This window comes from Onychomys torridus, chromosome 4, assembly GCF_903995425.1.
Source record: "Onychomys torridus chromosome 4, mOncTor1.1, whole genome shotgun sequence".
Lineage (NCBI taxonomy): Eukaryota > Metazoa > Chordata > Mammalia > Rodentia > Cricetidae > Onychomys > Onychomys torridus.
The window spans coordinates 102925929-103050740 of NC_050446.1; the positions used below are offsets into that span (position 1 = coordinate 102925929).

A 124812-nucleotide genomic window follows, 5' to 3' on the forward strand; every position below is an offset into this window, starting at 1 on the left:
GGATAAGACGTGCCAGTCAGAGAGCAGAGAAAAGTCACTGTATATGGGGTGGCCAGGAATGGCCTCACTGCAGATATGGTCCTGCCTCAGGCCTATTCACGGACCTTGTATTTGTCCCATTTGCTTACCATGAGGAAATCTGAGAATGCAGAGGCCCAGGAGCTACAGAAATACAACTCTTCTAGGCAGGGCCATTACACCCCAAAAGCCTGCCGTGGAGCAAACAGTCCCTCAGACTCAGCTCCACAGACAGGAACTGAAAAAGCTTCCTACCTTCCCTAAGAGGGGAAATCACTGAGCTCCATACTACACCTGAGAGAGAATAACTAACCTTAACTTACTAAGCTGCTACACAAATGCCACAGGTCATGTCCAAGTGGGACATTACAAATTCCTCTCCAGACACTCTGCCACGTGTGATGGTGGTATTCAGAAAGCTGATTTGAAGAGGCCAAGCAGCTGGCTATTTGTAGGAACCATAAATAAGTTCCTGACTATTTAACATGTAAGATGGTGACATCTTCACCGTTGAAATCACACCTAATCACATAGGTGTGCCCTCTGCAATGGTCCTATGCTGTCCAGGGATTTCTACACTGCAACAAGACTACAAAGGTGCTACAGTTGGGGCTGGAGAGATGGCTCAGAGGTTAAGAGCACTGACTGCTCTTCCAGAGGTCCTGAGTTCAATTCCCAGCAACCACATGGCGGCTCACAACCATCTGTAATGAGATCTGGCACCCTCTTCTGGCCTGCGGTCATGCATGCTATATATAATAAATAAACCTTTAAAAAAAAAAAAGGTGCTACAGTTGGGACACTGTCCCAACGTGGAGCATCCTAAGACACTCTAAACATGTCCCACAGCTCCCTGAGGGCCTGACAAGTTCCCATGGACCTTTGCAGGTCACAAATAATCATGCTTCATCCAGTCCTCCCACGCACACCAGGGTAAGTGGATAAGGAAATGAGACTGTGTTGTGTTGGTCCAGGAACCAAGGATTCACGAATTCATTCTCAATGCCGACGTGTTTTTACAGTTTGCATCATGGGACACCAGTACAAGCAGAGCACTACTCTCTTCCCTCCCTTTCTCCTATCTGCAGATCGCTTCTACCAAGGAAGAAAGACTCAAACATGGCCTTTTACACAGATTGATAATGAGGGGAGAAATGAGGCCTGGTTACACCATGGCTATGTCCTATCTGCTGGGTGAACATCCAGCCAGACAGCCAGGGCCATCTACCTAAGAGCACAGTCATAATAATAATACATTTTAAAGTCTTTATGGCCTGTTGGGAGAAGCATCCTTTTACTGAAGACTCCCCCTGCCTAACCCTGCCAAGAATTCTTTCTCCCCACACTAACCTGCAGTGACATCTCAATTGGCACATGGTCCCCAGAAAGCCACATTCCCATTCCAAAGGTCCTTTGTCCATGTGCCAATAGTCTTCTCCATCAATATTCCTTCGTCCATGTGCCAATGGTCCATCTGCCATGTGCCAATAGTCCTCAGTGTTCACAACCACTCCTCTCTGTGTAATGAACGAGGCCTCTGTGTGACACACACACCCCTCACACACACACATATGCACAGTGAATCTGGATATGACTATGATTTTCCTTTTCCATCTACTTACTTGTAAGTCACCAGTGTCTGCAAAGTTTGTATAACCTTATAAAGAATGAACATTTGGATCTGGCTTTTCTTTCCAGTCTGGAGACCCTTGCCAGAATTTATATCATAATGCTTACTACCTACTGGGAGTAGTTACCCTACCCATGCCTCTTGCAACGCTGAGGATGAACACCTCTGGTTGGTTTCTATTCTAGGGCAGCATACCAGATTCACCATCAGGCTAACCTTCAAGACTCCAGAGCCCACATTATACAGGGATGTATGAAGCTGTTGGAGTCTCGCTGCCTCTTATTTCTCCATACCAGGCAGCCAGCACCATTCTAGAAGAGTTGTGGGGCTACAAGCTAGGATTTATAGCATTTGGTCTTACAGAGCCTCACTGCACCTCCTAAGCCAGGCTGTAGTTTCTGGAGATCCAGGTCCTGTCTGGTGGTGGCCAGACAGTTGTTCACCTGGTAGTAGGACTGCAGGCAAGTGCCACCATGCCCACCTCAGAAACGGGACTACAACAAAAGGGTAAGAGCAAAGAGAGCTTTGTCAATAATTACTCTGGAGCAAGAGCAATTCCACAGTGCAAACCTAAATCAACTCACACATTTCTCACGTCTTCACTGACAATGAACTTGTACTGGGATGTGCACTTAGTGGTAGTCTTCAAAACTTTTGAAAACACACATATACCTCCACAGAACTAAATAGATTTCATGAAAATGAACAACTTTGACTCTGTGAAAGACCTTATTGGGAATATACACACTCAGGGACAAAAGAAAGATTGGCGAATCACACATTTGACGAAGGACTTGTGCCTAGGTTGTAGAAACTGTGCAAAGGGGGCTGGAGATGACTCTGTGGATAAGGTACGTGCTGCAAGAGCACAAAGTCGAGAGTTTGGCTCTCCAGCACTCATGTAAAAAGTCCGGCTTGGTGGCCAGCTCAAAAAGGGGAGACAGGCAGATCCCAGGGCTCCCTGGCATACCTGCTCAGCCAAAATAGAGAGCCCCAGGATCATTGAGAGGGCCTATCCCCCCAAAACAAGGTGAAGATGCAATTGTGGAATTGTGGAAGATGATGACATCTACCTCTAGCCTACACCACACACACACACACACACACACACACACACACACACACACACACATACACACACATACATATGCAAGCATGCACGTATGCAGTCACAAAATTCTACATTAAAAAGGAAACAACTACATTAGAAAACACATGGCCAGATATTTTCTCCCAAAAGGACACATAGGTAAGTATATAGAAAAATCATCATTTACTATTAGAAAATGTCAATTAAAATAACAACATAATACATGTAAAGTATAAATAGTACCATGAGACCCTGCCCATGCAGTGAGCCATGTTGCTCATCCACTTCTGATATGAGAGCAAAATGGCAGCTGCCTAAAGCAGAGAACAGTGAGGTTTACAAAAGAAACCTGCATGCTGTGGCCTGAGCCAAGATCCCAGAATGCCGCGTGGTAGAGCCTTGCTCCAGCATTCTGAGTGTGGTGGGACATTGAAGAGCTGAGGCCTACTTGGAGGTGCTGGGTGCCTAAAATAGCTGATTCTGGGGATCTTCGAAGGGGGCTGTGGGTTCTTCCTCTCTTACTTTCCAGGCATTATGAGGCAAGCATTGTGGTCTACCTCACAGTCCCTGCAGTTATGGATTGCATCACCATGACAACACAGCCAAGCAACCATGGACTGAAGTCTCCAAAACTGATAGGAAATGAAATTTTCACATTTTTTTCATTTTGCAGTGTAGGGGATTGAACTCGGGACTCCCTGTACATTAGGCAAGCACTCTACCACTAAGCTTCAGAAACCTATCCTCTTTTCTCTGGGGTGTGTGTGTGTGTGTGCATGCATGTGTGTGATGTAATGTGGAGGTCAGAGAACATCTTGGAGGTGTTGGTTCCCTGCTTCCATCAAGTGGTTTCCAAGGACTTGACTAAGTCATCAAGCTTGTTGACAAGGGAAAGGTCATTGGGGTGGCTGGCAGCAAGCACCTTTACCAGCTGAGCCATTTTGCCTGACCACCTACCCTCTTTTTTACCAGACTACCTCAAAGATTTTGTTTCATTACCAGAAGGGTGACTAACCATGCACGTACCCATATGACCTTGGGGTACCAAAGAGGAATTAGCTATTGATTCTTCTAATTACCTAGATGGATTATGAATGCTGCTGAGGAAAATGCCATCCCTGGACTATATACTTCCTCCAGCTACATAATATTCTGATGGGGGGTGACAAAATTGTAGAGTTTCAGACTGTCAAGACAAATGACTATCTGAGGCGCCTGTTGGCACATCAAAGCCCACACTGGCCTCCAGGTGCACTCAGTACCTATGGCTCTTCTCACCCCACCTGCTACCCTAAACTCCTCCAGTTCATGGACTTCCCATCCCCCCTTCCTATATAACCTTGTCATTTCAGCATTCCCTCTCTTGGTCCTCTTTAGTCTTCCCCTCCTCTCCCCTCCCCTCCTCTCCTCTCTTCCCCTCCTCTCCTCTCCCTCTTCTCCTCTCCTCCCCTCCTCTCCCCTCCCTCTTCTCCTCCCCTCCCCTCCTCTCCCCTCCCTCTCCTCCCCTCCTCACCCTCCCTCTTCTCTTCCCCTCCCCTCCCCTCCTTTCCTCCCTCTTCTCCTCCCCTCCCTTCCCTCCCCTCCTCTACTCACCACTCCCTCTTCTCTCCTCTCCCCTTTCCCTTCCCCTCTTCTCTTTTACCCTCCCCTGTCCTCTCATCCTCTCCTCTCTTCCCCTCCCCTCCCCTCTCCCTTCCCTCCCCTCCCCTCTCCTCCCTTCTTCTTCTCTCTTCTCCTCTCTACTGCTCTCCTCTCTCTCACTCCCTACCTCTCCCTCTACTCTCACGGCCCAGTCCAATCTGCTGGCCATGTCTAGTCTACTTCTTTCTCTCCCTGCTCTGAACTCTTCCAGATGCCTCTGGCTGTACACTCCCTCATATCTACAATAAATACCTTCCCCGCAACCATACACTGGAGTGAGCAGTCATGCCCTCACTTTATACACAGATGAAATTAATGGTTGCCAGGGATATCAGGGAAATAAAATCCTTTAAGAGAGAACCATGGTGGCTCCTTGTCATAAATGTGTGCATCATGATAGAGATTACAAACGCACATATGGTACATACAAATGCACAGAACTAAATAAAGACACATAAGTACATGCATGTGAATATGGAAAAGCCATTGGAAGGTTGGGGACCAATCTCCATCTCCCTGATATTGATCTGATCCTGAAAGTCATTAATGTGAGGGAGAATTTGGAGAGGGCATGAATGATCTCTAGGTATGAGTTCTGACAGCTGTATACCAATCTTGGTATCAACATTAAATTGTAAATATAATCTGATTGTAGCATGATAGTAGCTAAAGACAAGTAAGACAACAAAATGAACAGGATGACTAGCTTTGTACTACAGATGAAGGGGTCAATGCTTAATCCTGTGTTTTCTAAAGTTATTCTCAGGAACATACTTTCTGTTGCAATCTTGAAGGACTTGGTTAGGCACAAGGTGAAGCTTAAATGAAGAGAGCAATGGGTCAAGAGAACATCACTTGTGTCAAGAGAACATCACTTGGGTCAAGAGAACATCACTTGGGTATGCAGGAGACAACAGCCCTTTTCCGGGATGCCCATGGCCTGTTCCTTGGGTGTGTTTCTTTAATAGACCAGAGAGTAAGTTCTGGTGGAATGGTGTGATGTCATCAGTGCCTTCAGAATGTTGGAGCTCACTTAGCTACCAACAGTGCTCTCCTCAGAGCTGTGAGGCTGAGTTCTGGGTAAGCTCAGAGAAAACCTTCAGGGCCTAGATCTTGAGAGAGCGGAGCAGCTGCTCACACGGGTGAGTGTCACCCAATGTCATGCTAGACTGAAAGTCAGGGCTCGACTGTGTTCCTTCAGAGAGTGTCAGAGATGCCCTGGGAGTCCCCAGAAGGACAACTGGTGATATGATGGGAACGGAAACAGGTTTTAGAGAAGGGAAACAGAGCACAGGAAGTAGTGGGAACAAAGGGAAGAAAAAGTGAAAACAGGAGGCTGTTCAAGAAAAGTCTTGTCACCCTATGACTGTCCTTGAGAAGGAGCCATGAGGAAGATGATGTGGGCCACATGGTTGTATGTTTAGGGAGGGTTAATTGCCTGTGAATTTCCAGAGGTTCATAGAGATATGGAAAAAGGTGATGACAGAGAACATAGGTATGTGAAGTCCTCCAGCTGACCCTATGGGAAGCATGACTGGTGCCCAGTAGTTATTCTTCCCAGTGGCACACCCACAGGAGCCTACCCACAGCCAAAGGACACACCCTAGGCAAGTCCAGAAATCACCTTCTCAAGTGTAAAGCAGATGAATTATAGTCCTTACTCACAGATTACAAGACTAAGCGGGGTTTCCTTTATGTACTGATTAAGTTCTCATTTTATAAGAAATCAAGAATGACAGGGAATAGCTCCATGTAGAGCACTTCCCAGCATTCCTGAAGCCCTAAGTTTAAGTCCCATCACCACAAAAGAAAAATTTTCCAGCTACTGTTAACTATGGAACCACTACTGCAACTTTTATGACTATTTTGTTTTAGAAAAAGAAATTTACAGGGCAACAGCCTGGGATTGGAATCAGGCTGAGCCCTTCCTTGGTTTGGAAACCAAAGAAGACAGGATTTCTTAATGTCTGCACCAGTCCCTTCAGACACAAGACCAAGGCTTCAGAACCCAATGAAAGGTCAAAAGAAAAAAGTACTTGTGAAAGCCAAGGCAGGTGTGTACGGCCCTTGGTGCTTTCCCCCTGGTCCCTAGACGAGTGAAGGATGACACAGCAAGACCACTGCCACTAGTCCCACCTTCCCCAACTGTTGAGTCAACTTCTACAGGGGTATATACGGCAGGGGTGTCCTGGTGAGTCCAAAGTCACTTCTTCTTTATATTTATACCTACCACAGAAAGAAGACCAGAGATGCCAACTGTCTCCCCAAAGGTGCCCTGCAAGCAGAATGATTCAGGGAACGAAGTGCCAGATGATAGAGTTTGCTTGGCAAAAAAAGGTGCATGGGAGCTCAGTTCTAAGCCACCTTTGTAGATAAGTGCATGTGGGGATCAGGAGCATTCCTGGGATATCTTCAGATGTTACATGCAGATTCCTCAATGTGTGTGAGAAGGGAAGAGCCCAACGCTGGCCAAGCACGTCCCTCTTGTGCTCACGTTGGGGTCTCTCCTCCTGCAGCTCCACAGGCCAGCAGCGTTTGGGCTTCCAGTGATGCTTCTGCAGGGGATGTGCCTGAGCAGACATCCAAGAGGAAGAGGGCACCGAGAAAAAGGAAACCAGAGAATATTGTCACTGGTATGTGTATGCACACCCCTTGACATTCATGTCCCAGGATGAGTGAAGCAGCATGGCCACTAGGCCTGGTCCCTCCCTCTTCCCAAACAGTCCTAAATCAGCTTCTAAAGGACCACAGAAAGGGGTGTCCTGGTGAGCCAGGACATCACTTCCTTGTTCACTCTTGTAGCTCTATCAGATAAAAGATCTACAAGTTCATTTGTCGCCATGGTGGTGTCCTGCAGGCAGAATGATCCAAGGGTAAAGGCACCAGAAATCAGCTGGTGCCTGGCAAAGAGCAGTGCAGAGTAACTCAATTTCTAGTCTCCTTTGTGGATGAGTGAAGCTCATTCCTCCCAGATTTCTTCAGATGTCACACGGAATTGTCAGACGGGAAGAACACAGCCATGTCCAGGTTGTCCCTCTTGTGGTCATGTAAGGTCTTCTCTTCCTACAGATCCAGGAGCTTGTATCATTGTTGCCTCCAGCAATGCCTCGGCAGGGGATGTCTCTGAGCAGCCAACCAAAAAGAAGAGAGGCCAGAAGACAAAGACACTGGCGGATGTCAAAGCAGGTATGTGCCCCATCATCCCTGGGCATTCTTGTCTCTGTATGAAGAGCCAGTTGCTCCCGAATGACTACTTGCTCCTCTGTCTACACAAGGTGATAAAACTCCTGAGTAATGGTCAGGAAGTTGCCAGAGTCCCCCTTGTGACCACATCCATGAGGACTGAGAAGCTTTTGTTCCCACAGCTGCCCAGGAGAGCAGCCTGCAGGCCTCAGGCCCAGCCACCTCTGAAGCTACCCCTGAAGCTGCCTCAGAGCTGAAGATCCCCAGGAGGAGGACGAAGAGGAGCATATGGACTGTGGACCGGATCGAGGGGACAAAACTCATAATAAACAAGAAGAGAAGACTCAGTTACCGACCTGAGGACCTTGAAGCCTTCTACCGACTTCTGGGTGGGTTCTCTGAACTGAGGACAGGACACTTGGGGCCAATTTTCAAAATTAGGTATAGGGAGCAGTGGTTCAGATTTCCCCACAGTGACCATGAGCCACCTGGTTATGTGGAGGTGTCTCCTAGGCTCACACATGTGTATGGAGGTAATGGTGCTTCTCTACTTACAGACCAACCCCACCACTAAGATGGTAGAGAAGGGAGATCAGCAAATGTCACTGGTCCCTGCTTTGGGGATACACTAGCAGAGAGACTCAAAAACAAAAAGCACCAAACATTTACAAAATGAAGATGCTATCAGCCCCCCATAGCTTCACAGGGGAGGTTCAGAAGGCCACGGCACCTAGGGGTAGGACAGGAAGAGACAGTAGAGGTCTGTGACACCAGTGAGGTACCAAAGGTCTCTCTGAGGTGAGTTTGGGCCATAGATCTGGGACCAAGTGCGGCAGGTTGGGAACAACACCCAGGCAAACCACCCAATACAACATGTACCAGTCACAGACAACAGTGTCCTCTGTTTTCAATGAATTAAACAGACCATATATGTTCAGTTCCTCGGTCTCCTCCGCCATGATTCCAGTGCTCAGTGCCTAGAGTGACTGTAGGATGCCATAGTGGAGGGCAGAGGAACAGAATGGTTAACATTTGAACACTATCAGACAGGGAGATTGCCCAGGACACATGCTGTGCAAGACCTAACTGCCTGGGCAGCTTTTGAAGGACATACAGAACCCCACAAGCACAAGTCTTAACTAGAAAATGGTGCCTCAGGGAAGGACCTCAAGGACAGATGAACTCCTATGGAGCAGGGGGAGCTGGTCACTACCTCAGAGAGAGAGGAGAGCCAGGGAAGAAGGGATGGAGGGAGGCTGTAAGCATGGAGCTACACACTCTCCATCTCTGTCCAAGGATTCAGTCATCACAGTAGGGATGTTTTCAGTCTCAATAACAGTAAATGGACAGATTGTGGGGTCATACGGCTTTAAGTCCACAACTAAGGTTTTGGCTGAAGTACAGTTTAGCAGTGAGAGCTATGTTAAATCCCTTTGGGGAAGAAAAGTATCAAAGGCCATCACGGACCAAGCTCAGGAATCAACAACAGCAAAGTTCAACATACAAACACAACATGGCTGTGCCAATGACAGGAACAAACTATGCTCCTGGTATGAAGGTTAAGACCTTCTTAAGAAAGGTCCTTCTTCATCACAGCTCAGTGGGAGAAGTCTGGAGGCCACACACTGCTCCCAAAGCTACACCCACAATCACACACTTGACCCACCAGATGGGAACTCCAAGTTCATCTCACGCTTGCTCTCTTTGCAGAGGATCCTGTGGTCCAGAACTTCTTGGCAGCAGACATTTTCTTCAGGGTGACTGACAAGGTACCTGTAACCTCAGATAGTCTACAGTCACAGCCCTCGGGGGATGGGCAGAAAGAGATGGTCTGGGAGTTGGGGATTTAGCTCAGTGGTAGAGTGCTTGCCTAGCAAGCACAAGACCCTGGGTTCGGTCCTCAGCTCTGGCAAAAAAAAAAAAAAAGATGGTCTGGGAGTCCAGGATAGCCCAGGGCTGCTCTCAAGAACAGATGCAGGAAAGACCTGCTGCCCATCCCTCGTATATCCCCCAAATTCCTTCTGGGTTTTATAATCGGCTCATATCTACAGAGCAAATGTATTCCAGCCCCTATTCTGTGTGTCATTGGAGTATAATGATCAGATGCAGAAGGTCCAGGCCCCACTGAGATTTCTTGCCCTACCCACTGCCTACCTTCCCTCACCAGCCCTCTGTCCATACAGTACCTGCTCTCCATGGTGGTGGAGTACTTTGGCCGACTTGGGCTGCCTGGACATCTCTACAACAGGATCCACTTCTTCCTGGCCCTGTGAGCATCTCCTGGGGACCAATCTGTCCAAATCCCATTCCTAAAACATTCCCATCACTCCACTGAGACTGAGTGGTGACCCTAAGCCACAGAATAGTTAAAACTGTCAAGGGACCAGGAGGGGAGAGAAGAGGGTCCTGACATCATGACAGTAGTTAAGAAGGAAAAAAGGGAAGTGTCCTTTTCCTAGGCTGAGAAGTAAATGGGTCCTGCAGGCTTTGGATCAAGGATGCCCTGGGGATGATCTAGACCAAGGTCACCCTACACAGCCTGCTTCCCCACTTTATCTCTAGAGCTACACACTCCCACTTGCATCTAAATGTCACAGTTAGGGACATGCACTTCTCCTTCCTTGTGGCAGCTACATCGCCTGTGACATGGAAGAAGATGACCCCATATCCAAGAGGAGCATCTTTCAATTCTTGCTGGGCAGAGACACATGGCAAGATTTGTACAAGGACTTCCAAAGGCTACAGAAGGAGTTCCTCCAAGTCATAGATTACCGAGCCTGGGTCACACGACAGGAGTGTGAAGAGGTCTGCCAGGGTTCATCCATAGGAGTAGATAGACACAGGGTTAGCCAGAGGAGTGGGTGGATGGGGTTCAGCCAGGAGAATATGGGTAGACAGGGTTCATCCAGGGGAGTGGGTAGACAGAGCTTAGCCTGGGGAGTGGGTAGATGGGGTTTACCCAGGAGAGTAGATAGACATGGTTCAGATAGGGGAGTAGGTAGACAGGGTTCAGCCCAGGGAGTGGGTGGGCAGGGTCCTGAGAAGAACAAGGACGGGCCGATTTCCTGGACTCACCTCTCCTCTCCCTTCCAGATCCAGAACCAGAACCCACACCACTGGGTCTGGAGCCGGGTGCGCCACAGCGCCCCTTAGCTTCCCAGGCCCAGGAACCACCAGCAGGGTCGTGGAGCATGGAACTGCACATGAGCCAGGTGAGTAGAGGGCCTGGCCAGGGGCTCCACATGCATGGGCTAGCTCTGTCCTCTGAGTCCTTGAAGATGTATTCTGGGCTGTGTAGACATGGGAGGGAGATCTGCTGTCTCCTATCTTGGAGTTTCCTCTTGGATGGGAGCATGTGGGCATATGAGCACTGCTGAGGTACAGAAAGTGTTTAAATCCCAATTCTCCAACTGGATTGCACCACAGAACCATACAATCCATGACACAAGGTTTCATTTTGCATGTCCTTTCTTGTTGGGTTTGTTTTTTAAACTCTAAAAAAAAAAAAATTTTAAACTCACATTGTCTAGGCAAGAACTCCTGTGTGAGCTCAGGTGGCATTTTAAAATCTACCTAGATGAAAAACACTGGAGTAATCTACTCTGACGAAGAGACTCTCCCTGGACAGTTCTTGGGAGAGAAGAGACATTCCACTCTCTGCTCCTAGGTTTTATGTTTAGCTCCCACATGAAGCAAGGTTCATTGAGCTGGGCCTGTGAGGGACATCATTAGGTCACATTTCCACAGACAACTGAAGTCATGAAGTCACTAGTCTCTGAAAACTGTGAGATTTCTGGGAAGAAAAAGGAACCAGTGGTCAAGGACTTCTATGAGAAAGTCACAACCATGACATAGCCCAAAAACAACCCTGTCTGGTATCATACCCTGAGTTGCACTTTGGTTGAAATTTCCTGTTCTATTTAGATTACTCTAAGTGGGGGAGAGAACTCTAGTGAAATGTTTAAGGGTCTCTTCTTCCTGGCATACGGTTGTGCTAAAATAACCCACTAAATATCCTGCCATGCTGCAGGGTGTGACAGAGCCCCATATGTCCCATCGGGTGAAGAGTTAAGGAAGAATGATGGAGTCAGGATCCTGGGTTTTAAGATAAACCCAGTTTGGCAGAAAGTTTACGTCATCCCGTGGACATTTAGAATATACATATAGAATAGTAAAAGTCACCACATACATACACACAAGGGCTCTTGAGATTCCAAAAGCAGCAGCGGTCATCACAGCTACTTCGGGTTTGTCACTTAGAGTGTGAGACGTGACCATGATCTTCCATAGCTTTTTCCGCTATGAGCTTTGTGTGTGATGGGCAGGAGTTTGTCTTTTATCCTAACAACACTTTCCTTCTCTCCTTGTACAGCTCCTGCCCACCCCTGCCATTTCCTTGCCTCACCCAGAGACCAGAGCTTTTCCCCATTATACCAGCACCTGCAGAATCCAACATCCAGCCCTGGGTTCTCCATATAGGTTCAGGATGGAGGATCCGGGTTGAGCAAGTGCCTCAGCAATGTGAACCCAGAAACCAATGAAACACAGACTTCAAGGATGGCAGCCTCCAAAGGTTGACAAACCTTGACAAACCTTCACTGGATCCCGCAGCAGCTTGGAGAAGTCCAAGTAAACCATCATCTCCAGCAACTGAGGACAGATAGCTGCAATGTCACACCAAGTTCAGGAGTCCTGGACCAGAGGAGGAGGAAGACGCCAGTGCAGCCTCTGGGGTGTAGCAGGGGACCAGAAAGGAGGAATAACTCAAGTCAGAGGACGAGGTCAGCCCTGCCTACTGGGCAACCAATGTCTTTGGACTCTGTTGTCAGAGACACTCTCAAATGGTCTACTGGTTTCTCCAATGATGTCTCATTCCAGAAGATGATGGGGAATCTCCCCAGGGGCTGATGGGAAGCTCTGAGACACTGAGTATAATGGTGTAGACACCTGAGGCCATTATCACAATTGGATAGGAGAAAACGGGTCCCATGATATGCAGGCTGTTACCAAGGGAAACAACCCAGCTTGCAAAGGAGATAGCCAAGGAGTATAAATGGGTGGGGAAGAGGTGGTGAGGGGACAAGGGTCTATGGGTAACCCCAACACTGGGAACAACATGGTGAAAGCTGAGGAACAGGAAAGATAGACACACAGAGGACAAAAAGGGCAGATCCCAGGGGTCACAGTGATGCTTACAGACTTGACAACTGCAAAGCAGACAGGAAGAGCGAGGAAGAGCATATAAAGTCAGCACACAGCTGACAATATTCATATTATTTTGTTATATTGTTTTGTTACACTGCCTTCACTCTGATTTTTGTTATAATTGGATATAATTTTGTTATATTTTTGTTATAATATTTTGGCTATACTTGTTTCATTATAAAATTTTGGTTAAATTTGGTTATATTGTTTTGGTTTTATTTGGTGTTATAACATGATAACATTATTTTGATTTATCAACTTGCTTATGGTATTTCTAGTACATTCATTCCTATGAAGTTGTTATTGCTACATTATTTGAGTCATAATATTTTGTTATATTTTTATTACAGTATTTAAGATATGTTATTTTGCTAATATTTTTATGTATTTTGGTTATAATAATTGATTATATTATTTTGCTAAAAATTTTGTTTGTATTACTTGATTGTAATGGTTTGGTTATATTATTTTGTAAGGTTATTTTGATTGTAATATTTTGGTTATATTGTTTAAATTACATTATTTCATGACATATTAAATTATATTACATACTAAAGTTATACTATTTTCTCAATAAAATTTTATTATCATATTTCAGTAATACTATCTTGGTTATATTATTTTGGTTGAATCATTTTGTTCTAACATTATATAGCTCATATTATCTGTTTTATATATTATTTGTATTAATAAAAATGAATTATTTGTTAGCACTCTGTCTCATAAAACAAAATTCAGCTCATTGCTATTTGCAATGCCAAAATAATTCTGAAGTGTTAAAAGCAAGGTCTGAGGAAGAGGGGCTAGCAGGCGGGCACCCCAAGATGAGTAGGATGCACATCTAGATTGCAAAGGAAAGAAAGCCAGGTCAGAACTCCCCGAGAGACTGTAAGGACACACTGACAGAAGATTCTCTGCATCTGAGCTCCTCGGAATCAGGAGGGTGGCTAGGCATTAAAACACATTCATTCACACAAATTCATCTAAAACTCATCTTACTGAAAATAAGGACGTGAGAGGTGATTACTACGCCTGATTTCCATCTTCTACTTCAGAGCCACAGCAATAAAAGCCATCCTGGGACCTGTGCAAAACACGCAGGGTGATGAAATAGACGGCCCAAGTGTAAGTCCACACTGATGTTTTTCTGTTGGCTTAGTAGCTGCACATGAGTCTACTGATACTTTAATTATCATATGGGGCCACACAGCCCTGCATTCAATGCCCAGCCAGCTACTCAACCTCAGCCTGACAGGTGTACTGGTCCCACAGCCTGGCTCTGCCAAGGACACAATATATAGGTTTAAATTAAATCTCTATCATTCTATTTACCAACAAAGACTAAGAAGTCAGATGTAGGGGTGAAAACCTGCTAGTTCAGAGAAGCCGAGAAGCAACCAGATGACCTTGTTTTTTGGCCAAGACTCTGCAAGAGCTGTGTCTTTTTTCTTCATCCCAGAACCAAAAGGAAGCTCAAACCATAGTCCCCACCCTTTCCTTCCTGTGTGTCTTCTCCACCAAATTGTTGGCTTCTCTATGACTAATTCTGGTTGGCTGGTCACTGGCTTCATTCACCCTCTGATTCAATGTAAACTTTATTGACAGTCTGGAATGTCACAGTGAGATCAAAATATTTCCCCTTTTGTCTAAATAAAAAAGAAAGGTTTTAACTCTAACCTAGTAAAACTATATACAATAATTACAATTATTGGGGAAGAATTACATTTACAATATCCAGTCCCTCAGTATTTGGCAAATTTGGAGAAATTACTCCATTATCTATTCTATCTTTTGAGTCCAAATTTTTTACCTAAACTATTTTCTATCATAACTTGTATTACCATCCAAAAACAACTTTTTTAGATCTAAAAACATCTTCTTAGATAAATAACTTAAGTTTTTATGTTCCTCAACCTTATAAACATTATATCCCATATGTAAGTTTCTTTTCTGAATTTGGTAACAAGGAAAACTATAACTAATCTTCAACCCCATCAAAGACACAATATACTATTACCTGAGTAAACAGGAAGTACAGAGCAAACAACTTCCAAAACTATAGAAATGAAACAGCTGGGCTGACTACATAGTCACCAAGTTTCCTCTGCAACATTGGGGCATCCATCTTCAGCCTACATTCCTAGAATATTTGACAGACTTTTCTGTAAATCAGGAATTTTGAAGGACTTTCCTACCTTGTCTTGGCCAAGATCATCAATTGCTTTCTTTTGTACCCTGCTTGTCCAGTTTGGACAGAATACTGTCAGCAGTCAAGGCAAAGGCAATTTCTTTGCCCAGTGGCTAACTTTGCCACAATTTACTTAAAGTCTATACAGAGGTTCTTTGATGTATCACCCTTTTGTAAGTAACTGGTTATTAAATCGTCTTAAATTGTATATTCTGTAGGTCTCTGAAGTGTTTGAATATATATCTCTGTTTGACCTTGAAAACATACCTACATGACTTTAAATTTGATTGTTAAAAATGACTAACTACTAACTACTAATTTCTTAATTATCCTAAACAATTTTAATAATAGCCTTTAAGGGTAGAATTTTACATTACATTTCAAAATGAGTTGCATATGTACAATACCCTAAACAAGAGTAAAAAAAACCATATAGTATGTTATAACAAAAATAGCCTTAAATTTGTATCAATATACAAAAATCAATACCAATGTAAAATATCTGAGATTAATAGTAGCTTTTTAGTTTAAAAGTAGGTTCAATAATCTACCCATTATCCTATCTTTTCTATATCCCCCTTTTTATCTTTTTAGGAAAAGATCCCTGACTCTAACCACCTTTGTTTAGTTTCCTCCCTGACCATGACCAATAACAGCTTGCAACTCATCCCCCTAAACAATATCAAACATCCACTGAAAGACCAGAAAGCACCCACCCCACCTATGGGAATGTGTGTATTGTGTTCTCTAGACTGCTTCCTGTTGTCTGAGGGAGACGACATCTTTAGGGAACCCTGAGAAAACTGAGATAATGATCAAGTCCTTCCTGGGAGAGCTACCTGCATTATTTTTTTGTTTAGTTTCTGTGTGATAGGAAAGTATACAGCTTATCTGTTGTCCTGTCTAGAATAGTCTGTGAGGCTGGACCATCTCAGCTAACAGCTTTGAAGTTCTTCTGCATGTAGAATTTTGAGGAAAATGCAACAGAGGCATTCTGAGAGGCTGGATCACATGGGCTATTTGTCTTCATTGATGTCTTGTCTCTCCCTTTTTATTCTGAAAACACACAAACTTTTAAAGGTAACACATATATCTGCATTAACACAACTATGGAATGTACGGTGTGCACAAGTCAGCAAAAGACAATTCTCAGCTCTGTGTGTGAGCAGGTAAAAGACATCTGTCAATGTTCTAAGTTTGTTTGTACCACATAAACTGTAATATAAATCTCTATCCATGCCAAATGGAAGGGTGGCATGTAATAATAAGTCATGAGGATTCTGTGGCCAACAAGATTTATCATGCCTCATCTGGTCTCAGACCTGTTTCCATGCAGAGAGATCAGCACACATGTCACCTGTCCTGCAGTCTTTCCTGGCTTCCTCCCTCATGTCTGCAGCCAAAATCCTCAGGGGGTCTCCCCAATCAAATCCAATATTTATTGATTTTGAAGGAATCCATAGCTTTTTGTTTCCTATGGCAACAAAGGCACAACCTTCCCTTGATGCCTGTGGCCTTTTCCTTCAGTGTGCATCCACTCACTTATAATTTAACTATAAATTTTAAAACTAAAAATTTTAGATGCCATACTATGGTAGTTTGAATGTAATTGGCCCCATAATCTCAAAGGGAGTAGCACTATTAGGAGGTGTGATTTTGCTGGAATGGGTGTGTCCTTGTCAGAAGTGTGTCACTGTAGAGGCAGTCTTTGAGGTTTCCTATGCTCAGGATACTGCCCAGTGTCTCAGTTGATTTCCTGTTGTCTGCAAGATGTAGAACTCTCAGCTCCTCCTCCAGCACCATGTCTGCCTGCATGCCATCATATTCCCTGACATAATGATAATGCACTGAACCTCGGATATTGTAAACAAGCCACCCAATTAGATGTTTCCCTTTATAGGAGCTGCCATGGGGTATCACCATCCCTGACTTCAAGCTCTACTATAGAGCTATAGTAATACAAACAGCATAGTATTGGCATAAAAACAGACAGGTGGATCAATGGAATCGAATTGAAGACCCTGATGCAAATCCACACATCTATGAACAACTGGTTTTGGACAAAGAATCCAAAATTATACAGTGGAAAAAAGAAGCATCTTCAACAAATGGTGCTGACATAACTGGATGCCAGCATGTAGAAGGTTGCAAATAGATCCATGTCTATCACCATGCACAAAACTCAAGTCCAAGTGGATCAAAGACCACAACATAAGTCACACTGAAACCTGATAGAAAAGCAAGTGGGAAGTAGCCGTGAACACATTGCCACACGGGGGATGAGGGAGTGAAGGGGGGTGAGGAATGGGGGGGGTTCAAGGTAATGACAGGGGAACCCACAGAGACAGCTGACCAGAGCTCGTGGGAACTCATGGAGTCTGGACCGACAGCTAGGGAGCCTGCATGGGACCTATCTAGGCCCTCTGCCTATGCGTACTAGTGGTGTAGAATTGTCTGTCTGTGGGGCTCCTAACAATGGCATCAGGACTTGGCCCTGGCCCTTGAGCTGGCTTTTGGGAACCTATACTCCATGCTGTGTTGCTCTACTCAGCCTTGATGCAGGGGGAGGGGCTTGCCTTAACTTGATGTGCCATGCTTTGCTGACGCCCTTCAGAGGCCTGCTCCTTTCTAAACGGTGGTGGTTTTTTAATCCTTTGTGGGTGCTTAAGAGATCCCCAAGGGACTAGAACCCCACTTTCCAAAGATAAGCCACAGGACTAGTGCTTCCACTAGACCTGTCTGGCTCCCTAGCACACGAGGGGCGGGATCACCCTGAATTAGGAGCCACAGCAACCTTGTGCAGGTGCATCCTGGATCTTGCCCAGTTCAAGCTGAGACGGAAGAGGAGGAGTGGATTTTAGGGGAGGGGTGATAGATGGGAGGTGAAGGGAGGGAATAGGAGGAGAGAATGGAGGAGAAACTATGGTCACCATGTAAAATAAATGAAAAAAAATAATAAAAAATTGCTGTGGTCATGGTGTCTCTTCATAGCAATAGAAACCCTAACTAAGACACACACATCGAAATTTTTGGAACCTAGGGCTACAGAGAGTTCTAAGACACAATATCAAAAATTCATTAAAAAAGCAAAATTATGCTGGGTGGTGGTGGTGCATGCCTTTAATCCCAGCACTCAGGAGGTAGAGGCAGACAGATCTCTGTCTTTGAGGCCAGCCAGGTCTAGAGAATGTCAGGACAGCCAGGGCAACATGGAGAAACCTTGTCTCAAAAAAATGCAAAATTGTAATTATAAAGCAAATTTCCATTTCAAGAAAATGTACAGCTTTGGCCTTGAGGAGGTCCTTGTGAAGGTGTAGAGATAAGCTACATATAGGCTGAGAGGAAAGACTTGCCTATCACTTCTCTGACATACCTGTAAGACAGAAAGAGCTCATAACATTCAAGATTAAAGAAAGAATTCAATTAGAAAAAGAATCAACTGCTGATCCATGTAAAAACTTGGGTAGATCTCAAAATCATGCTGAGGGGAAATGTAATCTCAGGGCACGTATGTCCTGGTTAGTATGAAAAAAAAGAATAGTACAGCCAGAAAAGAAATTGTTACCAGGGCCTTGAAGGGAGGACATACTAAGGAGGAGAAGCATGAGGGTTTGTTGTCATAGGGTTGAGCCTATCTTGATGGTGAGCATACAAATGTACACACAAGACACATTTGTGCTCGACTAAACATGGATACATAAGCACATGCAGACACAGCTACGAAATCTTCATCTCTTTGGAATAGTGTGCTACAGTTATAAAAGTTTCCAAAAGGGAAAATTCAGTGAAGGGACCAAGAAGCTTGCCAAATAACTTCTTACAAATGCATGTGAATCTTTATAGCAAAATATAAGAGTTTAGAAATTTTACATTTTAATATGATTGTAGCTGAACATAAATATGACAGCAAAATAAACCACATTAGTAACTTTGTACTACAGATACTTAATTGTTCATTTTCTCAACTTTTAATGCATAGATATATTTTATTTAGGTTTACTAATAGGTTTGATTATTCACAAGAATGAGGTTCAAAGTCAAGTAATATAGGGATAAGAGAACATCACTTGAGTGTTCAGAGGAGACGCCAGCCCCTTATCCTGGATGCCCATGGCCTGTTCCTTGGATGTGTTTCTTTAATAGACCAGAGAGTAAGTTCTGGTGGAATGGTGTGATGTCATCAGTACCTTAAGATGTTGGAGCTACCAACAGTGCTCTCCTCACAGTTGTGAAACTGAGCTCTGGACTAGCTCTGAGAAAGCCTTGAGGGCTTAGCGCTTAAGAAAGGGAACCAGCTGCTCACACAGGGGACTGTCATCCAGTGCTGCTAGACTGAATGTCAGATGCAGAGGCTTGGAGGTGTGTCAGGGATCCTTGGGGGTTCTCCAGATGGACAACTGGTGATTCTGTGGGGATAGAAACAGGTTTTGGACTGGGGAAAACAGAGAGCAGGATGTGAACAAGAGCTAGAACAAAGTGAAAGAGGAAAATGAAGAGAAACTTGTCTACTCACGATTGCCCTTGAGAGGGAGTCACATGGAAGGTGGTTGTGTCATCATGGTCATACTTTGGAGTGAGACTTAATTACATGTGGATTTGCATTAGTTCATAGAGATATGTAAAAAGAGAACAAGTGTATGAGGCCAGGTGGCCTGACCCCACTTGGAAGCATAAGTGACACTCAGCAGCCCATCCTTCTCATTGTCACTCAGCACACAAGAATTCTGGCCCTAAATCTGACAGAATAATCCAGAAAAGAGGCACCAGAGAGCAGCCTATGCACGGCAAAGAATGGTATATGGTAAGGCAATCCCTGGCCTGGCCAAAGTCAAGGGACATACCCTAGCAATTTTTATATGATGGTGTAATCATTTTCCCTTCTGTAAATCAGGTGAACTATATTTCTTACCTGGAAGACTGTAAAGTGTAAGTGAGGCCTTCTTGCTACATAAAGTAACATCTAAAGTTTAACGAGTGATCAAGAACTGCTGGTGTGTAGCTTAGTGGTAGAGCACTTCCCTAGCAGGCGTGGGTCACTAGATTAGATTCCCAACACTTCAAACAGGAAAGAAGGAAGGGAGAAGGGAAGAAGGGAGGGCAGAAGGAGGGAAGTTATGATTATTGTTGCAACTTGAATTGTTATTTCTCCACGAAGCAGTAAAGAGGAAAGAAATAGCCTAGTTAGTGAAAAGGCCTAACATAGCATTAATGCAGCCATGACAGGCTGCAGACTAACAATACTGGGACTAGGCCTCACCATTACTATAATTAGGAAAAGCCTCAAACTATACCCTGGAGGGGACCAATCAGAATTGAGACAAACAAGTGTTAAATGCTCCAGAACATTAAGGATAGCTTATGTAATCTGTATATAAATTGCCAATTTCCTTGTAGCAACGCCAGCACCAATCTCTGTCTGACAAGACTTCTGTTACCTCACTCCTGCCCAATCAGGAGTGAGTTCAGGCCCCATCTGAAGCTAAAATTCCCCTACTCCCATTCTTTACTCCTTAAAAACCCTGCCTCAACTGAGCTCAGTGTTCTCCCTGATCCAACCGCTGTGTTGGAATGGACAGAGAGCCCAACCTCAAGCTTGCAATAAGGGCTTTTTGCTTTTGCATATGATCTCGGACTCCTGATGGTCTCTGGGGGGCTCATGACACAGGCATAACATTTGGGTGCTTGTGTGGAATCCCCCAGACTCACCAGGACCTCGACCTGTGGAGCCTTTGACTGGCCAATGAATGTCTTTCTGTTTGTCTCGCTTGGTTTCACTTTGTCTCTGTCTTGCATTATACTTTGACGGGGCCCATTTCTGAAGTCCTTATAAATGTCTAAACGGACACACAGGAGGATCGCAGGCCAGGGAACTGGGAGACATCCCAGGACCCTTCTGACAGGGGAACTGGGGAACTTCCCTGAACCCTTCTGTACAGGATTGGATCCCTTTGGTTTCTCTGAATCTACCAGGTGGGTCGCACCTGCCAATCAACAACAAGCCATCCTCTCTGTTTCAGTTTTTCCTCTAACGGTGAGGAGGAATCAGCTTTTCCTATGATGGCCAGGAGGAATCTGCACTGCTTTATGTTTTGTTTGCTTTTGGACTGTTTGTTCTATGTCTAACACTCAAGACTGGCATTATAGGACAAAAGCCAAGTTCTCCCACTTCCTTGATTCTGATTCTTGACCATTTTCAGAAGTTTAAGACTAGAGCACAAAAAGACAGGTTTGGAACTAAAAAAGAAAAATTAACCATATTCTGTCAGTTAGAGTGGCCTTCCTTTGATAGAGGCTGGCCAGGAGAAGGAAGTTTCAACCCCTACCTGGTGGCTCATGCTAAAGATGTCATCTTTGGGACTCCCAGCCTTCTGGACCAGATTCCTTACTTTGTCACATGTCAGATCTAGTCCTATACCCCTCTGCTTGGGAACCCTTTATTTCTACAGGACTGCCAAGAAAATCTATCTTGGCCCTCAAAGAGGAAACTGAGAAAATCTATCTTGGCCCTCAAAGAGGAAACTGAGAAAATCTATCTTGGCCCTCAAAGAGGAAACTGAGAAGCCACACCCCAAACCATCAGCACCAGTCTCCAAGGGGGAACTGAGGAAGAACCAGCTTTTCCTCCGGTGGTCCAGGTTGGAAACTGAGCAGGTCAATGCCTCATCTGCCTCCCAGGCCAGGTTGGCAGAGCAGTGGGCTGTCTGGGTCCCACTGACAGGATATCTGATTCTCTTCCCATCTCCTCTCCCACTCTATTGGTTGTCCTTGGAGCAGCAGTCTGTCCATGTCTGTCAGTTTGTCTGTAGTTTTATTTAATGGTTAATTGTTGCTCTATGTTTCATACTAAAAAAGGCGGCTCTTTTACAAAAACTGACAAGCTGCACCCGCAGCTCCATTAAACCATATCACGGCTGCCCAGAGCCACAACCTGAAATAATTCAATGATAGCATATGGTTGCAGAATATACTTGGGCTTACAGGCAGCTTTCTCTGGTGCCCAAAGAATTGGATCCAACAGATATTGAGACAACCCTCCTTGAAATTACAGCTAGAGGAAATAAAAAAAATTGTCTGTTTATTTTAATATTTGAATGTATGAATATGGCCACTGCATGTTTGTTTCTGACTGGACTTAAATATACAAATTTACTATGTTCTATATGTCTTGGTTACAGCTCAGTTGTTACTATTGGGCCAGTGTCCTGGGCCCAGAATTTCTCTCCAGCATTCTGGCCATTTTAACTAATATAATAGAGATTCAAATGTCAATTAGATATGAATAAAATTTAAATTATTTTATGTAGTTCTACTTTATTAAGGTCTGGCTCTGAAATTTTGGTTATGGCCCACCCTTTTTCAGACCCAGACTTGCTTTCAAAGTCTCTATGTCTGAGGTCGAAAATTGGCAGACAGAAAGAACAAGAGCAGAGCAGCTAAGAAATTATTGATTTATTAATGTATTGAACATAATTAAAAACCTATAATATTTATAACAAAAAGGTTAATTCAAAACTTTAACACAGGGTTAATAATCAGAAGGCTACACAGGTAACCTTAAAACAAAGATCTAATCCATCAATGTCTACAGCTCTGGGCAAATATTCAAATGTGCCAACCTTGCTTTTCAATCCCTTTAGTTCTGCTTCTGATTAACTGTTTTTGTCAACTGAAATATGTCAATCCCCAAACATGGTTTTTATGTTTAAAGGCTCACCCTGAGAAAGGCTCAATACTACACTAGAATCACAAATACCCAGTGTAGTCACTGACCAACTAAAGTTAGGGCCACAACTGGTAGGCACCAAAACTGGGATATTTCTGTTTTATAATGCAATAAGACAATGACCTTAAATAATCTGGCAAAGGACTTGGTGTAGGAGCCCACAAAGATTCCAACTTGTGGTTTGACTCAAGGTCTGAGAGTCAGAGTTTTTGTTGCTCTCCAAGGCTGCATAGGGTGCAAAGGCATGGTTACCAGGTGTCTTATACTTCAAGGCCTAATTACAAGATGCTTTGCCTGGGGCATGGTTACTAGGTGGTTTTAAGGGTCTACACTTGGTTGTACGTTGTGCTTTGATCTTGAAAGGGGGAGGTCTTTTGCCTCTCCCCTTGTTAGTGTATAAAAAGCCCATTAGCAATAAACTTGAAGCAATTGGGTGTTGATCCAGGGCCCTCCCAAAGCTATCCTGTGTCTCTGTCTTTTTCTTAGTCTAAATCTGTATTTATTCCTATTATTTCTCAATTCCTTACTCTTCCATTCAAGAACCCTTTGACAGGTCAGGGCTGGTTCCCTGACAACTTAGAACAGTTTTCAACCTCAGGACTCTGGGGGGCTCAAAAGACCTTTTTATGGAAATAGCCTAGGGTCACCTGCATGTCAAATGTTTGTATAACAATGACCCACAAAAAGTTAAAAACCACTGGCTTAAAGAATGTCTCTCTTGAAAGCCTGATCTGACCTAGACTAGTGATCAGATGGCCAAACACCCTGATGGTCGGGCTGGAACTCTCATCCAGTGATTGATGGAAGTGGATGCAGAGATCCTCAGCCAGGCCCCAGGTGGAGCTCTGTGTGTCCAGTTGTTGAGAAGGAGAAGGGACTGTGGGAGCATGAATTGTTGAGCCCAGGATTGGAAAAAGCACGGGGACGAAAGGCCAGATGAATGGAAGCACATGAATTGTGAACCAAAGGCTGTGGAGCCCCTAACTGGATCAGGCTCTCTGGATAAGTGAGACAGTTGAGTGGCTTGGACTGTTTGGGAGGCACCCAGGCAGTGGGACCCAGATCTATCCTTAGTGCATGAGCTGGCTGTTTGGAACCTGGGCTTACACAGGGACACTTTGCTCAGCCTGGGAGGAGGGGACTGGGCCTGCCTGTACTGAATCCACCAAGTTTGAATGAATCCCCAGGGGAGTCTTGGCCCTGGAGGAGATGGGAATGGAGGGGAGGGGCTGGGGGGAAGGTGGAGGTGGGGGCGGGAGGGGGGAGGACAGGGGAACCCATGGCTGATGTGTAAAATTAAAACACAAATATAATTTTTAAAAAAGGGGAAAAAAATAATGTCTCTCTTAAGATTTATCCAACTTTACAAAAACTGGTTTAAAGATACATATCTAACCTCTTCATTTTGCTAACATTATTAAGCTATGGCTATTTTGGTAAACTGAGTCATACAAGAAACTATTATATTTCTATAATGGTATTGAAGGGGAAAAATCAGTAGCCCTCTTGAGAGTCAGCCCCCATCTGAAGGTATCTGCTGATCTATAAATGAACCCAGAAGCTGACCTATAATTTAGAGCTGACCAGAGATTGAACTCATGTGAAAATAGGACTGGAACAATAAACCTAAATGTATATATCCTGGACTCAGCAAAACAGGGGATAGGGAGTAAAAAATTTATGTCTCTGTAGATAACTTGTGTCCTGTCAGCCATTAGTAATTTCACACTTATAGCTCAGCCAGTAACTTCAAAGAATTACCTCACCCCCAGCTCCCTCGTCCAGTGATATGTAACCCACTGCATGTTAGCTCTTGCTATATAAACCTCTTGTAATAAGTGCTCAGGGCTTCCTCCTTCACTCACTGTAACAGGAAGTGTCGGATGAAGTCCCTGCCCAGACTTCGCTTGAATAAAGAAACCTTTTGTTTTTGCATGGGAAGTCCTATGCTCCTTGGTGGTCTTGTTGGGGAGACTTATGACCTGGGCATAACAGTATACTATATAGGAATCAGGAAAATTCCAAATCTGTTTATAGACTATGTTTATAAATTAAAAGTCTTATCTTAATACTAAAAAGAGCTTCAATTCAAATATTGTTATTTTTATTATAAACTGTTAAAGATGATCAAGCATTAAGATGTTCAGAACTATACTTATAAGTCATGTTAAGGACTAATACACTCAAGTAAAGGAAAAATTTATCTAGCCTCTTATATGTTTTCAAGATAAAGCCTAAACCAAATAACTAAAAACAAACAGGAGTTGTTTGGCTCAAGTCCTCAAACTGTCAGAGATTTGCTGAAGATGATATTTAAGATATTTAAACTTATATGACAGAGACTCCCAGATCCTAGCAATGATTCCCAAGGTCTCCAAGAAGACAATGGGCATAGTAACAAGCAACTCCACCTGGACCATGGCAATGCTAACCAACTGACCACTGGGTGAGACTGCCCCAATGCCTCGCCTTCTGCCAAATTGTGGACAAGCAGGACACTGCAGAGTTGATGCCCCGCTTTGCCTAGACAAGGTGAGGGCAATCACCCCATATTCCGCCTGCACAGAAAGCCTCTCGTCCTCTGGGCCTGGCAGCCAAGGCTGCTGTCCTGGTATCTCTGCCCTCGTCACCATGGAGACCACAGGAGCCTCAGATAGCTAGCTGTCTAGGTAAAGACTATAAACCAGCTTCTGTCATTTTGGTTAATCCTTCTCAGATCTCTGACACTGACGGCTAAGCTAACTGTAGCTCTGTCAGCTAGACAATAGCAGGAGATCAGCTCCTTCCCTCAAGCTATCTTGCTTGTTCAATAGTCGGTTCATTAATTAGTTAAAGCTACTAGGTCTCTTATTTTAAAAAGGCAAATAGGTTTGCCTTGCTCACAAGCTTCATATTAAAAAATACACAGGTTTCAGATATAACTTTTCATTAAAAGAACATGGCTGTTCTCAATAATAACTATTCCTGTCTCTCATAAAATATACTTTCTAATGATGTTAAAAATATAATGCAAAAAAAATTTAAAAAAAACCATAAAATTTGGCTTGGTCTAGCTACTTGAGAGACATGTATCATAGGTTTTTCTGGTTATGTTTCTCTATCTATTCCCTTAGTAATCAAAAAACCATAAAAGCCTGCCAGGACAATTGGTCTTGGACATTAACCTTGTATACCCTGTATGACTTGAAAACTTGACTACAAATATATCATTACACTGAGATTTCTGGGGTGTAGAGTTTTAACATTAATAAAAGGAGTTCAAATACATTGATAGAGCACTGAATACTCACTATTCAGTCATAAGCTCAAGATTTTAAATTTTCTTTATAGACTTAAAGATGTTTTTCATCAGGCTAACCCAAAGCCATAACTTTTGCTATGTCTCCAAGGTGTAAATCTGTCCCAGCTGTTTTTTAGACACTTGCTGTAAAGAATCAGAAGGTCATAAGGCTTAAATCTACCTGTCACAGGTCAAACAGACTCCAGATAAATAAAATTTCCAAATATAAGATTTTCTTTTAATCTCCTAAATTTTTTGTCCTTAGTCTATATTATCTCAGCAGATTTAACAGACACCATTCAGGGAGCACCTATGGACTGCAAACTGCTGAGCTCTGGACTTGCTGATAGCTGATGCAAATCAGTCCAGTCAATATGATTGCTCCCTGTCCCTTCTCCTGGAACAGCTAATCAGATGCGCCTGATAAATGCCCCATTGCCCAGCCTTTGACAAGCCCTTCAGCCTTCCTGGACCCTGACAATCAACACCCCAATTTCAGCTAGAAGCAGCTACAGAAGAGAGTACATTGTCCCTGTCCCCTTCACAGGCTGAAAATGCTAAGCCAAAGGCAAGTTCCCTTTGGGGAAAATCTGTTGCTTACATGTAAATCATTCTGAGAGAGTCCAGCAAAACTAAAACCTTGACCGTGCATAATGAAACTCATTACGCTGCCCATTCTGGATGATGGGCCTGCACACTGGGTGGACCCCATGCATTCATGTTATGGTCCTAAGGCAGGAAAGGGGTGCTGTATGATGATGATCCAGCTCTTTTCCATCATAAAATACTATAAAAAGACTCAGATGGAACTAGCTCTGTCCCCCTCCTCCAAATCTAAGAGGGCCATAGGGGCAGCCATAGTTTGGTCAGACTTGGGTTAACAGGAACAACATGTATAGGGACCTCAACACTGATACTGCAAGACAAAAACTACAAGGCTTTACAATTAGCCATAAATTCAGACTTGGCTCACATCGAGGACACGATCAACAAACTAGAAAGTTCTCTAACTCCCTAGCTAAAATAGCCTTACAGAACAGACAGGGCCTGGATCTCCTTTTTATGCAGCAAGGAGGGCTCTGTGCTACACTTAGGGGTGGGGTGTTGTTTTCTGTCAATCACTCAGGGATCATTCATGACTCAATGGCTATACTAAGAGAAAAAAATTAAAGACAGAGAACGGGAGCTCCAGAAACAGTCTAGATGATATAAAGAGCTTCTTAATTGGTCCCCTTGGCTAACCACCTTACTCTCAGCACTAGCCAGAAACTTCTAATCCTTACCCTCTTACTGACCTTGAAAGCCTGCTTGACTAACAGGCTGATACTTGTGCAGGGAAAGGGTTAGCATAGTCCAACTCATGGTCCTCCAGTCTCAATATCATCCCCTCACCGTGGACACACAGGACCCATGATTATGTCCTCTCTAGTTACTTATTTGTAGAGGGGGAGGGAGTGAAGAGGCCTAACTTAACATTAATGCAGCCATGACAGGCTGCAGACTAACAATACTGGGACTAGGCCTCACCATTACAAAAACCAGGAAGAGCCACAAACTGTACCCAGAGGGGGACCAATCAGAATTGAGACAAACAAGTACTAGATGCTCCAGAACATTAAGGATAGCTTACATAATCTGTATATAAATTGCCAATTTTCCTTGCAGCAACACCAGCACCAATCCGTTTGACAAGACTTCTGTTACCTCACTCCTGCCCAATCAGGAGTTCAGCCCCCACCTGAATTCAGAATTTCTCTACCCCCATCTGAATCCAGAATTCCCCTACCCCCATCTGAATCCAGAATTTCCCTACCCCCATCTGAATCCAGAATTCCCTACCCCCATCTGAATCCAGAATTTCCCTACCCCCATCTGAATCCAGAATTCCCCTACCCCCATCCTTTACTCCTTAAAAACTGCCTCAACTGAGCTTGATGCACTCCCTGACCTGCCCACTGTGTTGGAATGGATGGAGACCCAAGCTCAAGCTTGCAATCAAGGCTCTTTGCTTCTGCATGTGAACTGATAGTCTCAAGGGGCTCATGACGTGGGCATAACAGTTAATCAGGCTGAGTCCCTTACTTGTTTTGAGACAACCAAAAGAACACAGGATTCTTTTATGTTCACATCAGTGGCCTCAGAAATGGCCCCAAGGCATCAGAACCCAGTGAAGAAGGGTCACCAGTGAAGAAGGGTCCGAAAAAAGTGCCCATGGAAGGTGTGTCCCTAGTCCTCTTCATCCTTGGTTTCCAGGTTCCCTCTTCCCACCATATCTGCCTTCCTCCCTCAAGTCTTCATGTCAAGTTCTAGCGGGGCACTGCAAGGGGTGTCCTGATGAGCCAGGAGGGCAATCCCTGTTCACTGTTGTAACTATGACACAGAGAAAGAAGCCCAACAAATTCATCTGTTTCCATAGGGCCTTCTGTGGGCAGAATAATACAGAGAAAGCAGTACCAGAGAGCAGCCTATGCATGGCAAAAAATGGTATACAGTAAGGCAATCCTTGGCCTCCTTTGTAGGTAAGTGCAGGTGTGTATAGGGGGGAGATGGAGGGAACCACAGACCATTCCTTTCATATCCTCAGAATTCACATGCAAATTCCTCAGAAAGTAGGAGCCCACATTGCCTGGTATGGTATGTCTCTTCCAAGGTCATGTGAGGTCTTCTCTCCTTACAGCTTCTCAGCCTAGCTCTAATGATGCTTCTGTAGAGGCTGTTCCTGAGGAGAGAACCAGTAGGAAAGAGGAGCCAGAGGAAAAGTAAGTTAGGAGACGTCAAAGAAAAGTATGCATACTCTATAACCCCGAACATCCTTGTCTCTGAAGGAAGGCCCAGTGACAGCTGAGTGACTTCTTGTCACCTTGTCCTCATGAGGTGATGTCCAAACTTCAGAGTGGCAGCCAGGAAGCACATACTTACAGTTTGCTCCTGTAGAGTTTGAGAACAGCCTGCAGGCTCCAGTACTGCTGCCTCTAAAGCTGCCATTAAGGCAGCTTCTGAGCTAAAGCTCCCCAGGACGGGGCAGAAGAGGAGCATGTGGACCATATTGAGGGGACAAAACTCCGGATAAACAAGAAGACAAGACCCAGTTACCACCCTGAGGACAAAGGAGCCTTCTACTGACTTCTGGGTGTGCTCTGTGAGCTGGGGAAATGCCTACAGCCAATTCTCAAAATTGAGAAACCTTCTCCCAGGCTTCAGATAAACCCAGGTGGCACAGGGTCCACTAGTTCTGTAAGGTGTAAGGAGTTTCTCTTCATGTGTCAATGAAGTTCTCAGAACAAAATAGGGTGACAAATTACAGACAGTTACTGCTTCAGAGGCAGACCCATTTACTGTTCCCACTAGTCATGGTATTGAGGGCAAGTGGTAAAGGATAACAAGATCCCTACTTCTCATAATATCTACTACTTCTTCACATAAAATCTGTGTCTCCAGAAAACAATTCTAAAGCAAAGAGCTTCTATGTAGAGGAGAACTCTCAACACTTCAGGCAATGAGAAGACACAAGAAAGTGGGGAGGAGCGGGGAAGGATGCTCCATCCCTGAAATCCCTGATATCAGTATATCAGGAGATCTGTCCTCTGAGTCCCTGAAGATGTATTCTGGGCTGTGTAGGCATGGGAGGGAGATCAGCTGTCTCCTATCTTGGAGTTTCCTCTTGGATGGGAGCATGTAGGCATATGAGCACTGCTGAGGTACAGAAAGTATTTAAATCCCAATTCTCCAACTGGATTGCATCACAGGACCATACAATCCATGGCACAAGGTTTCAATTTACATGTCCTTTTGTATGTGTGTGTGTGTGTGTGTGTGTGTGTGTGTGTGTGTGTGTTTTAGATTTTTTTGTTTTGTTTTGTTTTTCGAGACAGGGTTTCTCTGTATAGCTTTGTGCCTTTCCTGAAACTCACTTGGTAGCCCAGGCTGGCCTCAAACTCACAGAGATCCGCCTGGCTCTGCCTCCTGAGTGCTGAGATTAAAGGCATGTGCCACCACCGCCCGGCTAGATTTTTTTTTAAAGATTTATTTATTTATTATGTATACAGAAGAGGGTGGTTGTAAGCCACCATGTGGGTGCTGGAAATTGAACCCAGGACCTCTGGAAGAGCAGTCAATGCTCTTAACCTCTGAGCCATCTTTCCAGCCCCAATGTGTGTTTTGTTTTTTACCTAGTAGAAACATGCTATCTAGGTAACAACTCATGTGTGAGCTCAGGTGGCATTTTAAAATCTACCTAGATGAAAAACACTGGAGTAATCTACTCTGACGAAGAGACTCTCCCTGGGCAGTTCTTGGGAGAGAAGAGACATTCCACTCTCTGCTCCTAGGTTTTATGTTTAGCTCCCACATGAAGCAAGGTTCATTGAGCTGGGCCTGTGAGGGACATCATTAGGTCACATTTCCATAGACGACTGAAGTCATGGAGTCACTAGTCTCTGAAAACTGTGAGGTTTCTGGGAAGAAAAAGGAACCAGCAGGCAGGGACTTCTGTGAGGAAGTCATAATCATAACACAACCCAGAAACAACTCTGTCTGGCATCACACTCCTAGGCACACTTTATTAGGTTGAAATTTCCTGTTCTATTTGGATTACTCTAAGTGGGAAGAGAACTCTAGTGAAATTCTTAAGGGTCTCTTCATCCTGGCATATGGTTGTGCTAAAATAACCCACTAAATATCCTGCCATGCTGCAGCATATGAAGGTTTATTCTGACCCTGGACAACTAAAGAAAATAGAGAGAGGGAAAGCAGGAACCTTGTCTTCACTAGTCAGCTAGGTAGCCAAAGATTCACTCCATAGGTTTTTATTGGAGCATCAAAAACAACCACAGTGGGAACGTTTATAAATTCCAAATGCTGTTAATCTTTAAATTCCAAATTCAGGGCCTCTAGAGCTTTGTCTTCATAGACAGCTGAGTGACCACTAATACCCGCAGCTGTTTTCTTCCATGTAGGCTCTATGCAGTGCTTAAGTTTGCCTTGCACTTCCTCTTTGTATAGGTGGTCTTACCCATGTCATCCCCTTCCTGGACCATCGTCTTATCCCTGGGATTCAGGTATCTGTACAATGGCAGCCACCCATCTCCATTCTGCTTCAGGATGTAAGATGGAAAGCCCAGCAAGAGCAAGCAGTCTTCAGTCAAGGAATCACTGTCCTCTGCCTCCAAATGAGTACCAACCTACAAAGGTCCCTGACCCCTTGGTGTCCCAGGGAAAGGTCCCTCAAAGGAGGCAATAGCCCCAAAGACCAAGGATAGGAAGGTTATGGTAGAAATCTTAGGAGTTTTCCTACTGAGGAAGAACATGGAGGTGGCAGTCAATTCCACCACTAAGAAATGACAAGGAGGACACTAAAGAGACACCTGAGATGGGAAGGGGAACAGCTTAGGCTGGGGGATGGAGACTTACGTCAGGGGATGAAAAGACACTTTCTAAGTTTCCTGGGGAAGCTGTCTTCAAAGCCCTTTCTGCAATCTACCAGATTATCCAATGAAGGCTTGCTTACACCATATGGAGGCTGTGGGAAAATCCGAGGTAAAGCCCTGAGGTACTGGGCCTTATACTGTAGAGGTGTGAGGCTGAAATCAAAGTCAACAGGAGGGGTGAGCTTATATGCAATTGCATGCTCTAATGAATTAACACACAGCCATTAGGACCCAGAGGAAGAAGAGAGGAAGCATAGAAGGTAAGGGTGTGGGCACCACCACACTGGAAACAAAAAGTTGGAAGGAATAGGAAAGGAGGATTGGAGAAGTGGAACCATCCTAAACACAACGCATCCAATAGGTTTGAAAAGAGCAAAGAAAGCAGATCAAATACAAATTTTAAATGAGAAAGTAAATACCACGCATGTACCACACAGCCAACTAGCATTACATTATACTAGTTATATAATTTGAATTATATTGTTTTAGTTCTGTTGTTTTAGTTAGTAGTTTGGTTATATCTGGCTACATTATTTGTATTATTTATTTTTGCTAAAAAGGACTGATTGGCTCACAAAGCAAAATCTAGCTCTTCACTCTTTGAAAGACCATTCCAAAGCACTAAAAACAATGGTTAGGGAAGGGAAAGGCAAGCAGTTAGCACCCCCAAGACAAGAGTGCCATCTGGATGACCGAGGAAGGAAGCCAAGGTTCAGAGCATTTAAGGCCTTGGGAACCAGGAGGGAAGCCAGGCACTAAGGGTGATTCAGTAGAGCCAGCAGATTTATAAAAACACTTGCCCTGCAAGCCTGATAGGAGATTGATTCCTCAAGCATGCCACACAGCAGGCACAAGAGAGACCATCCCTCAGCAAGGTAGGTGAAGACACACGCTCAAAAGTTTTCCTCTTGGAGTTAAAGAGATGGCTCAGCCATTACGAGCACTGCCTGTTCTTGCAAGCGAGCTGGGTTCAATTCCCGACACTTACACAGAAGCTCACAACTGTCTGTAAATCCATTCCCAGGGGATCTGATGCCCTCTTCTGGCTTCTGGGGACACTACAAGCATGTAGTGAATGGACATACATCAAAGCACTCAAATCCATAAACTTAAATCTCAAAAAGTAATCCCCACCATGGGGATTCTGTGGCACACATGCACCTTCACACATACACAACTGTTTAATTTAAACATGATTCAAGAATCAAGTTGGTCATCTGATGCTTGGCTTGTCTACAAGCTCACATGCAGACCATGAACTGAGTGGACAGATGACTTAAAGAACTAGTACAGTAGAGCAGAGTTTGGAATGAGGCGACACTGGAGAGAGAACCCGTGGCCTGCTCTCAGGTTTGAACAAATGTGTACAGGATGTGGAAAGAGGGTCTGAGCTAGCTCGTGTCGTCTGGAGGGTCAGGGAGGCTACAGCTTAGCAAGCTACTTACAGTGGCTATGCTCGGGATTCCTCAGCTTCAGGTCTGTGCTCATCTGTCCATAACTTTTCCTGTTTAATAAAACCACCTGTTTACCTCCTGACAGAAAAGGTAGTACAGAAAACATTTCTGTGTGTTTAGGGGATAGAACCCAGGGCCTAGTATGTGCTTACACTATTGATGAGTCATTCACTCACACTCCAAACATTCTTGAGAAGTGAAACGTGAACAGAAACTGCGAAGTATGAACAATAACTGGGAGGTACTAACTAGTTTTGTGTGACTTTTCCTGGGGAAGACTCTTCCCCCGCCCCCAGCCCGATCCATACATCATCAGTTAGGGAATCGAAGACAGACCAAAGTCCAATTTAGCAAATCAATGAGTTTATTGGAGGGCACTTACAAGAGTAGGGTGTTGCGTTCTAAGAGCAGGGACAACTCAAAAGCAGCTCTACCACCAAAGCCCACCTCAACATGGGCAATAACTCTTCACAACTTGCAGGTTGCTTGACTAGTCAGAACCTCCTCTCCCAGGCAGCTAGGCCTCCTTTAGGCAGCTCTGGTGGTCACAGTCAACCTCTCCCTTTCTGTCCTGTTCCCATCCTTCCCCTCCCCCCAGCACACACACATACAGAGTTTCATTTCTACAACCTTGGGAGAGCACTTTGTGATCCTTAAGCGTTAACTTTCTAAGACATGTGATGATGTCTCTTTAGTCTCTTGAGCCTCCCCGACCCCTTCTTCCTGGAGGGATGTTTCAATCAGAAGAAAAATTTCATCTAACACTAGCTTCCCACCTCTGTCCTTGTTTTAGAGACCCACCCTACATCCACCCATGAGGTGACTGTGACATCAGTATCCAGCATGTCTTGAGTTCTTAAAGCATACATTCTCACAAGGCAGAGACTTGAGATGTCCACTAGCTATAGAGAAAAGCTACCAGTTCAGCTAAGCACTGGAGTATAGAACAGAAATTAAGATCTGGCAGGTACTTATAAATCTTACTGAATTTATTATGAAGTTCTTGTTTTAAAATTCTAGTATGAATGTTTCAAAGAAAAAAGTCTGAAAAGTACTTTCCAAATTATTCTAAAGGAAAAAGATTACAGTATTAAAAGTTTACCAAAGAAGCATTTTTAGCTAAAAGACAACAGCTTAAACAAGATGCTCTATGTAGGACAATAGTAACAGACTAAGTCAACAAGTACAACTCGAGAAAACAGACACAAAGGCCCATGTGATTCCAAAGATGCTCGCCTGCTTTTCAACGTGTTCATAAGCTCTGCCAACGCAAAGTCCTTTCAGTTCACACTGGGTAGCTGCTTCTGAGTCTCCTGGACTAGAACCCGTGCAGACAGCAGCAGATTGAAGTAGGACTGGGACGCAGTGGGATGAAGAGAACCCAGCATGTTGAGGGCTCTGACAAAGCAGTGCAGCTGAAGCCTGGCAGCTGACCTCAATTTGCCTTTGTTCCCTCCCCAGGCCTTGAGGGAGGAGCAAACGTCAGTAGGGGAGGATCTGAGTGCACTGTTCAACTGTGTCTGTCTGTAGCAGACAATACTTGTACTCACAGCAGCTACGCCTTGTCTCCACTCCATGTGCACAGGAGGTGAACAAGTCCTGGCTAATCAGCCTTCACTTGAAGTCACAAGTGCTGCTTTGAGACTAGACACTTCGCTGTCAGGTTTCTCTAGCTCTTCCCTTACTGTAGCTCCTGGGAGGCTGGCTGCTGTGAATGAGACTGCTTCCCTCGATTTGTTTTGGAGACTAGTAAAGATAATGATTTATCTGATGATCCTAGCATGCTGACTCAAGAGCACTAGAATTTCTTCTTGGTGCCCAGCTGTTATAGGCCCACCAATGCTGTTTCCACTGTATTCAGTCCTCTCTTTAAAGCTTATTATTCGCTCTTGTTGACATCTTCATGACTATTTTCCCTCCCGAATGAGTTAATGTGTGTCCACACACCACTTAAATGCCTCTCAAATCTTCCTATGGCAACCGTTAACAATTGAGAGTAAAAGTAACAAGTGCCTGGACAGTGGGTTCAATCTTGATGAAACCGAATGTCTATCACCTACCATTTCATAGCAATCTTTAAGAGGGAAGGAAAGCACACCTTGCCCTCAAAGCCAGCCACCAATTACCTTGATACAGGCAGGCCGATGGACATTACCAAATCCCAATGGAGCCACTTCTATTTGCTTTTTCAGAAACAAACAGAAAATCAGTGAATGGACATTTTGCAGTTCCTACTCATTCATGGTCCCACTGGTCTGAAAGCAGGCTGTGAGTATAGGTTGGAGTGAGGCGGAAGGAGCTTTCTTCCTGCCCCATGGACCTGGAGCTTCAGGGGCCCTCAGAGGACTATCTTGCATCATGGGCTGTCTGGAAACTCAGAATACAAAGCATTCTCCAAATCTTCACTTCAGATGGACTTTGTTAACACTCCTCTACAGGGGTAATTTTGTATTTCAGGTATTTGGGGCAGCTATCATGCACTAGCCTGCACAGGCTGCTAAAACCAAATACCACAGACAAGATGGCCGAAGCATCACAAATTTATTTCTTGTACTTCTAGATGCTGAGGTCCAAGACACTATCTGACTGGTTCCCCAGGAGGGAATCTTCTTGGCTTGTAAGAGCTGTGTTGCAAATTCTTACATGATAGAGAGAAAAGCACCCTCTTCCTCTTCTGAGTGGGTAGGTCATTGCTTCTATCATATTAGGACTCCCCCTTATGGAGTCCTTTAACCTCAGTGACCGCCGAAGAACTGCAGGTCCACATACAGACACACTGAGGTCAAGGCTCCAACATAATTTTTAGAGGCCTGGTCCAGCACTCCATGCTGGGCAACTCTTCACTAGAAATATTCTTGTAGTAGAGAAGACAACTGAGACACAACAGACAAACAGGAACTCTGCTGCAGCGGCAGAAGTCCATTTTTGTGATGTGGCTTTTAAATCTTGCAATTCTGAGTGCAGACCTTTCACCTGAACCACTGAAGTTCAAAGGTTTCAAAACTCTGTCTGTCACTCTGCTTTCTGAAGTCCAAAGCAATCATCAATAGTTGTGAAAACAACCCAAAAATCTTTATTTACAAAAGAGACTTTTAACTGACTTTTATACACTGGATAATGACACGCGGATAGCCACAGTGTCTCTGGACTATTTTCAACACAGACTTTAAACACAGTGAGGTGTCTGAGTTCCACTGGTCACCAACAGAAATGCTGCCTTAGCTCTGCTGCCATCGTGATTCTGTGCTGCAGACAGCTTTGAGTAGGTGTCCTAGCAGATGTGGTCACATAACCATCGGCTGCGGGTTTCCAAGCAGCAAAGGAGCCAGTCTTAGCAAAGCTCGGACTGGAATCTTCAGCTGTTTAAACCTGAAGAGGAGTTCAGCAAAGCTTGTGCTCCCTGAAGAGACAGAGATGAGATGCGGAAGGTTACATCGCTGCACAGCCTCAGTCACTCAGCCCTCCCAAGGAGCTCAACACACCATGTTTGAGCCAGGCGGTCTTCCTTCTAGACAGAAGCCCCCAGTGGCAATCCCTGAATTTTTAATTTCCTGAAACATTAAGAATTGAAACTTACCCATTCTGTACTTTAGAAATTAACCACTGTGGGAACTTATTGGTGTATATTAAATTTAATTAGCCTCAATTACTATAAGAGATTTTGAACAGTGATTCTAATACTTAATTTCTGATCTATGAGTTCAATCTTTTACCAAAAATCAAAAACCAAAAACCAAAAACCAAAAGCCCACCACAGACTGAAGACTGAGAGTTGATCTAATGTCTACTACTCTTGGTCCCACAGAGATTACACATAACTCACTGGGAGTGAGGCCTGGGCATCCAGGGTTTTGAAAGCTACCCATATGATTCTATTATACTACCAAGATCTCAACCCATCGCACCTGAGGAAAGTCTGGGGCATCACCAAAGAAGTCTTTTGAGCTTCATCACCGCCCCCCCCCCTCCCGCCCCCACCATAGTCCCAACAGTCCGGTTATATACACTTTCCTGTTTCTCTGCATCTTGGGATTATTTTTTTTCCTCATTCTGTAGTGTTTATTTTCTTATCTGAATAACAAGAGGGTGGGGAGCAAAGGAAGAAGACACAAGGGAAAAGAGAGGGAAGAATCTGGCACAGCCACAAGCCAGGGAAAGCCAGCATTTGACTTGTGGCAACAAAGAGAAATGCAGCAGCAGCTTGGGGCCGCACACATCTAACCAATCCCAAACTAGGGCCCATGAGCACAGCAGCGTGTGGGCCTGTCAATGGAGTTGTTATTACTGTTGTTATTTTTTCCTGAGACAGGGCCATGGCCAGCCCTGAACTCACTCTACAGCCAAAGATGACCTTGAACTGCTTCCCCTCCAGGGAATTCCTGCCGTCCAAATGCTTAGATTACAGGTGTGGGCCACCATATGTCCAGTTTGGGGACTGTTTTTACTATATACCAAATACTAATGCTGGGTATTTCTGTGTTCTTGAGCTATTAAGCTTTGATCTGGATATAGTTAAATTACAAAAAACCATACATGCAGTTATGATCACTTGTGTTGATCCTTTGATATTTGTTAGGTGTGACCACAGCTCTTATTTAGTCCAGAGACAATTATTCCCATGTCTGAAGCCATATCCTCCTAAATTCTACTAAGAAGCTGTGGGACAGGTGCTAGTGCTTAGTCCCCTCCAGGGAACTCCTTTACATGCAACTCTTTGGCCAGTAACTCTTCTGACACTAGAGGCACTCTGGCATTTTCTGAATGGCTCTCTCCTCTCAGACAGCCACCTTGCCAACTCCAGCTCCCTTGGCCTCTCTATCCTTCCCTCCTTCCCTCCCACAACTCACTCTGGCTGTACTTCTGGGCTATACCACCACAGCCCAGAAGCTCTCAAACAATCCAGCCAGCAAGGGTAACACCAAGCTGCTACTTTATGCATTTGTCTTTCTGCATTTGTTTCCATGGGAGAGGCCACAAAACACAAGCAATTCCTCATGGCCATAGTTAGAAGTCTGTTTATAGTACATTTTTCTGAGGTTTCCTAAATCACATAAATGAGTAATGGCATTAAGCCAAAAGTGATTAAACATTAACCAAACAACTTTCCCCTTCTCAAAAATATTTTTCACCCTCAATTCAAGTAGCAATTTAAATGTGACATGAATAAAACAAACTCAGTGCCTGTTTCCATATTCTAAATAGTACTCACTCAACTTTTTATACTTCTTCATGTAAAAATTGTGAATATATACAAAAGTAAGTACCTGCAGCTTTAAAATTTTAGGGTAACAGAAACTGTGACTACTACATACAACTCTTAAAAACTAGGAAACCTTAGAAAGTTATAAGAAAAGTCAAGTAAGTTCTATAAATATGGCTCAGTGTTAGAGTGTTTGACTGCCATGCCCAAGACCCTGAGTTCAACTCATATAACTTAAATACACATACAGATGCCATTCGTTATAACAGAAAAATATACACATTTCGTTTATAGTCCTATTCTGAATAACACCTTTTCTTTTCTTTTCTTTTTTTTAATTTATTGATTATGTATACAGTGCACTGCCTGCACATATGCCTGCAGGGCAGAAGAGGGCACCAGATCTCATTACGGATGGCTGTGAGCCACCATGTGGATGCTGGGAATTGAACTCAGGACCTCTGGAAGAGCAGCTAATGCTCTTAACCTCTGAGCCATCTCTCCAGTCCCTTCTTTTCTTTTTTTAATAGAAGTAAAGTATAAGGCTTGCTCTATTTTCAGAAAGCATTCTCAACAAACACAAAGCATGAGCACAGATGAGCACTGCATTAGTGGGGGTAACTCATGGGAACTTCTCCCTAACTAGAAACTAGTGGAATAAGTACGGAAAAGAGGGCCGAGATAGGATTACCTTCCAGTCCCAGAGGTGGCAAGTGTCGTGGTGCTGGCACAGAGTGGTAGACAAGGAAGCAGGCCAACATGGTTAGCTGAGATTTCTCAACAGGCTGCCCACTGAGGTAGGCATGCACACACACATCACCTCCAGCTGTGAGAGGATACAAGAAGAGAGAAATGGGAATGATTATTTTTATTACTTTTTCAAAAGTGCATACTTAGCCCTTGGCACAAACCAGGCAGTGTTGCGCAGGTACAGATGCCAGGGTGGCCTCAAATTGGCCAGTTTAGAGTGCTGACAAGGTGATAAAATACACATAAATACATATGATTCCAGGATAACAAACACCCACTGTCACATCTTTTCTTGCAGTGTAATATTCAGGGAGAATGCCTACAGCCCAGGACCAGATTCTATTTACTCTGGGCTGGAGATGATCAAATTCCAATGCCTATCACAGTGCTTCTGAAACACAGTCTGACTCAACCTGGAGTTTCTTGTGTGGTAGCTCTGGAGTGCAGGCATGAAAACATGTTTGTAACAAGATGCAGGCGCTGCTGCTGCTCAGGGGCCATGCCTTGAGAATCACTGGTCTAAGGCCACCACAGTGATCCTATCCTCAGGCAGTGACCACTGAGGACAATGTCAGTAAAGACATTCTCTGCCACAGGGAGGGGTGGACTGAGGAATGGGATGAGATGCAGCTTGGGTCAGCTTGGGAGATGGTCAATGCCACATTTGCTTCTGGGACAGGAATGACCCTGTTTTCATGCCAAGGTTCCTAAAAGCAACTCCCTTCTCTGAGCATCATGAAAATCTGGAGGAAAGGAATTGCTTGTTGTTTAGTACAAGGAGATAAAGTGACCATGCACAGCATAGCAAACGGAACTTCAGGGCAAAAGGTCAAGGCCCAACAATTAAAGAGTCTCTTACAGCTGTCTTAACTGTGTGCTTCTAGTAATATAAGCTTACTGCTAGCTTCATTATTTAAACCAAATTCAGTTCAGTCTTCTGCTACAGACATAAAACATTTGAACCAAAAAGAAAATTTGAGAAAACAAATAAGAGACATAAAGATGCCTGGAAAACCGAATTCACCAACTGCCCTAAAGAGCAACAAGTCCAACCAGGTACTGTGCTAGGAATGGGCTGTCACTGCCAAAGTTTTCCACTCTAAGACGTCTGCCATCAGAGAATTTGCCAAGACTTAATGACATTCCTCCCAATAACAAAGGCCATCTACAGGTGTTGAAATACCAAACATAGTGGAAAGAAAACACTGACACCTATTATATAGCATTTTCACAAAAGATGGTGATTAAAATGCCTATCAGAAACATTTCAAAGCTACACAGAAGCATCTGGTAAATATACCAGCAGTGTTGGCACAGCTGCTTCCTTCAATCACTCCCATAAGTTGCTTTCACCGTCTGACTGTTGTCATAAACTTATTCCCAGTGTCACAGCAGGACAGCTTAAGTAAGGAAGCACAGGTACGACTAGGACTAGGGTAGGTTTGCACGTACTCAAAGCAGGCCACTGTCAGCTAATTGCTGCGAAGATTTGAGTGAAACGAAAGGAATATAAAAATCCAAGAAGTGACTGCACAAAGTCAACTTCAGGTCAACTGTATTCCCACAGTCATGATACTCAGGTGAGTCAACATCACTTCTGGAGTTATGAGTAACTTGACAGTTCCCTGCTCTCTGAAGTTAGTACTTCTGGCAGAGCCATGACCACAGAATCTCACTGACTCATTCAATAAGCCCATTCCTAAAGCAGGTAAACTTATTTTTTTTTTTTTTGCATGTGTCCCTGCAGGCCAGAAGAGGGCGCTAGATCTCATTACAGATGGTTGGGAGCCACCATGTGGGTGCTGGGATCCACATTGAACTCAGGGCCTCTGGAAGAGCAGTCAGTGTTTTTAACCTCTGAGCCATCTCTCCAGCCCAGTAAACATATTTTTTAAAGACATAACCAGACTTTAACTCATCAAAATAGAAACAATCAAGCCATAGATTGTGCCCAGGTTTACCCTGTTTGCCAATGGGACCTGTTAGAATAGAAGAGTCTCAGTTGAGTGAATCCTAAAAGCACAAGTTCATGGTGCCACCATACCTTGCAGCCACTGGTCCAGGGAGGCATCAATAGTGCACTTCACCACAGGCAGGAACTCAGAGTTCATAAAGAGCCCTCGCTTAGGATGGTTCTGCTGCCTCTCCTGGTGGCTTCGTGAACTGAAAAACTCTAATATCAATTTTATCTGCCAAAGATCAGATGTGTCTGACATGTCTCTCTTTTTAAGACTTCTTATAGCCTGTGAAACAGAAAGAATGGTCTGTTTAACGAAATGGTAAGATGTTCCAATCATGTCATTTCCAGTGTTGCATTCTATGGCATGCTTCAAATATGGCTGACAAGATCAGCAAGAGGCTATGGAGATCCATGGGGTGCTGAAATTCACCTGACCACACTAAGGAGCCCTCCCTGGTGTGGCTCACTTTCTTCATTAGGGCAACTTCCAAGTAAAAGGAACAAAGGTCAAGTTCATTCTTGACTCGGCAACTCTGAATAATGAAGATGCACTGGTGTATTAATCTCTGGGGAAGAGGTTGCATACAATGACAGGGATGAGAGAGGAACCCCAGTGGGGCAGGGGCTAACGACTGCTCTTAAGAACTCCCTATGAAGGTACCAAGGCTCCCACCAGAGGAGACATTCATCCATGGAGACTGTTCCAGATGGTGGAGGGGTGAGGGTTCCCAGAGTTTTTAAAAGGAAGAGAACATTTAACTAGCAACAAGAAGCACAGCCTAGCTACTGTGACAAGAAAGGCAGCAAGCAGAGCGCCAGCACAGTACCACAATCATTCTCTGCAACTGATAAGAGATGGATCCCATACAGGAGCAGTGTTCTGGGCCCTGGGTTTCTGCTAGACTGTGGAACACTACTTTACACACAGCGATTTTCATTCTTGGGGAACTCTCTCTTGCCTAAATGCTTTTCAGCTATCCAGAAGACTATTTTGACTATCAAAGATTATGTCTTTGGAATGAGACAGAATCCCAACTGCTAACCTATAAACTCTCCATATTTACTGAGCAGTTTTAAAACTACAGGTTCTGGATGCTGCCCCACCCCCCCCCCCACTCCAACTAAGCAGGTATGCAGCAGGATTGGAAGATCTATATTTGAAGACTCCCCACATACATTTTAGCCAGGTTAGAAACTACAGGCTTAGCTTACCTGCAAAACTCTGAGACTATGAGAAAGCTGTATTAATAACAACCTGATGAGGTCAATGCTTTAGGAAAGCTCTCAGGCATTATGTTCTACAGGTCCCTGTGAGGCATTTACACACTATCAAAAGAATCAAAATGAATACCATATACCTAAATCACCAATTCCTGGTTCTGAAACTTCCTGCAGACTTGGTCAAGGAGGTGGGATTTCACATCCCAGCAATCAATGGGGCACATATGGCTCAGCTACTGCTCACTGTGGCCTTCCTATGAAGCAGCTTTCCAGAAAGGAGGCAAGAGATGACCCAAGAATGCTAGAGCAAGAGAGAGAATGATCTCTTCCTCCTCCCCGAGCCCAAAGAGGACGGACATGGGCGTGGACTCCTAAGAGAAAGGTGGCCTCCAGAGAGCACTCCAACTAGCACCAGTGCAGCAGCATAGAGCGGCCAACTGGGAGTGCTCCCCTGATAAGCCGTCTACAAACCAACAGGAAACTGAAAACTCGGTACATAGGGACTCCCCACACTGACAAGTAGGGCATGTGAAACACACAATCAATTTTGGAACCATACCTGATCCATTGCTATATAGGCAGGCAACATCTCTGGGGTCTCCTGAGTAACACACTCATAGAGTATTGAAGAAAAGAGGTCCAGAATCTCCTGTTTCTGTGGAAAAAACAAACCCTTATAGCACATCAAAGCATGTTCCAAAATCAACTCAAGAAACAACTGTGTAACGGTTGGTCACAATGCCTGTCCTGAAGCTCCATGGCAAAGAGTAGAAGACGGCTACCTCTATAAGAAGGCACAGTCCGTGCAATGTCACACCTGCAATCAAAACCCAGAAAAGGATGGGCAAGTGGCAGCACATGATCTGACCACGGTCAATCTAGAGTTACGGAAAAACTACACAGGCTGTGAGAACACCAGAGATGAGCCTTCAGTCTGCTGGCAAGAGTGGGGTACAGAAAGGCAGCACGGACCAACCAAGATGCAGAGATACACAGCACCAGGTGAGGAAAGAGTTCTCAGACCCAAATCAGCAGCAGGGGCTGGGAGAGAGGAAGGCGTGCTGGGGGCAAGGCAGGCACAGCTTTATCAGAGCTGCCTCTCCGGCCTTGAACGCACCCCTCATCCTCCTAGCTGTGTGACCTGGGTGTGTGATGGCTCCAGTGGCAGTCTCATCTGTACACCCAATGATGACACACCTGGGCCCTGGGTTAGCACTCTGAGAGAGGTGTGGAAAGTCCTCAGAACGGTGTGCACTGCGCAGGGACAATGCAGCAAACGAGAGGGAAAGTTACTGCATCTAACCATCCTTCTTTAGAAGGAAGAAGCCACATCTGAGAGCAGCTGGGAGTTTCCAAGACCACAAACACTTTGAGAACAGGCTTCCACCCTGAATCATCCCATTGCTTCCTACACACTCTTCCCTTTCTAAATAATTTGCTGAACGAAGTTCACTAGACACGTTTGAAATTCTGAAGAGAATAGCTGTGTGACAAACAGCAAGAAAAGTTAATATACAAAGGAGACAAAACCACTGAACGTTTACAAAACCAAGAAAGGTGCTAAACACTGAGAACAAATTCTTTCAAGTATGGACACAAGAAACATCACCCATCAAAGCTAATACCTTAGCTTTGTAACCTTTTTCTCCTATTAGGGTAGAAAGCTACTAAATTAATTGTTTTTGTGACAATCTATATTTTCCAAGCAAAAACATCTAACAATGTGAAGGATGCCATCAGTCTCAAAGGTAGATATGAATATTGCAGGTGACTTTGGTTGTCTATTGATGGAACTAATAAAGTCTTGTCCTGAGGCCCAGCAAACCATATAATACTTACTTGACCCATGTTCATAGTCGGTTTGCAGAAATATTCAGCAAATGACAGAAGTGCTGGGTCAGAAGTGAAGGATGAAATTGTTTCTGGCTAAAAAAGAAAAACAAGCCACACTTTAAGTGAGCTAGCCAACTATCACCTCTTTTTCTACTCATCATGTAAGGCCTAAGATCTCTAGCCCCTCTTTACACACACTGCACCAAAAGACAAAACGAGCTAGAGCTCTGTTCTACCCTCTTCTGTCAGGAAACAGCTAGAAGCTTTTGCATAAGTTAATACGAAGTGTGGATCTACCTGTGGGGGCCGCCTCCATCTTTTCCCCAGGGTACTCTGAGGAGTGAGGGGGAAGAGATTTAGAGGGGAGAGAGACAGAAAGAAAACATAGGATCCTCAGGAGGGCCTAAATCCTAATCCACCAGCCCCTTCTGTCTCTCCTAAAGGGCTTTTTAAAGGAATGCCAAGGGGTGGAACAAAGGACTTCCCCTAGCACAGCCAAGTGCAGACCCTTCCAAACACCTAGTAACCATGCTCGCATGCACGCACAAGGTCAATCCATCCCCTTTTGCAGCCCTGCTGGGTAAAGCAAGCTCAGATCTCACTAGGAAACATCTGTGGGCTCCCATATCTTCTTTCTTATAAGCCACCCACTTTTAAAAGGCTTTCTTCCCTATGTCTAACTAAAAAGCCTGCTTATAAGTATAAGTACTTAGGGGCTCACAGAGACTGAACCAACAACCAGGGAGCCTGCATGGGACTGACCTAGGCTCTCTGCATATATGTTATAGTTGTGTGGCTTGGTCCTCTTGTGGGACTTCTAACAGTGGGAGCAGGGGCTGTCTCTGACTCTTTTGCTGGCTTTTGGGAACCCATTCCTCATACTTGGTTGCCTTGTCCAGACTTAATATGAGAAGAGGTCGTTAGTCTTACTGCAACTTGATATGCCATGTTTTGTTGATATCCATGGGAGGCCTGCCCTTTCCTGAACAGAAAGGGAAAAGTGGATTGGGAGAATGAGGGCAGAGGGGTGATGGGGGAAGGGACTAGTAGGGGAGGAGGGAGAGGAAACTGTGTCTGGGATGTAAAACATTTTTTTTTAAGTACAAGTACTATGGAAGAGTAAGGAAAGAGGAGTCTCACTCAAGTAGGCCACCTCTAAAAGTCAATCACTACGATCCTTCACATATGAGGTCCTTAGAGGAACTAGAACCACACAGAAAAAGGGCACATCGGGCTGCTGCCTGGGCTAGAGAAGAGTTAGTATTACTAGGGATAGCTTAGGTCTGCAAGTTGTAATTGTTCTAGAGATGGCTACAGGTCAACACTCTATTATCATTCAAAAACATTTCACATCTAAAAACAGCTCAGGCACTAATTCATGTTTTGTGTATTTTACCACAATTAGAAAATTAGTAGGAAAAAAACCTCAGTATACAACTGAATGTTCAAGACTGAAAATGGAGTATTTCCAATTTAGATTCCTATTTTACTTCTAAACTCCTAGCAGGCAGGACACTGAGCTAACTTTTAATTTGTATATACTTTCAATAGTAAAAGCTAAGTTGTAATTTATCTATTTTCCCTATAAATTGGACTCACTTTTCATATAGGCTCTAATTAAAAAAAAAAAAAAAAGAAAGAAATAGTGCTAACTTAAGCTTAAAACAAAAATAAACAAACTGAAAACCTTCTAATTATTCCAGAGATAATCTTTTGATTGCTGCCAAGAACAGCACACTGACTCAAAGCTGGAGATTTCAGAGCTTTACAACCTGTTACTATGAGAAAGGCTCAAGGTCAACTGACTGATCTCAGATCAAATGTAAGCTGAATTATAATAATCTGTTAGCTCCTTCCTCAGGGGTAAAGAGCTAAGTTCTGTGCCTGCTCCTTGGCTGCTGAGAGGACACATCCTTGCTATGTGGGTCCCAAGTACTTTGAGGATCCTCAGCAAACATCTGCCCACAAAACTCTTAAAAACTAAGATTAGGGGTTGAGGATTTAGCTCACTGGTAGAGCGCTTGCCTAGCAAGTGCAAGGCCCTGGGTTCAATCCTCAGCTACGGAAAAAACAAAACAACAACAAAAAAAAACACTAAGATTAATTTCCCAAGTTTAATGTTAGAATACAGAACACATTTCTAATGATGGAAATGAATTCTAGAACATAGAATATATACTGACCCCTCCACAGTAATGAATTTTAACTCATACTTTTAACTATTTCTTCATTTTAAACACTACTGCGCTGGTAGCTGAGTACTATGAATAAATTAAAAATGAAGACTCAAGCTGTATCATTTCATTTTCATCAAGATTAAAGATGACAAATGATGGTTTAAAAATGGATCTTCCCCCCAAGGAATATAGCCAAACATGGCGGCATATGCCCATAATCTCAGCACTCAGGAGTCTAGGACAAGGGAATCACAATGTGAGGCCAAGGCTGCTGTTATACCTAGTGGTAGAACATGTATAAAGCCCTGGTTCAGTGTCTAGAGATCAAGAGTAAAGGTGAGCCAGGGAAAGGAAGTGCTGCCAACCTGGTCAACATACTGAAACACTGCCAAAGGGGGGGGGGGGGAGAAAAAAGTGCTAACTTGCAAAATTCTTCCTCTATTTGAGGAAGTAGTAAGTAAAATAATTAAACCAAATACTGCTTGTAGTATGGAGGTCCATCATAGGTGGCCCTAAATACAAGTCTTACACAGAATATTAGCAGGATGTCCCATTTTATTACGGCTGTCACAAAAGAAAGCAGTGGAAACCATGGCCAATCAATTAGGTTTTTGTTTTTTTGGTTTTTTTGTTTGTTGGTTTGTTTGTTTGTTTGTTTGTTTGGTTGGTTGGTTGGTTGGTTTTTTGAGACAGGTTTCTCTGTGTAGCTTTGCACCTTTCCTGGAACTCACACTGTAGACCAGGCTGGCCTCAAACTCACAGAGATCCACCTGCCTCTGCCTCCCGAGTGCTGGGATTAAAGGCATGCGACCATCACCTGGCCAATTAGGTTTTACAATCTGCAGCAATAAAAGAAGACAGTTGCACTACCTTGAAAGACCGGGCTTCCGAGTTCCTGTTAGAAACAGTCTGCGCCAACAAACTCTGCCACCCCATTGGATCTTCTTTGTAGGACAGCTGGCCTGCCCTGAGCTTTACATATAAAACTCCATCCTTAGAAAGAATGGACCTAAAAGAAAACAAAACAAAAACAGAAAGATGACTTTACAGGAGGTTGACTGGTAGGTCTCTGCTGAAATCAGTGCTTTCCAGAGCCACTTTTAGTGGGGAGGAAGTCTGCTCCACTCTCTGGGAGGATCATTTACTAAACAAAATGAATGAGTGCACATAAGTGAGGATGCATCTTCACTCTGCTGTGGTCCTGAGATTCATGGGATTTTACCTGCTCAACATTGAGCTTCTCAGGGATCTCACCTCAAACTGCTGGTTCCTACGTCCCTAGAAATATGCCTGAGACACTGCAAATACTAAATAGTCTAAGACAGAATAAACAGAAATTAGTTACTAAAGAATAAGATGATACAATTCCAACTATGAAATTTTTACATGCTTGTCAACTCTTTATGAATTTAAATAAATTACACACTTCCCAAGGTATAAATTAAAATGCTCAAGTAATTACTTGCACATAACTTATTCCACCTGAAAGCAGTCTACCACAACCTTATGTTAGTGTAACAAGACAACAGTAAGAGAACAGAAGATGTCTGACAAGCATCAGCAGTTATAAAAAGTCCCCTTTAAACCAAATCCTACTGCACCCACAGAAAACCCTGTTAATGTCTAAAGCTAAGTCAGTTCTAGTTTCTCAATGAACACATGTGAACATCACAGTTTGACTTTCAAATTACAACTTTTACATTCTAAAATAAATCCTGCTTCAAAGACATAGACTGCACTGTTCAACATGCTTTATATGTGCTTGGATGCGATCAAAGAATGGCAAACAAGTCTCAGACACTTCTCTCGAGTCTCACCTCCCTGCAGATGCCTATGCACTGCCAGAAAGGCAAGAGTACGAATTCAGCATACTTACTTCAAGTGCTGTTCTCCCTTGCTTAAATCTATGAGCAGTTCCCAATACCTTGGCCCTTTAACTTTCATCTGCAGGGAAAATGTAAACACAGTCACTCAAAGCTGGCAAACTTAGAGGAAATAGTGACTTGGCTCCAATGAGCCACCGATAGGTTACTAAGATCCAAATGCTTGCAAAACAGGCATTTGAATCGTGTTCTGAAAGGACATGGACTATTAGTAAAGACCACTAAGACAACACCTCTATCCTTCCTATATATTCCTCCTGCTGTTGCCTTTCCTGTTTTCTGAAGTGGGGAGGGGAGGGGACTTTACTGCTATGCATTTCTGCTTCAATTTACCCCCTAGATAGACCACCCAAGTCCTGCCAACTTACCTGCTTTAACAGATGCAGTTCTGGAAGAAGGGTTGGAGCCATCAGTTCTTCTTTGGTCTGTTCATACCACTGAGTGCCCTTTACAAAAGTAAATCACAACCAGCGTTGGCCAAATGGTCCCTCTGTGCCTTCCCTTTGCTCATGGTCTGCACATTACTATGGAACAGCACAACCTCTCTGTGGTGGTTTGAACAAAAATGGCCCCCAGAGGGAGTGGCACTACTAGGAGGTGTGGCCTTGTTGGAGAAAGTGTGTCACGGTGGGGGTGGACTTTGAAAGTCTCCTTTGCTTAAGCTACACTAGTGTGGTAAACAGTTCACTTCCTGTTGCCTACAGATCAAGACGAACTCTCAGCTCCTTCTCCAGCACCATGTCTGCCTCACTGCTGCCATGTCCTGCCATGACAATGGACCAAACCTATGAAACTGCATGGCATCCCAATGAAATGTTTTCCTTGGTAACATTGCGGTGGTCATGGTGTCACTCCACAGCAATAGGAACCCTAAGACTCCCTCTGATAGTCTTTTTGCTTGGCAGCGCTAAACTAAGCCCACAGTCTGGTGCATGCCACGCAAGCATTCTAGGGCTGATCTACAACTACAGCCTTAATACTCAAATCTCAAAAGACTCAAGCCTAAATTCTATTACAGAGCATTTATTACCATCACCATCTTGGAGGATTGCCCTTCACTGGGCAGCTTCAACAGCATGGGTTTATACACATGTTGAGAACAAGCTCCATTTCTCAGACTAGTTTCTACTGTGACAAGTGCTCCAAACTCTTCAGCAGGATAAGAGCACTCTACCATACCACATACCCCTTCAATTATCACACTGCTATCACTGCATCCATGCCTAGCCATTCATTTCTTTCAGGAATATGACATCATCACCTCACTTTCACATCTCAAAGTGTAGCACATTTTGACAAACAGAGTAATGATTTGGTACCTACTACGTGATTTGTAATCTAAGTATGCATGCCAATGAAAGATTGCTCAAATATACAATTTAGGGATTTCAAATATTCAGCAAAACCACACCTTAAGAATCATTCTAGGGCTGGAGAGATGGCTCAGCCGTTAAAGGCTAGGCTCACAACCAAAAAATATAAGAATCATTCTAACCCAACTGACTTTGCAGAACAATTTAATAAGCCACAGTCAGTTACCAGGAACATTTCCCAGTAATGAGCTGTAAAGACAAAGGGACAGCTGATGACGCCAAAAATCACCCCAGTGTGTGAGCCAGCCTATGTGTCCCAGCAGTGAGCAGCAAATTGGGAGGCTTCGTTGTTTGGGGGTTTTTGTTTGTTTGTTTGTTTGTTTTTGTTGTTGTTGTTGTTTTTATGACTGTTCAACTTAGCATCATCACCTTCTGCTATAATGCTCTGAAAATAATCTGGCCTACACAGATGACAGGAAGAGTTACCTTGTAAGTAACTTCTATGAGGGCATAGCAGGGTGTGTTTGTATCCACATCCACAGGTACCAGGAGCCTTGGTTCTGCAGCTAGCACATAGAGGTGCCGAAGGGCCTGGAGATGATACCTGTGCACAGAAAACACAGAGAAGTGGCAAGACCAGGAGACTGACAATCACTGTTGCTGACAGGCTACAAGAAGCTGGGGTGATAAATACCTTCCTATAAAGAATCTGAAATGAAGATGAAAAATTCAACTAAAAAGTACAGAGAAATTCTAGTTTAAAAATTTTTGATTACATTTAGTGTGTGTATGCACATATGTATGCAGAGGTCAGAGGACAACTTCAAGAATTAGTTCTCTCCTTTCATCATGTGGGTATAGAGGATTAAACTCAGGCCATCAGGCTTGGTGACAAGCACTTTTATCTACTGAGCCATCTTGCAGGCCCCAAAGGATACAGAGAAAATCTAAGAAACTACTTATGTAATATCTGGTCCAAGAATTCTTTGCTGAGTTCACAGGTCAAAAGTTTAATGAAAGAATTGCCAGGCGGTGGTGGCGCACACCTTTAATCCCAGCACTCGGGAGGCAGAGCCAGGTGGATCTCTGTGAGTTTGAGGCCAGCCTGGTCTACAGAGTGAGTTCCAGGAAATGTGCAAAGCTACACAGAGAAACCCTGTCTCAAAAAAAAAACAATAAAAAAAAAAAAAAAGAGGAAAGTATTTATTAACAGCAGCCTGAACACTATTTAAAACAACAGTTCCATTCAACTATTCACGGCTGCTCTACACAAGACATCTTTCATCACCTTTCTCAGAAATATGCTGCAGTTGTTTTCTTTGGGGTTGAAAGGTAAGAAAGGACACCAGTCAGTTCCCCTCAGGGAGCAAAGCTCTCTATGTATACATCCTTGCATACAATCACACACACCACTGAAATACATAGTAAGACAGTGATGGGTGAGAGTGGCAATGTGTTTGTAGGTCTGCTTTTGAATCCTTACATTAAAAATTTTAATGTTACAATTTGTATTTTAAATGTAAACAAAATGCTTAATTTTTAGGAACCATTAAAGAGTAATGAAGTGAGATTATAATAAAGAAAAAAGATAGAGCAGGGCTGAAGAGATGACTCAGTGGGGTGGATCCCAGAACATAATCCTGGTGCAGAGGCATATAGCTGTAACTTCCCGGTGCTAGGAAACTGAAGACAAATGGATCCTGGGACTCTAGGGGCTTGGTGGCCAGCCAGTTAAGCTCTAAATTCAGTAGGAACCCTATCTCAAAAAGTAAAATGGAGAGTGACAGATGAAAATAATACCCAATGTCAATCTCTGGCCTCCACGAACTCATGTAGGACACACACAAAAACTAGATATTAAAAAAACAAACAAAAACCAACAACAACAGCCTCCCCTCTTCTCACTCAAATCTATTCACTACTGTAAGTGTATCAAACATAAAACTGAAAAGGGGGAAAAAATCCTAACGATTAGTTATATTTAAAAATGGGAGGGCAGTATTAGATATTGAATCCTGGGCCTTCTACATGCTAAGCAAGCACCCTGCCACTATGCTACACCCCCAGACTTACATAAAGTTTCTTGACTTTATTATCAAATTGCCTTAAGATAGGTGAGGTAGGGCTGGAGAGATGGCTCAGTGGTTAAGAGCACTGACTGCTCTTCCAGAGGTCCTGAGTTCAATTCCCAGCAACCACACGGTGGCTCACAACCATCTGTAATGAGATCTGGTGCCCCCTTCTGGCCTGCAGTCATACATGCTGTATACATAATAAATAAATAAATCTTAAAAAAAAAAAAAAGAAAAAGATAGGTGTGGAGGTGCACGCCTATAATCCCAAAATGCAGGAAGTTGAAGAAGATCACAAGTTCAAAGTCAGCCAGGGTCATATAGCTAGTTCCATGCAAACTCTGAATATACAGTAAGACCTTGTCTCAAAAGAGAGGGAGGGAGGGAGGGAGGGAGGGAGGGAGGGAGCAAATTCAACTAATCACATGACTGGCCTTCCACTGTGATGACCTGGTAACTGAATTTAACAAGTCACCATTTTAAATGACATGATGGAGGCCACATGTCAGAGCTGTATGTCGTAAGTTAACAAGGTTCTTACGCTCCACCTAGAGTTTGGATCTCAGATCAGGCTACTTTTGCAAAGCAGCCTTTTCCTGTCATTGGTTATATTGGACACTGTAGACGGAAGTGACGACTGAAGTGATTTCAAGGGCTCGTGACCCTGCACTACTACACAAAGAACGCTGTTGACTCTTCTTTGGGCAGACAACAGAAGGTGCCATCGATTACGTACAGTGCCAACCGCCTGTAATGCCATTTATCCGTTTGTTTGTTTGTTTGTTCGTTCGTTCATTCAAGATCTATTTATTTATTTAAGGTTGATCTGTTTATTATGTACACAGTGTTCTGCCTGCATATATGCCTGCACACCAGAACTCATCATAGATGGTTGTGAGCCACCATGTGCTTGCTAGGGATTGAACTCAGAGCCTCTGGAAGAGCTACTGGTGCTCTTAAGCTCTGAGCCATCTCTCCAGCCCTACAATATCATTTATAAGGAACTGTTTTCTTTCCCAATGCACAAAAGAGGTCCCTTATCCTGAACACGTTCTTGGAGAAGAACAGTTAGTCATTCTTTGTGCTTTACAAGCTCTCTAAATGCTCTGTACTGCTTGCTTTATGACTTCTGGAGCTACTGCTTCCTGTCACTTCTCAATTGATTCATTTTTTTATAGGTCTCTATTTTTGTCTCTTTGATGTCATTTACACAAAACTTCTCAGCTATTGTGTTAAAGAAGGAATTCACATTGCCACTAAATCAGATGAAGTTTTTTCTTGGAATTAAATAATCTTAAATACACATATAAGTAAATATATATTATATATTTATGTTATATAAATACACATATATTTTACTTCCCTTGGCTACTAAAGTATGGCAAATTTGTACCTAGAGAAAACTCTATCTGGCCTACATACAGGTTCACAACAATTTCACAGATGTGAGAATGATCGGGCATCAGATGTCCAGAATTTTCTTCTACTTTAGTACTTTGAAAGAGATGCTTAAAAGATTTAGCCAGGAAGGTAAGTTCAAAAACAAAGCAACTGTCCATGAAAGTAAAGCAAACTGATTCCCCTTGGAGCACTCAGGAAACAGTGCTAAGCAATGCAGAGGACTCACCGGTTATCAGTGCTGTGGGCTGGGAAATGTGGGTAAAGAGCACAGAGAAGAGCAGCAATGGACGAGTTGGAGGTGCTCAAAGAGTACCTGCAGAGCAAATTCAGCGGGGAGACATTAATTTCCCTGCTCTCGTCTACAAGGCATTCTTGAATCAGAAAAGTGGGGTTCTGTAACAAGGTATACTAGTAAGGTGCCATGATAAACAAAGTGTATCATCCTTGGTGTGAACACATCTCCTTACAATTAATCCCTGCATCATTTCCAGAATGAACATTATTCAAAACAAAAAGCAACATTCTACAAATGTTAACATTCAACCTAGGGATTAATAAGCAAGGTTTATCCTATAACAGCAGAGTAAAGACAATGAAGTACTTTATCATTTTGATAAATCAAAATTCAAAGATGAATATTCAGATATTAACACTAGAAACCTGGGGATTAAACATATAAGTGCAGGCTGTTATAAGTATAAATCTTCCAGAAAACATATGATGGTATAAAAATAGGGTAACAGTTAACATTCCTTCACTCTTCTTGTTGGCTCTAGTTTATTGCTATTGCAATAACTCAAAGGTCGGGCCTGTACAAGACAGGGAAGTCCTTTATGCCTGAGCTATGGCCCTAGCCTTTAAGAATTCATAATTCCTGACTATTAAAAAGAAGCAAGTATCACAAACATATAAAGAAAATGCACCTCTTCCCCATAATCTCTAACTTTTAAATCTCTATTTTTTTATCTTCTAGAGAGGTGAGAATAAGCCCACATAACTCAGAAATTAGAGCAGCTGGCTAAGGTCACAGACATCAGATAAATAAGGGAAGTAACAGGTGAAAGAAAGGATGGCAAGCTCTCTGCAACTGGAGTAGAGTCAATGCAGTTCTAATTAATGTTTTATCAGGTTATTTACTATGGAAAATGGCAAATTCCAACATTTATATGAAAAAGGCCAACAACAGAAAAATTTATTATTAAAACAAACAACAAAAAAAACCAGATCACTTTTACAGATCTCTCTTATGAACTCTTTTTATTAAGGAACAAACAAAACAAAACATATTCATTACCTTCCTCCTCCCAAAAAGAGAAGGCCCAGGGCCATGTGGTGGGCCAAGTGGAAACCATAGTTCATCTCTCCACCCGTCTTCATGTGCAGGAAGCGACAGAGCTGCAACACCTTCAGGTTCCCAGAGCCAGCCATCACCATGGCAAGAGACAGGAGCACCACACTCAGGCAGGTTTCCAGGTTGTAGGGCCCCGTCTGGTGACACAAAAAACGTGACTCTATGTTAGCTGTAATTATGTTTCTTAATTACCAAAATATCTGACACTGGATGATTACAAATGTTTGTAACTTTAAAACTGAATCTATAAAAATAATACTCTGGTTATGAAATACAAATGCAATGTAGAGTATAAAAATCTAGCATCATAAAGTAAGTAACAATGCTCTGACCACCCAGAACTGACGTTACCCCTATGGACATCACTCTCTCGGAAAGTCTCCCCACACATGCGTATATAATTACAGACAAAATCTAGCATCATAAAATAAATAACAATGCTCTGACCACCCAGGACTGACATTATCCCTATGGACATCATTCTCTCAGAAAGTCTCCCACACATGTGTATATAATTATAGACAAAATCAGACAGCAGTACAGGTTAACTTTCCTACACATCATGATTCTGCTACATCCAATGTATAAGAGCATGAGAATATTCCATAACTTAGTGAAATATTTCAAGAATCTCTGGTATTTCTAATTTTCTCACATTATAAAAATGACTGCATAGGACTGTGTTGTTAACCAGGAAATAAAATCTTGTAGTCTCCTTGTTATCAGAAAAATAATGTCTTGAGAGCAACTGTATCCTCCCTAGATTTTTTTTTCATAAAGGAAACTTTTGGTATTCAGTGACATGACAAAATATGAAGTATGATGATCTACAAATACTATCCCTCTCTTACTTATTCTCTTGTCACAGAATTAGAAACACATGCATCCTCCCAGGCTAATCACAGTCTCAAAGGTAACCATATTCTCACCTAATTTATTATCTTAAAACCAAAACATAAAGATGAGTAGTGCTTCAAATCTTTTCAATTCAAATAGCAAAGGTATCTGATAACCCATGAGTTTCTGGCTGACCTATGAATTTTCTTTGTTTACTTTATTCCCAAATAGGGGTAAGGAAAAAAAAAATAGACTTACTACAGAAGCATTGGGTGCAGATAAATAATTCATAAAATCTTTTGCAAATTTATGCTGGGGAAAAAAAAAGAAAAATCCAAAGTTAAAAGTGGCATCTTTAGGCTTTACTCGCAAACCAGAAGGAACACTCAGACACAGCAGCATGAGCCAAACTAGTTCTCACCAAACAGTTAAATGCCGATAAGTTTTCTGAGCCAGCAAATCGAAAACCCAGAGACAAGCAGGCTCCTGCAATGATGTACACGTGTGCTTGCCTGAAAACAGATTACAGGAAACATGTTGTTACTGTCCTGTTAAAATCCATTATTACCCATCCTCTTGGAATAAAAATAATAAATATTCATCTTCTCCAAACCAACTTTTAGCCATCTGAGAATGCTGAAGAAAGCCCCTAACCAATCAGCAGACTTCTATGGATTTTTGCAGATTATGTGACCCTTACTGACATAACATTCTTTCATATACTACAAAGGGCAATTTAAAATTCTCCTCCCACCCCTTCATGGAAAGAATGAAAAAGGAGAAAATACAACTAAATTTCCATTTTTTTTTCTTTTTTTGGAGACAGGCTCTCATGTGTCCAAGGGTAGCCTTGAACTCACTTACACAGTTAAGGATGCCTGATGTCCTGTCTCTACCTCCTGAGCTTTATTTACACTTACACACACACACACACACACACACACACACACACACACACACACGCAATCTGTGAATGTCATATAAATAATGGTTACAAACATGAGGGATTCAGAATTACTCATATCAGGAGACAGATGGTTCTCCTATGTAAGTAAATTGATCTGACAGGTCCTAACATAGTTAATAATGTATTACATTACTTACGACAAGGTTTCCAAATTCAAGTCCTCTGAGCAAGGCAATTCAATTTCACTCAGAGAGATACTATTTTCTCTTATAATCTGTCAAGACAGAAAGCAAGAATGTCTGAACACCACTGTTCTAGTTGCAAATATGTTATGAACTAGCTGTCATGGCTCTATCTACAGAAAATAAAATCCAAAGTGAGTGATTTATATATACAGGGACAACCTGATTGTAACAGTCATATATACTAGAACTCATCTATAACTTCATATAGGAACAGGTTGTTTCATTTTGATAGTAGGCATGTCTAAGTTCATTTGAATTACTTTGTAAAATTATTCATGTATTTCTTTAATTTATTGTGTGTGGGCACATACAAATGTGCCATGGGCCGGGCGGTGGTGGCGCACGCGTGTAATCCAGCACTCGGGAGGCAGAGACAGGTGGATCTCTGTGAGTTCGAGGACAGCCTCCAAAGCTACAGAGAAACCCTGTCTGGGGGCGGGGGTGTGTGCCGTGGTACATGTATAAAGGTCAGAGAACTTCTTGTAACCACAATTCTCTCCTAACATGCAGAGATTCCTAGGATCAAACTCAGGTCACCAGGCTGGGCAGCAAGAGCCTTTACCGACTCACTGAGCCATGTCTCTGGGCCTCTTTGGGTCTTTAGAGAACACGTACACTGGAGCTTGGGCTTGGCTCCAAAGCCAACTCTAAAGCCACACACAAGTTGCCTGATAGCGCTGTGATTCACCTACACATGAACATGGAAGTTAATCCACTGACAACTCTTAGAATTAGCATGCTGTATACACAAGTCTTTTGTGTTACTACAGCCTTGACCACACCACCACACTTGGTCATCAACTTAAAAAGCACCACTAAGAATATAAGTTGTAAATAACTGCAATGAAAAGGCCTCTAGAATCTAGGCTTTTTTCATCATCCTATGCTCTCTAAGTTATAAAAAATAAAAACATCAAAACAGGAGAGATTCAAGAGAGGGAGAGAGATAATCACTTACAAGCAGGTAAAGGTGTACAGGAAATACAAAAACACTACCAAACCTCAGGTGGAGTGTGGGGTGTGCCTGTTGAGCCCAGCACTCAGGAGGCAAAAACAGGAGGATTCCAAGTATGAGGTCAACCAGGTCCTAACAACCCTTGTTTCTGGGCTGCTCTCACCCTTCCTATCTGGGTGACTCTGCCCAATGCCCACATAACACTAAACTTCAGCAACTGTGCATTACTTATTGCAAATCTGTTCAGGAGCCTGATCCATGACAGCCGGAAGCTGAAGCTGCCCAGGTGGCCAACAAGACAACAGAAAAGAAACTGGCATGATCGCATGACAGAAAACCTAAAGGATGGACTATTAACACACTCAGTAGTATGACACAGTGATTTATACATACTATATAAATACTATTAACACACTCAGTAGTATCACACACTGATTTATATATACTATATAAATACTATTAACACACTCAGTAGTATCACACACTGATATATATACTATAATATCAGTAGTATCCATGTTGGGTGGAAGGCTCGCACAAAAGATATGCACTGTAGGTAACTTCATTAAAGGAAATTCATCAGTAAGATCAGCACACTGGGGAAAAAACAGAATGTTTGAGTATGGAAGGATGCTGTTCAGAGCAGCAGCGTACTTCACACAGGTTTGTGTCCACAGGCACACAATTAGTCACATCTTATTAAACAGTACATTTAATTGTGTTCCATGATTCAGAAATTTTAACTCAGTAGAAAAAATGAAAATAAATATTGACATCTAGTTAATGATATATATATATATAGATAGATAGATAGATAGATAGATATAGATATAGATATTGATATATTGATATATTAGGGACAAGTCCATTACTGTTTACAACTTGAAAATGTATTCAATATTCAAAAATCATGCACAAAATAATGGGATGGGTAAGCCAACAGACATGCAATTAAACAAGCTTATACAGTAAAATGTTACCTATAGAATGTATCAGTAATATGGGAGTTCATATAAAGTCCATTCACATGTTGGTTTTAGAAGTGTTCTACTCAGGGTATGGAGTGGAAACAATGCAGGACCCACACTGGCAACAGCTGGTTATAGTAATGCTTCTGAAGTCTTGTCACAAAGGAGACTACTTGCTTTTTTTTTAAATGGTTTTTTCTTTCTTTTTTTTTTTTTATGAGACAAGGTTTCTCTGTGTAGCTTTTTGCGCCTTTCCTGGATCTTGCTCCATAGACCAGGCTGGCCTCGAACTCACAAAGATCCACCTGCCTCTGCCTCCCGAGTGCTGGGATTAAACGCGTGTGCCACCACCGCCCAGCGAGACTGCTTGCTTTTAATGAATATATTCAGCTTTTTGGTAGGTATGCAATAAAAATGCAAATTTTATAACCAGAATCTTAGATAAATGTATAATTAGAAAAAAATATCAAGAGTGCTCCAGTTTAATTTTCAACAATACAGTTTCAAAGCCTCTGAGGACAAAAGGCTGAGCGAGGTCTGTGGTCAATATGCAATTTTTTGCCTCTTTTTTTTTTTTTAACTTCTTTTCATGTGCATCTGGTATGCAGCATGTACACATTAAGCCTCTATGTGCATGAATGTGAGCCTGCGCCTATGTATACATGGGTTCAGAGACCTGAGGTTGATGCCAGGGATCTCCCTTGACCATCTTCTTCTACCTTATCCATCAAGAAAAGATCTCTTAATCAAACCCAGAGGTCACCAACATGTCTAGTCCCATCTCTACCTTCTCCCACCAGGATTTACATGGGATCTGGGGACACTAACATCACATCCACCCTAGCACTTCAGAAAGCACCACCACATGAGTAGAGGACTCACAGTAAGCTTAGTGGGAAGACTCCAGCACTACCCATCCCACCACACAGTCTATACCCTCCAATCAGATAGCCTGAAGAGGTTCAGAGATAGCCTCAAGGTTCCAGCAGATCTGGGACCAAAGCTCACATGAAGAAATGTGACCACTAGCAGGGCCAGGACACCACAGCCCATGACCACCCCTGCAAAGCAGGACCTGCCTGAAGGGGCAAGAGCTGGACGTTCTAACTCTGGTCCTCTTGCTTCCAATGCAAGCACTTCAAATGTTGTGCCATCTCCATGGCCCTCAGAATACACTTTTAAAATGAAAGCTCCTCTGTCTTCAAAAGATATCCCCTAAAGTTGAGCTGAAAAGACTGCTCAGCAGTTACAAAAATGCATTATGCGCCAGGCGGTGGTGGTGGCACACACCTTTAATCCCAGCACTAGGGAGGCAGAGACAGGCGGATCTCTGTGAGTTCGAGGCCAGCCTGGTCTACAAAGTGAGTTCCAGGACAGGCTCCAAAGCTAGAGAGAAACCCTGTCTCGAAAAAACAAAACAAAACAAAAACAAAAACAAAAAAAAATGCACTACTCTTCCAGAAGAACTGAGTTCAATTCACACAGAACCACTATAAGCAGCTCAAAACTGCATGTAACTCCAGCTCCAAGAGGATCGGATGCTTCTTCAAGCATCACACTATGTGTGCACATGAACACATTTAAAAACAATAAAACAAATCTTTAAAAAGAAGAAACTGTAAGGATAAATAATTGCCTTCACAAGAAAAAATATTCTATAGTACTTTGGAAAACCTTGCAAGAAATCACAATTTATGTTATTAAAGTTACAATATTTGTTATTTGTACCAACCTGAGGAACATTGCTGTCAACCCACTTGGAATTTGGTAAAATATCATCCCACAAAATCAGGCACCGAGCAAGTGTCTTAAAAATGAATTACAGACAAAATTAATTAGACAAAGCTCACATAATTCCTAACAATTCCTCAGTAAATAACTAAGGATTAGTTCCCAACTAAGAATTGATTACTTTAAAAAACATTGACTACCAACTAAATATATAAAGATTTAGATCTTAAAGAAAATTAAAATTCAGTTCATCATCATCATCAAAGTTTCAAGGGTTTGGAAAAGACTTTAATTTGTTGTGAATGAAAATCCCAAAGGGAAGAGCCATAGCTGGGTCAAACATTAAAGAAGTGCAGAACAATTTTAGCCAGTACTAAACTGCTACTCTCATTACCGCCTTAACAGTACTACTGCATCCTTAAATACTAAAAATAACACAAGGTCCTGGTCATGTGCTGCCTTTCAGTAAGTTCTTTAATACAAATTTAAGAAACATCATTTCAAGTATTATCATTCAGGTTGGCCACCTTTCTTATCCTTCCTAAGTTCTATTTGGGAAACTTCAAAAGAACATTGCCAATCAGGAAAATGTGGCATGTTCAAAGTAAAACCCTTTCGTAGAAAGGCATTTAGGGTTGTAAGCTAAACTTGAGGATCATAAAACATGGAACTCTCATCCAATAACTGATGGAAGTGGATGCAGAGATCCTCAGCCAGGCCCCAGGTGGAGTTCCAGGTGTCCAATTGTTGAGAAAGAGGAGGGTCTGCAAGAGCGTGAATTGTTGAATCCAAGATTGCAAAAAGCACAGGGACAAATAGCCAATCGAATGGAAGCACATGAATTATGAACCAACGGCTGTGGAGCCCCCAGCTGGATCAGGCCCTCTGGATAAGTGAGACCATTGAATAGCTTGATCTGTTTGGGAGGCACCCAGTCTGTGGGACCAGGATCTGTCCTTAGTGCATGAGCTGGCTGTTTGGAACCTTGGGCTTACACAGGGACACTTTGCTCAGCCTGGAAGGAGGGGACAGGACCTGCCTGTACTGAATCCACCAGGTTTAAATGAATCCCCAGGGGTGTCTTGGTCCTGGAGGAGATGGGAATGGAGGGGAGGGGTTGGGGGAAAGGTGGGGGTGGGGGGGAGGGGGGAGGACAGGGGAACCCATGGCTGATGTATAAAATTAAAACACATAATAATTAATAATAATAATAATAATAATAATAATAATAATAATAAATTTTAAAAAAAGAAAGATGAAAATGATAAAGCACCGCACCCTAAGCAGGAGAAATTCTGGCTTCACAAAGTCCAGCAAATACATGGTATCAGGAGCTCTCAGCCAGTCGGCAATGGATCTGTTGGCAGAGGATTACTGCTCAAGAAAGCCAGGTAATCAAAACCCAAAAGACATCAAATCACTGCTCCCCTCCAGCAAAGGTCTAGCTTTTCCATTAATGCTTTACACATGTTGGCATAACATTTATTTTTTTAGGACACACTATTAAAATGTAAGTTCCATGACGGTATTTTTAGTTTTGTCTTGTTCAATAAAATATCTGCAGTATCAAGAAGACACTGACATAACATTTATCTAAATAGAAGGATAATGATATCTGTTAAAACTTCATTAATTCTGCATAGAATTTTCCTAATTGCAAGAACTTAAAATCTTATAAGGTTTCATGAATCTCAGAATATTTTTCAAATTAAAAGGTGAGCTGGGGACATAACTCAGGGCAGACTGGGAAAGTAGAAGGTTTAATCATTAGAAAAGTTTCTAAACAAAGCAGAAACCATTTTCATAAATGGTAACCAAGTACCAAATAATACTAAGTATTTCTGGCTTAAAAAGTACTCACATATAAGCCAAATTACTGAAAGGAACTGGGCAGCTTTTTGAGCTAGCCCTTCATATCCTTGACTACTTTTTTTTTTTCCCCCAGAGCTGAGGACCGAACCCAGGGCCTTGCGCTTGCTAGGCAAGCGCTCTACCACTGAGCTAAATCCCCAACCCTTGACTTCTAAATCTACTTGAAAAAAAAACAAAAAACAAAAAACACCTTACATCTAGCTTAGCCAGATGGTCTTTATGGTCTTTTGATTTTTTTTTTTTAATCATTATTTCTCTAAACAATACAGTATTAACAACATTTATACGGTATGAATAAGTGTATCTAATATTGTAAGTAATCTCAGATGATTTTAAGTACCAAGATGAAGTGCATATATTACACACAAATCTCATGCTTCCGTGGGTTCTAGTGTCTTTAGGGGTCCTGGGACCAATACTCTGAACACAGTGAGACAAGCATCCTGACCAACAGTATTACCAAAGCAAACACTACATAAAGTCTACTTAGCTCCTGACACCTGAGAGAGTAGACCTCAGGCTGCACTTGCACAGGGGGATACATACATGGGAAGACTGTACTGCTGAGGGCAAAAAGGACGCCACATGTCATGCAAGGGGCAAGTGGGTGCTCATACCTGTTATTGGTTTTTAAGTAGATCATGGCCAAAGCCAGAGTAGCACCTGGACAAGTCACATCCACATTTATGGTATCTCCTTCCTGGTGAGAGAAGTTACTCGTGTAAGAACTCTGAATTCACCAGGCTGACACACCAACAGCACACTTATAACTGTTGTCAGGAACCACTACTTTGAAGCTAGCCTCTTAGCCCTCTCAGCTTGTGGCATTCTGATCTCTAACTCTGATTTGACTTACTTTGATTTGATAACTTGGAGATTTATGTTTCTCCCTGTGCATTCCAGTCTGAAAACGTCTATGACCTCCAACCATGTACTGATAGAGCTGCTCAGGCACATTGAGATCAGACATACCGATCAAATTGCTGCCATGCTGGAAAAAGCAAATAACTGACATGAAAAGAAGTCTTACAGCAGTAAATCAGTAACACACACCCATAGTAAACAAAGGGATAGACTTCAGAAGAGGGTATTTTAATTTCCATGTTTCTTCCAATTACAATAAACATTTTACACATTAACTAATGTCAAGCTATTAATTCTTTAAAAATTATAATTTACACTTGGATCTACATACTTTCATTTCATAAAACACATAAAGTCAAAGACGAATTACATTCAGAGTAAAGGAAAAGACTGAGTCCGTATTAAAAACCTGAACTGTGAACAGCTGAGTATGATCACTGCACCAGTGGCTCTGTTCAGACAACCACAATAACTTAATGAATGTTTATTCAGTATCGTGTTCAACTCTGCTGTAGTCAGCAACCCCATTTGTATAGTCAGCTTTACTTGTTAACCTGACACAGCCTTGATTCACCTAAGAGAAAGGCCTCAGGTGAGAAACTGTCAAGATGAGACTGGCCTGTAGACATGCCTGTAGGGACTGCCTCCATGATCAACTGATGAAGGAGGCCTCAGCCCACAGTGGCAGGCACCGTCCCTAGGCAGTTTCCTGGGTTGTAAAACAGAGCTCGCTAAGAATGAGCCTGTAAGCAAGCCAAAAAGCTGGCCAACAAGCAGCACTCCTCCATGTTTCTGCTTCAGGTTCCTGACTTGAGCTCCTGCCCAGAAAGGAAGAGTGAGCAGAAATAAATCTGTCCTCATCTAAAGTTTCTGGTCAGTGTTTGACCAACAGAACAAAACTAGGACACTAATGAACAGCTACCAGTAAAAATCTCACTTACAATGAGGAAAGGGAGGTGCAATTTAACCAGCTCAAGGTTACCTACCTAGCTACTAAATGGCAGGACTGTATGTCAAACACAGCAGTTCTGCTCAATAGTCATATGGTTGTTTAACCAACAGACATTAATATACTCAAATTATCAGATTCACCAATAGTCTGGACCAAAATTCCAGTCCCAACTCACAGTATGATGCTTTTTACACAGTACCACCTGCCTCTTTAGCTCACATGTCAACATTTTGAATATCATTTAGCTTGACTAGAACACTACATTGGTGGGTTTTCAAGGCAATCACATTCCAAGTAAAAAACAGTAATTACATGAAATGTTTTTGGTAGTTTTGTAGACATCTCTTGGATGGAGTTAAAGATGAGTTAACCTGACATTGCATTCTGTTACAAAGCAAGAGCTGCTATAGCAACTCTCTGGAACAGTGTTAAACGGAGCAGTAAAGGAAGATTAGGGCTATTTCTAGCAATTACTACAGATTCTTAAGGCTTCTAATCATATATTTTCACTATTTTTCTATTCATGTATATGTAGAGAGAAAGAGAAGTGTGATCATTGTATGTGTGTGAATAACCCTATGTGTCTGGGTGTGGTGTATGTGCATGTACACATACACACATGTACGTAAGTGTATAAGTATGCACAGGGGCCACAGGAGGATGCTGGGTATCCTGCTCTATCATTCTCAGTGTGTACTGAGATCCAAACTCAAGTTCTCACACATACACAGCAAACATTCTTACCCACTGGGCTATCTCTCCAGCCCTACTTTCTTCCAGAGCGATTTATCACTCTTCATCTTATCTCTTGAACTTTTTTCAAGGAATCTCAGGACTGGAGAGATGGTTCAGTGGTAAAGAGCACTAGTTGCTCTTCCAGAGGACCTGGGTTCAGTACCTAGCACCCATATGGTGGCTATGTGTAACTCTAGTTCCAGTGGATCCAATGCTATCTTCTAGACTCTGCAGGCATTGCACATACATGGTAAACAGACATACATGAAAGCAAAATATTCATACACATAAAATAAACACAAAAGAGAAATATTATAGTTTAACTGTAAACACATACAAGTCAGAGGAAAGAAATCTTAAAGTCTCATTTCACTGTAATTTTTCTCCACTGCAAACTTTGAAAAAAGAATCCAGAAAGAAGAAAAGGTTGGGCACTGGGTTAAGTGACAGGAGAGCCGAGTGGCCTTCAAGACTATGTGTTAAGGTTGTTCCTTTCAATGTGCAGACGTCCTGGCTAAAAGCAGGGGAAGACTGACTACTCACCCCCAAGCAAACCATACCCAGGGCCAGGCCAGCAGCTAAAGAGTAGGACTCTCTGTCAGTGCAATATTCCATCTCCGGACCAGGGGGCCGCCCTACGGAGGACAGAGAAACAGAGGTCAAGTCAGCCTATGAAAACCCAACTTGTAAAAGTTTTAGAGACTTCACTTCCCAATTGCTTAAGATAAAGACACTGTCCAAAGGGTGGCCAACTTACCAGCTCATCTAAAGCTCCCAAAGGTTCTTAAATATACCTATCAAAGCTTCTATCAGCAATGACTTTCAAACAGTATGAAAACTTGGATTTTACCAGAAAGTTGCCAAGAAGTAAGAATTATAGTTTTTAAAGAGAAAATTACTTTGGGCTGGCCAGATGTGCTGCCAAGCCTGCAATCTGAGTGCCATCTCCAGGATACCATGGTGGGAGAGCAATTCTAGCAAACTATCTTCTGACCTCCACAATGGAGCTTACTCCAACACTTAAAAAAGGAGACAATTACTCTTAAAGAACTTTTCATTAAAGATAAATGAAAATAAAACTATTTGAATTTTATTTTTATTTTCAAATGTATTCATTAGATGTGATTAAAAATGTTCAAGTACTGATAATAAATAAAATGTGTACTTATTTACGCTCTTAGGTTAAAAACTATGTTTTAAGATTTTCATTTGATTCTATATAATATCATGTGTGCTTATGGTAAAAATTCATACTTTTAAAAGCACTCCATTCTAACTCTATGCTTCGGTTCTCAACTAGCACATATCTCCTACACATCAGATATTTACAGTATGATTCATTACAGCAGGAAAATTACAGTTATGAAGTAGCAATGAAATAATTTTATGGTTGAGGGTGTGTGTCTCTGTCTATGTGTGTCTGTGTATCTTTCACACCCTTTGGACTGTGAAAGTTGAGAACCACTGCTCTAGATGAACAAGCTCTAAATAGCAGTGCTGGGGACCTTCTGAGTACTTTTCTCAGACCCATAATTTATGCTACACTATATTTCGGTATAGGAATGTTTCCACTTTGTGAATAACGTCTACTATCAAAGTCTCAGCCCTAATCTTCACTGTCCTATGGTACACCCACTCCATCAAAGAGCTTTTCGGTGGACCTGCCAGATGTGGCCTGGTCCTTCACTGGCACAACAGCAAAGAACTGAAACTTTTGTTATTGAGTCTCCTTCATACACATCACAAAGAAGATATACCCTCTAGTCTGGGTCCTAGAACAGGTGAAGCAGAACCAGAACAACCAAACCACAGATCTGCAGCCTAAAGCAGAGCCAGCAGGCCAATTTAATTGTAGTTCATTATGTAGAAGTGTGGTAGCAACAGCTATGTGATGCAATCATGCTAAAGGATAATCCATCCTCACTTACACACTCTGGGTCAGAAATCTCCAAAGTTTACTTTCCATGGATTCCCTACTGGTAGTCAACACTGTTCTGAAAACATTAAACACCAAATTCTAGAAATAAAAATGCCCAACTTCACTACAGCATTATAATCATCCTACTCTAACATCATTTACCATTGTTAATTTGTTACTTTAATTTATAAGTTAAACTTTGTCACTTGTATGTACAGTGGCCTCATTATCTGTAGGTTCTGCACCCATGGACTCAACCAATCACACACCAAAATACTTTTTAAATTGTACCTCCACTGGACATACAGACTCCCATCATTATTCCCTAAACAATACAAGTGTAAAAACTGCACAACATTTACATTAAGATGTGAATCCTTTACACTTTACCAGTGATTAAAACATAATTGAAAAGCATGTGATGTGTATAAGGTACAGGAGACAATCATTTCATTATTTTTCAAGTGTTCTTGTCCCAACAGAAGAAAACAATGTGACATTAGGAATCCACACAATCTAGTTTTAAGTGCAGGTCACTGCTAGACATTGCCTTGTGTGAGATGAATGGCACACTCACTGTGGCCACTCAAGCTCAGCAGTGGGCCTGCCAATCCAGGCTTACCACCTACACAGCAACAGACGCCCGGGCTACATTACTTGTTGAGTTTTGCTTTTTTTTTTTTTTCCTTTTAAATAATTATCTGGTCATTCTGTACTCATAAAAGCTACTCTTCATTTTCCTTAATTTTCTCATCAGTTTCTACAGGTGTAGGTTTGAGAGGAAAATGTACACCTGTAAAGATTAAGCACTATTAACTGCATACCTATTTCAGCCAACAGAACTTCAGCAGTATGTCTGTGAGCTGTGCCCTGATAAACAAGGCCAATGCCAACCACCGCAGCCACTTGGACATTGTGAGGCACATCAAGCTCCGTGGACGTCGGGGGTAAGAGAGCAGGAACGTGAATGCTAAGAAGCCGGGTAACGGACATGTCCATTGTGCCAAGTTTTGCAGCAGAAACACCAAGTAGCAATCCAATGCTTGTCATTTCATGGCCCTACAAAGGCAACAAAATAAAACTCAGACACTACCAGAACAAATATGGTTTTCTTGAAATAGTGTGAGTGTGAGTGTGTGTTTGTGTCTCTGTGTATGTCTATGTCTGTGTGTGTGTATGCAAGTAATATTTTCAGAAGCCAGAGATTAACCTTGGATGTTGTTCCTTGGAAACTGTCCATCTTAGTTTTTGAAGCCTAGTCTCTCACTGGAACCTGAGATTCACATTCAGGTAGGATGGCTGCCAGTAAGACCCCAACATCCTTTTTCCTTCACCTTCTCAGCACCAGAATTACAAGCATGCTCCGTCACAGCTGGCTTTTTTTAGGTGAGTGCTGGGAACCAAACTCAAGTCTTCATGTCTGCACTCAAGCACTTTATGAACTGAGCTATCTCCCCAGCCCCATAGGTAGTTTTAGATAAAATAATGCCAGCCTCTTTCAATAAGAATCTTTACATGACAGGCACTGAGAGTATAGTGGAAAACTAACACATGTGGTCCCAGCTCTTACAGTGTTCTAATGGGGGAAAATATGCTAAATTAAAAACATAAAAACCCACAATTAAAAGTTGTTTACAAATACAGAGTATATGAGACTATTTAAAGGAGACTAATAATTTTTTTTATTAGGAAGCTCTAAAGAACCTGAACACATCAGCCAGAAGAGAGTATATGAGACTATTTAAAGGAGACTAATAATTTTTTTTATTAGGAAGCTCTAAAGAACCTGAACACATCAGCCAGAAAAGTGGTAGGAAGTGGGACACCCAAAGGAAGAGCAGTGGCATGGCTGCAGACGGCCCAAAGCAGACAGCACAATGGAGGGTGAGTGAATGGTTCCGAGCAAGGGTCACACATCATTAACACTTTAGAAGGACTAAGTTTCCTGCTGAGATGAACACAGTTAGAGGTACAGCAATCAAACAGTGCAAGGAGACAAGTAAGAGGTGGTGCAGTGAGTATGTGTGACACCATGCCAGACATATGGATGACAGGTTCTCACCTTAGTTAAGTAGTCATGGATATTGAGAGTAGCCAGCTTGGTAAGGTGCCCGTTCAGACCCAGGGCCATGAGAAAGCCAGCATACTCATTGGCTAACTCGGCATGCTTTGGCTTGTTGTAAACAATCCAAGCTGAGTCTATCTGGGAGGCAGGGGCTATCTTCAATCCAGCAGCCACACCATTATGGAAGCTGGCCCAGCTTGTCATATTGGGAGGCACATCGATGTTCCCACTATTGAGATCTACAGTTGTGTTTCTTGGAGGGGCTCGCCCTAGGCAAACAAAGAAGTAAATTAAGAGAATTTACAAAATTAAAACCCAGGCCTTTGAAGTAAGGTTGCCTTTACTGCATTCAAAACCCCTATTGGAGAGATGGCTCAACAGTTAAGAGCATTTGCTTCTCTTGCAGAGGACCTAGGTTACGTTCCCAGCACCCATGTGGCAGCTCAAAACCCTCTGTAACTCTGTTCCCTGGGATCCAATGCCTCTTCTGATCTCTTTGGATCCCATCCCACGCATGCATGGTTCACATACACTCAGGTATATATATATATATATATATATATATATATATATATATGTGTGTGTGTGTGTGTGTGTGTGTGTGTGTGTGTGTGTGTGTGTGTGTATGTATATACACACACATATACGCATAAAATAAATATTTTAAACATGCACACGCATGCATACATACATACATACATACATACATACATCGCCTGGGCATGGTGGCACATGCCTGTAAACCCAGAACCCCAGAGGCAAAGGCAGGTAGATCTCTGTGAACTGGAACCCAATCTGGTCTATATAAAGTTCCAGACCATTCAGGGTTTAGAGTTAGTTACAAAGCTGTCTTCAAAGCAACAAACTGTATAGTTTAAAATACCGCAGGGTCTATTTTACTAACACGCAATACAATAACTGACACCAATTTAACTTCCAACCCCCTAGTCAGGGCTCTCGCTGCTCTGCATATTTGCAACTGCAGGAAGGCAGAATGAAACTAAAGGTAGATCAGTGTCACAGTTTAACCCCACGAATAACAAATTCCAACAGGTGACTGAGGACACTGGTGTTCATGTCAAACATTCACTCCTATATTGTTGTCTAGATATTAAAGCAAAGCAAATTTTAAGAGACAAAGACCTCCAGAAATCTGTCCTATCTCTATTTCATATGCCTATGCCTCAGCACATGGATATCTATAAGTAGCTAACATATGTGAGATACTAAAAGTGCCAAATGTGGAGCTGGAGAGATGGGTGCACTGTTAGGACCACTTCCTGTGCTCTAAGAAGACCCAGAGTTTGGTTCCCAGCATCCACATCAGGTGACACAACTACCTGCAACTACAGCCCCAGGGGATCAACCACTGTTCTTTCACCCCATAGGCAACCATGTGCGCGCGCGCACGCACGCACACACACACACACACACACACACACACACACACACACACACACACCAGTTTATTTAAAATGCTAAATTCAACTGAGTGTGGTGCCACATGCTTATAATCCTGGCATTTAAGAGGCCAAGGCAGGAGAATAGAAATTTTTAGGTCAGTCTGAGCTACATAGAAAGACACTGTGTCAAAACAGAAAGTGTCTGTGTACAGAGAAGTTACCTAGCAAACTAGAAAGGAACTTTCTCTACTGTACTGGCCCACAAGTGATATAAATTAAATGTTTATAAGTTCAGTATGAATCTTTCTACTTCCTTTGGGTTTTGGTACATATTGTATACACAGACATGACTAAATCTTTATATTATGAATGGCTTATGTTATCTCAATTCATCAACAGACATTTATAAGACTGATGTGATATCCACTGTGCCAAGATGGCAATGTGATGAATATTTAAAATAAATACTGATTATTATACAAAGCTACCAAAATCCTTAGACTTTGAAAATACCATTTAAAGATATCTAAAACATCACTGAAAACAAATTCTGAGTAGAGATGAATGATTTGTAGCATGTATATACACAGAAGAATGAGTGTCTGAAGAGAATCTAAATATTGTACATATTAGACTTTAAGATTATTTAAAGTCAGGCAGTGATGGCGCACACCTTTAATTCTAGCACTCGGGAGGCAGAGGCAGGCGGATCTCTGTGAGTTCAAGGCCAGCCTGGTCTATAGAGTGAGTTCCAGGAAAGGAGCAAAGCTACATAGAGAAACCCTGTCTCGAAAAACAACAACAACAAAAAGATTATTTAAAATTCAAGCCTCACATTAAAACAAAACAAAACAGGATCTTATTATGTAACCCCAAGATGGTCTGGAACTCTACCTCCCAAGTGCTGGGATTAAAGGCTTGTGCCACCTTACCCTGTCCTAAATTGTTTTACCTTTATCAACAATAATTCTCTGAACGTTTTCTATCGTGAAATAATCACAATAAAATGCAAAATTAGAACTAAGATATACTCTACCTACCTTTTGGTTCCCAGCTGGTGGTGCCGTTCTAGAGGACTGTGGTATCTGGGGGGTGTGACTGCCACTGAAGGAACTGAGCCACTGAAGGCTGCACTCAAGGCTTATAGCCCCTCCTGTGTGTTTCTTGATTGTTCCTGCCCTCATGCTTCCCCTGCAACAATGGACTGGACCCCCATAAACATGAGCCAAAGGACCCTTCCTCGAAGTGGCTTAACACAAGTGGTTCTGGGCTTTAACAGTCACTACAGCGCTCTTAATGCGTCAAATCAATGAGAGCACAGAAGCACTGCTTCAGTTTTAACCAAACTAATTCAAAAGAGCCCCACTTCCAGCCTTCCCTGGCACTCACACTGGCCACAACAGCGTGTGGAACTGGCCAGCACTGAAAACCACCAGTGGACACTCCCACACCTGCAGGGAGCAGCTGGGAGAGGCCTCTTTGTATCGTAGCCAGTGAGAGACCACAGGAGTCAGCCATGTTGTCACTCAAGCCTGCCTTGTTAGCATCTCTGCACCACAGCCTGTAATGAGCGACATGAACTAGGAAGCTGCTCTTGGTAAAGCTCTCAGGTTTGATGTGGGAATTCTTGCCCTATGTTAGGCACCAATATAGACTGAAGTTTCTCTGTCCTGCCTGGTCCCAACCATGCAGCAGCTGTTTTTATAAAACAATCACTCAGAGGCTTATATTAATTACAAACTATTTGACCTATGGCTCAGGCTTACTACTAGCTAGCTCTTTCATCTTAAATCAATCCCTATCTATTAATCTGTGTACTTTTATGTGGCTGTGGCATCACAGGTCTGCTGGCATGTTGCTCCTTGGGCATCAGGCTGGAGGGTGCCCTAAATCCACCCTTCTTCATCTCCATCTTCAGTTTAAATGTACCGCCTAACCTTATTCTGCCTCACCACTGGCCAAACAGCTTTATTATCCACCAATGAGAGCAACACATATTTACAGTGTACAGAAAGACATCCAACAGCAGAATTAGTCCTTTGTCAATGAGCCTAGAGTTTAACATACCCGTCAAATTCAATTTAGGAATAGGCAAGGGCTCTGTTGGAACAGGATGATAAGAAAACAAGGTGAACATTCCTCGTCCCACTGGAAGGGCCATAGTTCGCTGACACAACTGGAGCAGTCTATAATAAAAACACAAAACAACACACAGACTGTAACAGAGTTCACAGCTGGAATCTAACAGGAGGTAATTACTGCAGAGGAACTAATACACACAATCAAGTCCTCACAAACCCCCTCCCACTCCCCCAAGATGGGAGGATCACCACTTCCCCTCACAACTCTTAACCTCATCGGGATGCTGAAGCAGACACACCTTGCCTTTGCTCTGAATAAGACCCAGTTCTCCTGGGTACCCCGACTGATGCTAGCCTGGTCTAAAGATGGCTCCTCTTGGTGTTACTCTCAGTTGAGCTGCATCAGTACACACAGATCCTACTCTCACTCCTGTTGTGTGATAGTTTGTCTGTGTTCTGACAAATAAAGCTAGCCTGGAGATCAAAGGGCAGAGTTAGCCACTAGTTAACCATAGAGGCCAGGCAGTGGTGACACACACCTTTAATCCCAGCACTTGGGAGGAGGAAGCAGGAAGATCAGGAGTTCAAGACCACCCTGGGCTACTCAAGATTGAACCAGTCTAAGAGAGAAACAGATCTAAAAGAGAAATGGTGGTGGTGCACAGCTTTGATCCCAGCACATGGGAGGCTCATGCCTTTAATCTCAGCACTAGGAAGATGAGACAGGAATATAAGGCATGTGGAGACAGGATCCTCCCCGCATCCCCACTCAGTCTGAGGATTTGTAGAGACAGGATGCCCTATTGGGTCTGAGATTTCCTAAAAGTAAGAAGTCTCTGGTGCCTGGCTGCTCTGTTTCTCTGATCTTTCAGCTTTCACCCTGGATATCTGACCCTGGGTTTTTAATTGTTAAAACCAATCAGGATTGCATAGCACACTCCTTGTACCCATACTGCCTCGAAAATGCCACTACTTCCATGTTTTATACACAAAGAAAGGAAGTAAATAGTCACCAGATCAAAACACCAATATGCTCAAAGTTAAAATGGCTTCTGTTGGTCACACTGAAAAACTAACACCTCACTCTTGTTTCTGCACTGAATTCCCTCTAGACAGGCCCCTAGGACAAAAACTAACAGAAAATTTGAAAATAGGCATTTCTACTTAAGAAAAGCTTTTAAATATTGCATTTGAGACTAAAGAAAGGACCTGCAGAGACTAACACAGAAGTGACACTCTCCAGACAAAAATATTCATCAAGGTGATTGCTCCCTAATTACATAAATGCACTGCTTCTCTAGCTCATTAAAGAGGATTCTAACATTCTAATGTTCTGACATTCCTTGGGACTATAGCAGTACTATAACTGGGGATACAGGAAATTCAAATCCATGAAGCTGGATCCTACAAAAAGTTTAAGTGAAAGCTTTATACATAATCAATTCCATTTGCAAAAGTCATAAAATTAAAGCAACAGCACTAATGCTGTAGCCCCTGATTGCATGAGGCCACTAACAGGATGCTTCATGATCCCATTAAGCACTAAGAAAAGGTCTCCAATTAGACTAACATCGACTGACCAAAAGATACATTCTGATTTCAGATATATTAAAACAAGTGGTTTTCAGCCTGTGGATTATAACCTCTTTCACAGAATTCACCTCAGACTATCTGCATATCAAATATTTATATTACAATTCATAACAGTAGCAAAATTAGTTATGAAATAACAACGAAAATAACTTTATGACTGGGAGTCACCACAACATGAAGAACTGTATTAAAGGGTCACAGCATTAGAAAGTTGAGAACCACTACACTAAAAGATTAAAGAGAAAAAAGACACTGCTAACAATGGCTGACTACAGTGAGCTTTACTATGCACTATGAAATATTTCAAATGTTATGTAAAAGAATTGACTGTAAAAGAACAACTGATGAGGTGTAACTGTTACAATCATGTCTATTACAGCTAAAGCAACTCATAAAATAACAGATTAAGTAATTTAGCCAAGTTCATCCAGGAATGATGTTAAGCCTTACTAGATGAGCCCCTGCTCCTAACTATGTGTTCTACTCTCAATTTCAAGTAATAACCTATTACAGGCTGAGAGACCAGCTTCTGGGCTGCTGACAGGGCTTCAAGAGAAAGCCGCAGTGTAGCAAAACTTAGGACTTTTATCTGAGGGCTTTTTTTAGGAAGTGAATGAGTTCACACGCATTCTGATGGTTACTTTCTTTATTCTCTCATGTTGGCTCTCTGTATCCCTTTGTCCTTTCAGCTAGCTATCCATACCCAACAGAATACTACAGGCAATACAGAAGTTACATTTGATGGCCACATTTCATTTGATAAGAAACAGTCATCCAACAACTCACCTGTAATAAATCTCAACTTGCTAACTGGTGGGGCTGTTATTTGCAGCTGCAAAGAACCAGTCATTTCATTATTAAACTAAAGAGATAATATTATAAAGGATTTTAAAAGAGTTATGAAACTAAACTACTGAGAAGTCTAAGAAGAATAAAGAAATCATGGATTATATCCTACATATTTTAAACTAGCATTTTGTGATTAATAATAGTAAAAATGTTGGGTTCTCTCAGACTTGGATTGTTTACAGGGAGAGCTGTGTCTTCAAGGAGAGTGTAGGCTGCTGCAGCTGGGAGACATATCATCCCATCACACACACACACACACACACACACACACACACACACACACACACACACGCGCATGCATACAAGCTGCAGGGCAAGGGCAGGGGCATAGCTAAGCTTACTCTGCACTCTCCAAGGCAAGTGACACTAAAAGCATTTTAAATCTTAAAATGTATTTTTCTATCCTTCATTTAACTTTAGACCATAAAAAAGAAAACTTGGGCTGGAGAGATGGCTCAGAGGTTAAGAGTACTAGCTGTTCTTCTAGAGGTCATGAATTCAATTCCCAGCAACCACATGGTGGCTCACAATCATCTGTAATGAGATCTGGTGCCCTCTTCTGTCCTGCAGGCATACATGCAGGCAGAACATTGTATACATAATCAATAAATAAATCTTTAAAAAAAAATAAAAAGAAAACTTGTAACTTGGGGCTATGAAGTACTGAGGTTAGGAATTTGTGCAGAGAGTTAATTACTGTCCTGTGTAATCAGCCAGACCTAGCAAGAGAAACTGGCATAGCAATTAGGTTGCTTTGCATCTTTAACCTTAGTTCAACAAATCAACAACTGAGTATATGTCCTTGTGAGCTGGATTGCTTTTCCTGGGAATAGTTTATTTTAAAAACCATTAGCAAGGAACCTGGTATAATCTAAAGTTACTTTGAAGATTCAATACAGTTCTCCTGAAAGCTAGGAAATATAACTATTTTCCTATGTCAACCTGAGCTGTGATTAAAAAACAGGTCCTAAGTATCTCACAGTCCTCATGGAACAATAGGCCTAGTTATCAAACATATCATTGTATTATTTCTATTCACCAAAATTATACAGCTTAAGGAGAGATCATCTTCCTGACAATGTACAGGTATAAATGTGCCCAAGATAGAGCCGGGCGGTGGTGGCAGACACCTGTAATCCCTTAGGAGGGATTATAATCTGTCTTGGGAGGCAGAGCCAGGAGGATCTTTGTGAGTTCGAGGCGAGGCCAGCCTGGTCTACAGAGTGAGATCCAGGAAAGGCACCAAAACTACACAGAGAAACCCTGTCTCGAAAAACCAAAAAAAAAAAAAAAAAAAAAATGTGCCCAAGAGATAGAATATACTCATGAGAGAAACACACTACAATACAGGCAGTGGGGGATTTCTCAAAACCACTTAGAGAAAAATTGCAATAGCACATGTGAAAATTACAGACAGAAGCAAACAATATTCCAGAGTCCGTAGCCCCTTGGCCACACCTAATGAGGTTTCCCATGAGAGAATTATTCTTCTAGTGGGCGGACACCTTGAATATTAATTGCCATCTGCTGTTCTATGCCACGGCTCTTGCAATAACCTGAGTATATGTGGTGAGGAAACAGTGAGAGAGAAATTAGGGTTTTCAGTGGACTGTAGCTAAGCATGAGTGGTGACTGTTCTTGAAACAGTGTAAGAAAAAGAATCTGAAAAAAAATAAAAGAAAAAAAAAAAGAAAAAGAATCTAGGCTGGTTCACATACCTATTTTCCAGCTACTCAAATCAGGAGCCCCAATGCAAGCCCAACCTGCACTAGAGAAATCAAGCTAAGTAACTGAGTTAGGTTTGATGTCAGGAGGGGTGGGAATGAAGGAAGGGGAGGAGGGTAGAGAGTCAGTCGCCTCACACTCCTGTCCCACAGACAAAGCCACTCCACCACCCCGCCTCATACTTCCCAAAACTAAACTCCTAAGTTGTTTCTGTTACATATTTTTTTACAACAACAAAAAAGAATCTAATACAACTGGTGTGAATTTAAACCACACTAAAAATTAGCAAACAAGTACCTCAAAATCACCTCCTGAATTTAAGACACACAGGAATGAGTCCAATGTATATTTCACTTACAAATTCTTAGATTTGCCTTCTCTGAAGTACACTGTTCTATTTCAAGAAGAGGAAGAGTATAATTATATCTTCAAAAGGCAAAAATATTTTTAAAACGTGTATGGTTTTACTGAGGTTGGCTATAAAATTAAAATAAAAGGTAGATTTTTAACTTTAAGTAAGTTGCTTGTTTTAGCTTTAGCTTTTAATTCTCTTAAACGCAAGGACAACAAAAGTGTTAAGTAAGTTTTATAGTTTCATTTCTATGGCTATGATAAACTACCCTGACCAAAAGCAATCTTTGACAGGAAAGAATTTATTTGGCTTACAAGGCCAGGTTACAGTTCATTTAGAAGGGAAGTCACAGTGCAGGATTCTAAGACAGGTGTCCACATCATAGCCACAGGCAAGAGCAGGCGAAAGAATGCACCCATGCTGCTTAGTGGTCTGCCTCTTGTTCAGCTGGCTTTCTTCATTCTTAGACAGTCCAGCCCATGAAATGGTGCTGCCCAGTCAAGGTTGGTCTTCCTAGCTCAATCAACAAGCAAGACAGTCTCCACATACCAACCTGATTTAAGTAATTCCTCAACTTAAATTCTCTTACCAGGTAATTCTAGATTATAACAAGCTAACATTTAAAACTGAACACCAAGCTGGCAAGATGGCTTAGTGAGAAAAGGCACTTGCCACTGAGCCGAACAGTCTGAGCTGGATTCTCCTGAAGCCTAGTGGAAAAAAAGAACCAATTCCTCTGACCTCTCTACACATGCACACACGCACGCACGCACACAAAATAAATGTTTAAAAAAGAAAAGTTATAATATTAAAGGCAAACAAACTAGTCTCAAATGTAACAAACTGGACGGCAGATGAACCATTTTACCTGTTTTCTTTTTCTTCAATGAACTCGTGGTCACTGAGTTCCGGGTACTGCACCACATTGACACGGACAGGCTGAGCACTCTGAAGCAGCCTTCGCACATCCTGCACCCGCAGATCTTCACTCCATATCAATGACATAACCTCATGATTCAAGTCATTCATGCCATCATCTTCCTCCTCAGCCTCGGTTCCTGAAGACACATCTGAGGAGAGCACCTGTGTGACAGACGTTATTGGAGTGACTTCAAAGGCAGCTGCGTGCCTAGACCGAGAGGGCAAACAGGCTAAGGTAAGTGTAACTGGTAGGCTTCTTGAAGTCACCCAACACTGTCATACAAGCTGAGCTCATCTGCACTGGGAGATCATCTCGTCACCCAAACCGGCCCCACCTACTCGCCTCGTCATCCCTCTGGCCACCTAGGTGTCTAGTTCCTACAAATCTTTTCAAGTACTGCACTGCCTACTTGGGAGTCATTCTCTACTAAACCCAAGACAGGCGTTTATATTTAGAGCTGTTCATGATCAGGGAGTAGAACCTACTAAAACAATCCATTCGCTTTTATTTATTTATTTATTTTAAAGAAAGTGAGTTATTCCGAATAGAAGATGAGGCAACTATTACTGCAGGACTAATGCCTACTTCAGTAGTAACAAAGCAGAGGACTAAAGCCTGGAAGGACACACACATCCAAGGCTGACTGAAGGTGCACAGTACTTGGACTGTGATGGTTTTCACTTTCCACGTTCTACACACATTTTACAAAGGAAGCAGACTAACCCCTCGACTGCCAGCCAACCCTGATGACCTCAAATGTGCTCTCACACAGGGCTTCCCAGCCCCAGTGCTTCAGTCTGACTACAACACCATGGGCACTGCATGGACTCTCCATGTCCTCTCAAGTAGAGTTCTACACTCCAATAAAAGATTAAATCCAAATTAAAATGCTAAAGTTTTCTTATCCTGACATTTAGTGTGGAGGCAATAATGTTAGCCTGGAAAAAATGGTATATATGACCAGATAAAAACTGATATTGATTCTTATGTAATAACTAATCAAAAACTATAACCATGCACCACATAGCACTTCCACCAAGAGCCCACACACAATGGTGCTAGTGACCCAGCTACAAACACTATCATGCTTGCGTATCAGAATTGCCTACAGAGACATTTCTCAGAACGTATGCAATTGTTAGGCAATATATGACTGTATGTATATTCTAATGGATAACTTACCTAGAGAACACAAACCCAAAGAGCAGAACCAAGTTGAAATTTAGCCTCAAATAACTGAAGAAACTAAATTTAGATAAACTTGCCTAGGCTGCCATTTAAATAATTTATAGATTAATATTTATAGTGTTTATGTGCTGAATTGCTCCCAGGAGCAGAAAAAAATCTAATTGCCAAAGATCTTTGTGTGTGGGTATGTGGGTGTGGGGCTATTGTGTTTTGGAACAGGGTCTCCCAGGGAAACTGATTCTAGCTCAAGTCCAAGGCAGGCAACTGTTGGGTTAAGAGACCTACTATAATTCTCCCACAGTTACACCATACTGATTATGATGTGGTGATTCAAAGGCTAATGGAACAAGCCTGATTCCCACTGTTTGCTCAAGCATGTCACAGGTCTCTATGAGTCCTATGCCCGTCAGCCTGACCTACAGACAGATCCTGTCTCAAAAAAAAATTTTTTTTCCTCATTTCTAGGTTTCTTAGAACCCATTCTGAAACAGATGTAAAGATAATGAAGGAGAGACTTTAAGGCACCTAAAAGACTAACCCTAGTGGAGAAAGCATTCTTTCTCAGGCTTCAGTGATACTGTCATACAGGGATTATGTAAATACATTTATACCCATTTAAAAGGCTAACTTCACTGGGCAGTGGTGGCGCACACCTGTAATCCCAGCACTTGGGAGGCAGAGGCAGGTGGATCTCTGTGAGTTCGAGGCCAGCCTGGTCTACAGAGCTAGTACAGGACAGGCTCCAAAGCTACAGAGAAACCCTGTCTCGAAAAACCAAAAAAATAAAAAATAAAAAATAAAAGGCTAACTTCAAGAAATCCAATCTCTCAAAAAGTATGAACAATGCCGGGTTGGTGGTGGCACACGCCTTTAATCCCAGCACTTGGGAGGCAGAGGCAGGCGGATTTTTGTGAGTTCCAGGCCAGCCTGGTCTACCGAGCGAGATCCAGGAAAGGTGCAAAGCTACACAGAGAAACCCTGTCTCGAAAAACAAACAAACAAACAAAAGTAGGAAGAAGAACACAGTTGTTACTATAGCCAGCCAAATGGATGGTACACAGGCTCTTGGTTTTCCTGTGTAGTAATCAGCTGCTTCTATGGGTACAAGCAGCTGAACAGATGTAGTTGGTGGCTTGCTGACTCCATACCTGTCCTGATTCTGAGCAAAGAAAGGTCCAGGCAACACAGGGCATTCACTAAGTCCACAGTACCCATGCTTGATTATAAACTTTATCTGACTTATAACATAAAAGACAAAATGATATGCAGAGTTACCAAAATGTAAAGATGCAAAGGGAAATGAAGACAGTTTCCACTTGGACTTTATCTGAGGCTAAAGCTGAACTTCCTACATTGATACTCACAGATTTGCCTCTGGGTAGATTTCCTTCACAAGCCTGCTTGGAAAGATCCTGACGTCCAATCAAGAGGCAGACAGCTTCTGACCAGTCTGAATCAGGCTGCTCCCGACAGTGATATATTGCATCCCTGATGGGAAGAGCAATTCCAAAAGGAAGAGTCTCCAGATCTCTTAAAGTGAATCCTTGGAGTGAAACAAGGGGTGAGACGCTTTTCAGTTAGATCTGCCACTTCCCTAGTCATCCATCTAATCGGTCAACAAACTCTAAAGTCAACCTACACTAACAGCTGCCAAGTCCAGGAGACAGCAGTGATTCTCACCATAACTAACGGAGCTGTAACCTGGTACCATAACTTTGGGAGTTGGCATGAAAAGATACATCCACTCCTCTGGTCCATCACAGCCATAAAGAACAATGCGCACATGTGCACCAAGATATAAGAATAGAAATATCAAGGAGGAACTTTGTTTCATTATGGGGGTTAGAAAGGGAGTGGGTGGGGGGGCTGTGGTGGCGCATGCCTTTAATCCCAGCACTTGGGAGACAGAGCCAGGCAGATCTCTGTAGATTCGAGGCCAGCCTGGTCTACAGAGCGAGATCCATGACAGGCACCAAAACTACACAGAGAACCCTGTCACGAGAAAAAAAAAAAAAAAAAAAAAAAAAAAGGGAGTGGGGCAAGTCCCATTGTCTGTCTTCAATAAATGACTTACAGCTATATCAGTCAGCTCAGGTGAATGTGGTACTTGTACATACTCATCCCTACGCAAAGTATAAAGGTGACTAATAAAGGAAAGCAAGGCAAAGGTCACACACAGGGAGGTAAGTGGCAGCAGACACTAGCTGCACTGGTCACACTGTGTGAAAGGTAGGTGACCCGAGCAGGAGCCAAATTCATGTTAGCACTATCCTCTATATACACACTTCACACACTCTTTCGTATGTTCAATACATTTTATATTTAAAGTACTTGTAATGCTCAGACCAATTCAAATTTCTATTTCTTTTCTAGAAATGTTCTAAACTTCACAGTATTTAGGATATAAAAGTTGATTAAAGCAAAAATATTTCCTTATGCAGGAATAACACTTGTATTAAATATGAAGTAATATATAACAGACAGACTTTATCAATTTTTCATTTACTCATCCTATATGTACACTGTGAGGCAACTATTGTTATTTGTCAATAAGTCACACAAAGAACTGTGAAGACCTGCACTGAGCACACACTGGGTGAAATCAAGAAACACCTGTGGCATCACTGAAGTATTTTTAAAGTACTAAATCTATAGAACAGTATCGGTTCTGTCATAGACCCATTCAGTAACTTTACCCCCAAACAGGGAACAGTCTTACTATGCAGCCCTAGTTGGCCTGGAATTCACTATGTAGATCAGGCTGGTCTCAGGCTCAGGGACACCTGCTTGCCTCTGCCTCCTGAGCACTGGGGTTAAATGAATGCACCACCACTCTGGCAGGGGGAACTTTTTGCTTTTTGTTCCTGTGGTTGCTTTTGCCCAGCTATTTTTTTAAAAACAAATAATTTTACTACACTTTTAAACCTAGGAGCAAGGGCATTTGGACCAAAAAACAAAGAATTAATTTTTCTCCCTTCTTGTTAGCTGAGTATTCACTCATCACAGTGCCTAAAATCTCCGCCCTTTACCATCTGAGAGCACTTTCTGAAGTACTTACAATTACCTTAAATGATGCCAGAATGGGCATTTCTGGTATGGAAGTCTCAGAACGGCTTCACATTTAGAGGTACTTGAACTAAAGCTTGCCATTCTGAGATCTATTTACAGAACAACAGCCCCAACTGATCTACAGGGAATGAAAATAAAGATACAGACTTCTAATGCCCTAAGATATAAAAGGCTGGTGTCCCATCTACTCTGCTACAGATAACCAGAGCTCTCTCCTCATTCCTCCCAAGGCCAGTGAAGGCCAGGAAGCAGAACACAGTTCTGCAATGACAACACAGCTCTTACCTACACTGGTCATCCAGACAACCAATCTTTCTGCTAGACTTGAAACTGAAGCAGAATGCCGGAAAGTAAACCTACCAAGAATAAAACAAAAAAACATTAAACACAAACACTTAACATTGCTTCCAATTTGAAATATAAAAGTACAAACTGAAACAAATTACCTGTTTTCTTCTTGTTCTGCTTGTGGCTTTTGGGGAGCTAAAAGGCAACAAATGGAAATTTAATTTTGATAGACATCCTGGTAAACAACATGAAAAAGGTATTTGCAAGTAAAAATTTATTAACCAAAAACTCCTTAAAAATAATAAAGCAATAATACTGTGACAAGCTGCAACAGACAGTCATTTCCTTTAGACTAACATGGTCCTATACAGTCACACTGAGAATAGAAGCCAGGTCTGTCAGATTTTAAGTAACCTGACACCTGAAATTCAGTTGTGGTTGTAGACTTAATAGTAATATAAAGAGGTTAAGATGTGTCTCTAAGACAAGCACTTACAAACATTTCAACATTCTGTTTGGAGGAGCCAAACATTGTAACAACTTACTTAAGGTTACTTTGGATAAATACTGGGAGGCTTCATCAGAAACACAACTCTCATCACCAAGGATGTAGAGTGCAACACTCTGCAGAGCAAAAAAAGGAATCTGTTACTTGTTAGTTTGTTTTTTACTTTTAATTTTCAGTTGTTTTGGTTATTTTTGTTAATGAAACAGGGTCTTGCGTATCCCAGAGTGGCCTCAAACTCCCCATGAATCTGAGGCTGGCCTTGAACTACCGAGCCTCCTGCCTTCAACTCCCTAGCACTGGGATTACAAGGACTGTGCCCCCACACGAAGATGAACCTGTTCTTATTAAACCACTGAAGTAAAGGAAGGACGGAAAGCATGAAGGGAAAGAAAGCCTCATGCACTGTGGTGTACACTGGGAGTCTGGACAAGTTATAAAACCATGTGACTACTATCACTCTCAATACAGAGGAGCTGCATTGACCTCCAACACCCCTTGTGTTCTGTAAGCAACCCTTCTAAACAAATGTCAGAAATAACTCATCTGCTCTCCTGCCCCTGGCCCATCTGTCCTACATGATGTATATGGGATCACACAGCAAAGTCTTCCCAGTTCTACTTTTACAACATAGCACAGGCATGTGACTCATCATCTTTATGCTACAATAAGTAGTTTGTTCTTCTTTATGGCTGAATATATCCATTCTAGAGATGTGCCAACTCAGTACATCTACTCAAGAATTGATGAACATGGGCTGAAGAGATGGCTCAGTGATTAAGAGCACTGGTTGCTCTTCCAGGGGACCCAGGTTCAATTCCCAGCACCTACATGGTGCCTCTCAACTATTTGTAACTCCAGCCCTAGGGGAGCCAATGTCTTCTTCTGGCCTCCATGGACACTGCATTGCACGTGGTGTATAGTATACTTACAAGCAAAAGACCCACACAAACACAATAAAATTAATGATTTCAAAAAAACCTTTTTAAATTAATGGACATACAGGTTATTATTCCTAATTTGCATCAGTTATAAGAAAACTGATTCATGCCTTCACATGTAGGTCTCTGTGTAGCCACATATTTCATGCCAGATAGTAAACTTGCTTTGAGTTATGATAAATACAAGTTAAAATTTACAAAATTTTGGAGCCTTCTTATATTCCCATACTCAAAGTCAGTTTCAGCTGCTCCATACTCTCATCATGTTTTTAGTTACCCTTACAGGTACCTAGTCATATTCTAACAGTACCTAACAGTAATAGCTATCCAAAAGTATCTCATTTAGCCTTTAACTTGTTTAGAAACATATTTACTCAAAAACAATACCAAGAAAAATTGCGAACTAGTTCAAATGACTTAAGCTCACCCACAGAAAATTATTTCTGTATGGTGTGTGTTTGGTGTGTATGTGCATGCATATTCCTGTTGAGTGCTCATGTGTGAGTATGGACATGTATGAAGGCCAGAAGACAAACTCAGATGTAGGTTCTGTCAGCAACTGAAGTCAGGATCTCATGGCATGAGTAACAACTTGGACAAATCTCAAAAGAGTAATTTTGGAGAGAGGTGCTACAAATGTTCAATATTCTAATTAAAATGGTAATTATATGAAATTATTTATCTGCTGAAATGTATAGAACTGTATTGAGGGAGAGAAACACTGTAATTTTACTATAATTTGGGTGTATACATCAGAGTGCTGTGTGTTCTATATATGACAATTTAAAGAAAAATAAAACTAAGTAAGACAGTCAATACTCCGAATACATACCAAGACCACTAGCCTGCTCCTTTCGCAGACCCCAGGGAGGTAAGGATAGGGTGGCATTCCTTCGCCCTTCAGACAAGAACTCACCCACTGATAAATACTTGGCGGCTCAGAAGTAAAAAATGAGGGATGATGCATAAATCCCACTTGACCTTTAAAATTATATAAATGTTTAGAAAGACACACAAATACATAAGACAAAAAGAAAGATGGTCATAGTACTTGCCCTTTCAAATTATAAGAATATTTTCAATATTATCCAAAATGAATCATATTTTTGTCAAGGTAAATAGTTGATTAGATTATTTCTAAATCTAAATTATTTCTATTTCACTCCATTCTAAATAGAAATTTAGCAATGTCATTTACAAACCATATAAAGAACTAGCCAAGAGTTGACCAGATGGCACAGTAAAAAGCACCTGACACCAGCCTGACAACCTGAGTTCCATCTCTGGGTCCTATATGTAGAAGGAGAGAACTGACTCCACAAAGTTGGCCTCTGAATACCACACATATGTAATGGCACATGCATACCCACATATACATGTATGTACCCCTACACACACAAAATACATTTAAAGTAAATTTTTAATTGTTTTTAAAGAATCTAACTTTTTTTTTTTTTTTTTTTTTTTTTTGCCCAGTTCTACAAAGAAGAAAGAACAAAGGGACACAGAAGATTGAGCTCTGCTCTTTGACCCCATCAGTTCAAGTCTAGACTGCAGCAATGGTGTATATGGTTTACGTTTGTGCTGCCCAACATGGCAACTGCTAGGCCTTTGTTGTTACTAGGTACCTTAAATGTGGCTAGTGCACTGAGGAACTAAACTTTTCCTATAACTAAAGTCAAGTAAATACACAACTATTGGCTACTAATGGACAGCACACACTAGAGGCTGTTTATGCTTTGGAATAAAGTTTTAACTACACACTAAAGAAGTTATGGCTTACGTCAACTCAGAGGTCAAACAGGTCAAATGCTACCAATTCAAATCTGCTTGGCTGAAAAGACATCTATCCTCTGCTCTTCCTCGAGAGACACAACAAAATGCCTAGCCACTATTCAGAAGACTCACCTTGATCAATTGTACACACTTGTCCAGTAGTTTTGACAAGAGTTGGGTAATCTCTGTAGTAATGATCCATGTAAGGCCCTAATTTTAAGTCCCTAGAACAGTAAGAGCATACACAAGGGTGTTATAGCAGCCCCCTTCAGTTAACTTTTCATTTAAAAAGCATGTTTATGAGAAAGTTTTTAAATCTAGACTATTTTCTTGTGCATCTGGTGTCAGGCACCCAACCTTTATCTAGAAAATTTCAGGAAGGTCAAAGTAGAGAAAGAGTATGACCTTGTTCCTCCCTGTGTTCACTGGCTGTGTGATCTTCAGCAAATAATCTCTACAGACCAGTGTTTTCTTCTAGCAAACATATAGCAAGACACATTACCTACGTAACTCTGAGGCTTCTAATATTTTTTGTTTTGCTTTTTTCCCCCTCAGACACAATATTTCCAGCAGTCTTCCAAGCACTAAATTTATAGGCATATGCTACTACTCCTGGCTACTACAAGGTTTGAAGATTAAATAATGTTAAGTGTGGGAAATATGGGGTATGGAGGCACACATCTAGAAACCCAAAAATTTGAAAGGATGAGGCAGGAGCATCACAAGTTTGAAGGCAGCTACAGCTACAGGGACAGGTGCTATGGATCTCAGAAAGCCATCATCAGGGTTTGAAAATCAAATTACAAAATGGCATTTGTGATGGTAATGACCTGTCATTAGGTAAACGGATCATCAAATAAACATGCCACATTTCAGTAAAGTATTTCAGAATCCTCAAGAGTTACAGAAGTCAGAGAATGTGCTATTATCTTAGTCAAGAGGCTGAAATACCAACTTTAACTGAGACAGGTAGACTGGAGTTGTTCTAACGAGGTTCCTCTGACAGAGCATAGAAAGCAAGTCCGCTGAGGACCTCTTACAGTGTCCTAAGAACACCTACCTTGCTAACTGAACAAGCAGGTCAACAAGAGAACAAATCCCTTCTCCCATTAGAGTATTCAGCTTGAGCTCTTCATAGACCAGGTGAAGAACAAAGAAAATTGCAGGGATGTGAGGAAAGAGAAGAGTAGAAGAATCCAGACTGAGATTCTGAGAAAAATCATCTTCTTTCCCCTTTGAGGTTTCCAAAGAACTCAAACATAAAGATTTGTTCAGAAGATGAGACTCGACATTGTGATGGTAGTCTGAATTCAGTAAGTACTCCCAGTCCTAAGGAAATAAAAAGGACAGCAATTATTTACATAATGTTTCTTGGAAATGTCATTTAAAAGTAACTGCAAGGGCTGCAAAGGATCAGCAGCTAAGAGTACATACTACTTTTGCAAAGGGCCTGACTGAGTTTGGTTCCCAGCACCCACATCAGGTGCTTCACAACCACTTGTAACTACAGCTACCGGGATCTGATATCTCTCCATATGGACTCCATGGGCATCTTCACTAAAAAACAAGAAAACCAAAAAACCTGTAAACACCTAATATACCCATCAGCAGAAGGAGGGCAAAGCAAACTACAATATAGTCACACCACTCCATAATAAAAAGAACACACAACTGATATTTATACCACCTTGGATGATCTTCAATACATTAGGCTGAATGAAAGAAACCTTATGTATACTAGAATACAGACTGTTCTATTTCATTTATATCAAATTCTACAATAAACACAACTAACATATGGTCAAAGAATTCAAGTCAGTGCTTAAGATAAGGGAGAAAGGATCAATTACAAAGACACAAAGAGACAATCCAGAAATGTTCTGTGCTCTGGACCACTTTAGAATATACCATGGAATCTGCGATATTTAAGCGTAAACCAGAGAAATGCTACATAAAAGGGTAAATACTGCTGCAGAGTGATGGCACACACCTTTAATCCCAGCACTCGGGAGACAAAGGCAGGAGGATCTCTGAGTTCAAGGCTACCCTGGTCTTCAGAGTGAGTTCCAGAACAGCCAGGAATACAAAGAGAACCCCTGTCTTGAAAAAAACAAACAAACAAAAAACCAAAACAAACAAAAAAGGGTAAATGCTGGCAAACAGGTGATCAATTACTAATAAATATCCACAAGTCTACGCTGAAATCATGTAGAAACACGTACATTAATACTAATTTTTACATAATGATTAAAGACAAAGGTAAATAAATGACAGAAAATATAACAGACTCTATCCTTTAAAATAATATACTCAGAAGTAAAATAAAAAAAAAAGATATTGGAAAAACAGACAAATTGATAGGATTATGAGACATGGGACATCTGTACAAGTCTCCACAAATCAGTACCATTAGCAAGAACAACAATGCTTACATCATCAGATCCAGTATCAGAAGGCCTTGCTTTTTTGGGAGCAATGACTGGGGAAAGTGATCCTTCGAAGTCTAACTGGAAAACAACAACAGAGCAGAAGACAAAATCATGACTTTATTACTGTTCACTAACCACCTTAAGGATTCAGGTGTCAGTTGTGCTAATTACAGAAACTCAACAAAGTCACTAACACTCTTTTTTTCACCAGGACATATGGTATAAATCTTAGTCACCATGGAGATAAATCAAGTGTGGAAAGCATTCAGTACAGTGCCTGGGCTTGTAGGTACAGTAATGGTCATCTCTTTTTCTCCCTACTTCTCTGATGATGCAAATGATATCCATACAAAAGAACACCAAGAATCACACAAGGAGTCAGGAGCACTCTCTGCCATGTTATGAAAATGAGAAGAAAAAAAAAAAATAAGTAAATCTGGACAAAGCAAAGAAAATGAGCACTATGGAACCTGCTGGCGACTGAGGACCATTTCATCCCAAGCTTCAGTCTAAAACAGATGACGTAAGTTTAATGCGTCAAAGTAATACAGCCTTGAGAACAGACCTGCAAGCTAGGTGGTACTGTAAACATCGTTTTAGTTATGGAAGAGGCTGTGCCAAGAGAGTTGCTGAGTATAGTTCAGGACCAGCTTGGGCATATACTAAGATTCATCTGGTTCTTTGTTTTAAAGAGATTTTCTTCTCAATTACAGGTACTAGGCAAATGGAAGTCGAGGGACCATATCTTTCTTTACAAAGAGTTGGTGTTAGTCCTTCCGCCACATGAAAATGTGGGGTGAGCCAGTTCACTAACTACTCTATAAGAGAGGTACAAAAAAACTCTTTGTCGACAAGCTCTACTGGTTAGCTGCAGATAAATCAAAACAAAACCCACAAAAAGCCAAAGGATACTTACAACTTTAAAATCCCCTCTCTCTTTTCTCTATGTGATAAAGTGCAGAAAGACAGCAGAAGGGAACAGCTATACTACAAACACTTAGACTGAAAGTCGGCTCTGTTCTCACTGGAAGACTTTCTCAAGTAAACTACAGAGGGCCATTCCTTCCTACACTAAACAGACATAAACTTAGTATTGAGGACATTCACCCGGGAACGGTTCTCTGAGCACCCACTTAAGCCATGCACCACAGGACAGAGTGCTGAATAAAACGAGAACTCTCTCCCTCGCGAGAATTCATATTCCGGTGAAGAAAGGACGGACCGACACACAGGGAAGTAAAACTACACTTGACCAACAGGCAGATAAGGAAGGGAGCAACTGTCCACAGAGCAGCCAGGGAAGCTGGACTGCAGCGACAACTCAACAGCCGCACGCCTTGTCAAAAAGCAGCATGATCTGTAAAGGAACAGCAAGTGCCAAGGGCTGAGGACAGAGAGGTCACGGTGGCTGGCACAGACGACAAAGAGAGCAGAGAGGTCCAAGAGGGTGGGTGACAGGGCACAGTGCAAGTCCATGGCTAATATCCTGAAGAAGACAGAAGTCTCTGGAGGATTCTACGCCAGAGGAGTGACTAACATGATCTGACTTTGCCAGGCTACAGAGGAAACAAAGACAAGAAATGGCTGCAAACAGCTGTCAAAACCTCAAGAGTTACACATTCCTGACTGACCTGTGGAAGCCTGAAAAAAGAAACTCATTCCCACTTGCACAGAAATTAGAAACAACTGATCTAATCTAGCAGAGGGTCACAACATCACAAATAATCAATGTGGTAACAGGGGCAGTTTTAAACAACACTAGCAAGAATGTTGACTGGACACCACTTCTAAATGTTATCTGGCCCCATCTCTTAGAAGATTTATTTCTTGACGGGCAGTGGTGGCACACACCTTTAATCCCAGCACTCAGGAGGCAGAGGCAGGCCGATCTCTGTGAGTTCAAGGCCAGCCTGGTCTACAGAACGAGATCCAGGACAGGTACCAAAGCTACACAGAGAACCCGTCTCAAAAAATAAAACATAAACAAAAACAAAAAAGATTTATTTCTTGAGAAATAACTAGTAATTTATGTAAAAAAACATTGGCAAATTACTCAAAATCAGAAAACTTTTCTAGTCCATCACCTCAACCACTTATCCATGACAAAATAAGAAAACTTTTCTAATAAAGCACAATATTAGCTATTTGATAAAAAGGAAGGGCTCTATGAAACAATTTTAAGGATTAACAAAATTTCTATCAGTATCACTTATCAGTACCATTAAAAATGTCTACACAGGAGCAGGGGACAATTGCTTGCTTCTTCCTCCATTTTCCAAATCTTCTTCAGTGAGAAAATACTTTCATAGTGAAGATCCTTTTTGTTTTAAATGGAGTTACTAGCATGAGGCCAAAACACATAGGTGAGTACATTTGAGTTTGGGGGACAAAAGGCTAAGTTTATTCTACAGTGACTTTTTCAGAATCCTCCCCATGGCTGTCTGGAGAGTGATCTATCTCCAAAGGAATGAACACACCATAGTGAAGGCCTCTGCTGTCATCACCTAGGAAGGTCCTGAGAAAATGACTCAGAGGCCTGAGTAAGGCCCACAACTTTACACTACTAAATGTGCTCAGAACTTTAAATGAGCAAAGCACAAGTCTATGACCTCTCTGATTCACTACTGACAAGACCAAGAGTACTATCTGCAGTCATTTTACAAAGATGAATTGAGAAACAGTCAAAATCAGGCATTAGTAACACACAACTACAATTCAAGCATTTGGGAGGCAAAGTTAGTAAAATGAATTCAAGCCTAGCCTTAGCTACATATACATCAAGACCTTAGTTTAAAAAAAGTAAATAAAGTAAAATGTGCTTTAACACATTATAAAGTCTCAAAACCTATTGAGTATTTAATTCATGACATATAAATACAATAAGCCAGTCCTATTCCAACATCATAAATAAGGCATGCCTATTACTAAATGTGCTATGTAGTTATGCAAGCACTGCATTTATAAAGGATAAATGAAGAAAACAACTGAATTTACTTACACTTCGGGTCCATGCTAAGCGGTCTGTGTTATAACCCATCATGTTCAAGAGACAGATCACAAATAAATTCCACTCTGAGTGGTAACTGGGTCCTCCTGGAGCACTGTGGACATTGTACCACTTGACGAGCATCTGAACTGCTATTTCTTTTGGCAAGATGAACTTAATTGCTTGCAGACACGTTTGTACTATTAAAAGCAAACACCAATTTTAGTATGTTTCCTATGTATGTATGTCTTTCCTTCTTTCAAACGAAAAGGTTTAAATTGCTACTATGTCAAGGCCAGCCACTAGGAAAAGAGAACCGTCATTAAAGAGCCAACCTGGCACAAACATTACCTCATCAATGTCAATCACTTTAAACAACTATTGAATTCAACAGGGCTCACAGGAGCCTAAGGACAGCTGTCAGATCCCTAATTTTGGATTAGAAATAGGTAAGCATACAGCCCAGTTCACTTGAGATAATCCTGATTTACAACCACTGCTCCAATAAATAACTATTCCTTTGTCACTCTCAAAACTGTTCTAGTTGGAACAACAAAGTTCACTCTATGAAAAATATCTAATTTCTACATCAATAAATTTACACGAAATACTGATTAAATCCATACTGATACAACACACAACAAAGGCATCTAGCAACAGAAATGCTTAGGGGCTACAGCAAGATGTTCTAAATGAGTGAACATTCCTATCAACCAAAACTGCAACTTTTAGTTTCTAAAAGTCTTCCCTCAGCATGCCATAAATGGGTTAGGGCAAATGTTATATTAGATACTATGCTTAGTGATGCCAAGTCATTTGTGTGAACGTTAGTTATAGGAGACAGAGCCGAGGGGACTGCCTGCTGCAAACGGCATGGGTCTGCTCCTGGGAACAAATGGCTCCAGATACTGACAGTTTCCACTCTCGTTCCTCCCCTCCATCCCCGTCACTGACTCCACCTTTTGCAGCAATCTCTTCCTCACCAATCTGCTGTATGAGCACAAACACTGCAAAGACTAGAAGCAAACAGCAAATAATCTCAGAAAACCAAAGAGGCAAGTATATAGAGCTGAAAACAAGTAAGAATTCTTAATAAGAACAAGAGGAATCACTACAAACAGAAACTATGGGCTAGAGAGATGGTTTGGCAGTGAAGAGCACCAACTTCTCTTGTAGAGAACCTGGGTTCAATTTCTAGCACTCATAAAGCAACTCAACCATCCATAACTCTAGGTGCAGATGATCCAACGTCCTCTTCTGGCCTCCATGGGTTCTGCATTCATGTGATGCACAGAGATACATACAGGCACATACACACATAAAATAAGTCTTAAAAAAAGAACAGAAAACTGCTTCCATCAACTGTGTGGTACATCAAGCTGAGAGCACACGGAGTACAGTCTGACTCACTCGTACCTAATTCCGAGGTGGCCACTTCAGGGATAGTGATCCTAACCATGGAGCCAGTACTCAGTTCCTAGTGCAAAAATGGAAACAAGAAGGAAACAAGAACTTTAAGCATTCTAAGTCTTTGAAAGCTTTAAAAAAAATTATATATATGGTAATTTACCATCATTTGCCTGTTGAAGCAAAATCCAATAAAATGGTTAACTACATTTAATCAGAAATGAATGCTTCTAACTAAACATACATTTTTTGCAAAACACTTTCAAAAATTTTGTTTTAATAAAGTGTCCACTTCCTCCCGAATGCTGGAACTAAAAACATGCACCACCACATCCAACCAAGTGTCCACTTTTTATACAAACACTACAAAACACCATCATCAAAAGGTGACTTTCACCAAAAAGACAAAAACATGGGAATATGCACTGAATGGTTTAAGCATGCTTGTTTTAAATAAAATTATTAAACATTTTTATTAATTACTTGAGAATTTCAAACAATGTGTTTTTAACATAGTAACTTCCCTATCCCCAAACTTCCTACTTCCTATCCTTTCTCCTTTTTCTTAACAAACCATCAAGTCCAATTTATGCTATCCATAACTGTGGAGTTATCCACTGAAGGGGAGTCACCCTACCAGGGCCATTCCCTTCAAGAAAACTGACTCTCCTTACCCCAAAAACCATCAACTCCCCAGTCCCTCAGTGAGGGATGGAGTTCAGTAAATGTTTAATACAGAAATCTCAGAAAATAGAAACATAATTAAAGTGAAATAGTATAAAATGATAAAACGTTTTAAAAAGTATGAGATAAAGAATGGCAGAGTAACTCAGCAGGTAAAGCAATTCTCTTGAAAGCCTGGCAACTTACATTCAATTCTCACAACCCACATGAAGGTGAAGGAGAGAACCAACCCCACAAAATTGTCCTCTGACCCCCACATATACACATCATAAACACAATAATAAATACTTTAAAATCACAAAAAATGTTCGTGTTCCTTTTCACACACGATGAACCATAGCCAGCTACCTCACCCTTTGAAGGAGGACTTACCAGAGTGACTCTGTTATGAACAGGGTCTCGTACAGAATGAATGTAAGTTCCAAGTTGCTGGAAAGTGCAATCCTCATTGTAGAGAGAATCATTAAGCTTTGAAGAATCCCTCAGTTCTGGAACTGGAGACAACAGAACCACCTACAAAAAGTCACAATGCAACACAGATGAAGGACTTTTTGAGAACTAAAGATAAGGATCTATATTTTTGCATATGTTTTGATGATCCCAATCATTCTGCTCCAGTAATGATGAACCTGCAGCAGGCCAAGCTATTCACAAAAAACTATAAAAAGCAGTTGATTGACAACATACATACATAGCCATATTATAACATCCTTCAAATGTAGACTACTTGTCTCCAGGTTTTCTAGCCTGGTGAGCACAGGTACCAGCCTAAGTTGCTTACAGAACTCAGCCTCATTCCCCAGTGGCACTCAATAGCTTAAGAGAACACAAGCTTCTAACCGACACACTATCATTTATACCTCTTCAGGACTGTCACGTCAACCTCTTTATCCCTCTTATACTGACATAGACATCACCTGGCCTTCCTATCTTCAACCCTCAGAAAAACACATCTAAAACCAATCGTGACATGACAAACATCCTCTGACTGCACTCAGAACACTGTCATGTCCCCCACCTTCCTTCAAGAACACACTGTAGGAGTGTCACTTCCAGTGTTATCACTGAATAGCTTTCTAACCCTGGACAACTAAGCTCCATGCACCTCGGTGTATCCAACTATAAAGTGAGGACCAAGTATCTTCCAATCAGTAAAGTTGCTATAGAGCCTTAAGTAGGAAAATACTGATAAAGCAGACAGTGTCTAGCATGTAGAAATGTTGAAATAAGAATTATTAAGTATTATTCTATTATCCCACTCTCTGCTCTGCCTCACCCAACACACTACTTACACATTTTACAGAACTATTGAGTCTTTAGGAGATGGAGATACATGTATTAAAAGATCTTCTAACTGGCCAGGAGGTAGTGGGCTATGCCTTTAATCCCAGCACTTGGGAGGGAGAGGCAGGCGAATCTCTGAGTTCCAGGCCAGTCACAGCTGTTACATGGAGAAACTCTATCTCAGGGAGAAAAAAAAAAAGTCTTCTAGCTAGATATGGCCGTGCATGCCTGTAGTCCCAGCACAGAGAGGTGAAAGCAGGGCACCAGGAGCTCAAGGTTATCTGAGTTCACACACCAAGTTTGAGGCCACATGTGTGGGCTACATGTGATGGCCTCGGGAAGAGTCTTTTGCACTCTCCTGTCCTGTGTTCATGCCCTTGCCCTGAACAGCCCTTTCTATTTATTTACCCTTCTTACCCTCAAGATACAGGCCAGGAATGACAGGCCTCCCACCAATGTGTACTCCCTTCAGTAAATGGAGCATTAACACCATCTGTTCTTCACTTATAACTCTTAACAGACTATCCTAAATTATGACTTCCTATGCAGACCACACATCTACTACATCCTGGTAAACTGTGAATCTCTAGATAGAAAAAAAAAAAAAAGTACCGTTTTCACCTCTCTACACCTTCAAAGAACACTTCCCACAGCACAAAGGAGGTCAGCATGAGCTAACCATCACTTGTACTTGAAAACATGTATCTGTACATATTACCTAAAATTAAGTTAACCAAGGAAAGAATACCTGACCAAACTTCTTTAAAACATGATGAACAGTTGACAAGACTTCTTACCTCATCCATTGATCCAAGTAATTTACCCAGAGGCTTGGGAGTACTAACACCATCAAGGGGCGTACTAGGCCGAGGCATCATGTTGGACATCGTCAAGGAAGGAGCCGGAAGTCCAGGAATAAAAACTTTCCCCACCTTTGAGCAATAAAAAGATGGAGGGGGTAGTGAACAGATCATATTTTAAGCTAATGTTTAGGCATATGAACTAAAAGTTCTTTAAATACATTGAAGTTCATGCTCACTAAACACAACACATTTAACAACTTTTCAAATTAGACCCGTCAACTGTGAATGCCTCAGTATAAATTCTTTTGATTCAGGAACCTTTTTTGCAGAAAAAACTGGAAAGGGATATTAATATAGTCAAGATAGTATTTAAAATCTCATAAAGTACATCTCAAGAGTCATATTTATAACTCCCTTTAATAAAATTCAAAAAAGAGGAAAAGTAAACAACTTTAATGACACATAAGTGCCAAAGCTAAAATCAAAGGGCGGTTTATTGGAAAAGTCAGGATAGTGTGTTAGGAGACAGGTGGCAGTTGTATTCAGAGAACAGAAAAAAGCTGCTGGCAGGCCAGGTATCCAGGAGATGAAGGCAGGAGGGACCAAAGACCTGTGCAACTTAGTGAGATCCTGCCTCAAAAAAAGAAAGAAAAAACAAGTAATATTTTTTTAAGATGTACTTATTTATTATGTATACAGAAGAGGGCACCAGATCTCATTACAGATGGTTGTGAGCCACCATGTGGTTGCTGGGAACTGAACTCAGGACCTTCGGAAGATCAGTCAGTGCTTTTAACCTCTGAGCCATCTCTCTAGCCCAACAAATAATAATTTAACAGAAAAAAAAAAAAAAAAAGATACTGGCAATACATTTTCTTCATTATTCCTCAAACTAAGTATATATTATTATTTATTTATTTACTTTTGGGTTTTTCTGGGGAGGATGCTGGGTGGTTTTGTTTGTTTGTTTGAAGCAGGGTCTCACTATGTAGCTCTCGCTGTCCTGGAACTATGTAGACCAGGCTGACCTCAAATTCGGAGATCCACCTGCCTCTGTCTCCCAAGTGCTGGGATTACAGGCATGCACCACCCTGCCCAGCTTATATGTTTTTAAATTTGACAAAGGTTACAAAAGGAAGGTACAACCAACATATATAACATTTAATATAATGAAATACTGCAATGTTGATGCTTCCCAAAGCTGCTCATCTTCCATTCCAAAACTGGTTTTTAATACTCTACCCACTCTCAATAAAGGTTTTCCATGCGATGGAGACAGGTACACAGTACCGATGCATTTAACAGGGAGCCCTAGTCCAAATTAGGACTGGCCTCCATAATTAGTTCATTTCACTTAATAAGAACCTTCTGTAAAAACTGCACAGCAGAAGCAGAGCCAGCTATAAATGATGGGGCAGTTCTACCAAAGGCACAAAGCACTGCTTTTGACGTACCCGAACCACTCCTGTATACAGCACCAGGTTCCCGTTGCCTTCTAGTACCAACATGGTGTCTATCTTCTGAAAACAAAAAAGAAAACCTCTTGTATTATGAGTAAATTAATATAATTCTCCATAACAATCTGATAAAGCATAATGAACAAAGTCTCTTGTATAATGAGTAAAATTAATGTAATTCTCCAAAACAACCTGATAAAGTATAATGAACAAAATCTCTTGTATAATGAGTAAATTAATATAATTTTCCATAACAACCTGATAAAGCATGATTTTCAATATGCATTTACCTCCACTGGTGCTGCATCTTTTGCATGGACATTGGTGACAGAGCCAAAGATGAGCTGGGTCTTGTCATTACTCTCTTGAAACTTTACACAGCTAAATATGAAAGTAAAAATAGAAAGAAACAAGTCTTAAGAGTGTCATTTGAGCCGGGCGTGGTGGAGCCCACCTTTAATTTCAGCACTTGGAAACAGAGTAAGGTGAATTCAAGGCCAGCCTGGTCTATAAAACAAGTTCCAAGACAGCCAGGACTACACAGAGAGACTCTGTCTCAAAAGAGAGAAAGAGAGAGAGAGACAAGTCTAAGAGCAAGGGATGGATACAAAAGAGCAGCAGATGGAAAACCTTCAAGGTGACAAAGGTACTTTGTATCTTTAACTGTTACGACAGTCATACAAATCTGCAGATAGGAGAAAGATGCATGAATTCATATAAATATATACACAGGAATGAATACAAGTAAAACCAGAGAAAGGTGTGTGGGTCATACTGATACCAGTTTTCTCATTTTAAAAACATGCTACAGTTTCATAAGATGTTACCACTGAGAGAAAACTACAGTGGGCCAGGGAGCTACAAGGCTCAGCAGGTAAAGCCAGACCGCCTTGGTGTAATCCCTAGGACCACCTAGTGAAGGAGAGAACAGATTCCCCCAACTTGCCCTCTGACCTCCACTCGATTGCCATAAGACAGATGGACACAAAAACAAAACACACGTAATAAAAAGTTTAAATTAAAAAAGACTTCATGATATAGAAGAACCTCACTACAATTTTGCAACTTGCTGTAAGCTATAGTTGTTATTAAATGAAAAGGAAGATGAGTAGAAAAAAACGTGTGAATAGGCATTTCTCCTATGAAGGCAAGTGTGTGGCTAATAGCCCACATGAGAAAATGATCCTTATCAAAACCATCGGGAAGGGGCTGGAGAGATGGCTCAGACATTAAGAGCACTGACTGCCCTTCCAGCCAACCAGGTTTGGTTCCCAATACCCACATACCAGCTCACAACCATTTGTAACTCTATTTCCAGGGGATCCGATGTGCTCTTCTGCCAAGAACCTTTGTGGGCACCAAACATGCACACATACAGAACACAGACATACATGCAGACAAAACACACATACACAGAAAATAATTATTTTTTTAAAAAGCATCAGGTGTTGGAGCCCACTAGGTTTCCTAGTGGCTGTATCCAGCAGGACTGTGTAAGAGGATGGTTGGACCACAGGCCTGGGTACCAGGTGACTAACTAGCAAGGGGGAGGTCTTTTGCTCCACCCCTTGGCATTGTTATAAACAGACCTTTGGAATAAAGTTCTTATTTCTCTCCTCTCTATTTCTAAGTCTCTTATCCCTCGTTCCTCAAGTAAATAAGAATAGGGGCTGGTGGCCGACAGATGGTGCCCGAACAGGGACAAAGAAAAAGATAAAAAAGAAAAAAATAACCCTAGAATTTGGCAAAAGGATTGCAGGGGGCATTTTGAGTGTAGGCATGCCAATAAGGAATTGAAAAATGAAGACAACGGTATTTTATTCTCAGGTATACAGGTAGGTGGTGAAGGAAACAACTGCAAGGCTGCAGCGTTCGATTTATCTCTATAAATCTCTCTCTCTTTTCTATCTATAAAAAAAACAAGGAAGGTAGAGTGTAGCAATATAGTGCAGGAAGGACTCAGAAGTGTAAGGCAGTGTAGAAAAAAAAATTTACTTATAGAATGTAGGTTTAAATAGTTCTTAGATTTAGTATAAAGTGAGTCAGGAAAATGTAGGTTTAGAATATATAGGCCTTAGGTTTAAAGATATGGTGAAAAAATTAATTTAGAGTAGGTTTTTTCAACCTGAGACACGGAGAGCAATGTCCATGGTGGGCTGTAGACTTGGCAGTTCCAGAAAGCCACCAATAACAAGAAACAGTTCCAGAGACTGCCAGCTTCAGAAAATAGCAGCCAGAGGGTCTCGGAAGCTGAAACCTTCAAGGCATCAATGCCATGCAGATGGTAGATGCATGAGGGTCTACAAGCTTTCAACCGAAAGAAAGCCACAGTAAAAATGAAGAAGCTGAGCCACGAGACAGGTTAACAAGCAGCAGTTTGAAAAGCCCTGCAGAGATGCCATGCTGCAGAGAAGGTGAACAGCAAGATTTTGCAACCTTTGAGATGCTACACCAAGAGAAAGGCAAACAGCGGAGAGAGCCCAGAGGTTTGCGTAGCCTTGAGAAAGATAAACAGCAAGCAGAGCAGCGGTGAACAGCACAGACAGCAGACTGCTTCCGGAGGCTGAGAAGAGAATGGTGTCAGTGCCAGACAAGCAGCTCAGATGCGCTGAAGAACAGGAAGCTGTGGAGGTGAGAATGTACTACAGGCTGAAGAGCCAGCCTGAGACTCTGCACGAACTGCTGAGACTGACTGCAGCCCCAGCTCCCAGCAGCAGGCTATGACCATAATCATGGAGTTGCCCTGAGGCTACATTGGTCGTACAACAGGACAGCCTATGAAGGATTCCCAGCTTGCTGGGCACCTGAACTGTCAGCGGTGCAGGTAATGGGTTTTCCTCCCACAACCGGGGTTGCCTTGGGAAGGCCAGTTTCAGCTCATGGCAGCTGAAGGAGCCTTGAGCCCATGTGGCTGTGAGGTGAAGCTCTCTAGCCTGGTCTGGGACTGGTCACAGAAGGCTACAGACTGCAAGGCGGCAGCAGCTGAAAGTGAAAATTTCAGAGACTTGTTTGAACCGTAAAGTCTTGGTTATGGAAGCTTTCGTATTTGGAACTGTTTGCTTCAGAGTCATTACGATTCTGACAGCTATACACAGACTTAGGCAGCTGACAAGCCAGGCCCTGTCTACAAGCACTCAGAGGAACTTTTAGGAATGGTACCAGAACTCTCTTTGAACTTTCTGAGTTAAGAAATGAGCTGGGTGGTAGTGGCACACGCCTTTAATCCCAGCACTTGGGAGGCAGAGCCAGGAGGATCTCTGTGAGTTCGAGGCCAGCCTGGGCTACCAAGTGAGTTCCAGGAAAGGCGCAAAGCTACACAAAGAAACCCTGTCTCAAAAAACCAAAAAAAAAAAAAAAAAAAAAAAAAAAGAATTAGAAAAAAAAAAAGAAATGAAATGGACAGTAATGATTTCATTACAATGGGACAGTTTGAATTTACTTATGCATATAGACTCTATCAACAGTGATGAACTGCTTATGAAACTGTTTATGTAAAAATGGAACTGTTTAAATAGAAAAAAAAATTAAGAAAAGGGAGAGTGTTAATATTCCTCAGTATATTTAATTTAAAAATATTTTCATGTTACTTCAGTGAAATAATGTTATGTTTTGTATAGTTCTATTAAGAAATTGTTTTTGAAAATAGGTTTGTAGGTTGAGAGTAGGATTGTAGATGTAAGGCTGAGAGTAGGTTCATAGAAGGTTGAGAGAAGGAACTATAATTCTGTATAGCTCTGTTTTTCTTAGAATTACTATGTTATGTTTGATGCAGTTGCATCAAGAGTTTTTTCTTTTAAAGTATAAAGAAGAGGGACCTGTTGGAGCCCACTAGGTTTCCTAGTGGCTGTATCCAGCAGGACTGTGTAAGAGGTTGGTTGGACCACAGGCCTGGGCACCAGGTGACTGTAACTAGCAAGGGGGAGGTCTTTTGCTCCACCCCCTGGCATTGTTATAAACAGACCTATGGAATAAAGTTCTGAGCTGGTGGATAAGGATCCAGACCCACCCAAGTCTATCCTATGTTTTCTCTCTGTTTCTCTCTTCTCTATTTCTAAGTCTCTTATCCCTCATTCCTCAAGAGTTCCTGGGGTAAATAAGTATGGGAGCTGGTCCCCTACAATCAGGAAAATATAAAGAGAAACCACCTGACACTCCATTAGAGTGGCTATAATCAGAGATGCTGACAACATTCAACATAAAGAGACACAAACCTTCACACACTGAAGGAAGAAATGCAAAAGTGTACAGCCTATTTGGAAGTCAACTGGCCAATTTCTTGAAATGTCCAAAATGATTTACCAGTCAGTCCAACAATTCCTCGGACCCAAGAAAAGCAAAATTATCTATGTCCAAACAAAGATATTTTGTCCACAGGTTCCTAACTCACAGTGGCCAAAAAGTGAGAACAGTGGGAATGGTGGCATAAACCTTTACCCCTAGAGAGAGGCAGAGGCAGGCGGATCTCTTGTGTTCAAAGCCAGCTTGGTCTGCATAGAATTTCCGGGTATCCAGAGCTACATAATGAGATAAACTATCCATCAACTGGTAAGCAGGCAAATGCGAACCATCTATACAATGAATACTGTACAAACACTGAGGAAGTTCTCATACATGTCCCAACAGAGTGAATCCTAAAAATCACTATGAAAAGTGAAAAAGTTGATCTCAAAAAAACAAAAACAAAAGAAAACAAAACAACAACAACAACAACAACAACAACACTTTTATAGGACAGGGTGTAGTGGTAACAAATGCTTTTAATTCCAGAACTTGGGAGGCAGAGGCAAGCAGATCTCTAAGTTCCAGGCCAGCTAGGGCTACAAAACAATAGTAAATTTTTTTTTTTAAACTATGGCTAATATACAAGGCAGAAAGCCCCCTAGAATAAAGCCTGAGGCTGGGAGCAAATGGCAGAGGGTTGCTCCATGGTGATGGGAATGTTTAAGCCTGGACTGAGGGAGCTGGTAGCTACACACCACTATAAATTTACCAAAACTCATGTAACTGTACACTTTCTACAAGTTTAATCTTATGATATATAATCTACCTCTCAATAAGGCTACACAAGAAAAATAGAAAGGGAGAGAAGGAATTGGTCCTAAATTTTTTTCAAAATAATGGGAAATAGAACTTACCGTAACTGAAGCTGGGCCTCCACTAAAAAGCAGAGGAACTTCTGTCCACACAGGTCAGTTGTTATAAATACCTTAGAGGCGTGGGAATTTTTCTCTCTGAAGTAGACACATGAATAAACTGTCAGTATTAATCCAAAAATCTACTACAGTAACTTAATTTTGGAAACATTCTATGAGAAAGTGAAAAACTTCCTGGATCAAGCAATAACCATGACACAAGAACTCCATGTGTATGTGCTCCACTATCACTCCTAAAAGGAATCTCTCCACTTTCAGATCCCCTCTTTTACCCGTCATTTCCTTTCTATGTGCAATGCTTCCTCTACTGAGTACCGCCCTACTCAAGTAGTCTCACGTTAAAGGTCAGACTAGGGCCTAAAAAGGATTATATAAAGGGTTAAGTGGAGGGCTACAAAGGTGGCGCAACTAGAAGGCATTTGCCATGCAAACGTAAGGACCAGGGTTCGAATTCCCAGAACCCAACTGTCAGGTGAGTATGGCAGTCCACTCGTAACCCAGCACTCAGAACACAGAGACGGGTTACCAGGAGCAGGATGGCAAGCTGGACTAGTCATATCAGTGAACTCTGGATTCAATTGAGAGACCCTGCTTCAGTGAACAAGGTACAGAAGGTACAAAAATCAAGGAAGACTCCTAATATCAAGCCCAGATCTCCACATGTTCATACCAGTGTAAATGTCCATGCGCGCGCGCGTGCGAGCACACACACACACATGCACACACGAGGGAAAAAGCCAAGGGGGAGGAGTTATTTGGTCAGGAGTAAAAATGTGTGGCTAGGTAAAAAACTCACTCTCATCTTTTAGATATGCAAAGCAACAAATCTGGATGAAATTCACAGAGACTACTACTTTCCATTACATAGTTCAAGCGAATACAAAACACTCCCAGACACCTCCTTAAAACATTCAATAAAGGCTGGGCAGCAGTGATGCACGCCTTTAATCCCAGCACTTGGGAGGCAGAAGCAGGTAGATCTCCGTGAGTTCGAGGCCAGCCTGGTCTACACAGAGAAACTCTTGTCTCGGAAAACGAAAAGAAAACCATTCAATAAGCCTATGCTTGCTTGCTCACTTCCCATTTACCTTCTGTACGATGCTTCCCTACCACCTTTCACCCTAAGGTAAGTGACCAGCACCTAGAAACACCAACACTACTCTCTTCTTGAAATGTCTGGATGTTCGTGATGTCCCTGCTGCTACTCCCACCTGACTTCACTTCCTCTCTCTCTCAGCTCTCATCTGTCACCCACCTCCTGAATCCTGAGTCTCCAGCCTTCTACACTACTCAACTTTTAACTTGTTAGGAGGTGATAGACTAATGTGAAAATTCAATGTTTAAAAAAAAAACCTGCCCAGGAAAAGGCCTACACACTACACATACCCACCACCACCTAATGATTCCAGAATTAACAGAACCCCTGTAAATTTATCCACAGGCCCTCCAGGGATCCCCGGAACTCACATTCTTTAAATCCTAGTCCACCCATCTTGCCTCAGTCACACCTACAACTGTTCTGCTGTTTCTGTTGACTATGCACATGTAAGCAGGCCTACTCTATGAACATGTAAAAGGCAACCACTCTCTCAAGCCTCTTCATTCTCAGACTGTCCCCTCCCCTCACAAAGCAAAATAGGAATATCTGTGATCCCCACCTACGCTCTCTGGAACACTGCGGCCTCCTGTGTCATCTTCCCAAAGCCTTACCTGCAGGACAGTAAGTGCTGCACTGTCACCGTCTGTAGCTGTATGCTGCACAATCACTAAACTGCCAGGTTAATCAGCACACACACTGCCATGTGTCTCAATTAATCAACAAATTATCAATGAGATCCTAAGAGGAGCAGGGCCACTTACTTCTCAAAAAGTACAGCTGACATTAACACAAAGACAACATTTATCCAAAATTGCTATAAAATCTCAAATTACTACAGCTATATAGGGTGGTTTAGAAGAGACTGGCCCCCTGAGGTTCAAATTTATATGTTTAGTCCCCAGTAAATGAGCTGTCAGGGAAGGAGTAGGAGGTGTGGCCTCGTGGGAGGAGGTGTGTCACCAGGAGCGAGCTGTGAGGTTTCAAACACCCACTCCAGGCCCAGGGTCTCACTCTTGCTCTGCCTGATGCCTGTGGATCAGGATGCAAGCTCTCCACTACTATTCTAACAACAAGCCTGTCTGCTTCCCACCGTATCATGGACTAACCCTCTGAAACTAGAAGCAAGCCCCCCATTAAATGTTTTCCTTCATAAGTGTTGCCTCAGTGTCTCTTCACAGGAAGAGAATCCTGACTATGACATTACAGAATTAAGTGTTCTGCCCCAAAACTGCAAACACCTCAAATCTCAAAGAAATATTCAATGAAAATAATTTCTTCTAAAATTAAGGTGGTATAAATATGTATCTCTATAGTGTTACTACCATAACTAATGTTGAAGGACATTTTAAAACATTTCACACATATTTGGCAAGCACTCTACCACATAGTTAAACTACCAGGCGTAACACCAAACATTTCCCAAAATGTTAGTAATACTTTTCTTTGAATATAAAACTATATCCACCAAACCTTATATTAGGAAGTGTTTCAGTCCACAAGTGGTCAATGCACAGCTCAGGAATAATAGGCTCTGTTTCTGGTGCCAAAAATGAGTCGTTGAAACTTCCACTTGGAGAATGAGAAACGCTGTGTCTCTTTGGTGACTGATTATGGCTTGAAAGGTTGAATCTTTGCACCCCTGAGAAAGAGTGCACACCTAAGGCGGGAGAATGAGCACGGCTGCAAAATAACCAGAGAGAGGGCGTGGCCATGAGCAACTGTGCCAATACACATGGGAAGCACTCGGGGTACAATCCCAGTTACAAAGACACTTTCAGAAATGAACAGCTATTTAAATGGTTTGTCCTAATGCACTTTAGATAGCCTAAAGCTTTATTTAGAACTCATGTTAAAATGTACTCATGCCAGGCATAGAGGAGCATGTCTTTAATCCCAGCACTCAGGAGGCAGACAGGCAGGCCTCTGTGAGTTCGAGGCCAGCCTGATCTACTTACTGAGTTCCAGGACAGCCAAGGCTACACAGAGACTCTGTCTTTAAAAAAATTAAAAAAATAAAAATAAAATTTAAAAAAATTTTTTTCACTTAGAACTAAAAATGAGACTATATTCTTCTTCAAAAAATAAATGGAGCCAGGCGGTGATGGCGCACACCTTTAATCCCAGCACTTGGGAGGCAGAGCCAGGTGATCTCTGTTGAGTTTGAGGCCAGCCTAGTCTACAGAGCAAGATCCATGACAAGCATCAAAGTACACAGAGAAACCTTGTCTCCAAAAATAATAATAATAATAATAATAATAATAATAATAATAATAATAAATAAATGGTGTACATTATTCAAAGTATATTGCTGTACTTTCAGGTATATGCAAACTAGCCAGGCAATGCTGGTACACACCTTTAATCCCAGCACATAAGAGGCAGAGGCAGGTGATCTCTTCGAGTTCAAGGCCAACCTGGTCTACAGAGTAAGTTCTAGGCACAAAGAAACCCTGTCTGAAATTTAAAAAAAAATAATAATTGAGGTTAAAAAAACTAACAAATTATTTGTAGAATTAAATCTTCATCCAAGTGCTGCCACATCATAGGAGAAACAATGCTACTTTACAGCATCATAAGCAGGTTCTAAATTCGACTCAAACAAAATATTGGAGCATCATAGATTTAGAAGTCTTAAAGTGGCCATAATTGGGTTTACATCTAGTCCCCCTAAAAACTACCCAAGAATTTTCAATAGAAACCTTAAATTCTTCAAAACATAAGAGAGCTAAGAAAGCAGGTATCTGTAGCTTGGACTATCTTGTTTAAAACAAGGAAAGGCACCCACCTGAGAGCCGCCATGTTGGAGATGGAAGGCGAGCGAGAATGCAGACTGGGTGACGAGGCAGAGCGACTTTGGCTGTGAATGGAGGAGTAATTCTGGAACGGTGAAGCCGCAGGGGATTCGCCTTTGGAGAGGCTTCTGAGATGCGCTGTGAGGGAGCTGCTGGTGGCTACATTCTGAAGGGTCCCTGCCTGCTCAGGGAACTTTAAAACCGCATTCTCTTCCTTAAGTCAAAATGAATGGGAAAATAAACAATTGGAATTTAGAATAAAGAAGGAATGGGAGCTCCATCGACTTGAAGCTGTGCAAGCGTTCAGGATTCACTCTCTCTCGAGAAGCAGCACTGCCAGCCCTCACCTCTGGCTTTACTCTCCGCAGAGTCCACACAGAATGCACATTCTGAACAGCATCGTAGGTCATTACAATGGAGGGGTCGATATTGAGGAACACAATTTTCATTGCAGGATCTACAACATACTGCACCCGGGATGAGCCAAAAAGACCTAAAAATCAAAAATGGAAATGACCAGGTATAGAATAGTGGCTTTACTCTTTTAAAAGAATTATTTATGAAGAAAGTTCTCATTGTTCCTAAAAGGAAAAGGAACCAAGCCAATTAAAGCACAAAACCCATTCAGTATTATGTTACTGACGATAAATTTTAAATTGACTGAGTGTCAACTTCTTCAAAATGCATTGAACGTGACTAGTTGCACTTTGACATACAGATAACTCAAGAGTTGTAGCTTCGTCCTGATTCATCATTAAACTTATCAGCCAGAGGCAAAAGGTCCAAAACTTCAGTCTTTGCTACTTGTAGGTGTCAATTCATGTTTGTAAGCCAAACCTTAAAGCCAAGTATACAGCAATACTTGAGATACATTCAAAGTGTGGATCGCCAGTAAACTTGAACAAAAAAGGTGAAATACTAAAATGTACCTAGTTATTTGTGACTTGGGTTTTTTCTCAAAACAAACAAACAAACAAACAACAACAAAAACAACAAAAAAAAAAAAAAAAAAAAAAAACCTTCCATTCATTCAAGGATCATTTATTTTCTTATTTTTAAAGGGCAGTCATCTACAGGCAAGTTTTCAAACGTCAGTGTCCTCTTAGCTTTACTGAGATAACTGTGTCCTTGCTTTCAGTGAGTTACTTTCATGATAAAAGTTACTTTTATAACATGCTTACATTATCTTCTGTTGAACAATAAACTTTATTTTCCTCCTTCCCCTGATAATAAAACAGAGCTTATGTAAAAGAGTAGAAAAGCACACTTACTTCCAGATTTACAAACAAGTGGAGTTATTTCATCTAGTGGGTGCAGCATGCTGAACATAGTAGGCAAAGGTTCTCTAGCAACAAACAAATACACAATCACCAACAAGATAACTATGTGCACCTTGGTGCTAAACAAGCAACTAGAAATCTACTGGTACCACCTGAACATGAGAAGCCCTCACAGGCTCATGTTTGAACACTTGGTCCCCAACTTGTAGCACTGCTTTGGGAGGCTATGGGGCCTTTGGGAAAATAGGGTCTGGGTATTTCTGCCCAGCCCTGTTCCCTATCCCTCACTTCACTTTCTGATCTGTCAAGATGCACAGAGCCGCTGCCACACAGCCTTCCCTGATGAAGGGCTGGAACTGTGAGCAAAATCCTTCCTCCCTCGAGAGCTTGTCAAGCATCCTGTCACAGCTATCTCAAAAGGTAACCTCCTAAATTCTTCAAATACCATCTAACATGGCATCCTCTGATTTAGTTCTGAAAATATCTTCTTGTAATAATTCTATACATTCACACATAGAAAGAGAATGACTGTCCAGGGGAAAATCTGCAAATAGCAGCCATCACAAGACAGAACCCAGAGAACTGAGATTCAGGCCTAAGACAGTCATTCACTTATCTCTCTTAGTGGCAGTATGACTATGGTAGCTAAGAAATTTAATCTTCTATACTTGTTCATAAAGGGGTACATCTTTAAAAAGAAGGGGAAAATACTTCAAGTAATTAAGTCTGCAATTTTCAGGAAATTAGAGGAGGAACCCCGCTGGAATTCTATGAAAGTGGAGATTAAAAGCTGCAACCAGCTCTAGCACAGCAATCATCTGCTTTTGCACACCCTGTGTGTGCTCTGTACGCTCCTCCTCAGTAAGCTCACAGTTTCCAGGGAGGTGAGGCAGGTGCACTAGCAACAGGTATCCACCACTGACTGAGCACTTAACAGATACTGGGCCCTCTGTGGGAGTCTGCTATACCCCAAGAGGTAACCCATAACATTCCTGTAACAAATAAGGAAATGAAAACTAAGAAAGTGATGCTATGTCCAAAGCAGTACAATGAAAACACGGCAGAGCTAATAAGCGAATCCTGTCATTAAGCTACTGTCTAATGTTACTAAGGAGAGCACAGGACAGTGAAATGTTGAGAAGTAGTCACAGCTGAACTCAACCTGGCATGAAAATCTTCTAATACTATGCTGTGAACATGGACATCATCAGCACCCCAAACATTTAGGTTAACAAGTTTACTTCAGAATCAACACTAAAAAAGCCCAAGAAATAATATTCTGAGCAGAATAAATTGCATACCTAGGTAGACTTGGAGGCACCTCATGTGAAGAACTGCTTCGTTCAAACAGCAAACCATATTTAGTGGCCCAAACATTTGCCACCTATCAATAAGAGAGTGAGGGGAACAGAAGGAAGAGAACAGCAATTTAAGAAAAGGATTCAGGAAACATGACAGAACACTCAATTTTCTTTGAACTTACTGAGAGCTTTCGAAGTCACATGATCACAAACTACAGCACTTCAAAATCTATGATTCTTAACAAGCAACTCTAAGACAAAAATCAAACCCACAGAAGAGGTGCTCAGTGTGAAGTTGCTGCCAGTGTGGATACCAACACCAGAGTGTAATAAAACTTTAATAGCACTGAGCAAGAAAAAAGTCCAATATTATTCATATACCTACTATAATAAAGCCAAAAGGATTTCTTAAATATTATTAAACTGACAAACATCTCGTACTATAATTTACTTCACTAAAACACTATTTTTGTGGAAAGGATAGGCACACGGTGAACTAAAACCATTTAGTACAAATAAAACCCTTCACACATACCAAGATCTACATAAAAATCTGCTACACATGAGCTCTACCAAAACACATGGAAAACTTCCAAGCACTCAGTTTACCTGAAATGGTAAGGATGCTATATAATCCTTCCCATCTACGCTGTGCATGTTCATACATGAGCTCTGTAATATACATATGCATTTCTCTACCTCATGGCTCTCTGAAAGAAACAGGTACAGGATTTATGGGTTATTTTCCTGCTAAACAGTTCAATTCAAACAGCAAAAGCTCATCAATGCATAATGCAAAACTTTTAAGTTAAATCACTATGACTAAGAGTTGCTTATAAACATATCACACAGTAAGATAAATATTTGGAATCATGGGAAATAAGATTTCATAAAGAAACTTACTATGGATCTTTTCAGATTTATCCTGTGATGTAATGAAGTCACACCACAATGCCTAAAACCAAAACAAAATGCTTGTCTAAGAAATTTACATCTAAATAATCATCTGCCAGCTAATGACATCAGTAACAATATTACCATAATACATTTCCTCAGCTCAATATAGATGTATTTATACACACACACACACACACACACACACACACACACACATATATATATACCATGGAAACAAACAAGAGTAACAAAAATAGAACACTTAATGTCACATATTCTAAGATAACTTATGTTTGTAATTAAATCTTAAAAGAAAGGAAAATAAAATAATAAAAGACTCATTTGATACAAGTCTTGCGATTAAAGCTCAAATATCAGCTCGGCCTGTGTAAATCCTGCATCCTATAAAAGCAAGGATCATGTTGAGAGTTTAAAAGTGACCCAGCAGCCGGGCTGTGGTGGCGCACAACTTTAATCCCAGCACTCGGGAGACAGAGCCAGGTGGATCTCTGTGAGTTCAAGGCCAGCCTGGGCTACTAAGTGAGTTCCAGGAAAGGCGAAAAGCTACTGTTTACTTATATTCAGCAAGTAATACCTTACTGGCATGGTATCATCCTTTTCCGCAATGGTGTTAATAACCATTACAACTTGCCTAAACTGATTAGCACATTGGAAGCTACAAAATGATTTCTGCTTCTACCCTTTATTTTACATTTATGGGTCGGTATTCTTCAGTAAGTTAAGAGTTTCCTTCATCAAATAGATAAATCGCCTATCTTCCTAAAATAGTAAGTGCTTAATTTCTTCAATCAATTTTTAGAAACTGGTTCCAACAACCACTATGATAGTAGCAAATTAGGCTGAATTTCCTTTCACTATGAATCCAGTAATTTTAACGTACTCAATCTCTGGAAATGAATTATAGTAATCATGATTTTTAAGGTCACATAGCGTTTTGTTGATAACAGATCTTAGGTCCACTTCTAGTGTTAACATACTATAACATATCATATGCAGTGCGATGTATGCATGTGGAAAAGAGCTCGTCTAGCATAGCAGGCCCTAAATCCAATCCTCAGTACAAAAACAGCAGCAATAGGATAGAAGATTGTGCCAGATGTGGTGGTGCACGCCTATCATCCCAGCACTCGGGAGGCTGGGGCAGGAGGATCTCAAGTGCCAGGGCAGCCTGGGCTGGAGACCCTGTCATGACGGATAAAGGGAGAATCTCACTTTCTGCCAGTCTCAACATAATGTACACTCCCAGGACTGCCACACTGCTTTGTCACCAAACAGATCCATACTCCTATTAAACAGTTAGTGGGCTGTGTAACCTCGCTGAGCTCACCTGCTGGACAGTGCTGTCCACTGTGAATGCTTTGTGCACGGCCAGCGCCTGGCTCTTACTCCCCTTGCTCCAGATAACCATGTTCCCAGCCACATACAGCTCCTCATCGTAGTCAGCCGCATCTCCGATCTCACTCACACCTTTTCTTGAGATTAATAATGGACATATCGAGCGTGCGCTCTATTGAGTACAAAGACGTATATACACAGCTCTTTGGCTTGACTGGAAAGATACATTAGAGGGACACATTAGAAGGAAATCTTACCCATTTATATGATATGCCCTTCTCAAGGAGAAAAAAAGGCCAAGCAACTCAACCACATGAGTCAACGCACTTTGGAAGTTCTAATTTTATTGTGGAAAATATCAGTTTTTCATTCCCAATAGGTTTCTGGAAAAAGGGAACACCATTCCTTGCAGCTCTAATATTAGAGATAGTTTGTGGCTTATCGTAGAATTCTAATCCCCACTTTTGCTCTCTTCGTCAAAGTCGAACCCAAAAATAACAGGGAAAAAATCATCAACTCCAACTGCTCGAGTTGTGCCATTTTAGAGAAGAAGGAGGCCCAAAGACTAGTTCACACCATCTCACCGCCGTTCCAACATTACACCTGAAAAACAAGCTGCGGAGAAACGATGGTTCGCCCTCCCCTAAAAAGAACACCCCAGATAAAAGAAAACCCTGAGAACGGTTGGTCGGGTCCGTGCGCTCTTGCAACAACAAATTGCCCCAAAAGGATTATGTTGGTTATATTGTATGCCGAAATACGTATAACAGCCATTATGGAGCGGAGGGAAACGGGGGAGAGGTCTTCCGCAGGCTCCCCTCTACACGGTCGCGGTCTCCAAATCAAAAGTCCTGCCTCGCCCTCCTTAGGAGCCGACCCCCAAAAAAAAATCAAAAAAATCTCTAAATACATAATAGCCCCAACCGAAAGGGATCAATTTGGCAGCCAATGAGGGGTACTACAACGAACTCCCCCCCCCAAAGGGGACCGCAGTTTATTTCTTGCTTGGCATCCCCGAAGGCCTGGCTTTGGCACTTAAGACAAATGCGCGCTATCACTAAATAACACTCGGTAATTTAGAGCAAAACTGGTTAGAGGTTTATAATTGGCTTTGCCTGGTGGATAACCCTCCTTCGTGCCTCACCTTCCTAAATTTCAAAGACAGATCCCCCTTTTTAAAGACTCCACACACACTGTGGGAGAGCTCCGTTCTCTTTGTGGAATAAGCTGGAAAAAAAACGAAGATAAATGTTCTTCTCCCAACATTGAGTGAAGAGGTAAATAAGAAAGTATCTCAAAAAGATGAGACATAGTAAGCACCACCTCCCACCCGGGGACCTCCCACCCCATACTCTTATTGATTTCCCAAAAAAGGGCTGTGGTTAAAGAAGCACAAACAAACAAACAAGATACATCCCAAACGAGAAGTTTTTGGTTTCTTTCCAACTCCTTCTGAGAGAAATGCCCAAAAGTAAACCAAATAGAGAGAGACTATCGATGTGGTCTATGAAGCAAGAAGAAAACAACACAATTATAAATCCAGATATTAGGGCCCGGAGCAGACTTCTTATCCGCCTCAGAGAGAAGCTACCGTAATAAGAAAAAGGATTAAGCCCAGGAGGAGAGAAATGTTTTGACAGATGAGTGGGCCCCTTCAGAAAAAAGACAAAACAATACCATCTGTTAGTGCATTATGTCACAGGCTGGCCCGTTGCAGCCCCGACAAGCACCAACGTCTGTCAGAGGGAACCCGCCAAAGTTTAACGTAAAGTGGACCATTCAGCCAACCCCACTTTGCCGGCACCACTTCAGACTTGGAAACTGGAATATTTCAACAAAGAGAGAAGACCACAAATAAAGGATGTTTTTCTTCTCCCAATTCTCAGAGAAGCTCGAATCCCAAGGCCCTTGGTGGCATACAGCCCCACGGTAACTTTTAATCTTAGATATTTACAAAATAAAAAAGCCGGGGATTAACAGGTTTGTTTAGGGAAGGCGCTCATTCCCACCCTGGTAATTAATAAAAGCGTGAGAGCTGATATATGACGTACGCTATTGGGTAACCATTCTATGGTATGTAGAATATGATAGAGATTTTCAATAATTAAGAGAGATCATGAACAACAGAATGGCGGCACATGATTACCTAAAGATAAGAAGGGCAAAGTGGTTCACTTGGACACTAGTATGTACGAACTAAGGAGTAACAGACCCCCAAAAACAAAGACCCCCCCTTGAGAAAATCTCACCTCTCCCTCAGAGAATAGCTTCCGGAAAAAAAGGGATCTTTCCCCCCCACAGTCCTACAGCAACGAAGATTTTATAAAGTTGTCCAGGAAATACCCATTTAATACACACACAATAGCCCCTCCGCCCCTAGAAATCAGAGGGCTCTAAGAAAACAAATAGAATGAACCGACTACGCCCCGTTATTATATTTCGATACAAAGTCTTTTTAAGGAACACAAAATACAGGGAGGGTGGTGAAGACAATGGGAAAGTGATGAGCGGGTGCCACGGCCCCGCCCCGCTAACCTGTATCATCAATAGTAGAAACAGAAATAAAGAAGGAAAAACAACAAGAATAGATTTAATGTGTTTTACACCCAAGGCATAAATACTCACCAACCGAAGTAATCCCGTGTGGGTAAAAAACCACCCAATCATAGAAGATAAAAGCGTTAATGTTTATTCTACATTGTTCGCACTCACAACTTCTGGACCTCGCTCTCTGTCACCCCCCTCTGGGAACTTCACTATAAATAAAATCCAAACGACGAGAGACAAACGAAAGGTTCCTCCCTTAAAACATTGCCTAGGAGTATTCACCGCCCCCCACAGCTACTACGTATTTAATCACTATTCTATCTTAAGTATAAGAGAGCGAATGGGATCTGAAACCGTTATAATTTGGAATATGACAATGAGCACCTCACTCAGACTAGACATAACGACTTCCTGTTTTGGAGGTCCTCCTGCGCTCGCGTCTGTTCCATTCCGAAAAGCCGAAAATACCACATTATACAAACTAAGAGAGTGATCTTGTGCAGCGTTTCCCCCGGTTGTTCTTGTTCTTCCGGTCTGGTGGTCACCTACCTAAAACCGAAGCGTTTGTAGACTCCCCCCCAGTTGTCCCCGCTGGGTGGTCACGAAAAGAACAGAGAAGGGTCCAAAGCAGAAGATACTTGGGGTATAGCATGACCTTGAAACATAGTCCCAGAAAACCCCAAAGATTCTTTGTCACTCCCCGTGTGATGAAGTGGATATAAAATGCACCATAAAAGAAAGCAGCCAACAAGTTTATTATGTATCATTTCTTATTCCATAACGGAATAAGATCCAAAACTCAACGCAACTTACTTTACTAGGTATGGTGAAAAGAAATGGAGCCAAGAGCGACATACCCCCGACCGCTTGTCCTTTGCTCTTGTTGTGTTGTGCTCGTCGCTTGATGATATGATAAATGTGGTTGCCTCCGCTGGTGTATTGAGAGATAGATAACCAAGGTCTAGATATAGTTATATATTAAAAGAGTGCCAGAAAATCACACGCCGGTGGCTGGGGGAGAATGGCTTTTAGGAGGGTGGCTCTAAGAAAACATAAAAAGACCTCTCTGTTGGTGTGTTTTGAGTTCACCTCCTACACCAATTCAGACCCCAAAACATATCAAATCGACCTTCTCATGCATATACTGTAGCCTCTAGCCTCCTCTCTTTGAAAAAAACCCCTGAATAACACTCAGCATTCTCCTTAACAACCAGGCCCACTAATTTATACCAAAGAAACACACCAGAAGTTGAAGTTTTAGAGATAAGAAGACCCGAAAAACAGATTTTGTTTTTTGTATGGGGAATCAGGGCCATCGCACCCCCCTGAAAAAGGAGAGAAGAAGACTAGGTGAGAGCAACCTTAGATTTGAACCCTCGAAAGAAGGAGGTATTCTACACTAAGAGTCTCAAACCGGCCAGCCCACAAGCCTTGACCTGAAACGGACACGCTTAGTGTCCTCCACCCCAGTTGTATGTGCCCTTTGGCCAAGGGAAATCAAACAACGAGCCTGGGGAAAAAAAAATCCTTCCAAATTTCCTGAACCCAAGACCAGACAACACCATGAGACCCAATATACACATTACTTCCGAAACCTCTCGGTCCACCTCACATTAGTCTTGAACCATACCCCCAAGTGACACAATAAACTCTCCTCAAAGATCATCACACCGTTCTCATTTTTGCTTATAGACGCACACGAGAGAGAAAGAACCCGACGCACCTAACCTCGCTCATTAAACTAGATTCGCCACGCCGGACATGTAAGGGGGTTAATAAGAGGCAGGAGAAAGGAACAGCACGATTAGGTCCTAGAAAGTGTGCCCCCACCCTCTGCCAAGACAAATTGAAAAGAAACTAGAGTATTTGGGAGTAGGTGAAGTCTGCTGCTGTCTCTCCACCCCCATGCACTCACACCCCACCGCCCAACCTGAGGACCTCACCGAAAAAAACAATATTACCGGGAAACAACCCCTCTCCAAGATAGAAATTCAAATCTAGGGGGCCTACCAACGGCCTTGGCCCCCTCTTACCCCGCTACGGAGATACTAAAACTATACTATAAAGAAACGCACAACTACATCCCCCCAAAGAGGAAATACTCTCCCTCATGGAAAGTACCACTATGATGATACTAGGCAAACCTGAGTGAGTGGGTATAGCACTGCCAGTGTTTGAGCGGCAAAATAAGAAAAGCTACCAACCCTTTTGAAGCTGCCGCCGGTTTGAGCACAAAACACCTCACACACCATTTGTTCCAATAGCCATCTACTACCAGGTCTCTGCGGCAACACACCCCACACACACTGAACACCAACAACACAACACTTGTGGAAAGCATTGAGGGCAATAAAAAACATATTAATGATACGAGAGGATACAACATATATCCAAGTCAGTTTTTCTTACGACACGGAAGATTTTTTTATGTTTATTTAGAAAGAATATCCACGAGTGAAATATGCACTCCACCCTTACTCCCCTGGGCGATAAAGCACAAATAAATTATATTTGTTGTTTTGTATCTAACATTACCTACACTCCCCACTATCTTATTCTCTATCCCCCTTAGGACATACTCAACACAAACATAATCCACCTTCACCCCATGCCACAAATAAGTACAGCCTTCTCTAAATTATACATCCACACAAAGGGAAACCTGCTCCACCTGGCCTTTGATGAGTGCTCTCTCCTCAAAGTAACGCAAAGACACAAAGTGACGAAATTCCTCGCCCCCCTACTATCTTTTTGTTCCTTCTCTTTTTCCTTTATATTATAAATCTAGTCTTTTTATCAACCAGGTTCCCGAACCACAGGAAGAAGGTAAACTTGTGTTTAACGGACACGAAATGTTGTCGCGCTCACGATGGAAAACATAGAAACCTGTGGTCCCCCCAACCCCACTTAAGTACGAACCGGCACCAAGACTGAGGACTTGCGTGTTGAGAAACATCAATGTTTTGGATGTGCCCCCCCCATGACATACCACCCTGCTCGCCCTCACATGAGCTTGGGCATTCTTGAAAAAAAACGGGCCGAGTGCACCCAATACACCACAAACCAACGGCTGGTGTATTCCCCCGGCTCTACACCACCAACCATCTCAATGATATCACTCCTACATAACTATTGTCACAGACTTTAATGATTAGAGGAACCTCACGTGGAGAAGGAAAATAGCACGCAAGAGGAGTAGGAGTAGGCCTTCTCACCACTGGATATGAAATAAAGGGATGTGGGAGGTTAACATCCCAGGTTTTTTGCGTAAGAGAATTATTGTCTTTGTATCTTGTCTCTTGATAAAAGCTCAATTGCAATAACACAATATGGGAAAATGAAGCCTACAGCCGTCATTTGGGCCCCTTTGCTATTTCCAGAAAAGTACATACCATCAGAGAAATAACCTATCAATAAGAAACTCGAAAAGCACTAATTTCCAACGCGAAGATTGAGAGAAAACCTTTAAAGAAACACAAAATGAAAATAACACTCCCAGCCCTACCAGACCCCCATTGTTCCCAAAAACAAACATCCTCCGCCCCCTGTCAAACCTCAGCAGCTTGGACGGCGGCACTGATTTTTAAAAAGCAGAACAAAGAAAACAGACAGACCGGTGTGACGTTCCCGACCTGTGGCCCCACGCCCCCTCTGACGCTCTGTTAACTCTAAGAGGGAAGTACCTCCCCTCTGAGAGTAATAAACAACACTAACCAAGTCACTATACTAACACCTCAGTCCCCCTCCCCTTACACATTACAAAAAAGACTATCGAGCTTGGATTAAGTTTCCAATCTCCATCTGCTCCAGATCTGGTTCTGGATTCCCTCCTCTCCACCCTGCAATAGTCTAAACATACATCCGTAGTAACCTCACCGCGAATTTCCCCGCAACGGCATTGGTGGCTCAATCACCTTCACAACCTCACCTTTTCTTGAACATCCCCTATAAAATAAATCGATTTATGGCTCATCAACAAATCAACTCGTTCTACTATGGTTTCTTCCCCTCCGCAACCTTCCTTGAATTTAACCCATCGCAGTTCCAAGCGGGATGGCGCGTACCTGATTATCGCTTATAGTATTTTAATAGACAAATAGGATCATATAAAGCGCTCCAGAAATACATATCCCGTCAAAGTCTTATTGCGTCCAAAGATCCCACACGGCCAATATTCTCGGTATTCGAATATAAAAACGTCACTTATTTCAATTGTTTAAGCTTATGCCGCGGGTTCGTTTGAGGCCTCCTAATGAAGAATAATATTGGTATCACATCTGGTCTCACATCATACCTATCTAAAAAAAACAGAAAAAAATATCGTACACATAATCTTCTCGTGCACCCACTTCTTTTTTGTTTTTATACTGATTACCCTCCTCGCCACATTCGAAAAGTACATTTCCTTGAAAATGGATTTCTGCCCTCCAACTCTTGTTGTTTATTTGGTGATTTATGAAAGGAAAAGGAAGCATATATAACCCAAACAGTTTAGCCCAGTGCTGAGCCTAGATACTTTCTCCATGTCAATTCCCATCTGAGGAAGAATACAACGAGACATCATGAACCTCCTCTGAGCCCTCTTAGCATCCCTGTAACACCCCAGAAAAAAAGAGGACTAGAACTGCGATTCTTTTGCGCGCATCCAGGTCGCTCCCATGAGAAGAACCTCACTGCTAACACACTGACCAAACCTTGACGTGGTTGCCCCCTCGCGAGAGTATGACACTAGGAAAAAAAACACCCTGATCATGGTTGTTTGTGCTAACCTTCCCTCAAAAAAATATAGATGACAGCCTTGCTTAATAATCTGCGAAAATATTCCAATTGATTCTTTAAAAGTTTCTCTATCCACAATCTCGCGTTGCTCCATTAGAATACGCCTCGGAATAAGAAAGCAGCAAAAGATGGTGTCAGCACCCACCGCACCATACACAACTAAAGAGCGCTAACGGGCTCGCCCAATTTCCTCTGGCCTTGGTTGTCATCCACAGAAGACATTCTACTGGAGGAAGAGGGTGAGACGTGGCCTTCTTTAGGGACACTAAGCTCCGCCAGTCTTTGAACTGAGGGCTGTAGGGAAAAAAAAATATAAATTATGGTGTAGCAGGTAGAAGCTCTTGTCAAGGAATGAGAGGACAAAAAGAAAAGTAGAACGGATGTTGAAAAAAGCCCCCCCTGAGAAAAAGTTTTTATCGGAAGTGAGAACGCTGGACGCGTAATGACATCACCAGAGAAGAAGACAAGGTTGTAAGATGGAATGATGAGCTCCTAATCTCTGTTGCCTTCTTCTCCATGAGGAAAGAACCACTAGAGTTGACCGGCGCGAGATAAAAAGCCCGACAAGCAACCTTCCGTACAGCTGATTTGTAGATGGGCTGTGATCACAGAGAGAGGGAAGTGAATACCCCAAGAGATTACGGCAGCAACCCCACTTGTGTGACACTCGCTACTTGAGATTGAGAGTGAAAAACAACCCCCTAGCCCTGCACTAGAATCATAATTAAAGATTATACCCTCCCCACACCAACACAACGTCTCACCACGTGGGACACTCCCGTAGTGATAGCTTCCAGGCTTTATGGTATAGAGAGGCCAAGTATAGCCGCAGGGCCTGCCTCGCTCCCTTGCCCTGCTCCTATGCAATATGCCTCCCCCTAAAGAAAAGCAGATGGATAAAGGTGAAGATCGAAGTAAGGTGTATGATAATAGAATTGTGTGAAGAGGAGCCCGTGGGTGCACTCCAACATGAATAAAAGAAAAGATAGAACCTTTGTGGATGGCTTTGGGGAAGAGCCCCTAACACAAAACGGATCCATATGAAAATATACATGTCAGATTCCTAACAAACAGAGCTTGGCAGTCCCCTTTCTCGCTCAAGTCTTTGCAATAACAACCTGAGGAAAACATAAAACCCCTCATCGCAAGTTCGCGTACCTGTAGCAGCATCACAAACTTCCCAACAGGCTCTCAAATTTTGTCACAAAGAGGGAAATGAGAACACGAGGAAACAATAAAGATGATTCTTAAGTGGATGGTCATCTACTATCAGCACCAACACCGGTATAAAAGTTGCGGGAAAAAAGTGGCTTTATTCATATAAATTACCGCCCGCTACCCCTGCGTTTCCTCGAAGACTATGAAAGCACCGCAAGGAGAACTAAGGAAAACTTTTTTATAACCTGCCCCGTTATGGCACACCCCTGAGAGAAGAGCTATGTCTTTCATCTTCTCCATTTTTTCCCCTCTTTTTTGGTCATGGTATATTTATATAAAAAATATAAAGACACACTATCAGAAGATATAAGACCCCCGGGGGTTAAAAGCAATTAGAATACTCCATTAGGTGGGTGGGGTGTGATTTTCTGTGACTTCCCTGCGCTCAAAGCCATATTCCTTGCAGAAAAGCCAAGGCAACCAGACCTCACCCCCTCATAGCAGCCCTCACCACCCATTTTGCTTGTCCCACATAAGGGAAAGAGAGAGAGAAGAGACACCATCCCTCCTTTTAAACCAAAAAATCCAACTATATATTCATGAGCTTTGAGCCGGGCCCGCAGGACCCCAACGCACCCACCCCCAGCGACACTAGAATATACCTACTAAAAACGAGAACACCCAAGGAAAACACGATTTGAGAAGGTTGGTGGACTGGTCCCAATGGAGGACATACTCAGAGAGATAAAGCATCGAGATACACGTGTCGCTCTCTTTTAACTGCGCAGTGTTCCCGCCCGTTAAAGCGAGCAAAAATGCAAGAAAAAAACCATCCCCATTTCACGGCTGGCCTTTACCGGCGAGAAACAACAAGAAAAACTCTGAAGCACGAGATATTACCAAACCCCACAGCAAGGGTTGTCCGTTTAACCCAAATTCCCCCAGGCTCCACCAGAACGTAGAACACGAGGAAAACAGACGCGAAGAAAAGTGGTTCAGGGACCCGCGCACTAACCTCCCCGAAGGTGAGATAGGAGACATATCCGACTGTAGCGAGCCCCTTCTTTCCGTCCTCTCTCCGTCAACTATCCGCGTTCCCCCGCCGAAGCGAGAGCACCAGTTTCGCCCCATAAAAACTCTTCTGCTGCGTTTGTCATTTAACGATGAGAAGGGGCACACGAGAGAGGAGGATACAACCTCCGTCCGCGCCCCGCGCACGGCCCCACTCCGTTTGACCTCGATATCTTGCCGCTGCTCACCGACAGAGCCGCGGCCGCCACCACGCGAAAAGAGAAGCCCCTGGGGATTCACGTCCCACCTCTTGTGCCTCTCGAAAGCGGGAGGAAGACAAGAACAAACGAGCAGGAGAGCTATACCTAACACAGCGCTGAACGACTGGCCCGTAGTCTATCAGGTCTTTCCCAAATCCCAAGAAACACAACCCTGCGTTTTAAAAAACAAGAAAAAGGCACGGCTCCACCTTGGCTCCAAAAATCCGTGAAGGCACACCAAAAAGATGAGCCTGGGGAACAGAAAAAAAACCCTTGTTTCGTAATGTGCTTGGCGCCACTTTCAGAATATAGGAACAATAGGTATCGCCGTGTGTCTGCTGCAGTTCCCCCCCCGTGAACCCACACACCGAAGCGGGGTGAGAAACCCCAAATACTCCTCCTTATAAGGGCTTGAGCTCCCCGGCGGAGCGACGACTAACACTGCGGGCTTTGACTGAGGAAGAAAAACGGACCAGATCGATCAAAGAACAATGGCCCTACCAAACCTGCGCGCTGCCCGTTCTTCAAGACAGAGAACCATCGCACAATCCTTTCCAGGTTAAACCGAGAGGGAGCACCGCGCACGCTTGCGAGTATTTTTCCGCGGGGGGCGGACAGAATGCCCACTCTCTCACCGGGCTGGAAAGCAGAGATTTTGTTACAACTTCCTCACAAAATGTTCGAACGGCGCAAAAAGCTAATTAAATGTTTTTATATCTTTTTGCTCTGTACAACTACAATCTTGTTCCTTGGTTTGCTACTCATCGCCTTGGTAACCTAAGATAAAAAACAGAAACTTTTTCCTTGCCACAAGGGGAATAAAAAGAAAAAGCAACCAAAAAATTAAGCACTACTGTGGGTGAGGTCATGTCAGCTCGAGGACTTTGTGGATATATAGAGCATCGAAATACACGAAAGTATACAAGTTTTAAATAATTTTGGAATAGAACTGTCCACAACGTATAATAGACAACATCCCTGAAATCGCTCGCCTTATGAGGAGGCGGAGAAAGAACTACCCACCTCCAACTGCATGAAATGAGATGCTAGTACAATATTTTAATAACCCCTTGCTCAGGTGGCCTTCTATAGGAGTTATACATTAAAGCTAAATAAGAGCAGCTGCAAATCTACCATACCCTTTATTTGCTACAATGGAGAAAAGCTCGGAGATAAGGCAACGCGTCTCTAGGCTTTTTCTTGCCTATTGCCCCCGCCGCTCTCTGCTTGCCATGTTAGAGGATGTCTCTCTTCGGAGAGAAACAGACGCCAGAGCACAGCAATAAATAATGAAGGGAAGATTTTCATAACACGGGTGGTGTTGGTACTTACTACAACAAAGAGCACTTTTTGGGGTTCTTTGTGTGTCGAAAGGGTTTGCATAACACAACCGGGAATACCACTGTATTTCCCAAATAATGGTATTGTTTCTCAAATAAGGAGGCTTTGTTAATAGTTATGCACTCAGCATCACATTTCCAGATTATATTGAGGAAACACCCACAAAAGTCTCTTAGCCGGGATTTTGTTGAGCATAATAAAAATTAAATCTACCCAGCCCGGAAAGGAGACAACCACAACAAAAAAGAAAAAATAGTGCTTGTGGCAGTTAAGCATTTGTTGTCTTTTGTAAGAGTACTTTGATGGTAAGTAGAATTTGAGTAAAAACACAAAAGCAAGGACAAAAAACAGGAAGACCTGATACCAGAGAGTACGTTCAAGCGATTTTGCACGGTGCTGCCGAAGGTATTCTAGACCCTTGCGTATTATAGCTATATACAACGTCAATTATTTTCTACGCTTCTAAGACGTTATAGCTGCTAAAAATAAAAGTCGTGTGATAGGCGTGTCTAGTTTGCCAACTTAAACATAATAAACAATGACACAAGGATGGAGAACTGAACAGTACGTCCTTGCACACTTCAGAATTGCTTGTTTTGAAGCCTGTTATGGTATTTAGGAAGTATGGTATAAATGTAGAGCGGAGAGAAGAGCACATTATGAAATTTATATTAATATACACGAAAGCTTAAATGCGCTTGAGGAGAGATTAGATACCATCCAACCCCACCCATCCCCCATTGTCTACGTTAGCAACTGAAAGGAAAGAAATAATTAGCGCACAAGCCAACAAAGTTTATGTTGTTGCCGTCACACACTATCCAATCCCCAAAGCTCAAAGAATGCATAAAGAAATGATATAAGAGATAAAACACGAAGAGCCTGGCTTGGCTGATCCTTTAGTATGCCAAATAACGACTCAAAACATCAAGAATCGGTTATGAGTAGTCCACAATATGAACACCCTGGCCTTTTTCCCCCGTACTTTAGAACCTGAACCCAAGACAATTCGCTTTATGGTTCACACAGAATATAGTTGATATTTGGAACCCATGTCGAACTTCTCTGAAGAAAGGGCAACGATGATTGCAGCCGGGGATTTGCAGGAATTCGTTCCTTTTGGTCGCGACCACTGCAAGAACCACCCTAATGCTTTGAACCTTCAGCTTCGTCAGCTGCAGCCAGCCTCTGAATTATGGTCCTCTGATTAGGAAATAAAGCAAGCTATGTCTTCTGCTAAAGTGGGCATCTTCCTTACAAAGAGAGCTGAACAAAATACATGATGTAACAGAAGGTTTGTTATAGTAGAACTATTAGACACACACAAAATAAAATAATTTGAGAATAGATTTAGTTCTAGCAACACTTGATAAGAACACTCGGAGACCCCATAACGTTTTGTATTAATTAATACGCCTACCCCCACTATATATATAAGACCTCCTTTACGGGAGCACCCACCCCTACTCCACTGAAGTGGTTAAATGTTGGCTAACATTGGAAAACATTATCAAAAAGAGGCCTAGCGAGTTGTTTGGTAAGTTCACGTCCACAGCTCTCACTCACGATCCCCCCTAACCTGTGCGCGGCTAATTCAAACTAAAACATTAAAGCGGATAAGCAATATGCTGAGGTGTATTGGTTAGAAGAAGCCATGGCTTCCGGAAATGATGGTTAAAAGCTTTTCCATTGACGCTTTTGAAAAAGTTAACTTGGCCCCCGGTTTAACCTAAAAAGGGATGGGTTCCCTGCTTTCCCCGGAGACCCTGTTCCACTCCTTATTCTGCACGAAAAAACCCCCAGCAACAAATGCATTTCACCTTAGCTCCAGACACACTACACCCTGCTTAAAAAAAAAGGAAACCCCGGACGTCTCACCTTCTGCACCCAATCCCTCTCCTCACCTATGATCCCTCTTTCTCTAAAAACAACATCAAAGGAAAACATACTCTTGGAAATAAGGTTGGGCCCAAAAAGGAAAAAACAAAAATGAAACCTTGATCGGTTGTTAAATCCTTAAACAAACATTGACGGTAACGCCCCCATAAAATCTTTTTATGTGATTAGAAATTGGAATTCACAAACGCTTTGCTCCCGCCCGCATCCCCATCAGACACACCCACCCCACTTTATTTTGCAATAAACACACAAAGGTCCCTCCTCCCCTCCTTAACAATAAAACCCTTCCCAAAGTAGAGAGAAATAGAAGAAAGAAACTGGGGTGAAGGGCCCCTCGACCATCGAAATGGTTAGTGCCCCCCACATCCTCCCGTTTGAAGGCCCTGAGAGAAAAAATGAACCCTCTTTCCCCAAGAATTTTAGACTTGAAAAAGAATAAACGGAAGAGTTCCCTGCCCCTTATTGGGGTTTTAGTGATATAAATAATATTCAACTATATCTCACCGAAATGGGGGTAATTTGGCTTCCCAAATATACCGCTATTACCACGCCTCGTTGAAAGGGGACAAAAACACACAAAAGCACAAGTCCAGACTGCCCTCCTCCCATCCAAGGAAAACAACCCTCCCTTCCCTTTAGAGGCCAAAGGAAGCCCATTGCTGCCCATCTGCCCCTTTTCCGCCCCCTAAGCGAAGTCCTCCTAGAATAGTCCAGAAAAGTTTTATTGAAAAAAATAGCGTGGTGCTCTTCCGAAAAAAAAAAATAACCCTGTGATGTCCTATACAACCTCTAATACGGACCCCATATGTAGTTCCCCCAAACGCCTGAGCACCCCTGCAACACTCGTAACAAGAGACATCAAAGGTATCCCCTAAACCTCAACTCCAAAACTTACAGTCAAAAAGCCGAGAAGCGAACACCTGTGGGGAAGGCTCGCGCCCGCTAACCCAAAGAGTAAAGTATAAAGAATAGTTGGCATTTGGGTACATGTTTATTTCCCAAGAAAAAGTAGATTTATGAAAAGGCCTAGGAAAATAGAATCCCCAACTTGCGAAAAAGATTAATCCTGGAAGGGTAATTCTTAGCCCTTTGCCATGACCACAACAAAGAGAAAAAACCACAACAAAAAAACAATGGGAGATCTTCACTACCCCAAATGATTTCTGGAAAAAGGAGAGAACCAAACCCCAACCCCCACCCAACCCACAGTCCAACCTTTGTTTCACCCGAAAAGGTATAATAACATGACTGTGAACAAAACTCTCTTAGAGCCAAAAACAAACAAATCCAGACAGCCAGTTCGTGCACTCGTCTCCGCTTTCTAAATTATTGATTTGATGATAGGTCAAGCCAAGGTTATGGTCCAAGCCAAGGTTATGGCAAACACTGAGCTGTACCTCTCCTCTCCTGCTTTACTTAATATTCATATATCTTTGAAATCAAATCTCTTGGAATGTTCATAGTTAGAAACTTTCTATCTTCCATTCATCTTGTGGGTGGGACAAGGGGAAGATGATGAATGTATTTGTGGCTGTGAAGCAGGGATGTCTACACTGTATCAAGTCCTCCATTGAGTCACACGTGGACCTCACTGGCTCTTTTCTACTCTGCATTATATTTAATACACACTTTTAATTTCTTCTCAAGCATGTATTTTATTTTCTGATCTATATCTAAGACACACTTTTTGCTTGCCTGTGTTTTTGTCAGAATAATACAGGGGACATAGAAGTATAAAATAAAACACTTAATACAGAGAATTTTTGAGTCAGTTTTAAAAAAAACTGGGTGTTTTACATTCTTGTGTGTCTATGCACCATCTGTGTGTGGTTTCCACAGAGGCCAGAAGAGGGTGTCATATCTCTTGGAACTGGAGTTAGAGACAGTTGTGAGATAGCTTGTTAGGGGCTGGGACTCAAACCTGGGTCCTCTGGAAAGCAGCCAGTGCTCTTAACCTCAGAAGCGTTCCTCTCACCTCTCCTAGAGTTACCTCAAGAATCCCCTGATATAATGTACCCACTTTGCTAATTCACCCACTTCGCCATCCATGTACCACAATTTTTTTAGGAGTAAATGTTGGATTCTATTGAAAACAAAGGAAGTACTTGAGCATGTCCTGCGTGTTAATTTTTCAGGAAAGCTGGCAGTT

The 124812-nt window shown here is 42.2% G+C and overlaps 2 protein-coding genes across 2 annotated transcripts; one reads left to right on the forward strand and one right to left on the reverse strand.

Moving 5' to 3' along the window:
* Nucleotides 1-6342: 6342 nt before the first annotated feature.
* On the forward strand, nucleotides 6343-10715 carry LOC118581464 (speedy protein E4-like). Its single transcript, XM_036183598.1, has 9 exons — nucleotides 6343-6433; nucleotides 6615-6716; nucleotides 6896-7012; nucleotides 7449-7565; nucleotides 7745-7951; nucleotides 9273-9331; nucleotides 9746-9831; nucleotides 10193-10367; nucleotides 10656-10715. The coding sequence occupies exons 1-9, from the start codon at nucleotides 6343-6345 to the stop codon at nucleotides 10713-10715; spliced, it is 1014 nt and encodes a 337-aa protein (XP_036039491.1).
* Nucleotides 10716-33181: 22466 nt separating this feature from the next.
* Nucleotides 33182-119964, reverse strand: Anapc1 (anaphase promoting complex subunit 1). Its single transcript, XM_036184293.1, has 48 exons — nucleotides 119930-119964; nucleotides 119168-119479; nucleotides 109661-109805; nucleotides 108319-108370; nucleotides 108025-108125; nucleotides 107416-107498; nucleotides 106106-106179; nucleotides 105182-105327; nucleotides 104828-105048; nucleotides 103513-103722; nucleotides 100926-101021; nucleotides 96081-96171; nucleotides 95788-95853; nucleotides 94328-94462; nucleotides 92619-92759; nucleotides 91572-91632; nucleotides 90168-90355; nucleotides 87173-87247; nucleotides 85801-86069; nucleotides 84873-84964; nucleotides 83797-83945; nucleotides 82064-82142; nucleotides 81677-81713; nucleotides 81516-81586; nucleotides 79526-79704; nucleotides 76920-77134; nucleotides 71519-71637; nucleotides 68046-68317; nucleotides 66808-67042; nucleotides 64609-64700; nucleotides 62371-62505; nucleotides 62132-62214; nucleotides 60921-60999; nucleotides 59644-59718; nucleotides 55941-56017; nucleotides 55258-55348; nucleotides 55095-55148; nucleotides 53943-54136; nucleotides 52875-52961; nucleotides 49662-49779; nucleotides 48231-48308; nucleotides 47856-47923; nucleotides 46850-46988; nucleotides 43809-43895; nucleotides 42529-42624; nucleotides 40833-41031; nucleotides 38730-38864; nucleotides 33182-36238 (listed from the first exon to the last, which is right to left on the reverse strand). The coding sequence occupies exons 1-48, from the start codon at nucleotides 119962-119964 to the stop codon at nucleotides 36123-36125; spliced, it is 5952 nt and encodes a 1983-aa protein (XP_036040186.1). The 3' UTR covers nucleotides 33182-36122.
* Between the last annotated feature and the right edge of the window lie 4848 nt (nucleotides 119965-124812).

Bases quoted from the DNA above. Each gene is read 5' to 3' on its own strand.
- LOC118581464 (XM_036183598.1), top strand. From the start codon at position 6,343: ATGTCTGCACCAGTCCCTTCAGACACAAGACCAAGGCTTCAGAACCCA. The intron at 7,013-7,448 runs GTATGTGTATGC...CTCTTCCTACAG, and splicing joins ACCAGAGAATATTGTCACTG to ATCCAGGAGCTTGTATCATT. The intron at 9,332-9,745 runs GTACCTGTAACC...CTGTCCATACAG, and splicing joins TCTTCAGGGTGACTGACAAG to TACCTGCTCTCCATGGTGGT.
- Anapc1 (XM_036184293.1), bottom strand. From the start codon at position 119,964: ATGGTTCTCTGTCTTGAAGAACGGGCAGCGCGCAG. The intron at 103,723-104,827 runs GTGGGTGCCTTT...GTTATTTTGCAG, and splicing joins TCCAACATGGCGGCTCTCAG to CCGTGCTCATTCTCCCGCCT. The intron at 77,135-79,525 runs GTGAGTATCAAT...TCTGTCACACAG, and splicing joins ATCTACCCAGAGGCAAATCT to GTGCTCTCCTCAGATGTGTC.